At 43.7% G+C, this 121,896-nt stretch overlaps 1 protein-coding gene across 4 annotated transcripts; it reads right to left on the reverse strand.

Moving 5' to 3' along the window:
- Positions 1–36,359: 36,359 nt before the first annotated feature.
- TMEM229B (transmembrane protein 229B) lies at positions 36,360–105,855 on the reverse strand. Of its 4 annotated transcripts, XM_060263231.1 has the most exons (4): positions 105,688–105,855; positions 101,573–101,652; positions 96,368–96,471; positions 36,360–37,618 (listed from the first exon to the last, which is right to left on the reverse strand). In XM_060263231.1, the coding sequence occupies exon 4, from the start codon at positions 37,589–37,591 to the stop codon at positions 37,088–37,090; it is 504 nt and encodes a 167-aa protein (XP_060119214.1). In that variant the 5' UTR covers positions 37,592–37,618; positions 96,368–96,471; positions 101,573–101,652; positions 105,688–105,855; the 3' UTR covers positions 36,360–37,087. The 4 variants fall into 4 exon arrangements, with proteins under 4 accessions (XP_060119214.1, XP_060119215.1, XP_060119213.1 ...); XM_060263232.1 differs by lacking the exon at positions 96,368–96,471; XM_060263230.1 differs by lacking the exons at positions 96,368–96,471; positions 101,573–101,652; positions 105,688–105,855 and adding an exon at positions 73,720–73,862.
- Positions 105,856–121,896: the final 16,041 nt, after the last annotated feature.

A 121,896-nucleotide genomic window follows, 5' to 3' on the forward strand; every position in this document is an offset into this window, starting at 1 on the left:
CTAAAGAAGATCGTAAAGAGAGTTGGCGCGAGAACGCAGCCTTGCTTTACACCTGTGCCTATTGGGAAGGGCTCCGAGAGGTCGTTGCAGTGTCTGACTTGGCCTCGCTGGTCTTCGTGTAGCTGGATGATCATGCTGAGGAACCTTGGGGGACATCCTAAACGTTCCAAGATTTGCCACAGGCCTTTCCTGCTAACGGTATCGAAAGCTTTGGTATGGTCGACAAAAGTCACATACAGAGCCTTGTTCTGTTCCCTGCATTTCTCTTGGAGCTGCCTGAGAACAAATACCATGTCGGTGGTGCTCCTGTTAGCTCTGAAGCCGCACTGGCTCTCTGGGAGGAGTTCTTCTGCAATGGCGGGCACCAGTCTGTTCAGGAGTATTCTGTCAAGGATTTTGCCTGCGATGGAGAGCAGGGTTATCCCCCGGTAGTTGGAGCAGTCTGACTTTTCCCCTTTGTTCTTGTATAGGGTGATGATGATTGCATCGCGGAAGTCCTGTGGTAATTTGCCTTGTTCCCAGCAGGTGACAAGTACTTTGTGAAGTGAGCTATGTAGTACTGTGCCCCCATGCTTCCAGATCTCTGGTGGAATTCCATCAACTCCTGCTGCCTTGCCACTTTTCAGTTGCTTGATGGCTTTAACAGTCTCTTCTAGAGTGGGGATCTCATCCAACTCTGTTTTCACTGGTTGAAGTGGGGTGAGGTGAATTGCTGAATCTTGAACTACGCGGTTGGCACTGAAGAGAACCTGAAAATACTCCGACCACCGGTTCAATATGGATGCCTTGTCTGTGAGGAGCACTTGGCCGTCTGCACTACGCAAGGGACTCTGAGTCTGATATGATGGACCATATACTGCCTTCAGGGCTTCGTAGAACCCTCTTAAATCACCAGTGTCTGCACACAGCTGGGTTCTCTCAGCCAGCTTGGTCCACCACTCGTTCTGAATGTCTCGAAGCTTGCACTGGAGGTTGCTACATACAGCGCGAAAGGTTGCTTTTTTCCGAGGACAGGAGGGCTGGGCAAGATGTGCTTGGTAGGCAGATCTCTTTTTCGCCAGTAAATCTTGGATCTCTTGATTGTTCTCATCAAACCAGTCCTTGTTCTTCCTTGTGGAGAACCCGAGGACTTCTTCAGAGATCTGCAGGACGGTAGTTTTTAGGTGTTCCCAGAGTGCTTCTGGAGAAGGGTCTGTGGGGCAACTGTGGTCCTCAATTCTTGACTGGAGATTTGCCTGGAAGGCAGCTTTAACTTCGGCTGACTGGAGACTGCCAACCTGAAACTTCCTCCGAGGGATACCTCCTCTCCTGGGTGTGGGTTTAAAGTGAAGACGGAGATTGCAGCTTACAAGACGATGATCCGTATGACATTCTGCACTGGGCATTACTCGGGTGTGTAAGACATCTTGAAGGTCTCTCTGGCGCACCAGAATGTAGTCGATAAGGTGCCAGTGCTTGGACCGTGGGTGCATCCAGGTTGTCTTCAGACTGTTCTTCTGCTGAAAGATAGTGTTGGTGATGGTGAGCTGGTGCTCCATGCAGAATTCTAGCAGGAGGTGCCCATTGTCATTGCAGTTGCCAATGCCGTGTTTGCCAAGTACTCCTTTCCAGGCTTCCGAGTCTTTACCTACTCTGGCATTGAAGTCGCCAAGGATGATCACCTTGTCCTCTGTAGGGGTCTTCCGTACGAGGTTGTGTAGATCAGCATAGAACTTGTTCTTTTCTGCAGGATCTGCTTGAAGGGTTGGGGCATACACACTGAAGAGTGTTGCATGCTGCTTGTTTTGAAGTGGGAGGCGCATGGACATGATGCGATCTGAGCGACCTGTTGGCAGGTTTTCGAGTTTGGAGGCAATGGAGTTCCTGACCATGAAGCCAACGCCAGAAAGGCGGCTCTCAGCCTTTGACTTACCTGACCAGTAGAGGGTATAGCCAGCACCGTGTTCTTGAAGACTACCTTCCTCAGGGAAATGGACCTCACTGAGAGCTGTTATGTCGATATTCAACCTGAGAAGTTTGTGGGCAACTAGAGCAGAGCGTCGTTCAGGGCGACCACTGTCTACTGTGTCAAGCATGGTTCTGATGTTCCAACACGCAAGCTTTAGTCTTTGCACACTTTGTGAGGCAGGTGCATGCCTTTTCTTTGTTGTTATTTTTTGACCGCAAGTAAGGATGCCCGTTGACCGCGGCTAGCCAACTGGGGTGGAGGAGACGAGCTTTGTTTAGGCCACCTTTTCTAGGCCCCTCTCCGTGTGGAGCAAGCAGTGCTGTCCCTAGATAAGGCTGCTTGGTCGTTCAGGGTGCTGCCGAAAAATGCTTTCGTCTCCGGGTTAGCATCAGGTGACCAATACCCTGAACCGCCTACATGCAGGATCGGGACTGCGGCTTCCAGTGGCACCTTCCACCTGCCGTTTCGCCCCTTGCCCATCGCTGCAGGACTTGATGCGTTGTGAGTTGTGTATGTGGATATGCCCTTCAGGCCTGCGCAGAGGAATTTTTTAGGTGAAGCCCAGTGTGTGCGGTACTGGCTCCACCCTTTCACCTGGGGGTCATCTGCCATGGCCCAGTAAGCCGGGACGCCGGCAGCGAGTCCTCCAGGTGGTAGGTGTTACATTAACGAGCTCTATCTGCCCGGGTTTGATGTTAGAGTTTTCCTTCTCTTAGGCTGGCAAGGTTGGTGGGCCCAGCCTGCCCATCCGGTTATACCGCCGGACAATTCGGTCGCACCATGACGTAGCAAACTCTGTGAAAAACGGGGGGGACCAGCGAGAAGGTGTTGCTACGGATGCAGTAATGCAGGAGAGGCCATTGCAGTGACCATCTGCCAGGCATAGCCAGACAGTGACCACGCGGCATTCACTACACCAGGAGAGGAGAGGCTATGTATTGCGCATACACTTTCCCTGGGGGGTAGGATACCCAGAGGGAGCCCACCCCCCCACCCCCCAATTATACAACAGCTTGATGAACTGAGCTATGATCAAGTTTTGATAATGGGAGATTTTAATGGACAGTTAAGAATTCATTGGACAGGTCTGGAGGGGAAAAAACAACAGTAAAGAAGGAAAACTGCCAAAGTCTTTTTTTTAATTGGTTAAACAAGAAAATCTAGAAGATATATGGAGGAAATTTAACCCTGAAGTTCAGGACTATACTTTTTTTCAGCAAGACATAAAACTTTTTCTAGAATTGACATGTTGTGGGGAACTAAAGATTTAGGTCTTATAACAAGGAAAATAGAGATTTTACCTAAGATTGGGGCTGATCATTACCCAATAATGTGGATTACAAAATTGTCCAAGAAGTTGAGAAGATGGAGATTGAATGAAGATTTGCTACAGAATAAAGAAACAGTGACATACCTAGAAAATGAAACTAAAGCCTTTTACCAAATGAATGACAAAGAGAACATAGATTTCCAGACGGTCTGGGATGCTTACAAAGCAGGAAAGAGAGGAATGTTGATTACTTTGAATAATAAGGACAAAAGAATAAAAGAGAAACAGATGTTGGACATTCAAAATGAGATAAAGAAAAAAGAAGGGGAGTTGAGGAAAAGGCCAGGGAAAAAGAAAATTATAAGGGAAATTACAATATTACAAACTCATATGAGACATTTGTTAAATAAAGAAGTGGAATGGAGTTTGAAAAGATTGCAGCAGAAAACCTTTGAGGGAGCAAATAAACCGGGAAAGTATTTGGCTTGGCAATTGAAAAAAAAGAGGGAAAGTAAAATTATTAATAAAATTGTGGTAGATGAAAGAGAAGTGGTTACCCAAGAGGGAATAAAGAGAATTTTTAAGTATTATGCCAAATTATTTAAAAGTGTTAAAATAAAGAAGGAGAAGATAGATGAATATTTACAAAAGGTAAAAATAGAGCCCTTAACTGAAAAAAAAATGTGAAAAGTTTTGAATGATCCAATTGAAAAAAATATAAATTGAAGCAGCAATCAACGCAATGAAAAATGGAAAAGCACCTGGGCCAGATGGATATACAACTAAATTTTTTAAAATCTTCAAAGAGGAATTAATACCAAAGTTGCAGAAGTTGATGAATACGATAAGAATGAAAGGGAAAATACCAAACACATGGAAGAAAGCTGTTATTTCGTTGATACCTAAGGAAAATAGAGATGTCACGAATGTAAAAAATTATAGACCAAGTTCGCTATTAAATAATGACTATAAAATTCATACAAGAATCCTGGCAGAGCAGCTTAAACAGCATTTGATAAATTTTATAAAGGAAGATCAAGCAGGTTTTCTTCCCAAAAGGCAAATAAGAGACAATACTAGAATTGTTGTAAATATTGTAGAATATTATGAAAGACATCCAGAAAAAGAAGTAGCATTATTCTTTGCAGATGCAGAGAAAGCATTTGACAATTTAAATTGGGACTTTGTTTGCAGTAATGGAAAAAGTGGAGCTTGGAGAAAGCTTTATAAGAATGATAAAAGCAATATATTCTGAACAAAGCGCAAGGTTATGTATAAATGCAGATCTTACAGAAGATATGAAAATCAGCAAAGATACTAGACAAGGTTGTCCACTTTCACCATTGTTGTTTCTAATGACTCTTGAAATATTTTTGATGTAGATACAAGAAGAAAAAGATAGAGAAGGATTAAGAATAAAAGGATTTACTTATAAATACAGAGCTTTTGCTGGTGATATAATGTTTATAAATGAAAACCCCATACAACAACAACAACAACAATTTTTATTTGTATCCCGCCCTCCCCGCCGGAGCAGGCTCAGGGTGGCTAACAACATTATTTCATACATTAATCATACAATCAATAAAACTACTACATTGACAGTTTAATTAAAATTCTAATTAAAATTCTAAAATTAATAAAATTAATAAAATACAAGTTACACCTTTGTTGTTAGCTAAAATACAAGAATATGGAGAGTTGGCGGGACTTTCTATTAATAGAGAAAAATCAAAAATTCTGTGTAAAAATATGCAGATAAATAAACAACAAGAATTGCACAAACTAACAGGCTGCGAAGTCACCTCCAAGGTAAAATATCTGGGGGTGGAGATAACAATGAAGAATATTGAGCTGTTCAAAAATAATTATGAGAAGTTATGGTGTAAAATGGATGAAGACATGTTAAAGTGGAATAAGCTTAATTTGTCATTGTTGGGTAGAATAGCTGCAATTAAAATGAATATTCTACCAAGAATAATGTATTTGTTTCAAACTATTCCTATTGTGAAGAATAGTAAACAATTTGATAAATGGCGAAGAAAAATTTCAGAATTTGTGTGAGCTGGGAAGAAACCAAGGATTAAAATGAAAATGTTGACAGATGCAAAAGAGAGAGGTGGATTTCAATTACCGAATTTAAGATTATATCAGGAAGTAGTTTGCTTAGTGTGGATAAAAGAATGGATAACGCTGTTAAACAGAAAACTTTTAGTGTTGGAAGATCACGGAAATAAATTTGGCTGGCACGCATATTTGTATTATGGAAAAAAGAAGATGGACGTTTTTTTCTCTCACCATTATATAAGAAATAATTTGTTAAGTACATGGATGAAATATAAGAACTATGGAGATGAAAGAAGACCGTTATGGATAGTACCGGCGGAAGTAATAAAAATAACAGCTGAGATAGGGGAAGAAAAGTGGTTGTCGTATAGTCAACTGTTAAAAATACAAAGTGGCAAAATAGAACTGAAAACTGCTGAAGAGTTGAATAATAAATATGATTGGTTTCAAATGCAACAAATAAAGAGCTTGGTGGAGAATGATATTAAAACTGAAGGAATAAGGAAGAGCAAACGGAAATGGAAAAGTTCTGCTTGGAGACAATGATAAATTAATTTCAAAAGTATATAAATTACTTTTACAATGGTCTACAGAAGATGAAGTAGTAAAATCTCAAATGATTAAATGGGCAATTAATGTAAATAAAGAAATACAGATGGAAACTTGGGAATATTTGTGGAAGAACTCTATGAAACTCTCAACATGCCAGAATGTTTTAAGATGATGTACAGATGGTATATAACTCCTAAAAAAATGGCAAAGATGAATAACAAGATGCCAGACAGATGTTGGAAATGTAAAAAGCATGAAGATTCTTTCTACCATATGTGGTGGACTTGTGAAAGAGCTAAAATGTTATGGCAAATGATTCAGCAAGAGACTTTTAAGATCTTGGGATATGAATTTAACAAAGTTGCAGAGGCTTTTCTGTTAGGATTACAAATGGAAAAATTTCCAAAGAAGACAGAACTTTAATCTGGCACTTGCTCTCAGCTGCTAGGACATTGTATATGCAGTTGTGGAAGCAAGAAAAAATACCAGAGAAATGGGATTGGATTGTTAAAGTTATGACATGGAGTGAAATGGATAATTTAACAAGAACATTAAGAGACTATGATTTAGAAGTATTTTAAATGGATTGGAAGAAATTCAGAGCAGTTAACAGTGGTATTGGAAGATTTGGTATTTTTTCCACAGTGTCGACAAAAGATCTAAAATTAGCCATAGGGCCCAGAAGAGCATCATTAGAAACCTGGATGAAATGGTACCCACAGTGGCTAGGAAAGGTTTCAAGGTGGAGCCCCCTAGAAGCTATTGTTAAGGAGGCGCATGCTATAAAATGGTGGGAAAGGCTTAAAAACAAAGGCTATTATAGAGCGGACAATATGTTTAGGGGTGGTAAACTAAAACCTTTACAGGAAATTACAGAAGATTTAGGTAATCAATACTGGTTAAACATAGCAGGCTTACATAAGATAGTTAAGAAGATCAGTGAAAAGAGAGAGCTTTGGTTAGACGCTCCAATGGAAGAGATATATAAAGTAATGGCCAAACAAAGGAAGGGTCTAGTGGGGTTACTATACAGAAAAATGATTTCAAGTAAAGATAAAATAATAGTACATTTACAAAAGATTTGGAGTCATGAAGGTCAGTTAACAGAGAGGTTGGTGGGAAAATCTTGGAAGGACTAGAAGGGATTAAAGTAATCAAATTTAAAGAACTGGAATATAAATTTTTCACAAAATGGTACAAAACACCCGCACAAATAGCCAATATATTCCCAGGAATGAGTTCCAAGTGCTGGCATTGCAAACAATTTAAGGGTTGGTTTGCACATATGCGGTGGGAGTGTGAAGAGGTTAAACCCTTCTGGGGGGAAATTATTCAATTTATTAGAAAAGTCTGCAATGTACCATTAACCATTGGCTTTAATATGATGTTGTTAAGCACAATAGGAAGTCTGGCACTAAGTAGACCCACTCAAAACCTTGTCAAGGCAATGATACTAGCGGGGAAGGCGGTCATTGCTTTGGGGTGGAAAGATAAAAGTAAATGGTCAATAGAAATCTGGCACAACTATTTGTTTGATTACATACAGTCTGATATCGTGGCAACAATCAACAAGGATTCCACGTGGGAAGATAAAGTCAAGGAAATCGAGACCAGATGGAACCCTTATTTAGAATGGATCTCAGGAGAAACAAGGAAGGACATTCAGTGGAAGATCAAGACTTTGTGCCCTTGGCTGAGGGGGAAAGACTAAGAGAAGATGGGGAGGGTTGGGGGGGGAGGGTTATTTGTAATTCCAACATTCAAATGTTGTAATGGTCAATTGTACAAGAGTCAATAAAACATAAAAATATTTATTTAAAAAAAGGAAGAAATTCAGAAGATACGTACAAAAAGAAAATAAAAGGACATTGGACAATCTTTGATAATGATTAGATGTAAGTGGGGGGAAGATATGAACTTTGGTTCTTATTAATTAGGGGTACCTTTTAAAATGATGTTTTGAATTTAGTACACCAGCGGAGGTCAAGTAAAAGGTGGAGGGGTAGGTAGAAAGTAATATATGGAATTAAAAAAACGTAGTTATTAATGATATAAGAAATTAAATATATTGCCATACGTTACTAATAAAAATTGTTTGAAATTGGAAACATCTATCAAAATATAAGATCGATATTGGCCACAGAACTGTTGGAGAGCACTAGCACTTTAATCCACAAGAGAAGCGGCAGGATCATCTTGCTAAACTTTTGGAAGTCATCTGGAGGAGTGACGTACTTTAGGACATTAATGAACTGTTTATAATGATTTATGAGTGATATTATTAATTGAATTGTTGTGAGTATGATCTTATAGATGCTGTAGTGATTCATGTTTTGTATATTTACTAAATTTTCTATGAAATTATTATTGCCATTGCTTTTTGAATTTTGTTTAAAGTATTGGGAATTACTATTTATTGCATTTCGTGATTTTCCACAGTCATTTACCTGCTGTTTGCTATTAACCTTCACTGTGGTTCTCTGTTTTTTCTACACTCTAGGATTGGCAGCAAAACTCTATGATACCATATACTCTTCCTGGATCCAGCATTGATCCTAGTGATGCAGGTAGCAGGAGCAGGTCTTTTTGGAGGAAGGAACACACAGGAACGCAATTCTGGCTGGCTCTATGGTACTATAGAGCTTTTTACTGCTGATTCTAGAGCATCACTCTGGGGACACTTTAGGATTCACAGTAAAACTCTATGGTACCTGTTGTGTATGTGGACTAAGGTTGTGTATAATTAATGGTGTTCCTGCCAGGCTCAATTAAGCCTTTAGGACTGAGCTTCGGGACTCAGGAACAATGGGCAGTAGAATCCAAATCCCTGCTGCCCTGCTCCAATCATGGGCCTGCTGCTGGTTTGAATGATCCAATGGCATCCTAGCATGGGAACCTTGAAGTGTATATAGTTGGCCCTGTTGGCCCAGTTATCAAGACACAGAGTTCAGCCGTTACCATGCTGTACTTAATAAAAGAGCTATGATCAGTCCAACCACATCTCCTCCTTGCATTTAACCCACTATATTATAGTACTATAGAGTTCTATTAGCCACAGTGTGTGAAGGAAAACTCTAACATCAAACCCGGGCAGATAGAGCTCGTTAATGTAACACCTACCACCTGGAGGACTCGCTGCCGGCGTCCCGGCTTACTGGGCCATGGCAGATGACCCCCAGGTGAAAGGGTGGAGCCAGTACGCGCACACTGGGCTTCACCTAAAAAATTCCTCTGCGCAGGCCTGAAGGGCATATCCACATACACAACCCACAACGCATCAAGTCCTGCAGCGATGGGCAAGGGGCGAAACGGCAGGTGGAAGGTGCCACTGGAAGCCGCAGTCCCGATCCTGCATGTAGGTGGTTCAGGGTATTGGTCGCCTGATGCTAACCCGGAGACGAAAGCATTTTTCGGCAGCACCCTGAACGACCAAGCAGCCTTATCTAGGGACAGCACTGCTTGCTCCACACGGAGAGGGGCCTAGAAAAGGTGGCCTAAACAAAGCTCATCTCCTCCACCCCAGTTGGCTAGCCACGGTCAACGGGCATCCTTACTTGCGGTCAAAAAATAACAACAAAGAAAAGGCATGCACCTGCCTCACAAAGTGTGCAAAGACTAAAGCTTGCGTGTTGGAACATCAGAACCATGCTTGACACAGTAGACAGTGGTCGCCCTGAACGACGCTCTGCTCTAGTTCTCCATGAACTTCTCAGGTTGAATATCGACATAGCAGCTCTCAGTGAGGTCCGTTTCCCTGAGGAAGGTAGTCTTCAAGAACACGGTGCTGGCTATACCCTCTACTGGTCAGGTAAATCAAAGGCTGAGAGCCGCCTTTCTGGCGTTGGCTTCATGGTCAGGAACTCCATTGCCTCCAAACTCGAAAACCTGCCAACAGGTCACTCAGATCGCATCATGTCCATGCGCCTCCCACTTCAAAACAAGCAGCATGCAACACTCTTCAGTGTGTATGCCCCAACCCTTCAAGCAGATCCTGCAGAAAAGAACAAGTTCTATGCTGATCTACACAACCTCGTACGGAAGACCCCTACAGAGGACAAGGTGATCATCCTTGGCGACTTCAATGCCAGAGTAGGTAAAGACTCGGAAGCCTGGAAAGGAGTACTTGGCAAACACGGCATTGGCAACTGCAATGACAACGGGCGCCTCCTGCTAGAATTCTGCATGGAGCACCAGCTCACCATCACCAACACTATCTTCCAGCAGAAGAACAGTCTGAAGACAACCTGGATGCACCCACGGTCCAAGCACTGGCACCTTATCGACTACATTCTGGTGCGCCAGAGAGACCTTCGAGATGTCTTACACACCCGAGTAATGCCCAGTGCAGAATGTCATACGGATCATCGTCTTGTACGCTGCAATCTCCGTCTTCACGTTAAACCCACACCCAGGGGAGGAGGTATCCCTCGGAGGAAGTTTCAGGTTGGCAGTCTCCAGTCAGCCGAAGTTAAAGCTGCCTTCCAGGCAAAACTCCAGTCAAGAATTGAGGACCCCAGTTGCCCCACAGACCCTTCTCCAGAAGCACTCTGGGAACACCTAAAAACTACCGTCCTGCAGATCTCTGAAGAAGTCCTCGGGTTCTCCACAAGGAAGAACAAGGACTGGTTTGATGAGAACAATCAAGAGATCCAAGATTTACTGGCGAAAAAGAGATCTGCCTACCAAGCACATCTTGCTCAGCCCTCCTGTCCTGGGAAAAAAGCAACCTTTCGCGCTGTATGTAGCAACCTCCAGTGCAAGCTTCGAGACATTCAGAACGAGTGGTGGACCAAGCTTGCTGAGAGAACCCAGCTGTGTGCAGACATTGGTGATTTAAGAGGGTTCTACGAAGCCCTGAAGGCAGTATATGGTCCATCATATCAGACTCAGAGTCCCTTGCGTAGTGCAGACGGCCAAGTGCTCCTCACAGACAAGGCATCCATATTGAACCGGTGGTCGGAGTATTTTCAGGTTCTCTTCAGTGCCAACCGCGTAGTTCAAGATTCAGCAATTCACCTCACCCCACTTCAACCAGTGAAAACAGAGTTGGATGAGATCCCCACTCTAGAAGAGACTGTTAAAGCCATCAAGCAACTGAAAAGTGGCAAGGCAGCAGGAGTTGATGGAATTCCACCAGAGATCTGGAAGCATGGGGGCACAGTACTACATAGCTCACTTCACAAAGTACTTGTCACCTGCTGGGAACAAGGCAAATTACCACAGGACTTTCGCGATGCAATCATCATCACCCTATACAAGAACAAAGGGGAAAAGTCAGACTGCTCCAACTACCGGGGGATAACCCTGCTCTCCATCGCAGGCAAAATCCTTGACAGAATACTCCTGAACAGACTGGTGCCCGCCATTGCAGAAGAACTCCTCCCAGAGAGCCAGTGCGGCTTCAGAGCTAACAGGAGCACCACCGACATGGTATTTGTTCTCAGGCAGCTCCAAGAGAAATGCAGGGAACAGAACAAGGCTCTGTATGTGACTTTTGTCGACCTTACCAAAGCTTTCGATACCGTTAGCAGGAAAGGCCTGTGGCAAATCTTGGCACGTTTAGGATGTCCCCCAAGGTTCCTCAGCATGATCATCCAGCTACACGAAGACCAGCGAGGCCAAGTCAGACACTGCAACGACCTCTCGGAGCCCTTCCCAATAGGCACAGGTGTAAAGCAAGGCTGCGTTCTCGCGCCAACTCTCTTTACGATCTTCTTTAGCATGATGCTTCAAAGAGCTGCAGTAGATCTAGATGATGATGATGGTGTCTACATCCGCTATCGCACCGATGGCAGCCTGTTCAACCTGAGGCGACTAAAGGCCCACTCCAAGACAATGGAAAAACTCATCCGAGAGCTACTGTTTGCTGATGATGCTGCACTCGTCTCCCACTCGGTATCAGCTCTGCAGCATATGACGTCCTGCTTTGCAGAGGCTGCCAAGCTATTGGGCCTAGAAGTTAGTCTGAAGAAGACAGAAGTTCTCCACCAGCCTGCACCCCAGGAAGATTATCACCCTCCCTGCATCACTGTGGGTGAATCAGTTCTGAAGACAGCCCAGCAGTTCAGCTACCTGGGGTGCATCATCTCCTCAGATGCTAAGATCGACAAGGAGATTGACAACAGGCTGGCAAAGGCAAACAGTGCCTTTGGCCGACTGCACAAAAGAGTGTGGAGCAACAAGCATCTGAAAAAAGGCACAAAGATCAATGTTTACAAAGCGGTTGTGATGACAACCCTCATCTACGGCTCCGAATCGTGGGTTTTATACCGTCATCACTTGCGACTCCTCGAGCGCTTTCATCAGCGCTGCCTTCGCACCATCCTCAACATCCACTGGAGTGACTTTGTGACCAACACTGAAGTTCTCAAGCGGGCGGAGGTTACCAGCATCGAGGCACTACTGTTGAAGACGCAGCTGCGCTGGGCAGGGCATATTTCTAGGATGGAAAACCACCGCCTTCCCAAGATTGCCCTGTATGGCGAACTCTCCACCGGCCATCGAAATAGAGGGGCACCAAAGAAGAGGTACAAGGACTCCTTGAAGAAATCCCTTGGCACCTGTCACATCAACCATCATCAGTGGTCTGACCTAGCCTCAGATCGCAAAGCATGGAGGCACACCATCCACCAGGCTGTCTCTTCTTTTGAGAACGCACGCATAGCTGGTCTTGAGGACAAAAGGAGATTGAGGAAGAATCGCACTGCTACAGCACCAACCCTAAATCAGACTTTTCCCTGCAGCCACTGTGGCCGGACCTGCCTGTCCCGCATTGGTCTTGTCAGCCACCAGCGAGCCTGCAGCAGACGTGGACTATTGCACCCTTCTTAAATCTTCGTTCGCGAAGCCAAGCCGAGAGAGAGAGAGTTCTACTACGAATCCTAGAGCATCCACAGTGTGACATGCCTGGTGTGATGACATTGCTTCCAGGTGACATCACCACACCATGCGCACAAGAGAAGAGTCCCCTGCCAGAGCGGTGGAGGGTCTTGACAACCTAGTTCTGCTACTGATTTCTAAAGGCATCAAGTGATCTAGGAACCCAATCTCCAATATGAACCTCACCCACCCTAAACAATTAAGCTCATGCCCCCATTCAATGGTAGCCCAAAGCAGAGTGCACTCAGTTATTGTGCCACACTTATGCAATGCACTTTCTAGTGAAGCCTGCTTATCTAGTGTGTGTCAAATATTTGGTGACTTCTGATTGTTCCTGCTATCTGGTATTTTAGTCTTATTGTGGTATTATGGATTTATTTTTAATGCATATTGTATTGTGGTTTTATTATCATGCTGTACACTATTTGAGATGTTCTTCTGGCACAGAAGTAGTTTCAAATATTGGGGGAAGGGGGGAATAAATGAAATCCATTAGAGGAATTTGTTTTTTTTTAAATGACCCCATAAATCAAGCTACACTTTAATCCATTATTTAGATATCCTGTTTCAGAAGGGTACAATACTATGCTTGCTCTCTTGAGTCATGCATATTTATTTTATTCTATTTTTTTAGAATCCCTAAAAAAAGCAAAATGAATACTTCTGGAGAAAATGCACTGAAGAAGATAAAAGAGAACAGGTTGTTTTTGGAACTGTGCCTCTAAAACAAAATGGGATTTCTGCTTGACCTGCAGCCCCCAAAAGATCATCCTGTATATAGAAGTACGCTAGGGTTGCCTGCTCTGGGTTGGAAAATACTTGAAGTTTTTAGGGATGGAGGCTGAAGAGAGCAGGGGAAATTTGGGGATAGGGTTGCCATTCCCCAGTTGAGCCTAGAGGATCCTCTGGTTTGGAGCTCCTCCCCTGCTTCAGAGCTATCAGAAATAGGGATCCCAGCCTTCCACTGCCGGCGGGGTTTTCCCTGTTTGTTGTCCACAACTGGCAACCCTTGGAGGGAAAGGACTACAATGAGAGAGCCTCCTTCACAAGCGACAGTTTCCCTACACTGGAATATCTCTACAAAGAAAAAAGTGTACATTATCACATGCAAGTGCAACATGGCTGTTTATTTTGCCGCAATATATTCATGGGAAAGCTGATGGATGATAAAGGTTATTGTTGCTCTGCTGTTCATATGGGACATTTTTTTAAAGATAACTTTGTTGTCCTCTTTTTTCTTATGTGCATGTGTGTGTGCATGTGAGTGTGAGTGTGTACCTAGAAATCATGGGTACCTCTTCTGACTGACTCCTACTGGGGGCATAGAGAATATTCAGAGATGTGGCTGAATCAAGCCTGCCCTTGCCTCTCAGCTCTAGTATTTCAGTGAGGTATTCCATCCAAGTACTTGCCAGAGTTGACCCTGCTTAGCTTTTGAGATCTGACGAGATCAAGTTATCCAGGTCAAGGCACCTTGTTGTCCTCTCTTGACTCCTGTTCTGTTTGTGTGCACTGCTTCTGCTGCAAAACAAGGGGACAGGTGCTGGGAAAGTATGTGCTGATTCATGGACTTCCTGTACAGTCCCAGATTCATTACTAATTTTACTGTTCTGTAGCACAAAGTGTGAAAAGCTTTCTTATCTACAATATGTTTCCTACTGAAAGACTGAAGGGAACCATATTCTTTATTAGGGATGGGCACAAACTAGCTCATGTACTAAATTCATCCTGAATTTTGAGCAGTTCATGGTTTGGTTCATTAACTTCACAAAGAACCACCAGGGACTTCCACAAATTTTGATTCAGTTTGTGGTGGTTTGTGAGAAGCAGAAAGCAGGAGTTTAAATGACTCTGAGCCATTTAAACCCCTGCTTTCTGCTCTTCATGAAAAACAGCTGAGCAGTGAGGAGCAGAAAGCAGGGGGTTAAACGGCTCCAAGCCATTTCACCCCCTCAGTTTCTGCTTGCTACCAGAAGCAGGGAGCAGAAAGCAAGGCCAGTTTGGTGTAGTGGTTAAGTGGGTGGAGAACCAGATTTGATTCCCCACTCCTCCACTTGTAACTGTTGGAGTGACTTTGGGTCAGTCATAACTCTCTCAGAGCTGTTCTGCTCAAGAGCAGTTTCTGTCAGAGCGCTCTCAGCCCCCTACCTCACAGGATGTCTGTTCTGGAATGGGAAGGAGATTGTAAGCCGCTCTGAGACTCCTTTGGGTAGTGAAGGGCAGGTTATAAATCCAATCTCCTCCTCCTCCTCCTCCTCCTCCTCCTCCTCCTTCCTGTGTGTTCAACTGACAAATAAAAGAAATAGGGAACGTTTTTGCTGTAGGCTCTATAGTGTGCCAGGCCATCATTTGAGGAAGACACACTGTAATAATTCCATGAAGTATGTCAATGCCTTCCTTATCTGTCATATTATTATGACTAAGCGTAAGTCTTCTAGCAACAGCTTGAGGAGGACACAGGTCTTTTGGGGGGCATGAGCAGTTCAAGAACTCAGTTCACTGAGTAACGCAAAATAGGTACAAATGTAGTTGATCTAAGAGCAGGTACAATTTGTTTTTATCCAATATTTATTTAATTGCTTGTTTTATTCATACCCCCACCTTTCTCCCCTGTGGGGACCAGTGTTCCCTCTAAGCTGAGTTAGCATGAGCTAGCTTTCAGCTTTTTAGCCTCCAACGCACACCTTTTTGTCTTAGCTCAGGATGGATGACCCCAGAGCACACTAATGTATGCAGTAGCTCACAATTTTCATGCCAGTAGCTCACAACTTTAATGCCAATAGCTCACAAAGTAGAATTTTGACTCACAAGACTCAGCAGCTTAGTGGGAACATTGGTGGGGACCCAAAGCAGCTTACATTGTCCTTCTCTAGTCCATTTTATCCTTTCAACAACCCTGTGAGGTAATATTTGGCTAAAAGGGCATGACTGACCCCAGTTCACCCATCTCATGGCAGAGTAGGGATTCAAATGAAACTTCAAATGAAATCTTAGCCTGACACTCTAAACAGGGAAAGTGTCTCTCTGATGTAGAGGGAGAAGGTATAATCTGTTTCTGAGAGAACCAAGAACCAGAGTTGTCCTGGTTGCTAGACCTGGCAACTAGCTGGAGAATGGAGGGGTGGCATGGTTGTAGGCACCAGGCTGGAAACTTCTTGAAGATCTGGAGGCAGGGCCTGGGGAGGGGAGGGTAGTGGGAGGGGCCTCAGCAGGGTATAATTAGGGATGCCAGGTCCTACCTGGCTGGTGGTGGGGGGACTTCCTGGAAGTGACATAATCATGCTGGGCAGGCACATTGTGTGGGGCACTCTAGCATTTTGGTTAAAAACTTTATGGTGTCATAGAGTTTTTGCCAAAATGCTAAAGCATCTCTGCACAACATGCCCACCATAACGATGTCACTTCCTGGTGGCGTCATCACTCTGGGCACATTGGGCACTGATGGAGCTCTTGGGGGGCGGGGCTCCCCTACTAGCCAATTCTGAGCTGCGCATGGGGTGGCGCCTCAACACCCACCTTGACTGCCTGCATCCAGATCAGGCCTTGGAGCAATGCCAGCTATCCAAGGTACACAAGGCACCATGAAGTTCTTTCCCGGGAGACCCTGTCTATACCTGGAACTGTTCCAGTGGCCATGTGTGGATCCCCACAAGGATCACCAAAGTCACCGGTCCTGTTTCGTACGAGGTCTCCACAGACAATGGTCAAGTCCTGCGTTGGCACATCAACCAGCTATGCCATCACCTCCTGCAGAAAGCTCCAGAACTGCTGCCAGCTGCCACTGCAGGAAGCCACTTCTCATCCGGGAACAGCATGAGAATCCTGTTGAGGAGACCCCGGACTTGGGTGAGCTACTGGACTGCAAGGCACACCAGTCACCACAGACTTTCCTGCTGACGTATCCCCTGCCATCCCCATGAGCAAGGCTGCTGCAGGCAAAGACAGCATACCAGCACTAGCAGTTGCACCCGAGGAGTCCTGGCATTCGCATCGGGAGTGGAAAAGACCTGCATACCTTAAGGACTATGTCTGCTATGTGCTTGTGAACTAAGGGGGGAGAGATTCTGTGAGTTTCATCCCTTGGACAATGGAACACCAGGATTGTGACATCTGCAGTCTGGTTGGTTGGGCTGCCCTGGACCACCTATAAGGGGCTTTTGGGCCAGTTTAAATGGACCTATGGGTTGAGAGCAGGATGGAGTCTTACAGTATATAACCAGGCCAGGTCTGGAGGTTTGCATGCTAGTTTTGACTTGTATATATTATGCTGAATCCCTAAGTAAGGAAGCTGATCACTACTTTGGGAGTCCTTGTTCTTTCCATCGAACCCAGTATTTAACACTGTAACAAATATAATGTCTGTACACAGACTGCTATGTGCTCTGGACTAAATATGAATGGAACCCAATCATCAAATTTCCATATCAGGCACTGCAGAATCCTTTATCAGACCACTAGCTTTGATACAGAATAATAATGCAGTTTGAAAGGAGTTCTCACTCCCCAAAATAGCACCTCTACATTGCTCCCAGCAAGTTTCTTTTTATCATGTGCTTGGAACTGTGATCTTTGATGTTTTTGTGGCACCCAGCAGCCATCTCACCTGGTTTCTCTGTCCTTTGGAAGCAATGGCACACAATAGATGGGAAATAGAGCTGAGTTTTCAGAGATCAATCCAACAGCATTACCAGCAAATCCTTCTGTGTACTGGGAACTGCATGAATGAAATGGGAATGTGCTTTACAAGGCATACAGCTTCAGAGGATTCAGGTAGACTAGAACATTCAAAAAGAGACTTACAAGGTCTGCCTGACTGAATTAATCAGGCTGGCTATGCTCAGCTTTTGCATTGATTGGAGCTGCAACAGATGTGGACATTCATTCTGGAAGTATAGACAAGCAGGGTGCCATAATTAAAGACTCCAAAGTAGAGGAGGCTACAACTGGAGATAGGTAGAATCAAAGAATCATAGAATTGGAACGGACCTCCAGGGTCATCTAGTCCAACCCCCTGCACAATGCAGGAAACCGACAAATACCTACCCCAAATTCGCAGGATCTTCATCGCTGTCAGATGGCCATCTAGCCTCTGTTTAAAAACCTCCAAGGAAGGAGAGCCCATCACCTCCCGAGGAAGCCTGTTCAACTGAAGAATCGCTCTAATGGTCAGGAAGTTCTTCCTAATGCTGAGCCGGAAAATCTTTTGATTTAATTTCAACCCATTGGTTCTGGTCCTACCTTCTGGGGCTAGAGAAAACAATTCTGCACCATCCTCTAGATAACAGCCCTTCAAGTACATGAAGATGGTGATCGTATCACCTCTCAGCCACCTCCTCTCCACGTTAAACATCCCCATCTCCTTCAACCTTTCCTCATAGGTCTCCAGACCCCTCACCATCTTCGCCGCCCTCCTCTGGACCCGTTCCAGCTTGTCTATATCCTTCTTAAAATGTGGTGCCCCAAACTGAACACAATACTCCAGGTGAGGTCTTACCAGAGCAGAGTAAAGCGATACCATCACTTCACGTGATCTGGACACTATACTTCTGTTGATACAGCCCAAAATTGCATTTGCCTTTTTAGCCACCACATCACACTGTTGACTCATGTTCAGTGTATGATCCACTAAGATCCCTAGATCCTTTTTGCACATACTACTGCTAAGATAGGTCTCCCCCATCCTATAACTATGTATGAGATTTTTCCTACCAAAATGCAGAACTTTACATTTATCCCTGTTAAAATTCATTTTATTGGTCTTAGCCCAGTTTTCCAGCCTGTCAAGATCATCCTATATCCTGTTTCTGTCTTCTACTGTATTTGCAACCCCTCCCAATTTAGTATCATCAACAAATTTAATAAGCATTCCCTCTATTCCTTCATCTAAATCATTGATAAAGATGTTGAACAAAACAGGTCCCAGGACAGATCCTTGAGGCACTCCACTTGTCACTCCTCTCCAAGAGGATGAGGAACCATTCACAAGCACTCTTTGGGTGCAATTTGTCAACCAGTTACAGATTCACCTAATGGTAACAGGATCCAAACCACATTTTACTAACTTGTCAACAAGGATAGTATGTGGAACCTTATCAAAAGCCTTACTGAAATCAAGATAAATGATGTCTGCAGCATTCCCCTGATCCAGCAAGGTAGTCACTTTCTCAAAAAAAGAGATCAGGTTAGTTTGACATGACTTGTTCTTGAGAAACCCATGCTGGCTCTTAGTAATCACATCCATTTTTTCTAAATGTTCCAGGACCAACTGTTTGATTATTTGTTCTAAAGCTTTTCCAGGTATAGACGTCAAGCTGACGGGTCGGTAGTTACCCAGATCCTCTTTTTTTCCGCTTCTTGAAGATGGGGACAACATTCGCCCGCCTCCCAGAGCTGGATTTTTTATCCCAGCTGTTGGCTGGGAAATCTAAGGATGAAGCAAGAAAATATTGGATGAAATTCTATGCCTGGTTAGACACTCAAGACTCTTAAGATTCTTTGGTGTGAACGTATTTCTCCTTTTTTCCTGTATTTCATATTACAAAATTGCCTTTATTGGAGTTGTCAAACTTAATAGATATCTTAACTAAAAGATTCATAATATAAAATATCAAAATGTTGATGTTTAGCTTAGAGGTAATAATATGTGACAATTTATGTATTTTAAGAAAGTATTGCAGATGTAGGCTTGTATTTTTTGAAAGTAATTTTATGCAGAACAAGGTTAATATGTATTCTGTTTTCTGTTCCCCCTATTCCGTGCCCCTACTTTTTTCTTTCTGAAACTAATAAAACTTTTTAAAATTGAACATTCGCTCGCCTCCAATCTTCCGACAACTCTCCTGTTCTTCAAGAATTCTCAAAAATAATAGCCAGAGGCTCAGAAATTATACCTGCAAGCTCTTTTAGAACCCTTGGATGCAATTCATCTAGCCCTGAGAACTTAGTTTAATTTATGGAAACTAGGTGTTTATGTACTACCCCTATGCTGATCCTAGGTTGGAACGTCATACCCTCCTTGTATGTTCTGTTTTTGCCATGCTGAGCACCGTTACCCTCAGAAGAGAAGACTGAGGAAAAATAGGAATTGAGCAGTTTCGCCCTCTCTTCATTACCCATTCAGAGGCGTAGACTTTTCAATTTCCCGCTGTTTCTGATGACCCTGAAGCACAATCTCCTTTACCTTCCCCCCCAACAGACACCTTGTGAGGTAGGTTGGGCTAAGAGAACTCTTACAGCAGCTGCCCTTTCAAGGACAACTCCTACAAAAGTGATGGTTGACCCAAGACCATTCCAGCCGCTGCAAGTGGAGGAGTGGGGAATCAAACCCGGTTCTCCCAGATAAGAGCCCGTGCACTTAACTACTGCACCAAACTGGCTGTCACCGACTATATGTTGGGTTCAGTATATGCTACAGTTTACAGCTGCTGCTGATACCGGGCCTTGACACCTAAATCATTCAGTTTTCACATACTCAGAAATCAAACTTTCATTTCATTTCATTTCATGTATTCAACATATCCTGCCCTACCCACAAAATGGGCTCAGGATGGCTCACATCATAAAACCAAGAGCAGCAGACCAATAAATAAGATCAATGATTAATAGCAAAAAAAAAAAAGGCTCATGTCAGATAAAATAAGTGTGTGTGAAGAAGATAGAAGATATTGGATTTCTATCCCGCCCTCCACTCCGAAGAGTCTCAGAGCGGCTCACAATCTCCTTTACCTTCCTCCCCCACAACAGGCACCCTGTGAGGTGGGTGGGGCTGGAGAGGGCTCTCACAGCAGCTGCCCTTTCAAGGACAACCTCTGCCAGAGCTATGGCTGACCCAAGGCCATGCTAGCAGGTGCAAGTGGAGGAGTGGGGAATCAAACTCAGTTCTCCCAGATAAGAGTCCACACACTTAACCACTACACCAAACTGTGCAATCTAAATGAAACAGTGTACATGCACACAAAAGCTGATGCCCAGAATAAAACTTGGTTGGTTCTTAAAGGTGCCACTGGTCTCACTCAATCTCACTTTCCCTCCAAATGTAAATTGGAACAAAGTATTTTGAATCCACCAACAATGTTCCCTCTAAGCTGCAGAGTCTTGTGAGCAAAAACTCTACTTTGTGAGCTACTGGCATTAAAGTTGTGAGCTGCTGACATTAAAGTTGTGAGCTACTGCATAAATTATTGTGCTCTAGGGCCATTTTTACTGAGCTAAGACAAAAATGTGTGAGCTGGAGGCTAAAAATCTTTGAGCTAGCTCATGCTAACTCAGCTTAGAGGGAACACTGTCCACCAAAGAGAGCCTGCTGTCTGACTGTTGGTGCATTAAAAGTGGAGGGGGAAGGAGTGTCACTATTAACTTGACAATTGCTGCTGTATCTTGACAATTATCTTGACAATTGCTGCCCTATCCAAGGCTGATTGGTTCATCATCTTTTCCACCTCAAGAGACTTTCAAGGCAAGAGAAGCAGAAGCTCAATTAGCATTTCTAAGGAGCTGAGCTTGGGTTGTAAAGTCATTAAGTCATTCATGAAGTCATTCACTGACTTTGAAGCTCAGAGGGAACATCACACACAGCCCTTATCGACCCATTCATGCCTTTGAAGCCCCAGGTCCTGTGTTGATTGCCCAGCAGGGGCTTAGCTCCGGGTGGGAAAATCCCGGGGGAGGGGCTGGAGTCCCCCAGCCCCCGTGTACTTTACACCTATGTACCCCTTACAATTTCACTTTCCTGCCCTCACAATGGGCCTACCATGTCTTTGTTCTTTTTCTTACTCTGAGCATGAAAATAATCCTTTTTTGTTGTTTTTAGCATCTTTGGCCAGCCTAAGCTCATACTGAGCTTTAGCTTTCCTAACTTTTTCTCTACAAGCACTGGTGATTTGTTTATATTCATCCTTGGTTATAAGGCCCTCCTTCCAATTCCTAAAGGAGTCTTTTTTATTTCTTAAGTCTTTAGAGAGCTATTCATGGAGCCAACTCGGCGTCTTTAGGCTTTTTCCATTTTTTCTTCTCATAGGAATCGTCTGTGATTGCGTTTTCAGTATTTCACTTTTAAGAAACTCCCACCCCTCCTGAACCCCCTTCTTCCTAAGCAGGGTTCTTTTTCTAGCAGGAGCGTCTCTGCATATTAGGCCACACCCTCCTGATGTAGCCAATCCTCCAAGAGCTTAGGGGGCTCTTAGTTCAGGGCCTACGGTAAGCTCCACAATGAATGGCTGCATCATGGAGGTTGTGTTGCACACACCATCTGTGCCGAGAGTTGAGTCCCTCCAGTCCAAATTAAGAGACTCAACAGCCAGAGTTCCAAGTGAGTTGATCCAGAGATTCCTTTATTACCACTAGTGGCAGGAGGAAAACCCATATACCACCATTCCTCCTGCGTTTTTCTTCAAACCCATCTTTACAAAACAGCATATTTATACAATTTCTGATAACAAAGCAGATCTCGTTGATTGGTTACAAATCCTCACTCATAGCCTTTTGTGGTGTCTCATTGGCTTAAAGAAATTCCTTAGGGAGTTCTTTGTTCACTACTCCCAATCTCCCATCTTCCTGGCATCCAGCACCCTCCCAGTTTCTGGTTTGTTCCAGAGAATGAGTCAGTAAGTACAATCTCTACTGCATGGGTGAGATGGCTTCTTTCAGATTAGGAGGTCCTTCCTTGAGGCAGGGAGGAATGCTTCCCTTATCAAAGGGTGCTAACAGTCCTCTGATAACATTCTCTTGCTAGGGAAATGAGTTTCCTTTCATATATATATTATGCTTAGCAAGGACTCTTAATAGAGACCTATTGTCCTTGTTCCAGACCACTTAAGGCCTGGGATAGAGAGAGATAAAGCACTATGTACTTTTAAAGCAAGCCCTGCAAATATAATATTCTGAAAATAACAGTTCAAATGCAACAGTAGTGCAAGGTAGGTTAGAGCAAATGAGTTCTGTGATCTGGATTAGTGCAATTCTATTTGGCACTCTGTCCATGCTCTAATGCAGATCTGAATCTGCATCTTACAGTTGTGTCCTAATATTCAGAGGAGCTCCTGCTAGAAAAAGAGCCCTGTTCCTAAGTATTTCTGACCATGGAATTTTACCCAGCATAGTTCTAAGTTTATTGAAGTTTGCCTTTCTGAAGTCCAACCTATAACTCTGACTACATATAGCTTTTCCTTTCCCTAAGACTGTAAATTCCAAAATCACATGGTCACTGCTGCTCAGGGTGCCCACTATTGCCACTTCTTCAATGAATTCTTCCTTGTAGGTGGGAATCAAATCCAAGATAGCAGATCCCCTTGTTTCCTTCCTCACTTTCTGGAAAAGGAAGTTGTCAGCAAAACAAGTCAGGAATCTATTTGACTTTTCATTTTTAGCAAAGTTGGACTTCCAACAGATGTCCGACGCAGGGATTAGGGGGTCGGCCTTACAGTGGCTTTCCTCCTTCCTTGATGGACGGGGACAAAGGGTGGCAATTGCGGGAGAGCTGTCCCAGAAGCACTCACTAGTGTGTGGGGTGCCACAGGGGGCAGTTCTCTCTCCGATGGTATTTAACATCTACATGCACCCCCTTGCCCAGATTGCTCGGAGGTTTGGGCTTGGGTGCCACCAATATGCAGATGACACCCAGCTCTATCTACTAATGGACGGTCGGCCTGACTGTGTCCCGGAAAACCTGGACCTAGCATTGCAGGCCATGGCAGGTTGGCTCAGGCTGAGTGGGTTGAAGTTGAATCCAACGAAGACAGAGGTCCTTTGCTTGGGCCGCGGTGCCCCGGGAAGGGAAATCCCTCTTCCGGTTTTTGACGGTGTGCCGCTGAAAGCAGCCCATAGGGTCAAAAGCTTGGGGGTTCTTCTGGAGCCTTCACTGTCAATGGAGGCACAGATAGCGGCCACTGCCAAGTCCGCATTTTTTCATCTTCGACGGGCGAAGCAGTTGGCCCCCTTCCTTGAACGCCGGCACCTAGCAACGGTGATCCATGCAACGGTCACCTCGAGACTGGATTACTGTAACGCCCTCTACATGGGGCTGCCCTTGTGCCAAACCCGGCGGCTGCAGCTAGTGCAGAACGTGGCAGCTAGGCTGTTGTTGGGGCTCCCAAGGTGGGAACACATACGGCCGGGGCTGCGCAGGCTGCATTGGCTGCCAGTGGTGTACCGAGTTCGTTACAAAGTGCTGGTTATTACCTTTAAAGCCCTATATGGCCGAGGACCTGCCTACTTGAGGGACCGTCTCTCCCCATATGAACCCCAGAGAGCGCTGAGGTCAGCTGGAAAGAACCAGCTGAATATCCCTGGGCCAAGGGAGGCCAGATTGAAGACTACTCGGGAACAGGCCTTCTCTATTGCAGCTCCACTTCTGTGGAACCAGCTCCCGGAGGAAGTGCGAGCCCTGCAGTGTTTGGACCAATTCACTTAATGCTGAGCCAAGATAGATTCGCTGGAAATGTTTTAGCCACTGAATTTTAGAGAAGATCTGAGTTATAGCACCATAATGTTAAATTTTTAATATAAGTTGATTTAATGATGGTTTTATCTAATTGTAATTATTGCGTATGATGGTTTTACTGTATATTGTATTTATATGTTGTGAGCCGCCCTGAGCCTGCCTCGGCGGGGAGGGCGGGATATAAATAAAAAGTTGTTGTTGTTGTTATTATTAATTGAAATCTCCCATGATCACTGTATCCCTTCTCTTGGAAAATTTTGCAACCTGTTGTAGGAGTATCTCATCCAAGTCCTCTGCCTGGCTTGGTGGTCTATAGCAGGGGTGGCCAACGGTAGCTCTCCAGATGTTTTTTGCCTACAACTCTCATCAGCCCCAGCCAGCTTGGCCAATGGCTGCGGCTGATGGGAGTTGTAGGCAAAAAACATCTGGAGAGCTACCGTTGGCCAACCCTGGTCTATAGCAGACCCCCACAATAATATCACTGTTTTTTCTTACTCCTTTTATTTTTATCCAGAGACTCTCAACTGAGCCGCCATGTTCAGATTCATATATTTCCTCACATATATACATCTTTCACATATACAGCTACGCCTCCGCGCTTTCTCATTTGCCTGTCTCTGTTACATTCTCAGGGTGCAGGCAGGCAGGAGTCCAAAGCCAGTCAAAGTCCAGGAAGTCAAGCAGAAGCCAAGTCACCAATGCAGAATCACAAACCGGAATCAGAAGTCAATTTCCAAAAGCCAAAAGGTCAGGGTGCCAAGGAAATCAGGTCAGGATCAGGAATCAGGAAGGAGCGTGGATGAAAGCCAGAGAATAGACTTGTTGCTTCCACAAGGTTACCAGGTCCTGGGTGGGAGCTATATGGGTCTCAATCAGCCTGCTCCCTGGGTGGCAGTGACTCTGATAGAACTCAGGGCTGAGTTCTGAAGTGTCAGCGTGCCTCATGTCTTCACTCTGAAAGTTCTTTCCGGAGCCTGCTTCGAACTCTTGAGATGGGAGGAGGAGAGCTTGATCATCAACAGCTGACACTGGTGCCTGGAGAGTGATGGGCCAGCTGCTGTTTGTTCACCTGAATCTCTCTTTCTCTCTCTCTCTGCTTTACAGTCCGAAGTGAGACTCCACAGATTAGGATAGGAAAAATAGATCCTGCCTACCAGGGTGCTAAATCCCTCTTAATGAGGAGACCTTGCAGCCCTGGGAATTGGCTGGCAACTCAGATCTGTTCCTCATCAAAGCTCATGACAGTCCCTTTTAAATAAGTTGTACCCCAGAATCCTAATATTCCAGTTGTGAGTGTCATCCCACCAAGTTTCAGTAAGGCCTATTATGTCACAGTCTCCTTTCCGTATTAGGACTTCCAGTTCCTCCTGTTTGTTTCCCATACTCTGTGCATTAGTGTAGAGACACTGGAATCCACGTTTTATGCATCCCGAGGGTTTAGTTTCCATACAAACCTGCAAGTTCACATTACCTAGCGTATGCGCCACTCCCTGCAAATCTTTAATGTTCTTATCCCCAGTTTCTGGCATCATATGAAACTTTGAATTATTGTCTCGCTCCCCCATACAATTTAGTTTAAAGCCCTCCTTATTAGGTTAACAAGGCTGTTACCAACACCCTTTTTCCTACTGCCGTAAGGTACAGACCATCTCCCAATAGAAGACCACCATCTCAAAAGCGTAACCCATGGCCCAAATATCCGAATCTTTCCTGATGACACCATCGACGTAGCCAGTCATTTGAAGTATTCTTCTTTATCATCCTAAGCCACAGCCTTTAACAGGAAGCACTGACGAGAACACAACCTGTGCACCCAGCTCCTTCACCTTTTGACCCAGAGCCACATAGTCTTTTCTAATACGTTCAGGGCTATGACGGGCAGTATCATTCCTTCCTACATGGATCATCAAGAAAGGATAGTAATCCATGGGCTTGATACGTCTTACAATCCTTTCTGTCACATGCTGGATGCGTGCACCCGGCAGACAGAAGACCTCTTGGGATGAAAAGTCTGGTCAGCACACTCTGGGCTCTACCCCTCTAAGCAAGGAGTCTCCAATCACCACCACTTTCCTCTTCCTATATTGGGGAGCAGAAACTCCAGGCTTCTTATCCACAGGATCCTGAGAAACTTTTTTCAAGCTTCGTGGAGGCTGGGGAAGTAGCCCTTGTTCCAATGGCTCAGAATCAGTTACTGTGGGCAGATCCTGGAACCTATTGCTGAGCAGCAGAGGCTCAGAATCATCTCCTGATTTTCTTTCTCCTTCGGGTTACATTTTTCCAGGAACCCTCCTCCTGTGTTGGGTTCTCTTCTAATTGCTGAGATACCACTTCCTCTCTCTCATCTTGTCCTTTCAAGAGCACCTCATGCGTTCTTTCAAGAAAATCTTCACCGTCCTTTATACACTGCAGTGTGGACAATCGTGCCTCCAATCCCCATATCTTCTCCTCCAGCAGGGCCACTAACTTACACTTGCTGCAAGTGTAATTCGTGCCACTCTCAGGTAGAAATACAAACATCCCACAGTCATTACATGTTACTGCCTCTGCTCCCTCACCATCCATGCTGCTGCAATCCATTTCAAAATTTTCTGTATCTTGACTTCTCTTTAAATCCCACTACCAACTGCCACTTGAAACTACTTGTAAGTACCTACCTTTCTACAGAACCCCCAGGCAAGACCCCCAGGCTAAGAGCCATAGGCCAAGAGACCTTTGGCTCGCGCCTCTGGCAAGGAGGAGCCTTGCAAATTAAAGGCTCAAGCCCCCACACACTTCTGCCTCAACAGCCAGAGCAACAGCAGAGGGTGAGGCCAGCAATTACCCCCAGGCAATTACCCCCAGGCAAACAAGCTCTCCTCACTCAGCAACAGCTAAAAAAGACACACAAAAGCAATCAGAAACCCCTCTCCACCAGGCACCAAGCACTCACACAGTTCCCTCCCACAGCAACCCTAGATAATGCTCCCCAGCAGTTTTAGAAAAACAAATCACACTCACTCACCTTACCAGCAGCTCTGCTCTAGCTCTAGAAAGCACCTTCTTCTAATGCAGCTGAGCCATGTGGAAGACGAAAACTTTTTGCCCGCCCCAGAACCACTAATTTTGGAAGGGGTGTTGAAAGACCTGAGTCAGATTGAGGTAACAAAAGAGGAGGTCCTACAACTGATAGACAAATTAAAAACTAATAAGTCACCGGGTCCGGATGGCATACATCCGAGAGTTCTGAAAGAAACTCAAAGTTGAACTTGTAGATCTTCTAACAAAAATCTGTAATCTTTCATTGAAATCTGCCTCCGTTCCTGAGGACTGGAAGGTTCAAATGTCACCCCCATCTTTAAAAAGGGTTCCAGAGGAGATCCGGGAAATTACAGGCCAGTCAGTCTGACTTCAATACCGGGAAAGTTGGTAGAAACCATTATCAAGGAAAGAATGAGTAGGCACATTGATGAACACGGGTTATTGAGGAAGACTCAGCATGGGTTCTGCAAGGGAAGATCTTGCCTCACTAACCTGTTACATTTCTTTGAGGGGGTGAACAAACACGTGGACAAAGGAGACCCAATAGATGTTGTTTACCTTGACTTCCAGAAAGCTTTTGATAAAGTTCCTCATCAAAGGCTCCTTAGAAAGCTTGAGAGTCATGGAGTAAAAGGACAGGTCCTCTTGTGGATCAAAAACTGGCTGAGTAATAGGAAGCAGAGAGTGAGTATAAATGGGCAGTCTTCGCAGTGGAGGACTCTTTAGCTTGGAGAAACGTCGACTGCGGGGTGACATGATAGAGGTTTACAAGTTAATGCATGGGATGGAGAAAGTAGAGAAAGAGGTACTTTTCTCCCTTTCTCACAATACAAGAACTCGTGGGCATTCGATGAAATTGCTGAGCAGACAGGTTAAAACGGATAAAAGGAAGTACTTCTTCACCCAAAGGGTGATTAACATGTGGAATTCACTGCCACAGGAGGTGGTGGCGGCCACAAGTATAGTCACCTTCAAGAGGGGGTTAGATAAAAATATGGAGCACAGGTCCATCAGTGGCTATTAGCCATAGTGTGTGTGTATGTATAAAATTTTTTGCCACTGTGTGACACAGAGTGTTGGACTGGATGGGCCGTTGGCCTGATCCAACATGGCTTCTCTTATGTTCTTATGTTCATGTCTGAGCCAGGTAGTTTAATATGATGAGCTTCTAAATGCTTATGGAGGAGAAGAGGGCATCCAAGATACATGCATACACAATGGACCTAATGAAAGCAAAAGAACTGTCTGCCTATCATACCATTGTTCATGGAAATGCAAGAAAACAAAAAACAATGCAGAACCCCATCATTCATTCTCATGAGCTTGGTGAACATGGCCAGTCTTCCAGACACATCCCACATCAAAACCATAGTTGCATACCATGGGGATAGGCTGGCCCTGGCATTAGAGCCTGCTTGTCCACCACTGTAGCCTATGGGTTAGGACATTGGGCACCAGTGTAAGGATGCCATTTGGGAAAAGCAGGATCTTTGGGAACTCTCAGAGACACTGCTCAACATATTCAGCTCTGTGTCTAAAGTTCAGAAATGAAGAACAAATGTCCCATGGCTTAATTTACAGAAACACTAAAGGCCGAATTACACATTACACTGATTGGACACTGTGGTTGGGGCTCCAGACATGTTATTTGGGGGTCTAGATATGTTATTTGGCAGCTGGGCCTTATATGGATTGGGCTGATATTTGGGGTGTAATGGGGAGTAAACATTTTTCTCCATATGCTGTTCCCTCATAAAAAAATGCAACCCTCTGGGCTGTCAGAAGGTTTAAGAACATAAGAGAAACCATGTTGGATCAGGCCAATGGCCCATCCAGTCCAACACTGTGTCACACAGTGGCCAAAAAAAGAGGTTCACAAGTGGGGCTAGAAGTCCTTCCACTTTGCCCCCCCCCCCCCCCATGCACCAAGAATACAGAGCATCACTGCCCCAGACAGTTCCAATAATATGCTGTGGCTAATAGCCACTGATGGACCTCTACTCCATAATTTTATCCAAACCCTTCTTGAAGCTGGTTACGCTTGTAGCTGCCACCACATCCTGTGGCAGTGAATTCCACATATTGGTGAAGAGAAACAGAGGTAGCCTCTTGATGAGCTCAACTTGGGGGTGAAATTTATCATCATATTAATGAAAATATAAGCTACAATCCTATGCACACGGATATGGAACTTACTTTCAAATACACACCCACAGGACAAATTATTAGTCTGTATATGCAACATTGTTATGGTTGGACTCCCAGTGCAGCAAAAGTGGGGACAACAGGGCTGGCATGTGGGAGTAGGCGGGGTAGGCAGTTGCTTAGGGCACTACTCCCCTGGGTGCTTACTTCCCCTTGCCCATGCAGAGAGCTCCTCTGAGCCTGTTTTGAAGGCAGAATCAAAGGAGTGCTGCACAGTGCACTATGCTCTTTGGAGGCTTCCAAGGAAGCCTCCAAGGAGTGTAGTGTAGGGGAAAAGCAGTGGTGCAGCAGCACTCTTGTGCACTGCCCATCACTCTCTTGTCTCCCATTAACCACCCTGCACAATGATGTCACTTCCAGTAACGTCATCGTGCCACGTGCATGCAATAAGCGCCATAATGGGAGCTTGCGGGGGAAGGGGGTGTGGCGCAGGGGTTTGCCTTGAGTGGCAGAACCTCTAGCACTGGGGCTGGGGGGCAACGGCAGTATCAGATAATATTCCTGTTATTAAAACAGAAATTATTTGCCACATATCACCCACATTGCTAAAACTACTCTTGTTGTGCTGACACTATACTTGACTCTGTCTAGAATGGACAAAATAATGAAATGTATCCTCGCACGCAGTGGATACATGTCTTGCATGTTTGGAAACTACTAGAATAGTCATGGCTTGCATTTTGTATGAGTAGTTGACAACACATTTTAGAGTTGATGGTATTGTTACACACACAAAGCACATAATAATCTAAAATACATAACCAAGTTGATATAATGGGTTTGCAGACCGATTAGGCAATCCCAATAATATCTAAATTTTCAATTCACTCAATCTCAGATGAGGAGAGTTCAAAGAGCTCCATCACATCACCCTGGAAAGCACAATGTGACAGGTCGAAAATAGTTTGGCTATCTGCACCACAATCACATTTGGGTCCTAGTATTTTGCCCCTTTAAACAACAGATCTGCACAATTACCAAACCTGTTTGTATTCTATTAGCCATCTTCCATACATTGTACAGATGACATGGAGATTGTAGTAAGGCACAAATCAATTGAAAGGACTGAGGAAACACCGACTAGGAACCTTGAAATTTTGGCTGACTACTACCATAAATGGTGGCTCATTCCAAGTCCAGGAAAAACAGAATGATACTGTTTCCATCTTAGTAACAACCTTGCCAACTGTGAACTGAATGTTTACCTTGAATTACTCTGAACAGGACTTTGAGCTATAAACACCATCTTACCAATGTAGCAGTGAAACTATGCATGTGAAACAACATTCTTTAAAAACTATGTAGTACAACTTGGGGTAGATGCTCAGCTTTGGGGTTAGTGTGTAGTACTGCAGAATATAGTGCTTCAGTGTGGCTCAACAGACCTTGTGTCCAACTTGATGTCCAGCTCATACAACAATGAGGACTATTGGTGGATAAATTAAACCCACTCCAACCTATTGGTTACTCACATTGTGCCACATCACTCTCCTGCATCTCCCAAGACAAGATGTTCTTCTTCTTGAATATAGAAAGATAATTGAAAACAAGGAATTGCTCATCTGCAAAGAAATAGCTAACATTGGCCTATCCATATTAAGATTCTAACATCCAGCAATAAGATCTGCAAAAATCCTGCCATCACAAGATTTCACTCTAGGGAACGAGTGGTTGCGAACATGGATGCTATCAGTTCCACCTGGTATGTATAAGGTGATAAACACTGGCAGGTGATGTGCAATAAAGTCCTCCTTAGGCATCTAGCGGCCCTAGGATGGCTGATTATATGGACTGTGTGTCTTCAGGAAGCAGTATGAATCTTGGCGGCTAGGATTAGGGAGGGTCAGGCTCAGGACACTGCTATCTGCCCGAGGGGATACAGCAGACTGTATGCCAGTAAATTAGTAAAGTCCAGGTTTGAACGCTATGATACAAGCCCAACTGTATTTGAATAAGAAATCTGATGTGTATGGCTTTTATACCTCACTTTTCTTTACATTAAGGAATCTCAAAGTGGCTTACAATCTCCTTCATTTCCTCTCCTCACAACACACACCTTGTGAAGTAAGTGGGGCTGAGAAAGTTCTGTGAGAAACAGTGGTCTCCCAGCAGATTTTATGCGGAAGAGCAGGGAATCAAATTCTTATTCTCCAGATTAGAGTCCACCACTCTTAGCCACTACACCAGGGGTGGGGAACCTTTTTTCTGCCAAGGGCCAAATGGATACTTATAACATCATAAAAAATTATCATCTTAAAAAACAGTGCTCTGCTGAGGGAGAATGATTCAGGCCAGCAAAATTAATGCAAATAATTGTTTTTCTATTTGAAGTCATGTGGGGAGAACCTAATCTGGCACACACACACACCGGCCCGCCACCCTAGGCAAATGCATAGGTCCAGGACTTTTTTGTAGAAAAAGCCGAGCAGGAACTCAGTAGCATATTAGACCACATCCCCTAATATTAGCATATTAGGTCACACACTCATTACATTAGCATATTATGCCACACCATCTGGGATAATCAAGTGCAAATTGAACTGTGACAGTAACTTTTCCAGGCCCTGCAGCAATTCTGGTCGGCCAGCCAGCCCCCAGGGAGGCTGCCACACAGTACAGCTGGGCCCTGTGATCCCTGCTTGGCTCTGGGGAGGCTGCTGTGCAGTGTGGCTGGGCTCCACGATCCTCGCTGGCCAGCCAAGCCCCAGAGAGGCTGCCACATGGCTCAGTTTGGCCCAGCAATCCCCGAGGGCCACACCAAGTGACCTCAAGGGCCGTATATGGCCCTCAGGACGGAGGTTCCCCACCCCTGCACTACACCATGCTGGCTAAGAAGACAATTTACTCATAACTCACACATTTAGGAGCAATTGTGGAATGAACTTAGGCACAGGCATCTTCCGTAACAGACTAAGGGTCCGTCATTCTCCTTCCAGGCCTGATTATCAGCCTCCTCCTCTTAGTGAATGGACATATACATCTTTTCCACATTAGTTTCAAACTGGTAGGCACCATCTGTGATTTAAAATCACAACATGGGAAGCAATCTGCCAGCTCACCTCATATATCAGTCCCCTGAGGCAAAGAGCCATACATGCTATCCTCACCAATATGCTGTTGTTGGTGCTGGCGCACTGTCCTGTACTTCTTCTCATCACATTAGCAGCTGTGACTGTGTAATCATCCTACTGCATAGCAAGAGTGGAGCTTTAGTGCATTTTGCAATCTCCCTAAAGTTAAGTTCCAGTTGAAGCAATGCAATTTACGTTATTCATGACTAATGTGTTCTGTTGGCTGTACTAAGTCATGCAGTGCAATTAAGAGTTACTCCTGTCTAAGCACATTGACATCAATGGGCTTAGACTGGAATAACTCTGCTTAGTGTGTCACTGTCACTCATGACTGGAAGAGGCTGTGGCTCAGTGGAACAGAAATCTTGACATGCCAGAGGTCCTAGCTTCAGCATCTCTAGTAAAAGGATCTGGCAATAGGTAATATGAAAGACCACTGCCTGAGACATTGGAAAGCTACTGCCAGTCTGAGTAGGCATCACTGAATTTGATGGACCAAAGGTCTGATTCAACATAAGGCAGCTTCATGTGTTCACCCATCACTGCCATGATTAACTTTATCTGGAGTATATGTTAATAATAAAAATCTGGGGTTTGAATTTTTAACTCGCTTATGAAAATCAAGATGCAAAGCCCGGAAAAAGGATCATTATTCACTTTTCTAGCTATTTATGCCCTGCTTTACTCCCCAGTGAAGATCTAAAGCAGCTTGCATTGGGGTTACCATTTCCAGGCTGGGAAATTCCTAGAGATCTGAGAGTATATCCTGGGGGAGGGCATTATTTGGAGGGGACCTCAGCAGGATATGCCATGGAGTCCACCCCTCAAAGCAGCCATCTTCTCCAGAAGAGCTGATCTGTGTCATCTGGAGATCAACTAATTCTGGGAGATCTCCAGGCCCCACCTGGAAGGAGGCAACCTACCTTGCAACACCCCCCCTCAATTTTATCCTCACAACAACCTGAGTGAGGTGAGGCTGAGAACAGGACTGGCCCAAGATCACTCAGTAGGCTTTCATGGCAGAGTGGGGATTTGAACCTGGGCCTCCCAGATCCAAGCTGCAACACTCGAACCCCTGCATGATGGCTCAGCTGCCAAACAGACCATCTGCCAAACAGCAGCTTAATGGTAAAACTAAGAATCGGTGTGATTGTCTACAGGCCCCTTCATTAACTATGGTTAGTTAAGATTGGTTAACCACAGTTAGTCTAAACTTCATTGTATCTGATGATATACATGTTAATGGAGAAGTTAAAATTAATTACATAGTGCTTCAAAAGCACTATAAAAATGGGACAGTTTTCAAGCAGGATTCATACAAGATTCAGCAAAACAGAATTCGGAAGCTTTCTCCCTGTTTATCTAAATTATGAGGATAATATGTTGATGCATTAATGTGACAGACTTTGACATACAAGTGTCCGTGTGAGCCACTGAGATATCACTATTTAAAGAAGGTGCTACACAAAAAGTGCATGAGCAAATCTGTAACTCCCCCTCCCCCCTCCAACACGAGCATAAGCCAAGTTCTCCTTATGAGAGAGAGGAGAGAGTGAGAAGGCAAAGCCAAACAAACCACAAGTTTTTATTGCTGGTGAATTCAAACAGGCAACTTTAATCTACTGAGGAAGATACACATACAAGCAAATATTTAACTGAGGATTGTGTGCGTTTTTATTGTTATCTGTTTTATATGCAAGTGCTTCCTCTGCTGCACAGCTTCTAGGCAGCAATGTTGTCATCGCTGTGTCGTTTAAGCAACCAGCTGCAAAATAACATCAGTAGTCTTCACTTGAACTGAAAAAGAAAAGGTAAATGAAGCAAAATGAGTAGAATCTCTGAATGCAACTGAATTGCATTCCTCCAAAAGGAGTAAGGAGCTCTACAGGGTCTGCTACAGTAATCAGTAGTGGCTGCAAAACACTGTTAAAGACAATTGCTGATTGGTCAATGGAACATCTGGCAAGGGCTACATGGGAAAAGATGACCATATGAGGTCCAGCTCAGTTCCTGGTGTGCAAACTGCAAATAAAGTGCACTTCTGTGTGAAAATTACAAACCCTTGAGGGCACATCTCAGAGTACAATCAACGTTAATAGAAAAAAAATAAACTTTAGGTGGTGCCATGTTAATGCACCAAGGGAAAATGTAGTTCATTTTTAGAAGATGCCTATAGGCTGAAGGCCAGAAGCCATTCTTTAGTGTAAGCAACTGTTGTCCAGCCATTAAGTAACTGTGCTATTCAGAATAAGAATACAGGCACAAAGAAGCACATGTTTGTGCTACTGGCCAAGGCAGGAACAGAAAACAAAAAGAACGATGTGTCCAAACTTATTGAAAGTATACATGGTGACTAGTTAGCGGTGAGAATGCACTTACTCTGTCTTATGTTTTCTTCCATGAACAGTGGTTATCAGGAAGTGTAGGGATACCAGATTTTCTCCTTGCACTATTCCTTTTACAGAATACTTGTATTTTTATTTCAGTACCTGGGTGTGTGTGGAACAATGTCTAATACCTTTATAAGTTACTTTTGCCTTTTGGGGTGCAGGACAGAAGCTTATAGAAGAGAAATGCTAAGAGAATGCTTATTTTCACAGTATTCAGGATACCCTATTAACACAGAGGAATTAAGAGCATAATTATGTTATCAATAAAATGACCTTCCATCATATTTTCCACTCTAATAGACTACCATTGCATACTGGATAGGAAACACAGTTTGATTTACTTTTTAAACACTGGATGAACTATAAAAAGAGAACATGAATCTTTCTGTGAGTTTTCTGAGTATTTCAGGATCTTGCTGACTATCACAGGATGGATGTGACTGAGATCCAGGGGCCATTGTCTCTGCCCATCCATCGCCAGCAATGGATATCACACCTGAGGGAAATGGAAAGGAACAAAGCAATCACACTCTGGCAAGTAAATACAACTCTTATTCCTAAAACAATATAGAACCTATCCAGAGTGGCAGGATATCTTTCTTTTCTGCGAATAGAGAAGCAAACAGTTATCAGATTGATAAAGCAAATGGCTGGCCAAACAAATTATGCAGCCACATCTTTAACAAAAAAGAAAAAAAGCTCTGCAGCCACATAAAGACATTCACATCACAAACCCAACTTCATTGCTAGTGCAATTCCATTCCATTCAGTGCAAATGATACTTGGAATTCTTCAGATCCAGGAGGCCTAGTTGTAGGGTATCTTCCTCTTAAGGCTATTATTATGCTTGCTACTTGAAGCAGCCCAAGAATCCTCCGAACAAAAAGAGATATTCTTTGGTGACCACCAGATACCATCCATCTTTCTCATCATGCCTTCTTGCTATGCACCTGCTTGGGACCATCATGCCTCCCTCAAGGCTAGTGTGCTCTACAATTGAACCTTCCACCTTTGCTGTGCTGTCACAGCCTATCAGGAAGAAAGTGATCCTATAGTGCTCCCTATTATAAGGCAGTTCTGCTGCTCACAAATAGTTTTACAAAGAGAACTGGCTGCACTATTAATACTGTTATTAGTACCTGGAGAACACTAGGCAGACTTAGATAAGATCAAATCAGTGCAGACAGAAAATAATAACCACAAAGAATATACAGTCTGTCCTTCAGGATTCCAATGCCTGATGAATCCAGCTGCCACATGACGACTTTAATCCCAGGACCAATTATCCATTTTTATAGCCATCAGTATCATAGGGAACAGAATTCCTTGGGAAGGAGAGAATATCCTGGTGATGTGAACAGAGGCTAAGGGGGTAGCAAGAATCAGACCTGAAGCAGCCCTTCTGTTGAGTTCCACTACAAAGAGTAAAGATAAGAAGCAGGGAAGACTTCAGCCATTTTCCTCTCACTTCTGGCCACTTGACCAAAATTCACCGTGTACAACAATAATAAAATTAATCCAGCAGAACAGGTCTTTATTTGAGAGAGAGAGAGAGAGAGAGAGAGAGAGAGGGGGGGAGATGGGAATGGGAAAACAAGCTCTGTAATGGGCATCAGAATGGATGATTTGAAAAGTAATTTTTTTTCATATAAATCCAGCAAGATGTCCAGCACCATAATACCATATACTATGGTGCAATAAAAAAGCCTTAGGAAGTGCACACAAGAGGGCAAATTCTACCTCCCCGGTAGACTGCCACTGTTGGGCTATCTCATCAAGATGTTGGTTCTTCTTTGACCCTGCAGCATCTCAGGTCCCATGGGAGGTATTGGTTGCAAGCAAGCACCTGAATATTGCCTAATGGAATATAAGCCAATCACTAAGTTAACAGGGGCATCTGTGCCAATTTTAGTAACTTGTGTGTTGTTGTTTTCATACAAGCTATACTAGCATTTATCTTTTTTTACATATGCAGTAAAATGCAGGTAATAGGACTGTTCATATAGTAAGTTACAAGTCAGAAACTATCTAGCCAACAGGTAGCTGGCAGTGCTACTTGCAGTTTAAAAAAAAAAAGTAAAATCCATAGAAAATCTACTGGTTCCACTTTTTCATGCACACCTCCAACAGAAGGAGATTTCTTTATCATACAGGAAGCAGGAGTTTTGCTTTTGAAGCCATCATTACAGGTCTCTAATAAGGGGGCAGGAGATTCAATTTAGTCAAAGTGCAGCCCTAAGTTACTATTCAGTTAGTCTTCACATGGCCATTGGCCAAGGTTATGGGAACAGTGGGAATCCCTGGTTCAGCATTCTCATCAAACCGTAAACGCAGTGTGTTTCTGATAACCAGCTGTTCCATGATAAATGCTGCACAGAACCATGGAATTGCATACTCCAGCGTAATGAGGCCCATGAAGTTCAAGTCAAATTGTGAATAGTCCCAAGGGCAGGCATCAAACTGACGCAGAATGAAGCCAGTGGTGAACTCCCATAAATACGTCCACAGGGTATAAATGAGGCAGCGCACTAGTATGTTACACTTGTCCTTCAGATACAGATACATCTTTTCTACAATGAGGATGGAAGTGCCATAGATGAAGAGTGCCCATACACTGGTGACACCTGGAAACTTCCAGTTGAAATTGACCACAAACTCCCAGGCAGCTGTGAACATCACCTCGCAGAAGTAGCCATGAATGGCATAGAGGTACCACCGGGAGAAAGCAGTCAAGGGTTCTGCTGCTGCCATCCTTCCACACAGTCCCCAGCAGGAACTCTATAACGGAGGGAAAAAATAAAGACTTTGTAAATAAGGTTTCCAGCACCAGGTCTTATCATGCTGACATTCAAATATGGATGTTATGTAAGAGAAGTAGGACAGATCACAGATTTGCAGACAGATCCTCAAAATGGCATGCCCAAAATCAGAACAGGGACTTAGGAGTACCTTTTAAGAAGAGAATTATCCATGTTTACTTGAAGATGACCCTGAATGTGAGGCATCCCTACTTAAAAATGTTCTTAAAAATTTTTTTATTACTGTAACCTGCATACAAATTTAAGATGACCTCTTTTTTTATAGCACACCTGGGGAGGGGGGGGGGGACCCAGACTTGCATTTTACTAAATACAGTATCAAGAACAATATTTGCCTCCTCCCGTTTGTGTAAATGCTTTGAATATATTCAGAACCAAAATACACTGTAACAGAATGCTGGCTTACACATGTGTGGAAAGCAAGTTATCCTCACAGCTAGCGGTGGGAGCAAGTTTACGACAGATACAAAGTTCCATGCTGTATGAATAATTTTAATGTGGAGGCTTTTGTACATAAATGCACGTGCCAGTAGGTCCAATATTTTACACTCTCTCAAACATAAGAAGAAATCAGTAAATAATTATTTTGTTTAATTGAAGAGCCTCCCCTCCCCCTTTTTGTGATCTAGAAACCAGACTGGAAGATTTCAAGAAATAAAAAGTGAAGGAGGTATGAAGAGGAGTATAAGATAGCAACAGAGAAAAATATAAGAAAAACAAAAAAATAAAATGTGAAATACATTTGGCAAATGACACAAAGAACAAAAAGGCAGACTATTGAGTTAGTGAGTTAGTGACCACTGACAGTAAGCCAATACTGAATGGAGAGAGCCTGCAGCAAAAGGCACAAAAAAGGAAAACAGGATACATTGTGCCTTTTTCAACTTGGATGGTGAAAAAGTTAAGTTGCAGCTGACTTATGAAACCTCATGGTTTAGAAGGCAAGAGACATATCCAGGTGGTTTGTTGTTGCCTGCCTCTGCATAGCAACTCTGAACTTCCATGGTAGTCTCCCATCATGGTACTAACCAGGGCCTACTCTGCTTAGCTTCTAAGAGCCAAGGAGATCTGTCTAGCCTGGGCCATCTAGGTCAGGGCAACTTGACAGTTCAAGAAAAAACTGCGGTCATTGTCAGATAGAAAGGCAGGCATAAGGGCCAAATGCTTACTTGATATCAAATAGTTCTCCATGTGAGATGAAGCCTGTGCTAAACTGCCACATCTTTCCTCCATTTCATAATTTAAAAAACCTCAAAATCAATCCCTTATAGTGAGACATGTTTAGGCTACTAGCCAATCCTTGCCCTCCTGAATATGGTATGCTATCTCTACTACTACCAAGAGATCTTAATTGGCCTCTTTGAGGCTTGTTATCATCACTGATGAAGTCACAACCACTCCATTGCCCTGGGAATAAACTAGGTAACAATATGCTTAAACTGTTATGTTTCACTTTTTTTCTCCTTCATCCCTATGCACCAAAGTAGACCTTGTGGAGACACTTTCATCATTAACTGCTAATCACTGAACATCTTTACTGCTTTACTAAAAATTTTCATTAGGACAAAAAGTTGTATGGAGAATATAGTCCTCCTTTTGCAAATCCCCACAATCTATTGCAAACAACCTATTAGTAATAGAAAATACATATTACAAGAGAGCAATATGGAGGAGGAGGGCTGTGGGGCTGTGGTGGAACATCTGCTTTGTATGCAGAAGGGGAGCTAGAGGGCTCAGTGCTAAATGCGAACACATATATCAGGCATTTTAGAAACCTGGTAGACGGAAATCAATACAGTTATCCCCAGACAGAAATTCTACTGGGGGTGGTGTTGTTCTGAATGTTGAAAAGGGCATAAACATAGAACACCCAGGAGGGTGAAACTCCTTAGAATCACTGTGAGTGGAGATACCAGGCGTGACAGGTAACTTAAAACTGAGGATATAGTATTGTGGGCATGGCCAGAACATGATGGTGAGTCTAAAGACAGAAAAAGAAATAAGGAAGGTGACTGAAGTGGAACATGTTGCAGAAATGAGAGACTTCAGAAACTCCACACACTGACAGGGTAAATTACATTATTGAGTGGACAAACACTGCAGCATCATTTTCAGATATCATAAGCCAGTGTGTCTTGGAACAGTCAGTCATGTACTGACTGGAGAAGAGGGAACATGGAACCTGAACTTGGTGCTGATCAGTGCTTAAGACCTGGTGCAAAATGTAAGTATTGTTGATTTGCTTTTGAACAGTATTATTGATTTGCTTTTGAGCATTTATGTTAAGCATTTATGTCCTACATTAGTAGGGCTGCCAAGCTCCAACCAGGGCCAGGGCATCCCCCGGTTTGTAGGGTCCCGACCCGCCAGCATGGAGCAGGCCACCAGGGGAATCCCTGCCCCCAAAGAGCCCCGTCATTGCACAACATGCCCTGTGTGATGACATCACCCAGAAGTGACATCATCGCACAGAGCATGTTGCATCAGGGATGCTCTAGGATTCATGGTAAAAAACTCTATGGTTACACAGAGGTTTACCATGATTCCTAGAGCATTCCCAGCATGATGTGCCCTGTGCAATGACATCACTTCTGGGTGACGTCATCACGCTGTGCGCGCAAAGCACATTAATTAAATAGATACTGATAGTTTTAAAATATCTGTACTTCACTCTATTCCCAGAAGAGACCTAAAGTGGCCCATGATCATAAAGAATATTCTATAAATGCCCCCCCCTCCAAAAAAAACCCTATGTCTTTGTCTGGTCTTGGATTCAGTGGTTGGCTCATCCAAAGCCCCAGATTGTGAGCCACAGTCTAAGAATCAAAGCACAATTTGGCTCTTGTTGTTCACAGCTCTGGCCATGCACAAGCTGTATACCTGCAGCAGGAATAGAAATCAAACATCAAGATGTTACAGCTGGCAAGATGTTACTCCCAATCTTTCCCTCCCTGCCAAATAGCCTCTAGCTATACCCATGCAAATAGTTGTATGAATGGAAAGAAGCCAGAATAAATAAGACTTCCAGAAGCACCAATAATGGGAAACAAAGAAAATTTTATACTTTGTCTCCTGGGGAAAACCTTTTGGGTATGTTATTCACATATAACCCATATAACACCTATCTTACAGCAGCTGTACTGGCTCCCAATTAGTTTCCAGTGCCAGTTCAATGTGTTGGTACCTACTTTTAAGGCCCTAAATGGCCCAAGACCCTCATATCTTCAGGATCACTTCTCCTGGCATGATCCTCCCTCATCACAACAGCACTTACTGACCAACACCATAAACTGTCCACCTTGGATCAACAAAAGTGAGGGCCCTGTCCTGTGGAACCAGCTGACTGACAAGGTGCCTGCCTTGTGGGACCTCCCTAGGTTCCACAGGGTATGTAAGGCTGCTCTTTTTTGGATGGCCTTTGAGTGTCCATCAGGCATCTGCTATGTTTTAACTATGTCTTCACCATGCACGCATCCTACCCTGCTTGATAGTGAATAGATTTTTACTTGTTTTATATTTTTAAAGTTTACTTATTGTATTCTTTTGTATTGTTTTTATTGGGTGTATTATATATGCTGTTAGCTGCCCAGAGCGCCATTCAGGGGAGAGGGAGCAGGATAGAAATTTACTAAATAAATAAAATTAATGGAATACCAACATCTCCATAATTAGAAATAAGAATGAATAAGATCAAACTCTTTGGAGCATATTTCAGATTCACAGAGCAGTATGGGTAATGTTTGGAGAATGACTGTTAATCTCAAAACAGCCGTCCTTCATTTGCATTACTAAATTAATTTTTAAAAGTACATGTGATTTAAAAGCTTGTCATTAAAAGAATGGAGGAAATTAGAAGGACCATCCCTCTCTGTGAGCCAACTCTTTTCTTCCCAGCAGTTCCTCTCTGTACCATCCTATAGAGACTTTTGATTGATTACGGGGTGTTCTAGGGCATTTGCAGTGGCTTCCCCCAATCCTGTGGACTGGGGTGCCAGATGATACAAGAGCTGCCCTTGCCTTGTCTACAGTTAGGAAGGCAACTAAAACTGTTCTGGAGGGTTTTTGCTATTTTTATGGGTTACAGATATGAGCTGTTTAAAGATGAGGATGCTGATTTATGGTTTTATTTTTGTTACTATTATACATACTTGGAAACATGCATATAAACCACCTTGAACCTACTATGTGGAGAGAGGTGACTAAAAAATTGTAATTAATAAACAAAAAGATGCTGCTGTGTTTCTATTGATTTGTTGGTGCAAAAGGATAACCCACCTGTGATGCAACCTGCCTAAGGTGCAAACTGTACTTATTGGTAGTCTGTGCTCACTTCAGTTGTGGTTACAGATAGAGTTTTCTGACTAGATGGAAGCCAACAGATGCTAGGATCCTGTCTCTTTGCCAGAGACCACTTTTCTTGTGCTTATGACTGTTTCCACACTGACTGACATTGATCCGAAGACACTAGCTCAACAATGGTTAAATATCTGAGTTCTGCATAGGAGACGTACACAGAATTACTGCCTCAGAGAAACATCTAAGTTTCAGGTAATTGAGAACATTTATTAATGACCATTCCTTTCACTGCAGGAACAGGAAGAAGCTTCAAGAAGGAGGAAATTGAATTTTGATCCCGCCGTTCATTTGTAGTCTCAGAGCGGCTTACAATCTCCTTTTCCTTCCCCTCCCCCACAGCAGGCACCTTGTGAGGTAGGTAAGGCTGAGAGAGCTTTCAAAGAACTGTGACTGACCCAAGGTCACTCAGCAGGTGCAGGAATGCAGAATCAAACTTGGTCCTCCCAGATCAGAATCTGCACACTTAACCACTACACCAAACTGGCTCAACTACCATAAGCAGATATTATACCATAAGCAGATATTATACCATAAGCAGATATACCATAAGCATATGTTCACTTAATTTAAAATGTGTCCTGGATACACCTCAATAACTCAGGGCTGATTCACATCTTTGTGTTTGTTGATGGATGACAAAGGGACTTTGTGTAAGACATTCAGTGGGAGATCTGAGCCTCCCAGGCTCATGTGTGCCTATTCTCTTTGCAACCACTCTGAAAGGGTAGGAGTGGCTTCGACCCTTGCCCCCATCCACCCCACTCTTTTCTTCAAGCTGCTCATGAGAGTAGCTCCACAGGGTGGCTTGAGGAAGTGAAAATGGTATGCGGAGAAAGGTTGAAGTTGCTTCTACACACACACTACAGTTGTAAAGAGAAAGGGCACTAATCTGGGAGGCACGAATGTCCTGGTGAGCATCAAATGCAAAACCCTTGTGGTCAACCAACACTCAAGAACTTTGTGAATTGGCCCTCACTCTTACTAATACTGAACAGAGTCCCAAGCCACCAGCTTTCTTGTATTTACTTAGATGGATGCAAACAGCTTTCCCATTCAATCCTGGCCAATTCCCACCCTTTCACAGATCTTGTTTCACATGGCTTTTGTCCATGCAGACCCCATAATATGCAGTATAACTTTTCTGGGGAGTCAAAGGGGACCCTTCTTCCCTTTTTCCATCAGCACAAAAGCTGTGGATTCACCTCACTGAAAGCAGCATTAATGTACAAAACTCTCTCTCTGCAGGTTGCATCCCATTTATGTCTATCACACAGTTCCCACAGATAGTAAGGACTATACACTTAAGAGAATAATGTTGCCAGTATGGTGATGTAATGTTTTTTCCAGAAGGCTTACAATCTTAATTAGTAAGAAAAGACAGAGATAAAAAATGGCAAAAAACCCTCTTTGTTCTGTACTTGAACTATGGAAAATCCAGGTCAGGTAGGGAAATGCATACCATCTACTTGTGTATTTTTTTGTCAATGTTTGCTTCTTTTCCTTTATATAAAATTCAACTTCCTCGGCCTATCTAATGCCCAGTCCAGTACATTCTGTACTTCATTTGAGGAGCTGACTGCCTCTAAAATCCATTCAGTAAGCAGATGAATAAAAAGGAATGATCAAAGATGATTATAGGAATCCAATTATCTAGTTAAGCCAAAAAGGCAGGGATGTTCGAGATTTTTAGACATCAGCAGCTCTCCCCCATTTATAATGGCTAAAAGACATTTTGTCCTGTTTCCTAATGACTAAACAAGGAAAGGCTTGCGGGACCTCAGAAAAAGGGAGACAATATGGATTCTCAGCAAGACTCTCAAACTCCCTCACTTATCAGGACTATTGGCACACATAATCCTTTAAAAATTACTAAATTTAGTGATAGTCATTAATCTACTAACTGACTGGCACTGATTAAGGCAAGCAGCCATGTAATTATTGTGACTGCATGACAAAAGTAAAAATGAAAAAGAAACCTACGATTTGGGCAGCAGAAGTAAGCATGATCCACCTAAGATCTTTTGCCTGGCTGTGTGTGAAATGAACTAAAAGACTGACAGAACATAAAAAATAGAGTCCCAAAGGACTCTGTTTTTTCTAATGGATCAGTAAATTTCTGAGAAGTTGCTTTCTCATTAACAGAGTGCATGTGAAACTGTTGCAACTTCGTTTCCCGAGCACACTTGGGGCAGATAGACATACCAAATAAGGAGTCACAAGTATCTGAAGAAGTGAGCAGTGACTCATGAAAGCTCAAACCCTGCCATAAATTTTGTTGGTCCTTAAGGTGCCACTGGACTCTTGCTTTTTCCTAGGTGTCACAAGTTGTTACACAGTGCAGTGAGTCCAGCTTCCTCCCACATTAGGCTTGCCAATCCCCAGGTCCCAGCGGGGGATCCGCCGGTTTAGCAGGCTGCTTCCTGCCCCCAGTCAGCTGGCCGGCGGGGGAAAGCCCTGCCTCCACAGCCACCATATGTGCCTTTCCACCTTGGAAGGCTTAGAAGACTCTTGGGAAGGGCTTGCTTTTTGAAAGGTGTCCGTGCCTTTAAATCTTTGGAGGCAGGCTGAATGGAGTCAAGGAGGAAGTGGAAGTCCAGCCAGAGAGAGAGGAAATGGAAGTGCAGCCAGCTGTTGAGGTATGAGGGAATGAAGACTGTATTCAGGGGAACTGCACTGCTGTATTTTTATTTATTTTAGGAAATGGAAAAGTCTCCTGGCCTGTTAGGTTTGGCAACCCTATACTCACATTCAGAATAGGGTTGCCAATCCCCAGGTGGGGGCAGGGGATCCCCCGGGTTGGAGCCCCCCCCCCCCCCCGCTTCAGGGTCGTCAGAAAGCGAGGGGAGGGGAGGGAAATGTCTGCTGGGAACTCTATTATTCCCTATGGAGATTTATTCCCATAGAAAATCATGGAGAATTGATCCATGGGTATATGGGGCTCTGGGGGCGCTGTTGTTTTGGGGTAGAGGCACCAAACTTTCAGTATAACATCTAGTGCCTCTCCCCAAAATACCCCCCAAGTTTCAAAAAGATTGGACCAGAGGGTCCATTTCTATGAGCCCCAAAAGAAGGTGCCCCTATCCTTCATTATTTCCTATGGAAGAAAGGAATTGAAAAGGTGTGCCGTCCCTTTAAATGTGATGGCCAGAACTCCCTTGGAGTTCAATTATGCTTGTCATAGCCTTGATCTTGGCTCCACCCCTAATGTCTCCTGGTTCCACCCCCAAAGTCCCCAGATATTTCTTGAATTGGACTTGGCAACCCTAATTCAGAAGCCAATAGCAGATGTATTAATCAGTGAATCAGCTGCTGATTTAGCTAGTTATTTTAGTGTATATTCATTCAGTTGAACTTCTGTTCCTTGAACTCTTTTGTTTTTTAAAAAAATAAGGTGCCCAAATCAGTTTTTTTAAGTGAAAAGCTGTTCTACAGAATGTAGAGGAAGTAGTCTTGCTACATCATAAGGAACCAGCAAAACCACTTATTTTTTTCTCTTTGTGCTGGATCCTTAAGACTGCAGGACTGAGCAAGTAGGTATACTCACAGAGAAGAGCCACCACTCAAATTATGTACTTCCAAACAGACATATGCACATACAATATGCATCTGATAAAGAGATCTGTGTTTCTTGAAAGCTTATGCTACAATAAAATTTGTTAGTCTTAAAGGTGCTACTGGACACGTTACTATTTTGCAGCAACAGTCTAACATGGCTAATACCTCTGGATCCATGCATGGAGAGTTAATGCATTCTTTCTCAGGGCTTTTTTGTGTGGAATCTCAGAAAAGTTGCACATATTGCTTATGACCCCGGAGAAAGGAAGCTGAACATGTCCCCCAATTAGGTGCAACTTCACTGAAACTGATTTTTCAACTGCCCTCCCCCAGCAAGCAGGTTCAAAGCAATGTACAACATAGGCATAAAACAATACTTTAAAACAGATTTTAAAACAGTAGCAAACAAATATAGAAGATGGCACCTAAAAAAAAGTAGCGCCACTATCATACAAGGAGAGGTGGAGGGCCAGGATAGATCCATCACTGTCTTCAACCAAATACCTGGTGGAACATCTCTGCCTTGTAAGCCTTGTGGAGTTGGAGCAGGTCCCACAGGGCATGGATGTTATAAGGCAGAGAGTTCCCCCAGGCTGGAGCCATGGCAGAAAAGGCCCTGGCTCTGGTTGAAGACAGCTGACTATCTCTCGAATCAGGGACCACCAAATTTTGATCTGCAGCAAACAGCACTCTTTTAGGGGTATACCAATAGAGGCAGTCACGAAAGTATGTAGGTCCCTGACCGTTTAGGGCAAGTGTGTCGAACTCATTTGTTATGAGGGCCGAATCTTACATAAATGAGACCTTGTTGGACCAGGCCATGTCGGGCTGGGCCATGCGTGTACCTATTTAAGATTAGGTAGCAGAGATATAAACTTTATAAAGGGCACAGACAAACGAAATTAAAGATTTTTTTTTAAAAAAAAAACTTAAAACAGTAGCACTTGGTCAAAGGTGCATTCTTTGTATTTCTCCCAAGGGTTCCAGAGAACTGAGCAAAGGAAGCTCTGGCTCTTTCCTTCCTTCCCCAGGGAACCAGGAGGGGGATGAGCCTCAGCCGACAGAAGGAAGAGAGGTTTGGCTCAGTAGCTCTGCTGTGCGATTGAGATAGCGTGGCAAAGCAAACTCTCCTCTCCCTCCTCCCCGAGGAGGCTCAGCCAATGGAGAAAAGAGATTTTGCTCTGTAGCTCCTATGCGATCAAGCAAGCCTTGAAAAACAAGCTGTGATACAGAAGGAAGCAAGAGAGAGGGAGAAGGAAGCAGATGACAACCAATTCCTCGGGGGCCTGATAGGAGCCCTCCAAGGGCCTGATTCAGCCCCTGGACCACATGTTTGACACCTCTGGTTTAGGGTCTTAAAGGTCAATATCAGAACCTTGAACTGGATCCAGTACTCCACCAGAAGTCAGTGTAGTTCACACAGCACAGGATGCATATGTGCTGTATACAATGACCCTGTAAGGACCCGCACTGCTGTGTTCTATACCAGTTGGAGTTTCTGGGTCAGCCTCAAGGGTAGTGGTCAAAATGGAGGCCTAAGTACTAGTAGAATCAGCATGAGATAGGGTTGCCAAGTCCAATTCCAAAAATATCTGGGGACTTTGGGGGTGGAGCCAGGAGCAAAATTGTGACAAGCACAACTGAACTCCAAAGGAAGTTCTGGCCATCACGTTTAAAGGGACCACACACCTTTTAAATGCCGTCCCTCCATTTGGAAATAATGAAGGATAGTGGCACTTTCTTTTGGGGCTCACAGAACTGGAGCCCCTGGTCCAATCCTTTTGAAACTTGGAGGTGTTTTGAGGAGAGGCATTGGATGCTATGCTGAAAATGTGGTGCTTCTACCTCAAAAAACAGTAACCCCCCCCCTCAGAGCCCCAGCTACCCACAAATCGATTCTCCATTATACCTTATGGGGATTGATCTTCATAATGGAGTGCCCAGCAGACATTTCCTCCTCCCCCCCACTTTTTGATGATCCTGAAGCAGGGGGAGGGCCTCCAAACTGGGGGATCCCCTCTCCCCACCTGGGGATTGGCAACTCTAGCATGAGACAATCAGCCCAAGCAAGGGAATGCCTAGTAGGGACCCATACAACTTTGTAATTGTTTATCATACAAGCAGCGGTCTAAAGTAACTACCCTTTAGATGCAATCTGAATGGCCATTTATGAATCCGTAGGTTGAAATTTTGGAGAAGAACAATTACATCAAACTGTTCTTGGTTCTCTGTGAGAGAAATAAAAGGTTAAGTTTGGGAGTCTGCATGTACAGTCATTTAATGGTTCCCAAGGAAGAACAGTAGTAAGTCAGGAGACCACTGAATATTAGAAGTTATAATTGACTTTCCAAAGCCATTTGTAAATTTAAAATGAATTTTTCTTTCTTTTCTGGGAAATAAAAGTACTTAATGGCAAGAGGGGTTTTTTTAGCAAGAACACACAGGAACACAGTTCTGGCTGGCTTTGCATCAGAGGGTGTGGCCTAATATGCAAATGAGTTTCCACTGAGCTTTTCTACAAAAAATGTCAGGGGTGTGGCCTAATATGCAGATGAGTTCCTGCTGCGCTTTTTCTACAAAAAGCCCTGCTTGATTGTCCTTGTTTAAAAATAAGTTCTACCAGTCTGTCCCTTTAAAAATCAATTCTTCCTCAACTAGCCAACGTACCTATAACAATATCTATAAACAACCAAAATAAAACATGATCAGGATTGTGTTTTACACCAGTTCTGTACAGTACATATCTGCACATTCTGTACACTTTTTTTTTAAGGAATGTAAATTTATTTTGTCAAAGCTGGCAATAGCTTGAAATGTAGGGATGGAAAAATGACTTCATTATCAAGTAATTAATACAATTCAGTAACATATAGGCACTCCATGAATGAGAGTTTCAGCCAAATATGGGGGGGGGGGTGCTAAATCTTGAAGAGCCTGAAGACTCCTTTGGCACAACAAGCTGTTATGCAGACAAAGGCCGTTTTCCCACTCACGTTTTACTGGCGCCACGACCATCCTGACGCCGGCGAATCTGCCTGGATTTCGCAACAGAAGCGCCGGCGCTCCCAGAAGCGCCGGCGCTTTCCGTCGCTAAGCCAGCGCAAACGTTTTCCTGCATCTTTGCGATTTCCGTTTGCGCTGGCTTAGCGACGGAAGTAGCCGGCGCTTCTGGGAGCGCCGGAGCTTCTGATGCGAAATCCAGGCAGATTCGCCGGCGTCAGGATGGTCGTGGCGCCAGTAAAACGTGAGTGGGAAAACGGCCAAAGAAAAGGAAGGAGTCAGGTGATCTCAAAAGTCTTGAGAAACACAAGTGATATTGCTGTCGTGCTACTGGCAAAAAGGTATGAAGGTCTCCAGTAGAAAAAGGAGCTGTTTTTATCAGGTTTCATTTGAGAAGGTAATCAGATGCTAGTTGGATGTGTTATTGGATAGAAGATGGAAAGTGAAGGATGGAAAATAGCTTTGGGGATTCATTCATTTTAAAGTGGTAGCTAAAACCATCAATTGAAAAGTTGAGACACAAATACTGTTGAGAGATTGGATAGAGGAGGGCAGAAACAGGAATGTAGGATAAATCTATGGTGCAACCTCATCTGGAAAACTGTACAATTCTGGTCACTGCACCTCAGAAAAGATATTATAGCACTAGAGAAAGTGCAGAAAAGGGCAACTAAGGAGGAGGAGGTTTGGAAATATACCCTGCCTTTCACTCAGAGTGGCTTACAATTTCCTCCTTCTCCTCACAACAAACACCCTGTGAGGTAGATGGGGCTGAGAGAGCGCTAAGTGAGCTGCTTTTGAGAGAACAACTCTGAAACATCTGTGACTGATTGAAGGTCACCCAGCAGTTGCATGTGGAGAAGTGAGGACTCAACCTCAGTTCTCCAGATTAAAGTCTGCCACTTTTAACTACTACACCAAATTAGCTCTCTTAAGGGGATGGAACACTTTTCCTATGAAGAAAGTAAGGTTGCCATGTTTTTTCCTCCTGCTGGAGGGGGGATTTTGGGGACATTGTGGGGGGTGGGCAGGGATGTTGGTAACATGCTGACATCACTTCTGGAAGTGATATTCAGCACTGGGCACAAGCCCACAGAATCAGGGGATCTCCTGTCCCCATCAGGCAAATGAGAATCCTAGAAGAAAAGTTAAACAACATGACTGTTTAGTTTGGAGAAATGATGACTGAGGGATGACATGATAGAGGTTTACAAAATTATACATGGGATACAGAAGGCAGAGAAAGAAGTACTCCAGTTTGGTGTCGTAGTTAAGTGTGCGGACTCTTATCTGGGAGAACTGGGTTTGATTCCCCACTCCTCCACTTGCACCTGCTGAAATGACCTTGGGTCAGCCATAGCTTTCACAGGAGTTATCCTTGAAAGGGCAGCTGTTGTGAGAGCTCTCTCAGCCCCACCTACCTCACAGGGTGTCTGTTATGCAGGGGGAAGGTAAAGGAGATTGTGACCGCTCTGAGACTCTGAGATTCAGAGTATAGGGCGCGATATAAATCCAATATCATCATCTTCTCACAATACAAGAACTTGTGGGCACACAATGAAATAATGAGGAGTAGTTTTAGAACAGATAAAAGGAAGTACATTTTCACCCAGAAAGTAATTAATACATAGAATTCATTGCCACAGGAAGTGGTGGCAGCTACAAGCATAGACAGCTTCAAGAGGGGATTACAGCAGAGGTCCACCAATGGCTATTAGTCATAAGGTATAGATGGAACACTATATCTGGGGCAGTCATGCTCTGTATTCTTGGTGCTTGGGGGGCAACAGTGGGAGGGCTTCTGGAGTTCAGGCTCCACTGGTGAACCTCCTCCTGATGACACCTGAATTTTGGCCACTGTGTGACACAGAGTGCTATGTACCTGTGATGAACTGAACCTTTAAAAAAACCTCAAAGTACTATACAAACAGAGAAAAGGTATGTGAAGGGTTAATTCTTCCCAGAGCCAGAGAGCCTTGAGTGACAGGCTGCTCTGAGCAATCTGATTGGACAGCATCAGCAGAGCAGGCACAATCTTGAGAGAGCTGGATGCTGAGGAGAGTGAGTCAGATTAGTGCCTTGACTGGAGAAAGTCAGAATTCTGTCTTGACTGAGAAAGTCTGATTTCAGGCTTAGTTGAGAGTGGCTTAACACAGACAGAAGAACTGGTAGAAAGTGGCTAGAAGTGTATGGAGACTCCCATTCAGAGAAGATTCCCTTCCCTGTTGAACAGGGGAAATAACTCTGTAGAATAAGGCTGTGCATTTGGTTTACCTGAACAACAACAACAGAAAAAATACTGCTTGGGGGGGGGGGGGGGGTTGCATACCTCTACCACAGAGATCTCTGGTCTGGTGTGAATAAAAATTGCTCACAGAGACCTAAAGAGTCAGTCAAAAACTAGTGTTTCAAGAGAAGGAGTTTGGGTACTGAAAAGGGAGTACAAACCTGGGAAACCAAAAGAATCTGACAAATACTAAAGAAAGTGTGCTGGAGTGTTAAGAAAAATACTGGAATGAAAGCCTTTCTATATAAAGTTTCAAGAAACTGCGAAAAAGCTCAAGAAACTCCCATTAGCCTGTACATAAGAACCAAAGTCTGTGCAAAACCTGGGTTTACCTCAGAAATTTCAGCCCCTGAATTTACCTGACCTTTCTCCTCTATGTCAAATAAAATATGTTGTTCTTTTTGAATTTTTAAGAATTTCAGGTGCCATTATCAGTGGTTTAAGTTAAAGAGGGCTCCTGATCCTGCCCTCAAGTTCCCAGGCCATGCCAAAAGCCAAACTTCTGAACTGTCAAAGGGTGGGACAGCCAGACTTCTTAGTTAAAGAAGACAACATATTACATGGGTGGTTCAGTCACAGAGGGGAACAGAAAAAAGGAGGGAAACGTTTTCCTCTGAGGCCAGGAAGAGGACAGGGTCCATCATAGCACCTTATACTACTAATGAGATAAGGATGATAACAGGCTAGAAGCAGAGTAGATGCCCCTTTTTTGTCTTGAGCCACTGCTGCTGATCAATGCAATGCCTTCAGCAGCTCTGAGGTGTATTTAATTCTTTTCAGCTGGGTTTAGAATCATAGAGTTGGAAGGGACCTCCAGGGTTTTCTAATCCAACCCCCTGCACCATGCAGGAAATTCAAATACCTCCCCCCACACACATCCCAGTGACACCTGCTCCATGCCCAGAAGACTGAAAAAATAAAACAAAAACCTCTCCAGAATTCCTGGTAAAACCGGCCTGGAGAAAAATTGCTGACTGACCCCAAAGTGGTGAACAGCATTTCCCAGGGCGTGTAAGAAAAGGCCACAAGAGCTAAGCACTGATGCAACTCTTGAGAGCCAGTTTGGTGTAGTGGTTAAGTGCATGGACTATTATCTGGGAGAACTGGGTTTGATTCCCCATTCCTCCATTTGCATCTGTTGGAATGGCCTTGGGTTAGCCATAGCTATTGCAGGAGTTGTCCTTGAAAGGACAGCTGCTGTGAGAGCCCTCTCAGCCCCATCCACCTCACAGGGTGTCTGTTGTGGAGGAGAAGATAGAGGAGATTGTAAGCCACTCTGGTTCAGAGAGAAGGGCGGGGTATAAATCTGCAGTCTTATTCTTCCTGACCTTCTTCTTATGATCTACCTAAGTTCACAGAATCAGCATTGCTGTCAGATGGTCATCTAGACTCTTCTTTGAGGGGAAGGAGAGCCCACCATCTCCTAAGGAAACCTGTTCCACTGAGGAACTGCTCTGTCAGGAAGTTCTTCCTAATGTTTAGCCAAAAACTCTTTTAATTTCAAACCATTGATTCTGGACTCGTCCAACTTTCTGGAGCAACAGAAAACAACTCTCCACCATCCTCTATATGACAGCCTTTCAAGTACTTGAAGATGATGATCATATAACCTCTCAGTCATCTTCTCTCCAGGCTAAATATACCCAGCTCCTTCAGCCTTTCCTCAAAGGACTTGGTCTTTAGGCCCCTCACCCTCTTCGTTGCCCTCCCCTGGACATGTTCCAGTTTGTCTATATCCTTCTTAAATTATGGTGCTCAAAACTGAACACAATACTCTAGATGAGGTCTAACCAGAGTAAAGTGATACACCACTTCACATGATCTGAACACTATACTTCTGTTGATACAACCCAAAATCACATCAGTATTTCTAGCTACCTCATCACATTGCTGACTCATTCTGTTTATGGTCCACTAGGACCCCTAGATCATTTTCGCACATACTACTGCTGAGACAAGTCTTCCCCCATCCTATAATTATGCATTTGGTTTTTCCTACCTAAATGCAGAACTTTACATTTATCCCCATTAGAATTCATTTTATTTGTTTTAGCCCAGTTTTCAGCCTGTCAAGATCATTCTGTCTCTGTCGTCTTCTGTATTTGCAGCCCCTCCCAATTTTAGGATCATCTGCAAATTTAACAAGCACTCTATTATTTCATCCAAATCATTTATAGAGATATTAAACAAAACAGATCCCAGGACAGAGCCTTAAGGCACTGCACTTGTCACTCCTCTCCAAGAGGATGAGGAACCATTCACAAGCACTCTTGAGTGCAATGTCAACCAGTTACAGATCCACCTAACAGTAATAAGATCCAAACCACATTTTACCAACAGAATATTTACCAACAGAATGTCAGCAAGAATATTGTGGAACCTATCAAAAGCAAATACAGAAGAAGACAGATAAACTATGTCTACAGTATTCCCCTGATCCAGCAAGGTAGTCATTTTCTCAAAAAAAGAGATAAGGTTAGTCTGACAAGACTTGTTCTTGAGAAACCCGTGCTGGCTTTTAGTAATCACAGCCATCCTTTCTTAATGTTATAGAACTGACTGTATGATTATTTGTTCTAGAACTTTTCCAGGTATAGACGTCAAGCTGACAGTTACCTGGATCCTTCTTTTCCTCCTCCTTGGAGATGGGGACAACATTTGCCCATCTCCAGTCTTCCAGCACCTCACCTGTTCTCCAAGAATTCTCAAAAATAATGGTATTGTATAGTGGGTTCTATGCATGGAAGAGTTGCAGGATGAGTGATAACAAGCTCTTTAATAGAAGTAGCATAGTATAAGGCTACACTACAAGACTGAGGCCAGGGGCCAATGGGGCCAAACTTATATACATCTCTGGGTTCCCGCGCAAGCACGTTATTGGGTAATTCAAACTGGTGGGGGCTTGTGACTGATTCAGGGCTGCAGAGATTTGGATCCTGCAGCCCTTTGTTCCCAAGTCCCAAAGCTCAGTCCATATGGCTCCAATGAGCCAGGCAGGAACACCCAAGTCTTCCCTTAAGTCCACATACATAACATATGGTTTGCACAGAGCTCTTGTATAGTGACCCCATAAGAATGAATGGTCTGCTTGACATTAGCAGTGTGTAGTGGATTGCCCTGATCTGGATAGCCCAGGCTAGCCTGATGTCATCAGATCTTGTAAACTAAGCTGGGTCAGCCCTGATCAGGATTTGGATAGGAGACCACCAAGAGGTCCAGAATCACTACACAGAGGCAGGCAATGGCAAACCACCTCTGAAAGTCTCTTGCCTTGAAAATAATTTTCTAATATGTGCTTCAAATTGATTAAAAATTACATCAGGTCACCTAACTATACATAGAAGCAGTAAACTTAATGCATCTCTTCCAGACAATCCTCATAGCATCTCTTAAATACTTCACATTTCCTTATTATATATTCCCACATGGCCCCTTCCTTGCTATACACTCAGGCTATATGCAGTAGAATTTCTGTAGTCCCCGTGTTATTATTGTGTCATGATTTGAACTGGGAACCTTTGGGCTGGGACTTAGAATAGTAGGCTACTCACCTATTGGATGTGCTCTGAAAGCACAAAATGGAATAGAAGCACACATCAGCCCTTGAGATGCCTCCAGATTACCTGCACTTGGTAGAAGTATCAAGATTACCTGCCTTGGCAAGAACCTGCCCTTCTGTCTTGCCAACACAATAGTATCCAGTTTAGCTCTAGCAGAAAAGGCACTAGGTTGGGAAAGAGTTGTACCAAATATATGTAAATTCAGATATAGCTGCCCACAAGCCTTTGCTTGGACCTAATATACTAAAGCAACCAGTGAGAGGAGAACCTGATGAAAAGCACATGAGATGTTATTCTGCACCCCTCCCCATTGCTTCTAAAAAAAGGATCATCAGAAAGTACCAGCCTGTCTCCACCAACCCATTTTTCCTGGAATAAATTCCTGTTCAGATGGGGTTGAGCAAAAAGATGGAAGAGGAACAACATATATACTCTCTGTCCACAAAGCAGAACAGTGATTTACCACAAGGAACAGAAAGCTGGACAGATGTGGAACATAAGCTCTATTTTATTATAAATACATGTTTTTCATTTTATCAATCAACGTTTAAAATAATGGTTCAGAGTTCTCTTTTGCCTTAAAAAAAAACCCTAATTCAAAATTTAAAAGCACAGCTTTTTATTTTGAATAAAGGAATATGAAAGCTGACTCTCATTTACTGTCACTGATGAATACTGACTGTTTGGACCCATTTCTGAAATGAGTTGCTGTGTTCAAAGGGACAGCTAAGTCCCTTAAGGAGTTTCTCTGGCAGTAAGCCATTCTCTTGCTAGTTTCCAGCAATTATCTTGCCACAGAGCTTACGCTTATTACACCTGTGGCCTACAGACTGCTCAATTAGCAAATGAAACATATTGCATGGTCAGTTGGCCCATGCCTTCAAGGCATTTACTGACACATGGATAACCATAAAGCAGTTATTCCGTATTTGGTTCAGCAAAGCACAGTCTATTGCTTAGAGATCTCAAATGCCATATCATAATGTGCTTTTCAAAGAGAGGAGGATGCAGGAAGGCCAGCACAAGCCAGTTAGACAACTTGTATTGGAACTAACTTCCTGTGCCCCATCTATACATTTTCTGCTCCTGTTCAGGGTCTGGGCTGACTCTAGGTTCTGGAGTTTTAATGAAGCTGTAGAACTGGTTTCATTAGCAAATTACCCTTCTGATAAGTTGGGCAGGAGAGGTTGACTATGCTGTTGGATGAAGCCTCACACTTGCTTGTCAGACATTCCTCAAAGCATCTCTCCCCATTTGTACAAATTATATAGCCAGAACCATTTCAGCCATGTTGGTATTACAGGATAGAACCTGTAGAATAAGTTAACAGTTTACCCACAACATCTTCATGGGATGTAAATATTCACAGCAACAAATTAAAAATTATTTTGTATGTATTTTGATAGAAGAGGCAGAGGAACATAAGGAACAACCCCAAGAACACAACGGAGGGCATCCCTTTGACTAAAATGGGATGGGAGAACTAGACTCAAACCCTCACTGAATTGTAACAAACCTTCATAGAGGGAAGAACTGAGGACAAGATCCAATTCCCATAGAATTTCAGAATTCCTTAAAGGGCAATCCATGGCCAATGGTGATGGAGCTGTCACCAAGACATGTTCAGCTCCAACTGTTGGTTGAATCCTGAGAGACCAGAGGCATGGGCTATGAGTGTACACTGTTCAATCAACATGTGCCTTCATACCACAAACTTCTCATCACTCAGAATACAATCAGCTTAGTTCAAGGGCCACACAAGTCCTTGGGGACAGCACTATAATCGGGGGGGGGGGGGGGGGTTGTTGTTTTTTTAAGCAGGAATGCAGTTCCGGCTCCCTTGGTGTCAGGGTGTGTGGCTTAATATGTAAATGAATTCCTACTGGGCTTTTCTACAAAAAAGCCTATGTGAAACAATGGTGACATCAGGGAGTGTGGCCTATTATGCAAATGAGTTCCTGCTGGGCTTTTTCTACCAAAAAAGCCTTGACTATAATACATAGTCATGGTACAAGCAAGTGATTGATTCCTTAGCACTCACCATCCTTCCCCTCCAATAATAAGAAAATGGATCCATCTTCAAAAAGGATCCATCTCTGGACCCATTTCATATGGATCCATCTTCCTGGACCCATTTCATATCAAAAAATAGAACTTATTCTGTGTGGGTTTTTTTAAAAATGTTTTCTGCAAAGGAATGAATTCTTGGATCCACATCAAAATATTGGATTCAACATTACATCTGCCTGCTTCATTGTCACATCCCAAAATCAACTTGATCATTCCTACAACCCACATAAATAAGAGGTAGGCTGCAGTCTTGTGTATCCTCTGTAAAGTCACAATACAGTAGTGATAAGGCAAATTTCCACAAAGTTTCATTCAAGACCTGTTATTTCAGTTACAATCAAGCCCTTTTGATATACTGCCTTGCCATCTTGAGTTTTCCTGCAGATTTAGTGACTATTCTCCCTCCTTTGTAGTCATAGTCCTTGACAAAGCTGCTGGGCACATCAGCAGTATGGCTATGGCTGCTCTTGTGTTGATGTGATACACAATACCTGTAGACACAGATATAGCAGAAGCAAAGAGAACAGATGCTCCTTCCTAGGCCAGTGATGAGTAGAGCATCTGCTCCCCTAATTCAGAAGCCCCATCTACCTCCCCTGGTTGGCTTTCCATGAGCAGTAAGTCTTCTGTACCATCTGCTATTCCCTCCAGTATTCCAGTGAAACACACAAATACAGGATCATAAAACATTTGAGTCTCCACTAATATCCCTTTCTCACACAGTTAAATTTGTGCCAGGGCTAAGTAAAAAAAAAAAAATCTGTTCAACTGCAGGACATAGCCTCAGAGATGTGATATAATAAAGAGTTCCTCTGAGCACATGCACAATAAATTCCCCATAATGCCAAATAGTCACAACCAACACTCATTCTGTCAAGGAGTTGTATCTTGAGGCTCTGCCCCTGTGATTGCTTAAACAGTGCAATCCTTAAGCATGGCCATACCCGTATAACATAAGAACATAAGAGAAGCCATGTTGGATCAGGCCAATGGCCCATCCAGTCCAACACTCTGTTCCACACAGTGGCCTATATATATATATATATATATACACATACACACACAGTGTGGCTAATAGCCACTGATGGACCTCTGCTCCATATTTTTATCCAATCCCTCTTGAAGCTGGCTATGCTTGTAGCCGCCACCATCTCCTGTGGCAGTGAATTCAACATGTTAATCACCCTTTGGGTGAAGAAGTACTTCCTTTTATCCGTTCTAACCTGTCTGCTCAGCAATTTCATCAAATCCCCACGAGTTCTTGTATTGTGAGAAAGGGAGAAAAGGACTTCTTTCTCTACTTTCTCCATCTCATGCATAATCTTGTAAACCTCTATCATGTCACCCCACAGTCGACATTTCTCCAAGCTGAAGAGCCCCAAGTGTTTTAACCTTTCTTCATAGGGAAAGTGTTCCAACCCTTTAATCATTCTATTTGCCCTTTTCTGCACTTTTTCCAATGCTATAATATCCTTTTTGAGGTGCAGTGACCAGAATTGCACACAGTACTCCAAATGTGACCGCACCATCGATTTATACAGGGGCATTATGATACATCTACGGCTCCGAATCGTGGGTTTTATACCGTCATCACCTGCGACTCCTTGAGCGCTTTCATCAGCGCTGCCTTCGCACCATCCTCAACATCCACTGGAGTGACTTTGTGACCAACACTGAAGTCCTCAAGCGGGCAGAGGTTACCAGCAACGAGGCACTGCTGTTGAAGACGCAGCTGCGCTGGGCAGGGCATATTTCTAGGATGGAAAACCACCGCCTTCCCAAGATTGCCCTGTATGGCGAACTCTCCACCGGCCATCGAAATAGAGGGGCACCAAAGAAGAGGTACAAGGACTCCTTGAAGAAATCCCTTAGCACCTGTCACATCAACCATCACCAGTGGTCTGACCTAGCCTCAGATCGCAAAGCATGGAGGCACACCATCCACCAGGCAGTCTCTTCCTTTGAGAACGCACGCATAGCTGGTCTTGAGGACAAAAGGAGATTGAGGAAGAATCGCACTGCTACAGGACCAACCCTAAATCAGACTTTTCCCTGCAGCCGCTGTGGCCGGACCTGCCTGTCCCACATTGGTCTTGTCAACCACCAGCGAGCCTGCAGCAAACGTGGACTATTGCACCCTTCTTAAATCTTCGTTCGCGAAGCCAAGCCGAGAGAGATTATGATACTGGCTGATTTGTTTTCAATTTCCTTCCTAATAATTCCCAGAATGGCATTGGCCTTTTTTATTGCAATCGCACACTGTCTTGACATTTTCAGTGAGTTATCTACCACGACCCCAAGATCTCTCTCTTAGTCAGTCTCTGCCAGTTCACAACCCATCAACTTGTATTTGTAGCTGGGATTCTTGGCCCCAATGTGCATTACTTTGCACTTGGCCACACTGAACCTCATCTGCCACATTAATGCCCACTCACCCAGCCTCATCAATGTGCCTACTCATTCTGTCCTTGATAATGGTTTCTACCAACTTTCCCGGTATTGAAGTCAGACTGACTGGCCTGTAATTTCCCAGATCTCCTCTAGAACCCTTTTTTAAAGATGGGGGTGACATTTGCTACCTTCCAGTCCTCAGGAACGGAGGCAGATTTCAATGAAAGATGAGATATAAAAACACTGGAATCAATTGGCTTCAAATGGTATATTTTTGCTAAGGTATATTGCTTTACAATGAGTAGCACATATTCCCAATCTCTCACATAGAGAGGAAAGAATAGAGAACTTTACTGCTGTTCCATAGTGGGAACAGGGCCAAGTCAGAACAGGGTGCATGTGCTTATGCAAAACACCCCTGAACCCCCCCCCCCCAATTTCATCGGGGCTTCAAAAGAGGGCTGTAATGGGTGGAATCCAGGGATCCACAGATTCAGCTATTGCAAATCTCTCCCATGTTCCCCTCCCCCAGCACTCACCCAAGGAAACTTATTTGTGGGACTAACTGCTATTTCTTCTCTCTTCCATCAGTGGATGGGCTATTTCATCCCTACCTCCCCCCCACCCCTACAGTTTCCTGAACTATATGGCTACTAGTGCAGGTGTCCACAACCCTGGGAATAAATTTTTGTGCTGCACTGCTTGGGGGAGGGGAACATGGGAAGATCCAGTATTATCAGTGCTTTCCACTGACAGATCACTGGCTCCAGTCCAATGGCCACTTCTTCAGAATAGGACATGAAACTTTGCTTCTGCTCCACTTTGGCTTTGTGACATCATTATGTAGCCATCACATTGACTAACTGGTCCTGAGATAGATTCAGGTGGGCAGCTGTGTTGGTCTGAAGAACAAAGTTTGAGTCCAGTGGCACCTATAGGACCAACACAGTTTTATTCAAGGTCTGAGCTTTTGTGTGCACGCACACTTCTTCAGAGCATAGAGCACAGAATTTGAAGCAGCCCTATGTAGAAGTCCCCATGTGCACTTTCTGTTCAAGGCAGTGACTGGTCTAAGCTGGTCACAGTAGTTTAAAACAGAAATGATGAAACCCACTGTCGGGATTCACTGACTTGTCTAGAGAGTACTCGATGACAGATTTTTGGACCAGCTGTCCCTAAGGTTCGTCAACAATTTTATCAAGATTCTCAGCCAAACCTGGTTTTAAATTTCCAACTCAGTGCATTTTCCAAGGTAACAGAAATTCCGGTTTCATCTTTAAGGAAGAGCGAGTCTTCAAATATGTGGGTAGGTTTTGGCTTACCCTGAGTGGCTGCTAAGGTGACCCATCCCAAACTGAGAATCACCCACTGATTATCTCTAAATAACCCCACTCCAATATGTGCCATTGTGACTCAAGAGATTATTTAGCTGCTGAGCCCCAGTCAACCAAGCTGCTCTTTTCTCTCTTGTATTCCTATCATGTTTTGATACTTGAACCTTAATTAGCAATTTTTTTTACTAATGCACTAGACAAGGCAGACTCCAGGCTACTGAATTTCCCATAATCACTTTGACTGTGCATGGCCAATTGTATGGGAAATGGATTTGCACCATTAAAATCTGTGGATAAAAATTCCCAGGCACACAAGGAAAATAACTGGGATAATTGTCAGCTCACAATGCAATTTTAATCCTATCACTGCTGCTAGAGAGCACTCAAATCTTCTGAAAACACTGATTTCAGAGTTCAGCCATTTTCAGTCCTAGGCTGAACAATGAAACCAGTTACCCTTGAAATTTTAATTATATTGTCCCAGTTCAAAGCATACTAGAATATTAGTAAGGTTTAGACATGAACCATTATCATTAACTTTGAAAGAACGACTGATTTCACAGTTCAAAACTAAACACAGTGTTTGACATCTTGTTGGGATCAAATCTACATCCCACTGATAATGCTCCCATTAACAACCTGGATGGAAAGAAAAAAGGGATGCAGGGAGTTGGTATTTGCGTAATACCAGCTTTTTATTTTGGTTTTTTTTAATTATAGTTAACATGGGGAAGTGGGAATCACCAAAAATACAAAAAAAAAAGTCATTACAATTTTTTTTAAAAAGCAACAAAATAGCATTATTTTATTATTCCATTACATAAGCAAAGCCTATCTTGTTATTAACTTTTCAATCCTTGTGTCTTCCTGATTTCTAATTCTATTTGGATATGCCAATTTAGACACCAAGAGCAATCTCCTATATTCTCATAATCCACTCTGTCTTGCAGCAGTTGAGAAGCTCATGGTAAATTCTCTGAGGCCAGTACACAACCTTTAACTTAATTAAGCAACTACAGGACCAAATAACAGCCTGTAAAACTTTAAAATACACAAAAAGAGCAGGCCAAAAAGCTGGTATTTTCGAGCAGTTACAGAGCACATGCAGTAAATTAACCTGACTGTAGTGAACCTCCAATGTAAGTCCTGGTAGCCAAGATACATATGAATTAATCTTAAAGGAATCAGATACTAACCGTACATAATTATTATTGTTGCTTTAAATGCTGTCATTCTAAACTTCCCTACACAGGTCTGGGCGGGGGTTCTCCCATCCAGGAGGTTCCCAACCCACCAGCCCACATTGGGCCGGTGGGAGGAACCTCCAACGTTGCTGGCGAGATGACATCACCGGGAAGTGACATCATAAAAATGGCGGCATGCATGCAGGGGCCACTCTAGGCGTTTCCAGGAAAACTCTATGGTTTTCTTGGACACTCTAGCTATTTGGGAGGTTTAAACTCTATGGTGCATAGGTACCATAGAGTTTTAACCTCCCAAATGTCTAGAGCGTCCTGGGAAAACAATAGTGTTTTCCCGGAAACACCTAGAGCAGCCTCGCATGGGCACCGCCATTTTGATGTTACTTCCCGGTGATGTCATCGCGGTGCGCACGCTCTGCGTGTGAGAGAGTCCCCCCCACTGCGGGAAGCTGGGGACTTGGCAACCCTATCCCTACATAAGGGGTGGGGATACCAAAGGAAGACAGTCCAACAAAAGCCACTGTTCCTCAGTTTGTGAATAAGCAATTTATTGTTCAAAATGGTACATGAAAATGTTCTACATTATCAGACCAATGTTTTATCTATTGCAGTACATATAGATTGACTGGTAATGGCTCTCCAGTGTTATAGAACAGGTCTTTACTGAACCCAATCACTGGAAAATATTTTAACTAGTGTTTTCAAGGTCTCTGGCTGACAAAGAATGTGCTACACCAGGGGTGTCATATGTCTGGTCCACGAGCCATAACCGGTCCACCCATGGCTTTAATCAGGCCCACAGGGCTCTTCCCCCCGCCCCATCCTCACCTTTTGAAGCTCCAAGGCTGCCGAAGTTCCCTGCTCTTTCTGTCTTGTCTTTGCCAGCTGCAGCAGGAATTGAAGCTGCAAGGAAAATGTGGGATGGATTTTCCATTAAGGTCTCTGTGCCAGATAGATGAGGCCAGAGATCTTAATGGAAAATCCATTCCATGTTTTCCTTGCAACTTTGTCTGTGTTGCAATGTGTTTCAATGGAGTGGAGATCAGTTTCACTTTCAGCGTTCCTATATAAACAGCTAAAGCTCATGCTTCCTGCAGTTGTGTCCTTGCAAATAAAGGGTTGATGCTTTGAACCAGCTTATCTCTGCTCAACGGACCTGAACTAGTGAGTACTCTAACCTGGGAACCCATGGCCAAAGGAGAGCCATTGCCAGTTTGAGTGGGGGCAGGGGAGAAGCTTGCAATGCCATTTCATTGTTTTCACAGACTCAGAGTATTTTATATTTTTTAGTTTCTGCTGCAATCCTTGTGCTTTTTCTTGATGTTTTTTATTTTAAAAATCCCACTACTACATCAGCCTAGGGGCTTTAAATGGTGAGGACAGGAAGGGAAAGAGGGGGAAGAAAAGAGCCCCGTGGGCCTGATTAAAGCCCTGGGCAGGCCAGTTCTGACACCTCTGGGTCAAAGTGTAGGACTAGGATCTGGAAGACTCAGGTTCAAATCCTCAATTGCTGGGTGACTTTGGGCTAGTCACATACATTCATCCTGACCTACCTCACCCTCAGAGATGAGCTCTCACAGATGAGCTCCATAGGCAGCTGACTAAGGTGGGTTGGTGCTTTTATTGTTAGAACTGACAGCGGCGTTCAACATGGTTGATCATGATTTCCTGACCCACTGCCTTGCCAACATTGGAACCTGTAGGGGTAGCATTGCAGTGGCTTACCTAATTTTTCCAAGCTCAGGGACAGAGGGTGGTGCTGGGAGAATGTCCCCTAGGTACCCATTAGTATCTGGGATTCCCCAGGTGGCAATACTCTCCCCATGTTATTTAACATCTACATGCACCCTCTTGCCCAACTGATGCAGAGTTTCAGCTGGGATGCCACCAATACACTGATGACATCTAGCTTTATCTGTTGATGGGTGGACAGTCAGATACTGCTCACCCATCAACAGTGGGCTGAGGGACTTGAGGCTGTGGTGGAATCATTGAAAGTGAGCTGGCTGAGATTGAATATTTCTAAAATGGATGTTCTATTGCTGGGGTGTGGAAACTCAGGCCTGGGATGCAAACTCCCAACTCATGTGTATTTAAGACCCGTCAAACCATTAGTTGCCTGGGTCCTTAACAATGGAGGCCCAGGTCACAAATGTTGCCAGACTGGTCTTTTTTTTAGCTGTGCCAGATCAGGCCACTGGCTCCCTTACCTGTCTTCATTTGGACCTAGCCACGGTAATCCACACAACCGTCACCTCCAGATTAGATTACTGTACTTGCTCTATATGGACCTACCCTTAAGACTAACCTGGAAACTCCAGCTGGTACAGAATGCAGCAGCATGGGTCCTCACCAGGACTCCGCATACAGCACATATCCATCTGGTGCTACATGAGCTGCACTGGCTCTGGTGGAGTACTGGATCAACTTCAAGGTTTTGGTGTTGACCTTCAAGGCTCTTAATGGCCTGGGATCCCCGTATCTTCAGGGTACTAATGGGTACGTAGGGGACCACATCTCCTGTAATATCCCCAGAAGAGCACTACACTTGGTAGACCAGAATCTACTGGTGGTCCCTGGCCCAAGAGATGCCTGGCTATCCTTGACAGAGTTCCTGGTAGAACTCTCTGCTGAATAGCATCCGTGCCCTGCAAAACATGTTACAGTTCCACAGGACTTGTATGGCGGAGATGTTTAGGGTTGTCAGGTCCAACTCAGAAAATATCTGGGGACTCTGGGGGTGGAGCCAGGAGATTCCCATTGCCTAAAATAAATAAAAAACCCAGTAATACAGTTTCCCTAAATACAGTCTTCATTTTCTCATCCCCCAACAGCTAAACTTCCACCAAATGAAAGTTTACACACACGCTCTCACACAGCAGCCAAAAAAAACACAGCAGACACACAATTTTGTGATCTCACTCAGGCAATCTACTCACATTGCTGAATATAGCCATCTGCTATATTTCAACCAACTTTTTCAGACTAATAGGAAAATGAAGGAACAGTCTAGGGCAGGGATGACCAAGCTGCAGCTTGGGAGCCACATGTGGCTCTTTCACACATATTGTGCAGCTCTTGAAGCCCCTACCATCCTGTCAGCTGACTTGGAAAAGGTATTTGTCTCTTTAAATCACTTCTTCAAGCCAAGCCAGTTGGCAGATTGGAGGATGCATTTAAAGTTGCTTTCTTTCCACCTCTCTTTCCCCCGTCTATTTGCCTGCCTGCCTTCCTGTCTTGCAGCTCTCAAACATCTGACATTTATTCTATGTGGCTATGTTAAGCAAGCTTGGCCATTCCGGGCCTGGGGGGGGGGATGTTTTCCTCCAAACAGAGGGACTGAGAGCAACCTGGTTCTATCTGCTTGCCCTGCCCCCCTGCAGCTTTCCTGCCAAGATTTAAAGGCACACACACATTCAGGAACAAACAGTTGCAAGCCTCTTCTAAACCTGCCAAGGTTTGAAGAAACATGGTGGCTGTTGGGGCAGGGTTTTCCCCCCGCCAGCCAGCTGGCTGGCAGTGGAGAGGAGTGTGAAAAACCAGGGGATCCCCTGCCTGGACATGGGGACCAGCAAGCCTAGAGATGTTCTGCCAGGCATTTGATTGAGGAAAGTGACAGCTGCATCCTACTGGCACTTCCCACCCACTCACCCCACTTTTTCCCCATGAGGCAGTGGCTCTGCTGTAATTCTGAACACCATCTTTTTAGTTTAGCTACTGTGCTTTTATTAGTTTTAAAATGTTAATCCTGTACTATGAATTATTATGCTGTACACAGCCCTGGGCCCAGCTTTGGCAAGAATGGGCAGTTAAAATGCAATCAAATAATAAATAAAATACATCACAGGGTTGTTGTGAGTATGGAGGAGTAGAGCAGGGATGGGGAACGTTCGTCCCGAGACCACTTGGTCTGGCCCTTGGGGATTGCTGGGTCGAGCCGAGCCACATGGCGGCTCCCTGGGGCCCAGCTGGCCAGTGAGGATCATGAGGTGCAACCACACTGTGCAGTGGCCTCCCCAGGGGCCGACTGGCTGACAGGGATCATGGGGCCCAGCCATGCAGGGGCCTCCCTGGGGCCTGGCCAGCCAGGATAGCTGCGGGGCCTGGAAAAGTCACTGTCACACAGTTCAGGTAAGTTTCCACTCTTCCCCCCCACCCCATTTCTTTATTTCCATTTCTTAACATTTCGTCCTCACATGTCTTTATTTCCTTTTATTTCCTCCATTTATTCTCCTTTCTTCCCCCTTTTCTTTATTTTCCTTTATTACCCAGCTACCACCAGTGCAATTTGCACTTGCTTATCCCAGATGGTGTGGCCTAATATGCTAATGAGTGTGTGACCTAATATTAGGAGATGTGGTTTAATCTGCTAATGAGTTCCTGCTGGGCTTTTTCTAACAAAAAAAGCCCCGGACCTAGGGCAGTCAAATTAGGCTCTCCCCACATGACTTCAAATAGAAAAACAATTATTTCCATTAATTTTGCCGGCCTGAATCATTCTCCCTTGGTGGCGCTCTTTTTAAGGTGATAATTTTGTATGGCCCGCGAATGACGTTATAAATATCCAAACGGCCCTTGGCAGAAAAAAGGTTTCCCACCCCTGGAGTAGAGAATGTTGTAAACCACTTTAGTGAGAAAAGTGGAGCATAAATAAAGTAAATGAAATTAAAAATGGAGACTATTAAAAATAACAGAATACCACTTATCATATCTAAAGTTATTTCACTATTGTAAGAACATAAAATACATTTTGCATCACTTAGCTAATACACAAAAGTATACTGTTGGGTATATTTATCTAATTTTAAAATCTTAGTTTCAGTCAAAGTATATTTGTAAGTATACTCAGCATTAGATATGTAGCAAGCCGTTTGTAAAGGAACTTGTCTAAGCAGGCCTACCCAGAAGTCCCATTTTATTTCAACATGCTTATTTCCAGAAAAGTGTTCTTTGGACTGCAGCCTCCCAATGCCATCCTGTGAGTAAGATTAATTGAATAGATTTGATAGGATTCTGAGAATACCTGCTTAAAATTGAACTCTGACAGTGACTCAAATACACAGAATGGAAATCTACTTCAGATTGCACTGTTATACTTCAATGTGTGCCTTTTGGGAAATAATGCAGAATCTAAATAATGCTATTCAAAAAGTACAAAATAACACCTGTTGAACAGAGGATGAATATACCAGCCACTAGCAGTGAGCACTTTTTAAAACTGCTTCCTCTTCTGAGAAAAAAATATAATTAGGGTTTGTAGAATCTTTCGGGATCAAGTGCCGTGTTCTACTGGAGAAAAAGGTCTGAGCGCCTGCTCCGGCTGCAACGCCACTGAGGATGTTCTCCGCAGCTGAGAACGAAATGTCTGGAAGGAAAACTTTCTCAAGTAGAACACGGCACTTGATCCCGAAAGATTCTACAAACCCTAAGGATGTTACCAGCTGTGAAAACCTGAAATCTTTGATAAAAAAATATAACTTCTGTCACCCAAACAAATCCCAGTATCTAGGACTATTAGTAATGATGTAAACTTGAGAAAAATATTGATCTGTCCCACTGTATTATCATCACACACCGTGCCATAGTAACTGTGACAAAAATAGCCACAGGAAAGTCATATCAGGTCATTTAAACAATCTAATCCTACAAAACACTACTATCACATTACTTTCTTGAGTCAGAAAAAGTTTCTGAAGGAGCAGCAGATTCCAATTTGGATCCTTCATTTTTATCTTTGGAGATCTGAGAACTGAAGCAAGCTTTTCTACTCTTACATACAAACTCACATCTTGATTTAGGTTGTATTTCCCAGCATTTACCTAGAGTTTTGTATGTACATACACACTGTATGTGAGTTGCACATGTCTACAATATATATAAATTATAATTACCCAATTCTGTAGTTTGTTTTACAAAGAATTTTGAGGAAGTCAGCTAAAGCAATCTTTTTAAAAACCTCATCTTAAAAATGTGTTATTGTTCTAACAGAAAATATTTGATAAGATTTTTTTCAATTTTTCTGTTAGGAAGATTGGTGTCGGGAAAAGTCCTCTTGGGGAAATAAGTCCCCCCCCCCCGAGAGTTTCCACATTTTTATCCCCCTGGACTTCCACATCTCTACTTGATTAACATACCCTTAAAAGTTTAATGAATCAGTTTTCTACAAAATCAACTTTTCCTGAGCCATGGCACTTAGGCTGAGCATTTTCTAAGAGAACAAACCTTTCCTGGAACACCATGTTCATTGCCTATTACACAGGTTACTCACAAATAATGAACGGTAATTCTCTGCCCCCTTGTCTACTGTCTCCAAACGGCTGTATACTTGCTGCTACCACAGCAAAGTTTATATCAATGATCTGGTATGCAGTGTTCTTGGAAGGATACTGTAGCTATTCTCTGACCTAAAATAATGAATCTCTCCAATTCAGAGCTTTCGTCAAATCCAGATTCTACAGCTTTTTACAGGTGATTACAAATCAAAACCAAAAAGTTCTCTCCCTCTAGTGCTACAGTTCCACTAGCATCAGTCTAGCACCAGTTACACAACATCTTGTCCCTATGTAGAAGATGGTGATGGTAAACATGCCACAAGGAAGAGAAGACTAAATTGTTCACCTCTTCAAAAACAAGTTATTGGTGATGTGTAACAAGCTGAAGAGCAGAGAAAGGAGAGGAGGCCTTGAAAACTGCTTTTGAAAAAGCAGAGGAAAGCCTTTACTGCATCTTTGTCCTATTATTGTTGCCAGTGGGCTAGGTGACCAGTGTTCCTGCACAGTGGGAAAGAGCAATCCCTGTATGCTGTAACAGGCATATATGCACACACTCAAAGTTTAAAAACAGTGAAACTCAGTGGCTCGGGAGCCATGTGTGACTCTTTGGCATGCCATCTGTGGTTCTTTTGAGAGTTGTCCCCTAATCTCAGGCAGGGCTAGAAGCTTGCAAACTGCTTCTGTTTTGGAAGATGTGTGTGCCTTTATATCTCAGCAAGACTGAAGCTGTAGGGGGGTGGGGTGAGGAGGCAGAGCAAAGCGTGCGAGAGAGGAAGCTAGAGAGCCTAGTCCATCTGTTCCTTTTGCATTTCTCTCAGAAGCTGTTTGGGATAGTAAATAGGGAAAAAAGATACTAAAGAGTTAACTAGAACCTGATTATGGGATAGAGGAAAACCCTTAGATCTCTCTCTCCTTAAGTTGGTTGAAATACAGTAGGTTGTTACATTCAGCAACTCCAGTAAGTAAAGCTATCTACACCATTGCCCCACAGAGATAACAAAAGTGTGGGTATACAAACTATTTTGGCTGCTTTGTGAGTGTGTATATGTGTATTCACTTTCATTTAGTGCGTGTGTATGTTCACTTTCATTTAGCAACTGCTAGGGAATAAAAAAGACAATATAAAGGAGGAAATGAACACTATTCAGGGGAACTGCACTGCTGCATTTTTATTTATTTATTTGGGATGGGAAAGTTTCCCGGCTCCACCCCGAAGTCTCCTGGCTCCATCTCCAAGGTCCCCAGATATTTCCTGAGTTGGACCTGGTACTTCTACGAGTCAGACTTGACTTGCATTATGTAAGGCTGAGAAGGTAAGAGTTTCCCCTTGCAACCATGCACAAGCTCAGCATCTTGTTTGAGCTGCAACCTGTGCAAAGAAGCTAAGTGTGCATAATTTGCACACCACAGCCCTTGAGCCAGTGTGCTAAGCATGTATAGCTGCTTTGCATGGGTTGAAGCAGTTTTAACAAGACCGTGAGTGCATGCAAAAATTGAAAAGGGAAGATCTTTCACTTTGCTGACATCACACAGACGATTAGAGCTCACAAGAGTTATGAGGTCAGGAAATGTTCACCAGAATTTTCCCACAAAAATGGTATCAGATATAAGGAGGATGGCAGTAATACACAGTGGATATTCCTTTCACTAATCCAACTCTCCTTGGCCAGTAAGATTTCTGCACTAGTCTGTGTCCTTCCTAAAATTAATAGAGCCTACAGGGTTTTTTAGTTCCCATTTAATTCCTAAAGGAAATTTTAAAGAACTTGTTTGATGAGATTAATAAAAGGGAACACAGGCTATAGCAAATCAAATGCAAGACTGTGATCAGGCAGGCAAAAAGGGACTATGAGGAGCATATTGCAAAAAACATAAGGACCAACAATAAACATTTCTTCAAATATATTAGAAGCAGGAAACCAGCCAGGGAGGCAGTGGGGCCCTTGGATCACCAAGGGGTCAAAGGATTACTGAAGGAGGATAGGGAAATGGCTGAGAAGCTGAATGCATTTTTTGCCTCCGTCTTCACTGTGGAAGATGAGAAGTGTTTGCCTGTTCCAGAACCACTAATTTTGGAAGGGGTGTTGAAAGACCTGAGTCAGATTGAGGTGACAAGAGAGGAGGTCCTACAACTGGTAGACGACTTAAAAACTAATAAGTCACCAGGTCCGGATGGCATACATCCAAGAGTTCTGAAAGAACTCAAAGTTGAACTTGTGGATCTTCTGACAAAAATATGTAATCTTTCATTGATATCTGCCTCCGTTCCTGAGGACTGGAAGGTAGCAAATGTCACCCACATCTTTAAAAAGGGTTCCAGAGGAGATCCGGGTAACTACAGGCCAGTCAGTCTGACTTCAATACCAGAAAAGTTGATAGAAACCATTATCAAGGACAGAATGAGTAGGCACATTGATGAACACAAGTTATTGAGGAAGACTCAGCATGGGTTCTGTAAGGGAAGATCTTGCCTCACTAACATGTTACAGTTTTTCGAGGGGGTGAACAAACATGTGGACAAAGGAGACCCAATAGATATTGATTACCTTGACTTCCAGAAAGCTTTTGATAAAGTTCCTCATCAAAGGCTCCTTAGAAAGCTCGAGAGTCATGGAGTAAAAGGACAGGTCCTCTTGTGGATCAAAAACTTGCTAATTAATAAAAAGCAGAGAGTGAGTATAAATGGGCAGTCTTCGCAGTCGAGGACGGTAAGCAGTGGGGTGCCGCAGGGCTCACTACTGGGTCCCATGCTCTTTAACTTGTTCATTAATGATTTGGAGTTGGGAGTGAGCAGTGAAGTGGCCAGGTTTGCAGATGACACTAAATTGTTCAGGGTGGTGAGAACCAGAGAGGATTGTGAGGCACTCCAAAGGGATCTGTTGAGGCTGGGTGAGTAAGCGTCAACATGGCAAATGAGGTTTAATGTGGCCAAGTGCAAAGTAATGCACATTGGGGCCAAGAATCCCAGCTACAAATACAAGTTGATGGGTTGTGAACTGGCAGAGACTGATCAAGAGAGAGATCTTGGGGTTGTGGTAGATAACTCCCTGAAAATGTCAAGACAGTGTGCGATTGCAATTTAAAAAAGCCAACGCCATGGTGGGAATTATTAGGAAGGGAATTGAAAACAAACCAGCCAGTATCATAATGCCCCTGTATAAATCGATGGTGCGGTCTCATTTGGAATACTGTGTGCAATTCTGGTCACCGCACCTCAAAAATGATATTATAGCATTGGAAAAAGTCCAGAAAAGGACAACCAGAATGATTAAAGGGTTGGAACACTTTCCCTATGAAGAAAAGTTAAAACTCTTGGGACTCTTTAGCTTGGAGAAACGTCGACTGCGGGGTGACATGATAGAGGTTTACAAGATAATGCATGGGATGGAGAAAGTAGAGAAAGAAGTCCTTTTCTCCCTTTCTCACAATACAAGAACTCGAGGGCATTCAATTAAATTGCTGAGCAGTCAGGTTAAAACAGATAAAAGGAAGTACTTCTTCACCCAACGGGTGATTAACATGTGGAATTCACTGCCACAGGAGGTGGCAGCGGCTACAAACATGGACAGCTTCAAGAGGGGGTTAGATAAAAATATGGTGCAAAGGTCCATCAGTGGCTATTAGGCACAGTGTATATATGTATGTGTGTGTATGTATATATAATTATATATACCGGTATATATAATTTTTTTGACCACTGTGTGACACAGAGTGTTGGACTGGATGGTCCATTGGCCTGATCCAACATGGCTTCTCTTATGTTCTTATGATGCTTTCATTCTCTCATTGTGGATCTTCACAGTGCAAATAATTCACAGGTCCAATAATTTCTTCAGTGGCAGAAGCTCTGCCCCCTCTCCCTCAGGACTTCCAGCTCATAAACAGAATCTACCTCTGGATTTGTAATTTCTATGTTATTTCTATTATTTACATTAAGTATAGTCTTCCTGTCTCATTGAGGCTGAAGGTGAACAACAGAATTAGAAAACAATGTCATAAAAATGAATATAACATGTACAATAAACAATGCAAAAAACCTAGACCACAAAATCAGAAAACAATGTAATTAAACAGGACAATGCATATAATATACAGTGCATTAGTGTAAAGACTGCCTAAAATTTTTCACAAATGTTAAAACCCTATTTCCTTTAGATTTAGAAAAATGCCCTCCTAAACAATTCTGCTTGATATTGCTAGATAACAATAAGCACCTTCTTGACTTCATCGGACAAGCCATTCTACCACATGGGAGCCACAAATGGAACACCTGGTACAGTCAGTCAGCTCATGTACAGGATAGCACCCTAAGAGGCATAGATTAGGTAAGCTAAATTGATTGAGTGAATTTGTGGATCATCTCCAGAGAGGGGATTTGTCATGGTCATTTGCCCTTCCCCCTTTCCTTTCCTTAGTCTGCTCATTCTTCTACTGAAATTGAAGAGTATGAACTGTTGCTTTTGAGTTCAAGGATTTTTTATGTCCAAATTGACCCATATATAAGGGAAGTTTTAAATTAGTTGTGAGGCATTTTCCATTTGGCTGGAAAGTTCCTTCCAGTGTTTGTAGCAGATTCTCAGGCAGCTGATTCTTAGGAAGAGACTTTGACTGACAGGAAGAAATATAGTGTGTGTGTGGCGGGGGAGGGTTTGTTGGAAGAACAGGCTGTCCAGTAGCCAGCTGGCTAAAGAGAGATTCTGCCTGGGGTCATAACATGGGTGGATGTGGAAAGAGTAAACTAAATAATAACAGAGCCAGGGACCAGGCTGCCCTCCTCAGCCAGGCATATAGCTAGAATAGGGTTGCCAAACCCCAGGTGGGGGCAGGGGATCCCCCGGTTTGGAGGCCCTCCCCCCCCCGCTTCAGGGTCGTCAGAAAGCGGGGGGAGGGGAGGGAAATGTCTGCTGGGAACTCTATTATTCCCTATGGAGATTTATTCCCATAGAAAATCATGGAGAATTGATCTGCGGGTATCTGGGGCTCTGGGGGGGGCTGTTTTTTGGGATAGAGGCACCAAATTTTCAGTATAGCATCTAGTGCCTCTCCCCAAAATACCCCCCAAGTTTCAAAAAGATTGGACCAGGGGGTCCAATTCTGTGAGCCCCAAAAGAAGGTGCCCCTATCCATTATTTCCTATGGAAGGAAGGAATTGAAAAGGTGTACCGTCCCTTTAAATGTGATGATCAGAACTCCCTTTGGAGTTCAATTATGCTTGTCACAGCCCTGATCTTGGTTCCACCCCTAATGTCTCCTGGTTCCACCCCCAAAGTCCCCAGATATTTCTTGAATTGGACTTGGCAACCCTAAACTAGAAACACACATGGTGGGGCAATCCAGACAAAACAGCCATGTGTAGGTGCCCTTGAACAAAATGCAGAAGGAATCAATAGCTAAGGGTCATAAGAAGAACCTTCTTAGGAACCTTCTTAAAACAATAGCTAAGGGTCATAAGAAGAGGCAGAGGACCTATAACCTGGACCCCCTAAAAAAACCTGAGCACTGCTTGCAACAAATGAGTAACAGCTGCACATTTAGTGTTTGAAAAATCACAAGGCCTCCTAGAAAGATCCTAACCAACCAACCATGACCTATAGTCAGCCCACAGCCATGATTCACACATATCAGCTCAAGATTAACTAATCAGATATCTACAGAAATAAGTTACAGGTAACCAGAATGAAGTTATCCTCTCTAGTACTTCTAATGTGCTTTCATATTTGGAGGTTTCGACAGAGGTACCATGCGGCTGCAATATCTTGTCCCTAGAAGTTTGCCCACTCCAAAGTTAGCGCTGAGACACAGCGGTGGGGTTTAGAAGCGTTCACTGTCATTGACTGCTGAATATAAACAGAACAATCCTTACAGCTGACAAACAACCAGCACAGAATTTAACCACCCTGGCACTAGGGTGCCCTTGTCACTGTGGGGAATGAGAAAGTAAGAGCGAATTGCTGTAATCTAACTATTCGGATACCAGGTGGACTTTGCATGAGGCAAAGTTTCAAACATAAAACTATAGCAGAGTCACATTACCTTGAAATGATCCATTTCCTGGAGTAGCTGTTTGTGCCTTTCAGTGCATGTGAAATCAAATCCTGTGCTCAGCCAGTTCACCCTCAGCTGGGAGATACAGAGAACTCTCTCCTGCCGAGGGAATGCTCACTCAGCAGCTTACAACACTCTTGTCTCAAAAGGAAGTGGAGTGAAGACCACTTCCTGCTAGCAAAGCCCTCTGGCAGCTGTAGTCATATTTAATGACCACTGTGCAGACTGTTAACATCTCAAAGAAAAAAGTTTACGAAAGAAATGAGACTGCAGAAAGTGTGAGGGGGTGTTCATGTGCCACAGCCTTATCAGAGACACACAAGGCTATACAAAACTAAGCTGTACAAAACTAAGATCCATCAAGTCTGCAGTTGGGGGGGAGGGGAGCAGCTATGCCACACTCCTTGGAAGGAGCAATTAGTCAGAGACACAGAAACACACAGTGTTCATGTAGGGCTGTCAACCTCCAGGTAAATCCTGGAATTGCCCCAGAATTACAACTGATCTCCAGAATACAGAGACCAGTTCCTCTGGAGGAAATGCAGTTCTTGAGGTAGACTCTATGAAGAAGATGATATTGGATTTATATCCCGCCCTATACTCAGAATCTAGGCGTCTCAGAGCAGTCAAAATTTCCTTTACCTTCCCCCCCTCCCACAACAGACACCCTGTGAGGCAGGTGGGGCTGAGAGAGCTTTTACAGCAGCTGCCCTTTCAAGGACAACTCCTGTGAAAGCTATGGCTGACCCAAGGCCATTCCAGCAGGTGCAAGTGGAGGAGTGGGGAATCAAACCCGGTTCTCCCAGATAAGAGTCCATGCACTTAACCACTACACCAAACCAACACATCCCCACTGAGCAGCCTTCCCTCTTCATACTGTGTGCCTTCCCCAGGCAGTGTCCCCAGATCTCCAGGAATTTCCAATTTGGAGTTGGTAGCCTTAGCTCAGAGAGGCTAGTAAATCCCAGTACTTTCACTGGAATAAATAAATAGTGTCTTGGATTCAAAAGAACCTGATCATAGTTGAACCTCCCTAGATCTGGTCTCCCGCCCACATGCAACCTCTCAGTATCAAAACACTCCCCCCCCCCCCCCAAAAAAGGAACTTTGTCTAGTTCTCAGCTTTGTTTTGCATAACTTGCAACTTTTGTAATCAGCAATGTATACTGAGCACAAATACTGAAGTGAGAAGCTGTCTTAAGTTTTCCAGCAGACTGGCATTCTAGCATACAAACTTCAGGCATGCTTCAAAGAATGCAGCAGCTGCACAGCACTGGGGAAGGGTGGGGAGTGGAAATCTGGGTAGTCTAGGATTTTCATGAGGTATTGCTCGATTCTGAAAGCTTACAGAATATGCAGTGCACACCATGCCTGAAACTATTGTTTACTGCCGTTCGTCATAAAGGCAAGACAGAGAGGAGAGGGAATTGCAAAGCATGGGTGGGGTGGTGAAATCTCACTGGACTTTCTTGACAGGACTGGCTGCAGAAAAATGTGGGGTTTCTTTAATGCTAAGGCATTGCTGAAAGCTTTAAGTGACATATGTGTGTCTTTTTGCCCCCTTTTTGTGGTCCTGAATATTTGTTTTCACTCCTAGTCTCATCAGCTGTCTGTTCTGTCCTGTTCTTCTGGCAACTTCCCCTTTTATAGGGAAATGTTACTGCAGCACAGTGGCTCTCATCAGTTATATAATTAGTAGTCAGGAAATAATTAACATCTCTTCTCTGCAAAGAGAACAAAAGCCTCATTACATCCATTAGGCTAAACAAGAGCAAACAAATACACAAGAAGAAGATCCATTTCCTGGGCAACAATCAAGTGCCCAGGACCACAGCCAGTGTCTCATGCCCAAACTGGATAGAAAAGCCAACTCTTTAGTTGGAAAGAGTCAATTTTCATAGATCTTTGCTCTTGAGAAGTCTTTCGTTGGTTCCAAAATTCTTCTGCTTAAAGGCAGAACAGAAGAAATGCAGTGGCTTGCAAGGGTAAGGAAAATTGAAAAGGTGAACAGGAAAGCAGGAGCAGAGAAAGCATGTATGGGGGAAGAGAACAGGGGTGAAGGGTTGGGAAGAGCATCGACTGAGTGAGCAGCTGGAGACGATTGGGGGGGGGGACAGAATGAGGTGGAAGCAAACAGAGTGAGGACAAGATAGTAGAATCAGAGAGAGGGATGTAGGGGGCAGAAATGAGATTTTTCTCTCCCATGCAGTTCTTTGATGCCCACTCTTATGTTTCATATTTGGTTTTGTTTTTACTAATTAGGGGAAACAGCAAAAAGCTATGAAGGGTACTGAAGCCTCAGGTCTGACAACTAGAAGTCCTACTTAGCAATATATTACAACTGACCCCAGCTGCTAAGAATCACCAGGTGTATCTCACACACTTTGCTGAATTCTTTGCCCAGTATTAAAATTCTAAACCAGAGATACTCACTGAGTGGTTCAGGAGCTGCATATAGCTTTTAGACATGTCACCTGTGGCTTCTCTCCACCTCATGTAGCACCTGCTCAATGTTTCAAGAAATTGGGCAAGACCAACTTCAGGGCTTGAGATAATGCCCAACCAGAAACATCTACAGCCAGAGAATAGATAATCTGAAAGCCTTCCTAAGGTGCTAAGGATAAAAACAATTGTGGCTTTTATTTATTTATTTATTTTTGTATATTTCTATTTCGCCCATTCCCCGTAGGACTCAGGGCGTAGCACAACATATGATAAAACAATAAAATACAATAAAAATATTTTATAAACAGACAGCTCAACAGCACTCAGAAAACTTTACCATATCATCACACATTGCCCAACCTGGCCATCTCACATCATGATATCTCATAGACAGGGCTTTTTTTTTTTTGAGCAGGAACGCACATGAACGCAGTTCCGGTTGGCTTGGCATCAGGGGGTGTGGCCTAATATGAAAATGAGTTCCTGCTGAGCTTTTTCTACAAAAAAGGCCCTACTCACAGAGATGGCAGATATTAGTCCATTTTATAGCACAGGTGATAGTGATTGCAAATGTGGCTCTCTGCAAGTTTTGAAGGGAGTACCACTGTTAAACAATGTTTTTATGTGGAATCACAGAATAATGAATACATATAATTAATCCAATGGTTGCCTGTCTTCTCAACAATACTTCTTTCTTATTTAGAATGAATGTCTGGAATTTACAGTCCGGCTTTCGTCCAGGTTACGGGATGGAGACAGCGCTGGTCGCCTTGGCAGATGACCTCCAGCGGCATCTGGATCGAGGCGGTGCGGCGGTGCTGATGCTGTTAGATCTGTCGGCCGCGTTCGACACGGTTGACCATCAGCTACTGACCCGCCGCCTCACCGACGTAGGGGTTAGGGGGTTGGCTTTACAATGGCTCTCCTCCTTCCTCGAGGATCGGGGACAAAGGGTGGCAATCGGGTGAGCTCTCCCAGAGGCGCACACTAGATTGTGGGGTGCCTCAGGGAGCAGTTCTCTCACCGATGCTATTTAATATCTATATGCGCCCCCTTGCCCAGATTGCCCGGAGGTATGGGCTTGGGTGCCACCAATATGCAGATGACACCCAGCTCTATCTGCTAATGGATGGTCGGCCTGGCTGCGTCCCAGGGAATTTGGACCTGGCACTGAGGCCGTGGCAACTTGGCTAAGGCTGAGTGGGTTGAAGCTGAATCCAGCGAAGACAGAAGTCCTTTGCGTGGGTCGGGGCGCTCTGGGGAGGGAAATACCTCTTCCGGTTTTTGACGGGTCAGGAGCTTGGGAGTTCTACTGGAGCCTTCACTATCAATGGAGGCCCAGATAGCAGCCACTGCTAAGTCAGCCTTTTTTCATTTAAGGCGGGCAAGGCAGTTGGCCCCCTTCCTAGAGCGCCAGGACCGAGCAACAGTGATTCATGCAACGGTCACCTCGAGACTGGATTACTGTAATGCCCTCTACATGGGGCTGCCTCTGTGCCGAACCCGGAAGCTGCAGCTGGTGTAGAACGCAGCAGCTAGACTGTTACTGGGGCTCCCAAAATGGGAACACATACAGCCAGGGCTGCGCGGACTGCACTGGTTGCCAGTTACATACCGGATTCGTTACAAAGTGCTGGTTATTACCTTTAAAGCCCTATATGGCCGAGGACCTGCCTACCCGAGGAACCGTCTGTCAGGCTCTGTAACTCTATAATACTGAAATTATAAAATACTAACCAAATGGACGTTTCTATACTAACCCTTAGCCTTTGTGATATTGTAGTTACCATGCATATCAAAGGGAACGTTTGAAGTGTTAACTTTGTTTAGGTTGTGAAGAGAGCAAAGAAATGTGACCATTAATAGATACCTCCGCTGGCCAGCATCTTCCCAGAGGCTAGAAGATAAGCAGAGGCTCTCATGTGAAAGTTTGCACCTTCACTCCCTGTTGTTTTGAGAATAATGCCTTTGTTCAGATGTTGCTTTGATGTAGATTCAATAAGACCCAGAAACACCCCTGCCAAGGTATTAGTCTCAATTTCTGTTTCAAGCTATGAGTTTCCAATAAAAGTATTACATTGTCTCAAATAAATACAGCCTTGAGTCTCCATCGCCTGACGCTGTCTTTCCCCATATGAACCCCAAAGAGCACTGAAGTCAGCAGGGAAGAACCTGCTGGCTATCCCCGGGCCGAAGGAAGCAGAACTACAGAGTACTCGCATGCGGGCTTTCTCCGTTGTAGCTCCACACCTATGGAACCAGCTCCCAGAAGAAGTGCAGGCCCTGCGGGACTTTGAACAGTTCCGCAGGGCCTGCAAGACCATCCTCTTTGGGATGGCCTTCACCGATTAAAAGATAGAGAGACTGCTTAAGTGATTTTTACCATCTGTTGAAATAGCACCAGGATGTTAATGTTATTAATTTTAGAATTTTAATTAAATTGTTAAATTAGTTATTGTTTTTAAAAATTATTGTATAACTTACTGTATTGATTTAATGTTGTTAGCCGCCCTGAGCCTGCTTCGGCGGGGAGGGCGCGATATAAATAAAACGATTGATTGATAGATTGAGCTTGATCTGACATCCATGAATTGACAATTTTTAAAATAAATATACCCCCACCTATCCCTACCCCAAACTTCAACTGTCTGAAAAGGGCATTGAAAGAGTAGTATCTAATATTTTACAACATGCTTTTACATATGTTTAACTCAGAAGGCCCACTATATTTAATAGAATTTGCTCTCAAATAAATGGGCTTGGGTAGCAACTTTAGGCAAGCATATCTAGAGCTCCCTGGCATGGCCAGAGCTCTATAACTGTCTATCAGGATACAATCCTGATTCTATATTTGCAGAGCCAAGATGCACAGCTCCCTCCTAAATTGGCTTTATTAGCTCAGAGATTTACATTGCCCCAAAGCAAAACAGAAAGTTCAGACTCTGTCATTACTAAGCCTCTCTCTTTCTTCTTTGCAATCACGTAAGAAATCACAAAGGTAATTATGACAGTTCTACAGTCAGTCTCTTGAAACATAGATTTAAAAAAATACTTTCAGTTACTTACAACAAAGGCTGTATATTCCATTTCAGAGACTATGAAAACCAGAGTGGATAAAATTGATTTTAAAAATCTGATACCCACACACACACAGGATATTTTAATTTCCTTTATGCAAGAGTTCCTTCTTGAAAATAACAGGTTTTAAAATGAAATCTGAATACAAATAGATACATTAATGTCTATACTTAATGTTTTAAAACGGAATCCTTCAATGTTCATCCCACACATGGGCATGTTTCAGACTCAGGGCCAAACTACTATTTGATACAACATGAATGAGTCTGAGAAAAGCCTCACACTCACTTGTATGGTCCCTCTTCTTCCTCTCCCCCCACTTCATACACCAGTTACTTAGCCCACCTTGGTCCTGACCTGAACAAAAAAAGTTGCTTATTTTCCCTTCCAAGCAGCATGACCATAACAATCCACAATCAGGGTTCCTCAAGGCTGCTTTTAACAAAAGCATTAAGAGAGTCCCAAATAACCCTCATCACTATTCTGTCATCTAGAGAAATCTCAAGTTATTTCCTCACCATGGATTCATCTTTGGCCCCTTGTCCGTTTCTGGTGTATTTTGTGTGAGGGAGGAATTTGCTTTTATCCTCTTCGGTCTTTGCATCCAGAGGGTACAAGCAAAATATTTGTTCCTGTGCCTGCCCACACTGACTAGTTGCAGATCATTTGGTTTAATTATTATAGTGACCAATTTGTCTGTAGGTTGCAATGGGGATGGGAAAGGGGGCAAAATTTTCCCTGGTTAGATTTTGTCGAGGAGGACCCGATTTTGCCCTGCATTGTACTATGCCACACATGAGAGCTAGTTCAATACTTAGGCCCCTCACATCCAGGGAAACAACCCATCCAGGGTTTGGATCCCTGCTTGCAATAGACAGTTGGGGCATGAGCAAAGCTGACAGGTGTCTGAGCACCCCAAACATCGAGTAGCTGCTTTCTCTAAGGGACATCACAAGAACATTATCATACCTCTCTGCTTAACATGATTTTTTTTACTTTTTTATTGAATTGAATTCTACTGCAAACATTAACACTAATTATTAACCACCTTTTCCCATTAATTTACTATAACATACATCCATATTTAACAATAGAAAATGTTCTTCAATTTATCCACATACAATTAATACACCTATAATAGTCAAGATTCATTTTCTATTCTGAATCTTATTATCTTGTATTACCCATTATTTAGCATTCAGTTCCCCAAATTTCATTTTATCTTAATCACCTTAATAACAATATCAACTTAATTACCTTCAAATCATTCTAGATTAAACTTTCTTCCACTAACTATCTGTTATCACATTTTCCTCCTTCTATTTCTATTCCCGCCTTCCAAGAAGTCAACTTCACCTAGATGAAAAAAGAGATAAAGAAAACCAAATGGCTGCCTCTCATTCTGGAGCCAAGAAAACTGCTCCCTCCCCCACTCTGCTTACATGATAATTGAGTTTATACACAAACAAGCTGTAGGCTCAAGAGGAATTGCAAGAGGGTGTTACAATTTGGAAACTCCATCCCATCCCTCAATCTTTTGCTGAGCTTTCAGGCACTTGAGCTGACTAATTTATGTACCACAACCCCTGTTTAACTAATGGCCAGGTGCTCTCAATAGTCTTCTCCAGAGTATTCAGTCCTGATAGGGCTGGTTTTTAAAAGCCTATTTCTTTGGGTTATTTAACAAAGTCATATTCTGCACACCTGGGAAGTCCCTTGAATAAAGACCCCTACCTTGTCTGTGGGTGTCCTGATTCTTCAGCTTTCATTACCCCATGCAGAGGTCAGGCAGGTTATGATCAGATACAATAATGATCCTTTAATCTCTCTTATAAAAGGCAGTTTGATCACACTAAAACATGAGAACAGCTCAGAGCCAAGCAGACTGGAGTGTACTCTGTGTCATCAAGCAGGTTTGGCACCCCAAGGATTTGCCTTTACAATCTCCTATATAAAAGAATAACTGCCCTTCAGTCTTATGTAAAATGCTGTAACTGGTGACAATTTGGTGGCGGGAAGGTTTGCCCATCCTGCTTTCACGGAAGGTCCACCAGTGTCAACAAAAAGATAGTGTTACCAGTCTCAAGGTGAGACTTATTGTTCTCCTGGAATTACCACTGACTTCAGACTACAAAGATCAATTCCCACAGAGGAAACAGCAACTTTGGAGGGCAAACTCTGTGGCATCACATTCCCAAACTCCTCCCACTTCAAGAACTGCCCTATAATCTCCTGGAATATCCCAAATCAAAGTTGGGAGCCTTAAGAAGATAGCAATCCCTGTCCTCTCCTTTTTGGGGGCAGCTGCAGTTCAGAGTTAAAAGGGCAATAGTATCCCAGAGGGTGGATATTTGAGTCAGGAGAAAAACTTCCCATTAGTTTATTCCTTTACTTCCACTGCAATCCTTCTCATTAGCAAGCCCTCAAACTTGCTAATGAGACAGTTGCCAGTGGAAATGTAGGACGAGAAGCTGCCCCATATATCCATGGCAGGGGATCAGCAAACAAAGAAGAACAGGAGTTCTGCAGCTCACTTACATCATTTGAACAGATGCGCAATTGATAGTCGGGAGAACAAAGTTCTGTTTACTTTCTAGGCAGGCTTTCACCTCCCATTCCCATTGCCCTACCAATGCACCTCACTCCTGACCTAGAGACCTCTGCAGAGACAGGGAGAGAAATTCCTCCTCTGAAAGCTTTCTCTGCCAACTATGATATGGACACCTGTCCAACTAGAAAGTGACTCCACTCCATCAATTGGTTTCTCTGAACAGCCATTTAAGCAGCTGCATTTCATAAGATGGCAGTTAGGACCAAGTCAAAGCCTTGACTGTTTTAGCAAGGTATTGGCACAGCCAGACTTTCCACTCTGCCCCAAGAGAGGCTGCTTGGCACTATTTCCTACTAAAAGTGCCGAGCTGTTGCTCTAACCAGGTCACCCACACTCCTTCTGGTAAAACCAGTCAAACCACCTCATTGTATTTACTCACCTAGAGAAGCAGAAGCCAAATGCTAATGTGGTCTGTCCTCACAACAGAATTTCTCAGCTCAGCTTTGACAGGGTGACAATCAAAAGTCCTTTACCCTTCAAGCCAGCATCACAGCAGCTGCAATCGTCTGAGCAAGGGGCTGACAAAAAGCAACAGTCTATAAGGTTTCATCCCTGTGGCTTTAGAAGTCAATCTGTCTGCATCTCTGGCAGCTACAACTGCAAGCAGCCTAGATGGATGGAACGCACAAGAGGCATTTGGGAATGAATTATTCATCCCATTGTTTGGCTGCCAATATCTCTACATTCTTTGAGGCCCGCATGGTGCTCTACTTTAGTTTTAACAGCAATGGAAGACATTTCGCTTTCTTTTAAGGTTTTTGAGGGTAAATGGTCAGCAGCACTTGCTCTACTTATAGTTCACAGCTGAGGACATCAGAGAGTGAGCCTTTTCAACTGTGATCTCTGTTGCACCACTGACACATTTGGTATGTGGCGGACCGGTCCTGCGTCTGCTAGCTGACCCCGGCCCTGCCCACCCGTTCCCGATGTGCTGACCTGAAAGGGCTGTTCCACTTTGCTGCCTCAGGGTATTTGCTGCCACCACTGTCCCTCTCTGGCTTGGTGGGACAGCCTCCTAACCTCCCTCTGAACTTGCTAAGGACCCTTCTTGGGGCTTCCTAGGGATTTCTGCGGCTCCCCTGGAGAGTTGGCAACCACCCATTGTGCCACTTCTCTCCACCCTAGGGGTTCCCCAACCCACCCCTAGAATTCCAAGCAGTTGGGGGAACTACGTAGTACAGAGGGACTCTGCTTTAACAAACATAACCTTCATTTAAAGTCTACAACTATTTACAGGCATTTTTTTTAAAAGTGAACAGAAGAAACAAATCAAAGTAGGGAAAAAATGCTCCTTCTCTCCCTGTTATAATACTTGCCCTAACTAGATGACATGCAGGGCAGGCACCTTACTTGGACTGTTGCAAGCCTGACCATACCTTCTGAGCTAACTGAACTCAAAGACTGAACTGCCAACTCCCGGTTTCCTGCCCAAAATCTCCAATATAAATTGCAGTTCCTGCCCAAGAACTGGTTTACCCTCCTGCAGGCTTCTGGGAGACCAGCCTGAAAGACTTCCTGTCTCTCTAGGAGGCCTCCTCAGAATGGCTGTTTCCAGACAGGAGGGAGGAAGAAGAGACTAAGCCCAAAGCCTGCCTCCAGTTAAATACAGGCCTAAAATGGCATTTCTCCACAGGATATATTCTTGTATTTCTTGGTTTAAAACAATTTTATTGGTAACATATGGTAATAAATCTATATCTTACATCTTTAAAAAAAACTTCTTTTATCTACCCCATATATTACTTTCTACCCACCCCTCCCCCTGTTACTTGACCCCCACCGGTGTTATTTACTTAAAATGCAAATATTTAAAGGTACCCTTAACTATTAAAACAAAAACTTATATTCTTCTTCTTTTTAAAACTGAATCATTATCAAAGATTGTCCAATGTCCTTTTATTTTCCACTCTTTTTGTACATATCTTCTAAACTTTTTCCATTCCATCTTAAAAACTTCCAAATCATAGTCTCTTAATATTCTTGTTAATTTGTCCATTTCACTCCATGTCATAACTTTTATAATCCAATCCCATGTCTCTTCCACAACTTCCACAACTGCACATACAATGTCCTAGTGGCTGAGAGCAAGTACCAGATTAAAGTTCTATCTGCTTTTGGAAAATTTTCCACTTGTAGTCCCAACAGAAAAGTCTCTGCAACTTTGTTAAATTCATATCCCAATATCTTAGAAATCTCTTGCTGAATCATCTGTCAAAACATTTTAGCTCTTTCACAAGTCCACCACATATGGTAGAAAGAACCTTCATGCTTTTTACATTTCCAACATCTGTCTGGCATCTTATTATTCATCTTTGCCAATTTTTTAGGAGTTATATACCATCTAAACATCATCTTAAAACAGTTTTCTTTAATTCTTTGACAGGTTGAAAGTTCATAGAGTTTTTTCACAAATATTCCCAAATTTCCATCTGTATTTCTTTATTTACATTAATTGCCCATTTAATCATTTGTGATTTCACTACTTCATCTTCTGTAGACCATTGTAGAAGTAATTTATATACTTTTGAAATTAATTTATCATTGTCTCCAAGCAGAACTTTTTCCAATTCTGTTTGCTCTTTCCTTATTCCTTCAGTTTTAATATCATTCTCCACCAAGCTCTTTATTTGTTGCATTTGAAACCAATCATATTTATGATTCAACTCTTCAGCAATTTTCAGTTCTATTTTGCCACTTTGTATTTTTAATAATTGATTATATGACAACCACTTTTCTTTGCCTATCTCTGCAGTTATTTTTATTACTTCAGATGGCACTATCCATAACGGTCTTCTCTCATCTCCATATTTCTTGTATTTAATCCATGTACTTAGCAAATTATTTCTTATATAATGGTGAGAGAAAAAACCATCCATCTTCTTTTTTCCATAATACAAATATGCGTGCCAGCCAAATTTATTTCCGTGACCTTCCAACACTAAAAGTTTTTGTTTAATAACATTATCCATTCTTTCATCCACACTAAGCAAACTGCTTCCTGATATAATTTTAAATTCGGCAGTTGAAACCCACCTCTTTCTTTTGCATCTGTCAACATTTTCTTTTTAATCCTTGGTTTCTTCCCAGCCCACACAAATTCTGAGATTTTCCTTCGCCATTTATCAAATTGTTTGCCATCCTTCACAATAGGAACAGTTTGAAACAAATACATTATTCTTGGTAAGATATTCATTTTGATTACAGCTATTCTACCCAACAATGACAAATTAAGCTTATTCCATTTTAACATGTCTTCATCCAATTTACACCATAACTTCTCATAATTATTTTTAAACAGATCAATATTCTTCATTGTTATCTCCACCCCTAGGTATTTTACCTTAGAGGTGACTTCACAACCTGTTAGTCTCTGTAATTCTTGTTGCTTGTTCATCCGCATATTTTTACACAGAATTTTTGATTTTTCTCTATTAATACAAAGTCCTGCCAACTCCCCATACTTTTGTATTTTAGCTAGCAGCAAAGGTGTAACTTGTATGGGGTTTTCATTTATAAACATTATCAGCAAAAGCTCTATATTTGTAAGTAAATCCTTTTATTCTTAATCCTTCTATTTCTCTTTCTTCTTGGATCTGCATCAATAATATTTCAAGAGTCATTATAAACAGCAATGGTGAAAGTGGACAGCCTTGTCTAGTACCTTTGCTAATTTTCATATCTTCTGTAAGATCTGTGTTTATACACAACCTTGCACTTTGTTCAGAATATATTGATTTTATCATTCTTATAAAGTTTTCACCCATCTCCATTTTTTCCGTTACTGCAAACATAAAGTCCCAATTTAAATTATCAAATGCTTTCTCTGCATCTGCAAAGAATAATGCTATTTCTTTTTCTGGATGTCTTTCATAATATTCTACAATATTTACAGCAGTTTTAATATTGTCTCTTATTTGTCTTTTGGGAAGAAACCCTGCTTGATCTTCCTTTATAAAGTTTATCAAATGTTGTTTAAGCCGTTCTGCCAAGATTCTTGTAAATATTTTATAGTCATTATTTAATAGCGAAATTGATCTGTAATTTTTTTCATTCATGACATCTCTATCTTCCTTAGGTATCAACTAAATAACAGCTTCTTTCCATGTGTTTGGTACTTTCCCTTTTATTCTTATCAACTTCTGCAATTTTGGGATTAACTCATCTTTAAAAGTTTTAAAATATTTAGCTGTATATCCATCAGGCCCAGGTGCTTTTCCATTCTTCAGTGCATTAATTGCTGCTTCAATTTCTATTTTTTTCAATTGGGTCATTCAAAACTTTTCGCATATTTTCAGTTAAGGGCTCTATTTTTATCTTTTGTAAATACTCATCCATCTTCTCTTTCTTTCTATAGGATATATTCTTGTATTTCTGGGCAGCAGCAGCAACCTTCCTAGTAGTATAAAGGTAAGAGTGCTTGACTAGGTCATTTTGGAACCTAAAGAACCACCATGAGAGCCAGTTTAGTGTAGTGGTTAAGTGCCCGGACTCTTATCTGGGAAAACCGGGTTTGATTCCCCACTCCTCCACTTGCACCTGCTAGAATGGCCTTGGTTCAGCCATAGCTTTCATAGGAGTTGTCCTTGAAAGCGCAGCTGCTGTAAGAACTAGGGAACAGCAGAACTCCAGAACTGAAGAGTCAAAATCTTCTGGGAAGCAATTATTAAAAATAAACCCTCCAGGGAAAGGAGTCATCATGGGAAAGATACAAAGTGATGCAAGTTTTATAGTCACTGCAGAGTTCCAAGATCAACAAATGTAAAAGGCTCGCTGATGTACCATGCAGTGGGTAAACCTATACCTTTGAGTTTGGTGAAATAGTATTTATTTCCAGCTTAACCTGTCCCATTCAAAAAGCTTAGGGCAGGGGTTAGAGACATATGGCTCTTTCACATATATAGTGTGGCTCCCAAAGCCCCACCCGCCGCATTGGCCAGCTTGTAGAAGGCATTTCTCTCTTTAAATCACTTCTCCAAGCCAAGACAGCTGGTGGCTTGGAGAATGCATTTAAAGTTGCTTTCTTTGTACCTGTCCTCCTCCCCACCCCCATCTAGTTGCCTTCTGTGAAGAAGCCCTTATCCAGCCAAGGCTTCTTCCCAGCCCAGGCGGTCACTTAATAAAAACTTTTCTCCTCACAGAGCAGCCTGGTCATCTGACAGAAATATCCTGAGCAGAAAGTGGCACACACACAAGTTTTTAATTAAAAAAAAAAGATTTATTGTTTTTTCAAAGGCAGGGGATGGGAATGTATTTATAGAAATAAAATAAAGGAATAAAGTAAATCTGTTGGCAGAACTTAACAGTATACAAAGAAAACCACAGCGCTCCCACTGGGTGCTTATCAAGGCTGGCCGAGCCTTCAAACGAACAAACTGAAGCTTAGGTTCCTAAGTTGGGATAACCCAAATGAAATCAAAAATCGGTTGTGCCCAGTATAAATTTGGTTGTCACTGTATTGTCCCACACATTCGAAAGCACTTCAAGCCCTGAGGTACTGGTTATCCCTGAAGATCCACCTCAGACCCTGCTTCCAGACCCCTGGACACTGACTCTCCCTCAGGGTTCTATCACTAACCCACAACTTCAGAGTCAAGCCCCTTTTTGTCTGAAGCCTTTGTCTGTTCTGGATCTCCCCTCTGATAACCAAACTCCAACCCCTCAGCTATCAGTGTGTGTATGATGTTCTGATTTTACACAGAAGTCTGACCATTGGCCTGTCCGCACTTCTAAACCAGAGCTGTCACCAGAGGCTTACTTGGCCTCTAAAGAGAAAATAAAAATCTCCTCAGAACAGAGCCTTATTTGTCGCCAGCTCTGTCCCTCACAGCTCTCAATATTCAATATGCAACTCCAGACTGAAGCAAAAAGCCCCTTGTCTTGGCCCTGCCCCCTATTTAAGTCACTTTGGTTGCTAGGAGGCAGTCCAGCCAATCCCAGTGAGCTTGCTATTTAACTCACTCCAAGCTTGGCTGCATGGACTGTTTTCAAGCCCGTCACACTTTCCTTCCTTCCTTCCTTCCCTCAAACATCTGATGTTTATTCTATGTGGTTCTGACTTTAAGCAAGTTTGGCCGCCCTTGGCTTAGGGGAAGGAAGATGTTAACATTGCACTGAGTCATGAATCCACTTGTACATAAATCCAACAACACTAACAATGTAAACTAAACAAAATTCAATGTAAAACTCCGTTTTAATAAACCTTAGTGAAGCACTGATGGAGATATCTAACTCTGAATACTACATTAGCTTATCTGGCATCTTTTTTCACTCCATCTGTAAACTGGATGTGGGAGGTCAAGCAGATTTCCAGATTCCAAATGGAGGAATAAATCAGAAACATGCCCAACCAATTTCATTTTATTGTCTCATTGTTCAACTAAAGCATTTCTTCACAAATGATTAGAGTCAGACTAAAGACACCCTCAGACTGAACAAAATCTTGACAGACCAATGTTCTAATTCACATCTAAGACAGTTTCAGGTGTTCACATGAGTTAATGCAGAGGCAGCCAGGATCAGCACAGGATTTTGTGCAAAGAACATCCAGAAAGCAAAAAAGCAACCCATAAGGAGGCACAGGATCCTTGAATCCACTGAAGAGAACAAAAGTACCCCTTATATTATGAGAAATTTGGCGCACTAAACGGAGTGATTTATCTGAGAACCTCACAAAGGAGGAGAGATTTATCCCTTGTACATGCTTTCTTTAATCTGATCATTCTTAAAGGCAGCAAGGGCTGCAGTTGGTGACTGACAATTTAACACTATCCAGCCAGAGTAGTTGCCACCATAAAATCACTGCTGGTACTGCAACAGCTATTGCAGGATCTAAGGATGTGCATGAACCACTCCCCCCTCCCCTAAGACCCCCCTCAAAGACAGCATAGGTGTAGTTTACTCCCCCCCCAAAAGGTTAGGGTGCTTGGAGGTTCGAAAAAAAGGCAAAGTTAGGTTAGCTCTGAGAAAGTAAAGGGAAGCAGGTTAGCAAGTCAGGTTCAAGAGAAGGTCAAGTAGTGCTCAGGCTCAGAATGCAGCGTAGCACAGCTAGATTTCTTTGGTAAAGTAGGAGGACAGAATGAGGGATAAGAAGGGAGGAAGGTGGGGCCCTGGGGGTGGTAGCGCCTTTAAAAAAATGTAAATTCTCAAGCATGGGCTGTATCTCATAAGTGATGTTTGAAAAGTACTACCAGCCCCAATTCCACTTCCCTCCTTACTAAAATTTTAGATTAGTATTAAGCACTAGCTTTAAAAAAAACCTTTATATTTCTAATTGTAGGCAGCAGAACATAAAGAGAGTCTGGTGGATCAGATCAGCAGCCCATCTAGTCCAGCATCCTGTTTCACACAGCAGCCAATCAGTTGCACTGGAAGACAAACAGGGCACAGAGGCCAAGGCCCTCCCTTGCTGCTGCCCTCCAGCACTGGCATTCAGATGTTTGCTGCCTCCAAATATAGAGGCTCTCTTCAGTCACCTTGGCTAGCAGCCATCAATGGACTGCTCCTTCATGAACCTGTCTAACACTCCTTTTAAACCTGCCTATGCTTATGGCCATCAATACCTCCACTGGCAGTGAATTCTGCAGCTGATTTACTGAGTAAAGAAGTATTTCCTGTTGCTTGTCCTGAAACTATTTGCCATCAATTTCACCGAGTACTCCCAAGTTCTAGTATTATGGAAGACGGAGAAAAAAAGATCCCTGTGTTCACTTTCTCTAGCCCATGTCTAATTTTATGCATTATATAAGATCTAATACTTAAAACAGATGATCATAGGTCCAAATATTCACAGCTGTAATTGGCACAACATGACCACTTTTCACAACTGTCTTTTGTCTTTGAAAACATAGACTTAGTCTTCAGGTTAAAATGCAAGATGTAACTACTACTGACAGAAGAGCTAGACTGCTGGGCCAACAATACAACTTATGTATGCCAGAACACAGCCAATAATTGATACAGCCTTTCCTGAAGAAAAATATCTCCTTTTGCATTGCTAAACTATTTTTTCCCTTCATTCTAATTAGGGGTACTGGGGGTTTATTGCTAGATAAAAACGTAATGAAAAACTGATGATTCACATTGTGTTCCTTTCTGTCCACTAGCTTAGTAGTAACCTATTAAAGCAATTTTATTTTCCTAACTGAAACTGGTGAATTTGTATAAATTAAAGAATTAAAAAATAGTCTAATACAACTTTAATACAACTCTTAGCTTCTTTCAAGCTTTATAGTATCAAAATGTATGTCCAGAAGGCCTTTACTAACAATGGGGGTAGAGAAGGCTAGACTTCTTTGAACAAAAACATCCATTCTCATACTATCTCTCACAAATCAGTTTGACCAGGGTTGAGTAGAAAATGTAATTCATCAGTTAAAATTCCTCTTGATCCAATAGGGATTGAGGTCAGAGCACAGCTGCTTAGCAATTTAGCAGATTAACATTTCCAAGCCACATACACTGTGCAGGGCAGTGGGGACGGTTGACTCCTATTCCTAGGTTCTTCTGTTCTGTTCTGGATTGAGTCATTTATTTGCTTTTGTTTTACCAAATCATTTGGAAAATGGGCATGAAGTTTTAGCTACATATTACAAGCAGGGGACCCATGGACTTGCAGGAGGCATCTGATTTTCCCCTTCCCTACAAATTTTATTTCCCTTCCCTGAAAGCTTATATAGCTTCTCCCCTTTTTCAGTTTCCTATCTTCCTTCCGACCCACCAGCCAGCCTACCTTTTTCTGCCCCCATATAATCAACTTTTCCTCCTTCCATCATCCACATGGCAGCCTCCCCCCAGAAAAACTATGGCCCAGTTATGTGGTGCCAGCTGTGAGGCTGGTCCCAGGTGCAGAGTACTGTCTACCACCCCCAGTTGCATGGTGGGGAACCTAGAAGGAATTGAAGCACCTTACTTTTCCCTGTATCCACTCTAGTTCCTCTTTCTCTCATCCTAGCAACCCCATACTCTAGGACTGCAAGGTCCCCTTGCTGGCCTGGCAGGGGATTTGGGGGCATTCCAGGGAGGGATGTTGTGTGATGTCCCCAATGCAATTATGTCACCTGGGAGAAGGAAGCAGATGACAGCCAGTTGCTTGGGGGCCTGATAGGAGCCCTCCGGGGACCTGATTTGGCCCTCGGACTGCGTGTTTGACACCCCTGTTCTAACCTTTCCCAGCTTCCTTTTCATCTTCTCACCTACCAGGTTTTATCCACCCTCCAATCTTAAGCTATATTAATTATTTATTGACTTCATGCATACGTCACCTTTCTACACAATGGGGACCCAAAGAAGCTTATATTCTCTCTCCTCCATTTTATCTTCACAACAATCCTGTGATATAGATTAGGCTGAGATTGTGTCACTGGACCAAGGTCATCCAGATCAACAAAGTATAAATAAAATATACACACTGCACTCTCTCCCCACAACAGTTCTCGGGCAGCTTACAGCATTTTAAAAATACAACAAATACAAATACAATAAAATAAATAAATGTAATAAATAAAACTACTAAACCAATAACATCAACAAATTACTTGAAGAAATTTTGAAAAACTGGCCAGCTCCCCGATTCATAATGTTAACCAGTGGCTGCACAAAACAAAGCCTTACATACCCTACAGGATGCTGGATCCCACAGGAGGAACAGTTCCAGACTGTTTAGGATTTTCTACATAAAAACAGCACTTTGAATTTCCATTGGAAGCTGAGCAGAAGCCACTGCAAATGCCAAAGTACTGATGATATACATGCTGACCAGGGGGACCCAGTCAATTATGTAGCGGCCATATTCTGGACCACCTGAAACTTCCAAAGCATCTTCAAAGGCAGCCCTTCATAGAGTGCATTGCAGTAGTCTAATCTGGAGGTTACCATAGATCAAAGTGGCAAGGTCAGAGTGGAACAGATAGGGGGCCAGCTAGTAGGCTCGGTGTAGGTGATAAAACACTGCCCGCACTACCCCAGACACATGCTTGCCAAAGGTAAGGGCAAGATCAAAGTGGGACAGATGGGGGGGGGGGGCAGCTAGTAGGTTCAGTGTAGGTGATAAAGTAGTCTTTGCCACCCCAGACACATGTTTGTCCAGTGTAAGGGAAGAATTGAGCCACACTCCTAAACTTCTTATAGAGTCCACTGTAAGGAGCTAGAATCTGTGTGGGTAAAGCCACCCATCTGAGCTCCAAACCTACTTAACCACATGAACTCCATTTCTGAAGGATTTAACTTCAGTCAGCTATCACCTAACCAATCCACTGCAGCATCCTGGAACAAGGTCAGGGTCAAGATCCCAGCAGCCATCTGCTTTTCAAACTTTAGGCAGAGCTGACAATCATTTGTACACTGGTGGCACACAGCTCCAAACCTCCAGATGATCTCTACCAGAGGGTGTATACAGATATTTAATGACATCGAGGAGAGGATCTGCTCCTGTGGAACCCCAAAGTTTCGGGCCCAAGAGCCAAGCTCTCTCCACTGATGGATGGGCCTCCAATCTGCCACCATGGAACTGGCTGGTGTGGGAGCCCTGCCCCCAAAGAGCACCAGCATCCCACAATGTACACACTGTGATATCACCCAGAAGTGACATTACCATAGAGAATTGCAGGGGGGGGGGGTCTAGCATTTGAAAAAACTCTATGATGCCCACAGAGTACCCCCCAAGTTCTAGAGCAGTGTTTTCCAAAGTGGGCACTATTGCCCCCTGGGAGGCGCTGGAATGATCCAGGGGGGCGGTAATAGCCTTGTGCAATTGGGGGGGGGGGGGGTGAATAAAAATAAGGGGGCGGAGGAAGCATAAAGGAGGAAAAGAAGAGAAGAGAGTGGGAGGTGTCAAAACATCATATTTCTGGGAGGGATCCAGAATTTCTAATTTAGAGAAAAACCCAATTAACAAAAATAGAGGGTTTCTTTTTGTCTGCTACTTAGTGCAAATTCACCCAATTAGACTAGTAATGAGGACCAGAACTTCTTCCAATTAAAATATAAAAAGGATGCAGTTTATTTACAAGACAGAAAAAAAAGAGGTATACAGACAAACAAGAAAGACAAAAACAAAAAAAAAACCTTACTGGTCTATCCTAGCCAATACTTGCTATAGCTAGCAGCTTCTCAAGGTGCAGTTTCTCTCTCAGCAATACAGTTCAAGTCATGACAGTAGAAGCACCAAGGAAATTGCACAAACTTCTCTGAAGAGTTTCAACCTGTAGCTTGCTCCTCACAAGGTTTTCTGCAGAGCATCAAGCTTCTTACAGTCCTCTAGCAGCTAGCCACTTTTTTGCACCACAAACAGAAACTGGATTTTAGAGGTTTCTGTTTGCAGCACAAAAAAGCTAAAGCTAGCTGCAGCCCCAGGGCAGATAGTGTGAAATCGGAAGGAAGCCCCGCTGAGAAGAGGAGCTTGAGAGTGGCATAAAAAGAGTGGGAAATCTGTCAGAGTGTCTTCTGCAGGGCCAGCGCATGGGAGTAGGTGGGTAGGTGACCTCCTAGGGTGCAACACTGCCAGGAGGCACTGCTGGGCACCCCCTTACTCCCTCCTTTCCTTGTGGCACAATTGCGCCAGCCAGCAGGCAAGCCAAGAGCCCCAGTGGTGCTGCCACGCCACCGCTTTTCTTTGCAGGGTAAACATTGCCTGTGCTTGTCTGAAGAGCACCCCATTTTACCGCTGCCTGCTGCTTTCAGGTTGAAAGCGGTTGCGCAGCAGCACCTTCCCATTGCATTAGTTGGAGCTGACAAGAGGAGGGTGGATAATAATTATAAAGAAATTTCAAAAATTCCCTTTGTATGGGAATGTTACTATGATTGATTTTATAAAATAATTTTAGAATTCCAAGCTTCAAAGTGTCTTCTTTACAACATCTTTGTTTACTCTGTGTGCAGATAAGTCACTGCATCTTTTAGTCCACTTCATGAAGGTAGATTTACAGGGGGCCCTGCATAACTTTTTTTCTGAAAAGGGGGCGTTAGGCCAAATAAGTTTGGGAACCTCTGTGCTAGAGCATCCCTACACAACGTGCCTGGTGCAATAGCACCACTTACGGGTGACATCATCACATCCCTCCCTATCAAAGACTGAAACAGCCCTGGATAAGGCCTTACTCCTCTTCCTGCCTTTTACTATTCTGGTTGCCTAGCAATGGCCACTGAGGGCATGCATTTACAGATGCCTAGACCACTGAGGACATGGACATTTATCTCTAAAAGCTACAGGTGCCACTTCTGTTATTTTGGTGTTTTTAAAAAAGATATTGGACTTTTTTTTTAAGTTTGTAGAACAATCTGTCTTGTCTGTTCATGGCTCCAGTCTCTGGATTTAAGTATCCACTTTCTTGGTCATGTGGACAATTATATATATTAACAATAGCTAACTAGCTCAGTTGTTGTTGTTAAAATTATGAATCACCCAATCCCTGCCGGATTCTGGGCAATGTACAACATATTTAAAACAGTTTCAAGAGTACAAATATGATTTTAAAAAACATTTTTAAAAGTTATCTAAAAATACAGTAGAGATGTAAAGATACTGGGCCACAAAAAAAGTGAATTACTTTTAGTGGAACTGCATTTAGGTAAAACCACATAAAAGCATTTTTATATGGTCAGGATTTCTTCTTACTTCCCAAAATCATAATTTTTTCCCTGTACTACCTGTTGCCTTGATTTTTCAAATGGCCAGTTAGCAATCAGGCATTTCAACTGGCCTAATGACAATGAAAGGACTTGGAGCTCCCTGTCCCAGCATTGCATAGACATTCAATTATACCTTCCACAACAGCAAGCCCTGGAGCTCCAGCCTCTACACCAGGGGTCCTCAAACTTTTTAAATAGGGGGCCAAGTTCACTGTCCCTCAGACTGTTGGAGGGCCGGACAGCCGTTACCGTACAAGGCCGCGGGCCGTCAGTTCTCCGTCTTCTGCATCTCTCTCCCTTCCCCACACTACACACCCCGGCCTGAGAACTCACCTCACCTCGGTATCACCTCACACTCTGTCTCCGCCGCCTCAGCCCAGTGCCGGAAGTGTGCGTTGCTAACGCAAGTTTAGGTCGAACGTCACTTCCGGTCTGATTTTGCCATAACCCGGCGGGCCGCATAAACGTCCTCAGCAGGCTGCATCTGGCCCGCGGGCCGTAGTTTGAGGACCCCTGCTCTACACCTTTCAGTTCTAAAATCTCCAGATTTTTTGGAGAAGGTGGAATCATGACTTACATCCAGAGTTTAGCACAGTCAGTAGAGACTGCACTGCCATATTTGTCTGAGTGAACTACAGCAGGGTTCCCCAACCTCCGGACCATGGACCAGTACCGGCCCATGGCCTGTTAGCAACTGGGCTGTGAGTTGTATAATTATTTCATTATATATTGCAATGTAATAATAGAAATAGTGCACAATTGTATCATTCCAAAACCATCACCCCCCCCCCCCCCAATAAACACACACACACTGGTCCGTGGAAAAACTGTCTTCCACAAAACCGGTCCCTGGTGCCAAAAAGGTTGGGGACCACTGAACTACAGCATCCACAGCTCTTACACTACATTCATTAGGTCTCCACAAGAATGTGCATAATACAGTGTGTGCACAGAAAAAAATATTTTCCCAAAACACAAGTAGAATCTCTTGCTTTTAAATCATATAATTCTAGGCTAGGGCAAATAGTACAGCATCCTTATTGAAATTATGTAGTTTGGGTATCATCAGTACTTGCATGGGAGACTGCTTGGGAACCCAAATGTACACTGCCTTCAGTTTCATGTTAGAAGGAAAGTAGGAGGTAAATATAATTTTGAAACAAGCAAATGGGAAAAATACATAGGCTTCTTAAAATGAACCTGGAATTCAACATACCAGTGACACAGGGATGTCAATCCTCACATGGGTGCAGGGGATCCCCCAGTTTGGAGGCCCTCCCCCTGCTTCAGGGTCATCAGAAAGTGGGGGGGGGGATGTCTGTTGGTTACTCCATTATTCCCTTAGGAGACTGACTCCCATAGGGTACAATGGAGAATTGATCTGCAGGTATCTGGGGCGCTGGTGGAGCTGTTTTTTGAGGTAGGGGCACCAAATTTCCGGCCTAGCATCCAGTGCCTCTCCCAAAAATACCATCCAAGTTTCAAAAGGATTGAACCAGGGAGTCCAATTCTATGAGCCCAAAAAGAAGTTGCCTCTATCTTTCATTATTTCCAACGGAGGGAAGGCATTTAAAAGGCATTCAGTCCCTTTAAATGTGATGGAGAGAACTCCCTTTGGGGTTCAATTATGCTTGTCACAACCTTGCTCCTGGCTCCACCTCCAAAGTCTCCTGGCTCCACCCCCAAAGTCCCCAGATATTTCTTGAATTTGACTTGACAACCCTACAGTGACACAATATAGGCCAAAATTCAAGCTGCTGTGAAATGTGAATAATTTGTTTCTTTGAACTGACATTGATTTACACTAGAGTAGAATATACTCATTTATTTACATACTAAAAAGAGTAGCAAAAGCTATAATTACTGTAGGTTACTTACTGCCACTGTTTAATCGTGAGCACATTTTACAGAAGGGTAGTCTAGAAGAGTGTGATTCAGCTATCCTCATTTTCCAGGCTTTCTTTTCATGCTTTATTTTCCATCTACAGTGATGGAACAAAAAGGGAGGGAGATTATTTCCAGTGATGCTTCAGTCTTTCAACATCTACCTAAGTTGAAAGGGCACTTTATTAATTTTGTATGTTTCTCTCATATAGTTATCTAATTAATTGACTGGGAACTTTCATTTTTAATGTTGTCTTTTGTTACCTTCTTGGCAGGCACACTATTCATACCATCTGGAATAACAAATATTAGTTGGCATGGAGATATCTTACACCACCACAAAAATGTACAGTAAACATTTGATTCAAGACTAAGACGTTACCTTGAGAAGGAACAAGCAACAGCAGCAGAAAATCTTGCAGTGGAATCCTAAACAGAGTTTATTTATTTTTCACATTTATATCCTGCTCTCCCTGCCGAAGCAGGCTCAGGGCGGCTAACAACATCATAATATCCTTTCATTGAATTATTATATCTTTTCATTGAATTCAATTGATAGAAAGCTATAACTCTGCTTAGGAATTATGCTGAAATTCTACATGAAGCCTCATCACTTAGCTCTATCATAATGAACACCAATTCTCAAGACTTAAGCAATCAAAGAAAGACGATAGTGAAGTCACTTAACAAATGAGATCTTCTTTATACTCTAATCCATCTATCACATAGGGCTTGAGCACAGGAACAAGATTTAGTAAGAAGGGTGCCTCAACTACTGTACCAGATTAATTAATGGTAGCAGTCAAAACACATGCTAGCTCCTTTATTTCCCCCTCCAAAAATATAAAAGCACTCCAGTTCTTCATAAGAGTGATGTGCTAGCAATGGACCAAAGAACTTTCAAAGCAATGTACGTTCACTTTAGCCTGAAATATACAAATGAGCACTCTGAGAGAAAAACAGCATATAACATCCAAGATGAATGCTCTTGAAATTGTAATGGGTCTCTGTTCTTTCACAACAGTGGGCATATAATGGACAAAGAAGTAACTACTCTAACAAAGCTCAATGGAACAGCACTATTTCTATAAGCATTTACGCTAATATCTTTCACTACTGAACCTGTGCTTCAATTAATTTTGACTTTCTTTCCCAGCGAGTTCCCCAACAGTGTTATCACTATTATTATTATTACAGTGTTATTAAATAACTAAGTGACTTAGTTATTTAAGTTTATCATCTGAACCACCAGTAGATGGACAATTAAGTGGCTTTTTAAGAAGGGAGTACCACTATAGTGAATTGTTGGATTTGTTATTTCCTCATTATGAGCAATTCCAAGATGTTAGGTTCAAGACAAGCAATTCCTTTTGAACTAAGATCGTAACAATCATTCCCTAAGATTTTAAGAGCCTTGCAAGATCCTGTACCTCTGTGTTTTACAGTGCCATCCTAAGCAGATCTACTCAAAATCCTACCTAGATCTATGGCGCTTACTCCCAGGATGGGGCTTTTAGGACTGCTCTGAAAGAAAAATAGTAGTAGTAGTCACCAAAAATTAAAATGCCCATTCAGTTCATAGAACAGATGACGGGTGCAGCTATGAATACAAAAACTGCCCAATGGCAGTAAGATCAAGAAAAGTACAACCACAACTTGTGTAAAAAATTGATTTTTAAAAAATATATAATAATTGTATTGGTTTAAATATATTTGAAGGGTATATTTATTTATTTATTTATTTATTTATTTAAGATTTATATCCCGCCCTTCCCACAAGTGGCTCAGGGCGGCTTCCAATAGTAGATCCATCAAAATTACACATATAAAGGGATCCATATTTAAAACAGATAAAACAGATAAAACAGATAAAACCCTAGTTATTAATACACATAAATATTTCAGCTATATATAAAAGGAATCCAGCAAGTTACAGTAAAATTCTCAAGCTAAGTAAAGGCTAGCCGGAATATATGGCTCTACTGCTTTCCTAAAAGACACATTTAAATAGTAATGTTTCTTGAACAAATTCTGCTGCTAGACATGACAAATTATTCTCACTTTGTGGGCCAAACTGCAAAATTAAAAGCTGCTTCCAAGTGGCAAAACCTGCATGGAATATTAGTGAATAAAGTGCTACCAGAATGAATATATACATGTATGCATTTAGCTGTGCTATGTAACAAGCAACACAAAAATGTCACACTATTTCCTACATATAAGAAACTTTGTAGAGGTAGCTCTAAGAGTACTTCAATAGAATCTCTTCTCACTCTCAGCCAACCCTGGAAGTGGCCAGGCTGGAAAAGATGAGATCCAGACTGGGCCCACAATCAGTATCCTGGATGTAAAAAAAAAAAAATGTATTTCATAGGTACAGGTCTTTACATACTTATGTATATTGCACAGTATACATAAATATGCCATATTAGTTATTGCAGTAGAAGGAGAAAAAACAAGCCATTTTTGGCTAGACTTCTCGTACTGAACAGGTCAGCTCAACAATGTGGTGTGATGGTTAGAAGAACATCACACTTTAGATCTGGGAGACCCACTCTGCTATAGAAGCTCACTAGGTGACCTTAAAACAGACAAAAACACCCAGCCTAACCTCCCTCACAGGGTTGTTGTGATGATAAAATGTGATGATAAAATTGGGTCCACACTGTGGAGAAATGCAGGGTATAAATAAAAGTAAATAAAATATCGTGACTGGCCCACATACCTCAAGTTAAAGATATTAATGCAGGCCATCTTTCTAGATATCTTCTCTCATTATTTGAAGTTAGATATTCTTTTGTTGCCACAAAGCAGGACTATCAGACAATGCTATGGGCAAAACTCCTTCACTCAGTGGAAATTTCTCTCTCTCTCACTCTCTCTCACTCTCATTCACACAAAACCCCCCTAAGAGAGCTCTGTCATACTATCCAGTCACTTCACAGAGGTCTAGCTCTCAAGACCAACAGGACTTATGATGGTAAACCTGTATCTGAACCACTTTATACTGCAGATGGGGGGAGGTTCAGTGTTGGGTTTAGCAGGTTAGAAAGACTCCTGTTTTGTAAGTCAGCAGGAAGTCACATGTTTTCACTGTAACCAGTCTGTAACTTAGTGAGAAAGCCCATGAATGTTTGTAGGAGCCCTTAGTTAAATCAACTGGAATTTAATGTTGTGACTAGAAACCAATGCATTGGCTGTTCTGCATTTTACGGCCACTCTTCCCAGCTTTGTCTAAATTTGGAGAAGAGAAGCCATTCCTAGTATGGTTCTCTAGCACTAAAGATCTAGAACTCGGTGTCTATTATTTTGATTCCAGTTTACCCTTCCCTTGTAGTTTAGTAAAGCAATCCACACATGGACTCTGCCTCTTCCTTGCTACTCTGCTAACTTTGAACTCTGCTAAAAAATATTATTCTCTAAGAATATCTAACATTTTGTCATATGGATTAATGTTCCTATATACAAAAACAATCATTAACTACACAAAAAAACTATTGATATTAGTTGAGAGTTCTAGCCTACCCCTCACCCTGATATTTGATTTTCTAAGTAAAATATTTGTTTTGATATAAAGGTTCATTCAATTACATAAACTCCCACCTGAAATGGTATACCTTAGAAACAGGTTTATCAACTGACAAGCTTTTGTGAGATCTGGGTCAGAGACTATGGAGCAATGGGGGAGGTAGGATTTATATTTTATTTAGATGTCCTCTAACTTACTTCCTACGCTCTTCTACTAACAACACTGCTGGTTCAATTGATATTTGTTACTGAAAAATAGGTCAAATTTTTATTCTGGGATTTAACCCAGAAATTTACTATAACAATCTGGCCTAATTCTTGCCAGTTTTGAAGAATGGAGACTTATCAGGTGACATGACTTATAGTTTAAAGTATCAAAGGTTCAGACTGAAGATCATTCTATTGTTACCTAATCCAGAAGAATCAGAATCCAAATACAGTACAAAAAGTTGCTGACAAAGATTTTAACAGCAAACAAAGAAAGGGAATTAAGTGACCTTTAACACATACACTGCTAGCACATACACAATAATTAATCTACAACACCACAATATGACAACATATATACAGAACAACTGTGTTGTAATTTAAGAACATAAGCATGGATTAGAAGCCCCATTCCACACAAGCATTAACACTGATCATAAGATAAAGGTAGTCCCCTATGCAAGCACCAGTCATTTCTGACTCTGGGGTGATGTCACATCACATCATTTTCACAGCAGATTTTTTTTTACGGGGTGGTTGCCATTGCCTTCCCCAGTCATCTACATTTTACCCTCAGCAAGTTGAGTACTCATTTTACCAACCTCAGAAGAATGGAAGGCTGTGTCAACCTTGAGCAAGCTCCCTGAACCCAGCTTCCTCTGGGATTGAATTTAGGTCGCTAGCAAAACTTGGACTGCAGTACTACAGCTTAGCACTCTGCGCCAAAGGGCTCCTAGCATTGATGGTACAATTACTTTTATACTGATTTGGCCACATGGACAAGATGTTAAGGGCTAACTAATGTCAGTTAAGTGGTCTCAAGTGTCCATCTTGAGGTTCTCTTTCTAGGCATCACAGACTGTGACTGCAATGTCAATTTATTTTACCATGTGTCATAAAACTGATGTTTAGGTCAATGTTACTATGCAATTACATGGCTCTATTTTCCTAAATGCAAAAACCCTGGGTATCATCACTTTGGGTAGTTTCACGCAACAAACATTGAATTGCGAGAGGCCATCTCTCAGTAAAATACTTTCTCAGCCTAACATTGTGAAGACAAAATAAAATAACCACAAGTAGACCACCTAGAATCAGGGTCGGCCAGTCCTGCCCAGAATGCCTTGGAGGAAAAAACAGATACAAATATGATCAATCATTTCAACATAGAGTATCAATGCACTGCACAATTGAGCCATCAAATTTTGTCTATTTTATCAAGCAAGCTCATTATCTATCAGCTTCTCCTTACACCAAAAGATAATTTCCCAGAATTTGCCTCTAGATCAGCACAAAACACAAACACCTCTGCTCATATAATTTTTTCTTCAGTGTGAGAGGGATGCCAACAATCTCTCTGAAATGAAAATGATCAACACCACCATGACAACCAACGATGTAAAGAAAAAAACAACCATGGCACACACAAAAGTTAATGTATAAGGCATTATCACCAATCCTTACTGTTCATTCAAGCTGAAAAATGTTTCGTCTACTTCAATGTACTTTAGGTCTCATGACCCATTTCCAAGAGTGAACAGAAGCTGTAAAAATATTTTTAAAAACTGTTAAACATCCCAAGAAGAAACACAGTTGTTTCAATTTAAACTTCTGTTCATCACAGATATGACATCCCATATAAAATAGCAAGGTTTTTTTAAACATTATTGTCTAATCACACACTACAAAGTCCGAATACTACAAACTAGATCATACACTGTTTGCAAAGATGAATGAAATCAGTATATTAAAAAAAAAAAACCCTGACATACATTTAAGGACTTACATTTTCTCTTTTTTTCCCTGTCCTCCCAAGTTCATTGCCCCCAAATACCTGAAATGAGTGCAAGTTTACAAGACACTGTCTCTTCCTTTATATATTCTAGCCAGGGTTCCTGCCCGGCCAGGATTTGAAACTGAGTTTGAGAAAGATTAGATTAGTTAACAGAAAATTGGGTTGGTTGTCATCAACTATGGATCTTGTCAGCGCTGATGAAATGTATGTTGTGATTAAGGTCAGTGGGAAGAAAGCAGAACAAATTTACAAAAGAGAGGAAAGGATAGAGAAACTGTGCCTCCCAGTTTCTAAACCATGGTTAAGAAACCAGGAAAGTTATGTCAGTGAGGGACAACATGAAAACATATTTGAGTCTGATTGACTTTCCATGTAGTATTCATAGATATGGTGTAAGAATTTATGTTCCCAGCACAGAGTTCAATTTGTTTTCTAGTTTCTTTTTCCTTTCTATGAACAGTCAGCCAGGTACACTAACAGAAAATATTGCATTTTACCAGAAACATAGACTTTTGGTACAACAATCGTGAAACATAAAATTTTGAGAGAAGTGGTAGTGAGCTTCTAAAGGTGTTCACACAATCCAGGGTAGAGTATCCCATAAATACCATATTCTTGAAATAGTCATTTTCTTTCACTGAGTAGAGTATTTCTCTCTTACTTTTCAAATGAAAATTAGTTTTTTCCTGTTCTACCATAATAACCAGAACCTAAATCTGCCCTCTGCTAACAGGAAAAAAAATTCATTGGGACATTATCTTTGCCTTCTTACTTTGTACCTTTTATTACATTTGTACATACAGGCTATGCCATTGCCCACTACTGAAAGCATTCTTAAAGCAATAATGCGGCATTTTAAACCTAGTAAATGGAGTTGATTTAAAACAGAATCTAGGCAAAGTTCAATCCCATTAATTTCAATCCAAGTATTGAGAATGTACTTAAAACACTCCCATTTAAACTGATATAACATAAAAGTAAGGTTGCCAACAGCCACAAACAGCTTCCAGATAATCCGGCTCTTCCCTGACACCATGTGTTTATGAAACCAACTATGTGACTTGACTAGCTCCTGATGAATGATCAGGGCGTCTGGAATTTTGTCCCCTTATTACATTCCTTACAGTGGCTTGGAATAAAAGTGATTATTTGGCTAAACTGTACACCCAAACTAGAATACTGAAGACACAAACTTAAATATGACTTGTGATGTTGCTATTTTTGAGAAAGGAAAATGAATAGAGAAAGTCTTCCCTCTCAGAAGCAGGCATTTTGAATAGCTTTTGTACTATAGATAGAAAATGGTCATAAACAGCAGAGCTCAGTGAATAGACAGCAAGTTTGCTATCCTCAATGTTCCTCAGAAACAAGTAGGACCCAAAAAGAAGAGATTGGATTTATACCTTGCCTTTTATAACCGAAGGAGTCTCAAAGCAGTTTACAATCTCCTTTCTCTTCTCCTCCTCACAACAGACACCCTGTGAGGTAGGTGGAGCTGAGAGAGCTCTCCCAAAACTGCTCTTGAGCAGAACAGCTCTGAGAGAACTTGTGGCTGACTCAAGGTCACATCAGCAGGTGTACGTGGAGAAGGGAATCAAACCCAGTTCTCCCAGATAAGAATCCACCCACTTAACCACTACACCAAACTGGCTAACTGACAATAGCCTCACTTTGAAAGGAATTCTTCATCTCAAGTGAGGATAAAAAGATTATAGTAATTAAGATTGAAGTAAAGGAAATTTATTAAGAGGCAAACAGACCAGATCCTTTACCAGAACCCATTAAAATTTGCAGTGTCTTGCCTTCCTAGAAACCTATTGTTTATCACAGCTGTCAAGAATGAGATGATGAGCACTGAATGCAATATTTTAGAAAAAACAAGTACATGGAGGAGGGAATCATTATCTCAGCATGTTTTTTTAAGTTTCTCAAAATATAGATATAAAAATAAACTTGAGATAACATAGGTTTATTTATATGACACTTGTATTCACAATAGGGACCCAAAACAGCTTGCAAAGCATAAATAAATAACAGGAATACAATGGAAATAATTTAGAATTTTTTTAAAAAGGTGAAGGGGGAAAAGGCTTCAGAACACACTGTGGGTCTCTCTGATAACACATCTTCCTCAATACTCTGAATCTGCAAGGATGTCTCATTCAATGCCAGAAGGCAGGGCAGAGGCAAGACCACTTTCTGAGTAGTCAAAAGGTTCTGAAGCCTGTGCTCTGCTTTATACCATGATGAACAGAAGCAGAACACATCATACAGAGTTAAGCACATTTGTTTAATTTGTATAGTTCATGCAGTTTGCATAATTCAGATTTAATCTCTGCTTTACTCAGAAAATCCTCCTTTTCTTGTTATCTGGCATGTCAGACATAGTTGTTCACAAGTTTTTGTTAGGAAATTTACATCCATTCAAATTGCATTTATTTTGTAGGCCACAGATCAATGTATCCTGGTTTAAAGTTCTGGTCTTTCTCGATCTTGGTGACTTAAGTTACTTTCTTTTCTTTTTTTGTAAAATACTGAGAGCCAATCAGTATAGTTCAGCTGTTCTCAGATAAACACATTTTCCTAAATGAACCATATATAAACTTGATGGCTGGTAGTATATATTAAGCTATGGATATAAGAAAGAAAGGGCATTTTCCCCTGTTTACAGATAAAGGGCAGCAATCATTCAATGCATTATTCCTCCATCTATCCCTGCAAAGATCCTTTTTAGAGTTAAAAGAGAAGGAGAGCAGACTTGTTTTTACTCAGAAGAACTGAAGCTTATTGTTGAAAAACTTCCTAGCTAGTTGAAGAGATTTCATCTCAATCTATATAAAGGGAGTGATGAAAAAGTCAGGAAGGCCCTGGCACAAAGGGCTGGTTTGGGGCAGCCTGCAACAAAGAACAAAATCTCGAGCAGCTGGTTTGCCTACACCTAATCATCACAGGATGGCTACAACAGGTGTAAGTAAGCCAACACCACAGAGAGATAATATAGTAGAAAGAACTTCATAGCTCCTCAAAGAACAAATTGTTTTCAGTTCAGCTACTGCTCATCTCCAAGAGTAACAAAACTGGAATTCTCTGCCATTGGATGTAGTGATGGACACAAGGCATAGAAGGCTTTAAAGGTGGCCTGGACTGCCTCATGGCTATTAACTAAAGAGAACTTTCATATTCAGAGGCAGCAAACCTCTCTGCATCTCTCAGCACATGGCAGGAAGTGTCCCAGCCTCAGTTTACTGTTCTTGACTAACTTCACTATGAAGATGAATGCAATGCAGAAACCTACTGAGGCTCTACAAATCAAAAGTGCCATGGAACCGTACAGAGTGGCAGTTAGCAGCCTCGATTGCAGGCGCTGCTCGGGACTAGTCCGCCCGCCTGAGCCGATCGCGACGCCAGAAGCCAAAGAAACCTGCCCCGCACTCGCCTAGCTCCAGGCCAAGCCGCGCGGCGGGCTACCCTTCTTCGGCATCGTCCCCAGGCCGGCGGGGGCGTGGCGGGCAGGAAGCAGAGCGCGAAGGCAGGAAGGTGCCCGCCCGGGCGGGCCAGCTACAGGATCCGGCCAAGGGAGGCAGCCAGCATGTTCGCCTTTGCCCTTCCACCTACCCAGCAGCGCCCCCCCCCCGGCGCCTCCCAACCTTCGTCTCTGTGCGCCTGACTACGGATGAATGGGCGCTTCGGGGGACTGCCTGCTGCCTTGCTGGTCCCTCGTCCGGCTTCGGGCATCGCCGCTCCCACCCGCTGGCTGGAAGGAGGCCTCTGCAGATGCGCTTACCCGGGCGGCGCTGGGGGGCGGGAAGGGCCCCAGCGCAGGTGCTTCCACTCAGCGATCGGGTTTTCTCAGCAGCGCATCGCCTTCCGCTCCTCCATGCAAGGTTCCGGCCGCCTGCTCTTTCTACCTTGGAGGTTGCTGCTGCTAGGAATTAAACGTGCCAGTGAAAAGGAACCCATAGTATCGATGCGGTTGCAAACTGCACATGCTCTCTTCTGACAACCGGCCTCCGCCTCCCCCTCCCCCTTAACTCTTTCGCTGCTACGCCGGCTAGCCAAGCAGGAAAGGGCGCTGTTCGCTGATCCTCAGGTCTATTTCGTAAGCCGACCTCCTTTACCAGCTCTTGCTTCTCCAACATCAGTTCCCTGGTCCCATCTACTCCCCTTCCTGTTGCAGCCGGATCTGCTTGGCTTCCCAAGGGTTAGTCCAGGTCCTGGCTAGTCTCAGTGATTTACCTGGCCAATGTACATGCAGCAGCAAAGGCCCCAAATCCACAGGGCTGCAGAGGAACCTGAGGCCAGAGCTCGGAACCATCATTCCAGGGAGGCCATCATGCCCAAATAACCTGACCTTGAGGACCTGTGTCGTTCCCTATCTAATGGCAGATGAAGGTGCAAGAAGAAAGAAAGCCTTTTTTTTGTCAGACATATCACCTCATATCTCATTACCAGCTAGGAGTGAAAGATAAAAATGGGGCAGCAGAAAGAGCATCCCTGGCCCTTCTGGTTGGTGCTGGAGTTTGTGTTAAATCGTTAGTTTTGCCCCCCCCAAAAAAAAAAAATTACAGAAGCCCTTCCCATGAACTTAGTAGCCCAACATTTTTCCTTGGGGATACAAAATACTTTAAAAACACTGGGGACACAATCCACAATCCAACTCCCATTCATTTAGTGGGATTTATTATGGGCAAGACATTTGTGGTGGACATCCTCTTGGAAGACAGAGTATTTTATTATTTAAATACAAAGTTATTTTTCTCTCTCCAGTCCATCAGTTTTTCTGGATTGATACTGTTATGTTTTCTTGGTGTGATCCAGCAGTTAAGAACAGCAGGCTCTGATCTTGAGAAGTGGGCTTGATTCTGCACTCCTCCACATGAAGCCTGCTGGGTGACCTTGTGCCTGTCACAGTTCTCTCAGAACTCCCTCAGCCCCATATACCTCACAGGGTGTCTGTTCTATGGGCAAGGATATTTTGGGGTTTGTGGGAAGCGGAATTGTAAGCCCCTCCAAGACTGCTTCAGGTAGTGAAGAGTGGAGTAGAAAACCAATCCTCCTCTTCCTTCTTTATGAACCTTTTGTGCTGTGACTAAAATCCAGTTACTGAAATACTGATCAGGGATATATTAATAGTTTGTATGATGTTGATCATCAATTGCTGTGTTCTGGTTTGCAGGTGACTGACAAACCACCCATTGGATTGCCACAGGTACCTCTGGAGCTAGTATTGTGTACCAACTGTAACCTCATCCTTATAAAAACAGAACTAAAATGTCTCCGTGATAAGACATCTGCTGAGATGTTGAAAGACAAAATGACAGAGAAAGGACTTTCAATCTGTCATCCTTTTATTTGCTAAGAACCATGGATCAAGTAGCAGGTATTTGCTTACTTTTTTTAAAAAAACTTTTATGGGGTCAATAGAACAAGTTTTTAGCCACAAACCCCAAAATATCCTTGCCCATAGAACAGAGATTACAGGGTGAATGGCCCCAGTCTAGTCTTCTTTTGAACATAGTTTTCTATGTACATTTTTATTTATTTATTTATTACTTTAAATTTCTATCCCGCCCTCTCCGCAAGCGGACTCAGGGCGGCTAACAACATACGTTTTTACAATTTAACCAATAAAAAACTACAATTTAAAATTATTTAAAACACTTAAACATTTAAAACATTCCATTGCATTTTTGGTGCTGTATCACTATAATATAATTTAACGTAGATATAAATGTAAATGGTGATCATGGTGTAAAGTGTAACGGTGTAAAGTGGCAGCTCTCTCCCAAATTAGGTTAGGTCTCAAAGGCCTGTCGAAACAGTGGAAGAGTATTTAATCATGTTAACCCCTGACTGCATACTACCTTGTCTCCTGACTGTGAGAATTAGGACTAAGTTTCTTTTCTAAAATTAGCGCTTTATGACCAGGTAGAATGAAAGAGCTGCATGTCATCAGACTCTTGTGTAAACATTATTTATTTGCTTATGGCTCTGCCCTGTGATAGTGGGGATATATCTAATTGTTCTGCAAGGAGGTGTCATGAGGATAGGGCTATAGAGAGAGGAGAAAAAATAAAACACAGAAAATGTATGAGCAGGTTGTCAAAGAATCCAAATTAAAAAGACATAGCATCAGGACCAAGGACAGATCATAGGGCAATTGGCATCCAAGCTAAGAAAGAAAAAGGAAAGGTCCCGTGTGCAAGCACCCGTCATTTCCGACTCTGGGGTGACATTGCTTTCACAACGTTTTCATGGCAGACTTTTTATGGGGTGGTTTGCCATTGCCTTCCCCAGTCATCTACGCTTTCCCCCCCAGCAAGCTGGGTACTCATTTTACAGACCTCGGAAGGATGGAAGGCTGAGTCAACCTTGAGCCAGCTACCTGAAAACCCAGCTTCCACTGGGGATCGAACTCAGGTCATGAGCAGAGCTTAGGACTGCAGTACTGCAGCTTTAACACTCCTTAAATGTTGGTCCAGGGATGGTCAGTAGCCTACTGATGCAGGTATCTGTGTGGTCTTGGCTACATCCTCCTGGACAGGATCAGGTCTCAGATAGAGGATTAATGCAGTGATCCTAAAGTTGTGCATTCCAGCAACACTAGTCAGTGTCCTAATGTGCCCATTAATAGAGGGTAATAGCAACAGAAGGAATATCTGAAGTTGGAAGATAAACTTTAAAGAGGTCAATATCAAAAAATCCATGACCCCCTGGGATGCTGCTCTCTCATAAACAGTGGAGATTGAAGTAGCCAGGGATCCATATGTCTGCCTTACTTGGTATAGCCCAGGGAAGGATTCACAAATCTGAACTCCCCATAGTACAATCTTGTATAGAGTTACTCTGGTCAATTGATTTCAGTGATCTTAGACTGACCTAGATAGCTCAGGACAGCCCAATCTTGTCAGAATGTGGAAGCTAAACAAGGTCAGCCCTTGTTAGTATTTGGATGAAGTCCAGGGTTTGGATGCAGAGGCAAGCAATGGCAAATCATCTCTGAGGTGTCTCTTTCCTTGAAAACCCTATGGAGTCTGCTGCAATTTGATGCGTCCCCCCAAAAGGACTGTAGTAATTTGGTGTAGGATAGCACTATCAGTTTTCCAGGACTCCTGTGATAACAAGTACAGGCCCTGAGCCATGACAGGTGTTTCTTATTCTCCACAGTAAACCAGATAAATGTTGGATTACAGTGCTATAATGCAGCTTTCTTCAAAAGCAGAAGACTCAGGGCAATCTTCCCAGTATTCACTTCACTTGAAGGCAAAAATGGAGTTTTGTTTCTGAAAAAAAGTGGTGCGCACACAACTTTTGAGAAGGAATGGCAACAACAAACTTTGGCTCCAAAGCATAATTGGTACAAGCATCCAGAGTTAAGGTCAGATCCATTTGGGTTGAATCAGTCAGTTCCCTCTGTCCAGCAAACTAACAAAATATCAAAATGCCTCCATTTTCCACCAGCAGACAACAGCAGATCTTGTCTCTGGTTTGTTCAACATCCATGTAGCTAGTCAGGCAAACAGAACTGAATGAAGGACTCCTTGAGTTAATCAAATGGCTACTTAAATTAGCTCTTTAAGTAAGACAACCTAGTCTGGCCAACTGTTTATTTATTTATTATCTGGCTCGCTAAAACTCAGGGCAAATTACATATTTGTTTATTTGTTAAAGTATTTATATGCCTTCTGAACACGCAAGGGAAGAACTGTTCTCTTACACAATGCAAGTTTAACAATATACTGCAGCCAATTAACAGTGCAATAAAAACTGGATTGCAAAATTAGAAAATAGACTAGAAAATTGTACAATGCATACAATAAAGTAGATTACTTTATTGTGATGTGAGTGGCCAGTAATCGCAGCACTTCCCCATACTTCCCCAATTAGGTTTTCATCTCAGTCTTCTCTATGTGTGTGACTCCTCTTTCACCCCCTTTGTTGTCATCTCCCTCTTTTTTTATCCTCCCTCTCACCACTGGTCATCATCCTTCTCTCTCTCTGTGCATGTGTATGTTACTATATCACAGCCTGACAATACAGTCCTAAGACCATCTTCCTGGGAGTAAGCCCCATTGAATAGATCTGAGTAGGATTCTGAGTGGACCTGCTTAGATTTGCTCTGCTATGGGGTTTGCAAAGTAGACCATTAAAAAGCTAATAATATAAACCCCCTAATTCAATGCCTGAATTTTAAAAATGGCCCTTAAAAGAAAGTGAAATAGTGCCAGGCAAGCCTCAGTGGCAAGTCTTTCCAGCAGGGCTTTTTTGAGCAGGAATGCAATTCCAGCTGGCAGTGTTGAGGGTGCGGTCTAATATCCCAAGTAGCCCTGCCTGGGTTCTCCATCCTTCACCAGGCCCGGACTAGCGGGCGGGGGGGGAGGGGTGGCTTTTTTCATAGAGGAGGATTGCTCCTTCAGGATACTTCCGCCGCCAGAGATCAAGGGCGTGGAGTGTGTGGGCCTGGTGTGGGACGTTGGAGAAAGTTTGGCAATCTGGCTGGTGTACCATCCGCCTAACGCACCGGCCAGTGCCTTACTGTCCCTAATGGAGGCTGTAGCAGGCTGGGCATTGGAGCACCCTTGACTTATAGTCCTGGGTGACTTCAATGTCCATGCCGAGGACATGGCTTCCACTCGTGCGACGGACCTAGTGCTTTCCATGGCAGCACTGGGACTTTCCCAATATATAACAGCACCCACGCACCAGGCTGGGCACACACTAGACCTGATCTTTGTGGCGGGAGTAGTACTGGATCAGATATCTGCCGAGGCAGTGCCATGGTCTGACCACCAGGCCTTGAAGGCTCGTGTGGACATGCCACCCCTATCCCATTTAGGCGGTGAGCAGGTTTTAGCTCGCCCGCGTAGCCAGATGGACCCGTTGCGGCTTCAAATGGCCATGCGGGATCCCTGGCCCTCTGGCGACTCGTTGGATGAGCTAGTGGAGATCTGGAATGACCAGCTCTCCACGGCCATCGATGAAATTGCTCCCCGACGTCCTCTTCATCCTCGATCACGATCCGCTCCGTGGTTTACCCCGGAGTTGCGATCAATGAAACGACGATTAAGATGACTAGAGAGACAATGGTGCCACACTCGTGACGAAGCTATGAGAACATCATATAGGTCATTTATGCGGACCTATGAGATTGCAGTTCAAGCCGCAAAGAAGGCCCACTTTGCGTCCAGAATTGCATCTGCAACCTCGCGCCCAGCACAACTGTTTCGTATAATTCGGTCATTAACAAATTTGCCGCAGGGCAAACAAAATATTAGAGAATTGGAAATAGGCTGTGAGGCTTTTGCGAGTTTTTTCGCAGATAAGGTCTCATTGCTCCGACGCGACTTACCCGCTATAATTGATGCAGTAGAAGAACTTGGGGCACCAAGCGCGTCTTCTGGTCCAATTCTGGATTCTTTCAGTCCACTCAGTCTGGAGGAAGTCGACAAGATCCTTGTAGCTGCACGCCCTACAACTTATAGATTGGACCCATGCCCGTCTTGGCTTATAAAATGAGCCAGACGTGGCTGTGTGAACCACTACAAGGTATTGTCAACAGGTCCCTGGTAGAAGGGATCTTTCCCACACCTCTTAAAGAGGCAGTGGTCCGTCCTCTCTTTAAAAAACCATCAGCAGACCCGGCCGTATTGGCGAACTATCAGCCGGTGTCGAACCTTCCCTTTTTGGGTAAGGTTATAGAGTGGGTGGTGGCAATTCAGCTTCAGGGATTCCTGGAGGACACTTCCGCACTGGATCCATTCCAGTCCAGCTTTCGGCCAGGTCACGGGACGGAGACGGTTCTGGTCACTCTCATAGATGACCTCATGCGACATCTGGATCGGGGTGGCTCAGCAGTGCTGTTGTCAGCCGCTTTTGATACGGTTGACCATCAGCTACTGACTAGCCGCCTTGCCAATGTGGGGATTCAGGGATCTGCCTCACAGTGGCTGACCTCTTTTCTCCAAGATCAGGGACAAAGGGTGGTGATAGGGGAGGAAGCATCCCAGAGGCACTCTCTTAGCTGTGGGGTGCCACAGGGAACGGTCCTATCCCCGATGCTATTTAATATCTACATGCACCCCCTTGCCCAGATTGTCAGGAGGTATGGACTGGGTTGTCATCAATATGCGGATGACACCCAGCTCTATCTATTGATGGGCGGCCAGTCTGACTGTACCCCGGAAAATCTAGACCTGGCTCTACAAGCTGTGGCATCTTGGCTCAGACTGAGTCGGCTGAATCTGTCGAAGACTCTCTATCTGAGTCAGGGTGGTCCAAGGGGAGAGATCCATCTGCTGACTCTTGACAGGGTGCCACTAATACCAGCCCCTAAGGTCAAGAGCTTAGGCGTGCTCCTTGAGTCCTCCCTTACAATAGAGGCCCAGGTAGCAGCCACTGCTAGATCTGCCTTTTTTCATCTTTGGCGGGTGCGGCAGCTGGCTCCTTTCCTGGAGCACAACGATTTAGCGATGATAATCCATGCTATGGTCACCTCAAGAATAGATCACTGTAATGCTCTCTACATGGGGCTACCCTTGATGCTAACCCGGAGACTACAGCTAGTGCAGAATGCTGCAGCACGGCTGTTAATGAGGCTGCCGTGATGGGAGCACATTCAGCTAGTGCTGAAAGAGCTGCACTGGCTACCTGTTGTGTTCCAAGTTCGCTTCAAGGTGTTGGTATTGACCTTTAAAGCCCTTTATGGTCAGGGACCTGCCTATCTACGGGACCGCCTTTCTCCATATATCCCCCAGAGAGCACTGTGTTCAGGGGCAAAAAACTTACTGTCCGCCCCCGGACCAAAAGAAGCCAGGTTATGAGTGACAAGATCTAGGGCTTTTTTGGTGGCAGCACCAGAACTTTGGAACACCCTTCCGGAGGCCATAAGGGCCCTGCGGGATCTGTCTGTGTTCCGCAGGGCCTGTAAGACCGAATTGTTTAAGCAGGCCTTCGATACTTAACTGAAAGAGGGCTGCCACCGGACATCATATAGAATGCTGGTGATCGCTGTTCAAAAATTCAATGCCGCCTATATTGTACTGATGCAGCACCACAGAATTGGTTTTAAAAATCGAAAATGTAAATTATGGTTTTATATGTTTTATTGGTTTAATTGTATTGACATGATGTTGTGAGCCGCCCTGAGTCCGCTTGCAGAGAGGGCGAGATATAAGTTGAACGTAATAAATAAATAATAAATAACTAAAATGCAAATGAGTTCCTGCTGGGCTTTTTCTACCAAAAAAGCCCTGCTTTCCAGTGGCAATGTGCCACCATTAAAAATCCCCTCTCTGTAGTTGTCATCCACATCACCTCTAGAGGCACAGAAAACATGACTTGAGAGAAGATCTTAACTGGCAGGCTGCATAGAACAGATGGTCTGTCTGGTAGAGACTTAAAATCAGGGATGGAAAGTAAAGAGATCATATTAATTCAGGGAGCAAGAATATTTAAATAAACAACCATGTCAGAGAGATATACAGAGAACTGATATACCTAGGACAACTTAAGGTGGACTTGTAAAGTGACTCAAATTCTAAAACCACCAAGAATCCTTTTCTGAATGCTTTGTGCCATGACATTCTTTCTTCCATTTAAATAAGGGCACTGTTAGCTGCTGGCATTTAAATTTTCTGAAGAGGGCAACGTATATCTGGTAGCCTCATGGCCAATTTTGTCTCCCTGAGTTCTCAACTAAGAGGCAAAACGGCTATGCAAGGAGCAGGAGCACCTTATAATGGAACTTTCTGACTAGCTGTGCTGATGTTTGGGAAGGGGAAAGAATGGGGCTGCTGTTTTGTCCCATAACCCTGCACTGTCTAATCTAAATGGTGTCTTACAAAACTAGTTGCCAACTAGGGTTCCAAAATGACCACGAGTCTGCTGACAAAGGCATTTGCCCCAATATCTGCCTGCTCCTGTACGAGCCAGCCCAATTAGTTTGGTTGCCATTTGAAATCCTGCTCCACATGACACCACTGAGTGAAATAAAGTGAACGACCATGGCTCACAGGTGCTAGGCTGGAACTGAATATGCTGAGTTTCTAGTCCCGACTAGAGGCATATTTGTTTGCCTGAGGTTTCTGTTATTGTTGTTGTTATTGCTGGTTAATATTATTATTAGTATTACCAAAATATTATTGGCTATCTATTTTACTACAGCTGTTTTAATATATTATTTAATATTTGATGCTGATATTTTTAAATTACCACCCTTGGTGGTGAGAATGGAATAGAAATGATTAAAAACAATCAGCAAGCGAAAAGCGGGCATAAATCTGTGAAAGATTGATCCTATCAGAGCCAGTTTATGACAGAAAAGGCCACTTGGGGCACTATGATGCCACCTTGGCCTAGAGCAGAGTTGTGAGACCTTTTACAACTAAAGTGAAAAACTACATCAAAATTCACAGCAACAGATCAACAATGAGTCAGTGGCCGTTTTCGCACTAGCGTTTACTCCAGCGTAGCACCCCATTTACCTCCGGATCTTTCCCTGGTTTTCGCACCTGTTGCTCCGGCGCTGCGGTTTGCTCCGGCGCTGCAGGGTTTTCACGCCGGAGTATCTAGATCCACCTCCTTCCGGAGTTTTTGAAAACCTCCGGATCCACTCCGCGGAGTTTTCTGTGGGAAATCCATCCACGCCGGATCGACTGCTGTGTGGGCGGCACCCTCTCCCTTTCCGTCCTCCCACCCCATCCACCCCCTTGGCCAATCATCAGCCTTTCGCGGCGCTTCCCCAAAGTGCCGGCGCGGCCATTTTTTTTTTTTAAACTTCACAGTTTTGCGTAATAGCGATATTTCGGAAAAAAAAAAAAAGACCCCCCCCCTCCCTCCTGGAATAGCCTGAATTGTGATTTTTTTGTAGTTTTACGCTTCCCCTGCACTGTCACGCCATTTCAAAGGTGGATGCATTAGAATTTTTTTTTATTTTTAACTTTAGTTGCGTTACTTCGCTAAACCGATGGGACAGCTCGAGTGATGTTTCGTTACTTCGCAGCTGCATCACACCTAACACATAACACATTTCGGATGATACATGATTATTGATAATATGCATTATTATCAATAGGGTGTTAGGTTCGCGAGACTCTGATGGGTGCTATGGCGAGGGTCTCGCGAGAATTGCGGCTGATACATTATAGTTGAGGCTGTTGGCTCTCGCGAGAATTGCGACTGCTGAGCTAGAATCAGGGAATCGCCCACATCATGCTGCCAATGCTAGTGGCCAATCATGAGGCGAGAAGCAGCTATCGTCACAATTTGCATGAGCCGAACAGAACACTGGGAGGAAGAAGGGACAGATATTGCTGGCCGCCATTGAGCATCTTACTCCCGCCATCGCACAGCAGCTACTTGCAATGGCATCCATCAGCAGGCCACTGGGGGCTCGGGGTGTTCGTGGCGGGAGAGCGAAACAGAAGCCTTGCTGTCCATTTGGGTTGAGGAAAAGATCCAGAAGGCGCTGGCCTCTAACCGCAAAAACATCTATGTCTACGAGGATATATCTAAGGCAATGCATGCCATGGGGCACAAGAGGTCGGCGCTTGAGTGCCGCACAAAGACCAAGGGCTTGCGTGCGGACTATCGAAGATGCGTTAGCCACAATGAAAAGACTGGAGCATCCCCAGTTTACTGCCCTCACTTTGATGTGCTGCACCGCATACTTAAGAACGATAAGTCCGCGCGTCCCCCCCTCATGAAGAGAAGCTTGACGGCAATGTATTACAAGGCAAATAAGGAAAACATCCCGATTCAAGGATCAGATAGCATCTCTTCAGCTGACCTCCAAACAATCAACGCTGCTGATCTCCTGACGCACACCACTGCATCACCTCCTGGTGAGTATCCCGGCGATACAGTGCTCCTCAGCCGTGTAATTTTTATGGTTTGGGGTCCCTGCTCACCCATAAGGAAACCCACGTAGAGAGTTTTTTCAAACTTTTATCGCAATAGCGAGACTTCGTACTAACGAAACTACACAACGACAGTGGTTGCTGTGGGTGGGCCGGTGATAGGGAGCCATGGGGAAAACCTTAATGAAACCGCCCCTTAATGAAGGGAGACGTGGATGTTTGGCACTTATTATACTCGCAACATTCCTCTGGCTTCTGCCTCCCTCCCCCCCCCCCAGCTAGCGTAATACTGTTGATTTTTCTGCATTGCTATAGGCTCAAGCGGCGTGAACCCAAGCAATGCGTTACAGGAACAGGAACAGACCCAGGATTTTACTGATGAACACCCAGGCGAGGAGTCATTTCGGGGTAAGTGCGGCCTGCAGTGCTTCTGATAAGTCTTATGTGGAATGTGAAAGCTTTCAGTGGAACTTAGATGCATTGCCCAGCTTACAATTGCTGAACCATTGACCCTGCGTTTCCTGCTTCATGTATGAGCAGAACTGCTCCTGAAGACATGTTATAGTACAGATCTTTAATGTAAGCATGGGCTTTGCAGCACTAACCATGTAGAGGAATGAGTGTTGTGTCAATTTCAATTCCAGGTGACTTTGAGGAGGAAGAAGGGTGCAGTATCCAAAGGGGAGGACCTGGAGATGCTGTCCTCTCAGAGCAGGAAGCAGAGGGAGGAGGTATGCTCTTGGGCTTTCTGCTTAATGTACAGCAGCGATGCCAATGCCTGCAGTAGAGTAGTGCATGTCAGTAATGGGAGCTTGTACCCTAGCTCAAGCGAGGGGTGTATTGCCAGAGTTTTCCAGGGAATGTAATCTTTCCATCCTTCTTCTTTGAGGAGATGCTTCAGGAGATCAGCTGCCGGTATCATCAGCACAGCAAATAAAGGAGGCGAGTGTGCAGAACGAAGCTCAACGTCAGCGAAGGGTTGCCATGCTGAATACTGTAGCTGAAAAGATGATGAATCAAAGCCGTCTGGATCATGAAGACGCGATGGAGCACTTTGACCGAATGCTAGCTTCTGAAGAACGCAGGTTCACTTTGCAGGGAGAGCGTGACACAGGCTTGATAAAGGCTTTCGAAAAGGGCACAAGGGAGACTGTGGATGTTATGAGGGCAGCTGTTGATATGCTAGGCAGCATTGCCCAAATTTTTAGGGAAGGTAGGGCACAGGGAAGGGTGGGTGAGGTACCAGCCACTGCAACATCTCCACCATATGCAGCATCTCCACCATCTGTCACACATAGGCAGCTTCACCTAAACTGTGACTGCAGCGAAACTCGCGGACCACTGCCTTCTGATATAGCTTACCCAGTTTTGGCAGAAGACTCTATGCCTGAGAGCCAGAGCCTCCTGTCTCCTGCACCCTCCTCAAGTGGCAGTGTGGCGGCTTCCCGTAGGGGCAAGAAAAGATCCTGCACAGGGAAGCAGAGGGTGTATTTTGAGCCCTAAAACCATTTCAGTACTGGCTGGCTGCTTCTGACATGCAATGCTCTCTGTATGACAGAAGCAGGTACTGCTGCTCTGCCTTTTTATTTTGCTGTGTTTTTCAGCACTGTCCCATTCATGGGTACCAGAATCAATGCCCATCAAGGGAGGCAGTGAGTTGCAGGCATTGTTTACATGTTGTGCATGTTGTTATTGATGATGTTATTTCATTGTTTACATGTTGTGCATGTTGTTATTGATGATGTTATTTCATTGCTTATACCTGCACGGGCAGGCTGTTCCTACCTTAGAGATTAATACGCAGCAGCTGTGTACAGCTGATGTTGTGCTCTTGTCAGGTTAACGCACTTTTAATAAAGTTATGTTTTAAACAGGTCCCAGTTCGGTGTTTAGGTAAAGAAAAACGATATCTTACGGTTTAAACATTAACAAGAATTTATTAACACTGACAAACACTTTATTAAAACTATATACAACTTTATTCCCCCAACCCCCCACCCCTGGCCCGCTCCAGCCTCCGGAACTGCCGCTCCAGGGCGTCGATCCGGCGCGTGAAGGCGCTCACTGCAATTTAGAAAAGAAGCAAGTAAGTGCAACGCCCTCAGTAATGTACCCACAGCACTCAGTCACTCACAAGAACTACCCATCATGCAAAATAGTGAGCACTCACACGCTGAGCGGCAGAGGGCCTCCAGCCGGGCAATGGCCTCCAGTGGCGCCTCCGGTGCTGGGCGCCGCTCGAGGGCCTCAATGCGCTGGTTGAGGGCCTCCAGCCCGGCATTGGCCTCCATTGGTGCTGGGCGCCGCTCGAGGGCCTCGATGCGCTGGGTGAGGGCCTCCAGCCCGGCGTTGGCCTCAATTGGTGCTGGGCGCCGCTCGAGGGCCTCGATGCGCTGGGTGAGGGCCTCCATACGGGCAATGGCTTCATCAGGTTGGCGCACCTGCTCCTCCACCACTGAAATGCAAGCACACCATGCATGCACATTAGAAAATTATAGGCATGTGTGCATTGTATAGCAACATTAGTGCGCAGTGACCTGAGAGGCAGCTCAGCAAACCCACCTGCCTTCTGAGCTCCCACCGCCTAAGATTTGCAAAAGTAATCATTAAGTTATTTTACTGAACGCCCTGCGCACATGGCTTTTTAATGCCTCTAATGTGCAATAACCCAGAGGTGGCTGCTTTGTCAGGTAATGTACCTTCTTGCTCCTCAGCACCCTGCTGCTCATCCTCCTCTCCCCCCAAGGGTGAGCCTGGCCGCTCTGCCTCGCCTCGTGGCCTTAGAGGCAAGGCTGACAAGGCTGCAGCATCATATTTATTAGAAACTTGCACGCCATGCCTATTGATTTCTATCTGAGCCTCAGCGAACCCACCTGCCTCCTCAGCGCCTCCTGCCTCCTCAGCGCCTCCTGCCTCCTCAGCGCCTCCTGCCTCCTGTGCTGCTGGGCTCCCACCGCCTAAGATTTGCAAAAGTAATCATTAAGTTATTTTCTTGAACGCCCTGCGCACATGGCTTATTAATGCGTTTAATGCGCAGTAACCAAGAGGCGGCCGCTTTGTCAGGTAATGTACCTTCTTGCTCCTCCGCACCCTGCTCCTCCTCTCCCTCCGAGGGTGGGCCTGGCCGCTCCGCTGCGCCTCGCGGACAGGTGTCAACTAGAAAAAAACCAAGCAACGAGACTCATACATGCAAGTGATGTGAATGAAAGCACACAACATATGTGAAAACTGCACTGTAATCTGCAGGTAATACGTACTGGCCAAGGAAGGCACATCAGGACACAGAAATGGGTGGGGGCTTGGGGTGGGATCCAATTAATGAGGTTTCTGTGATCATCCTTGGTCCCCCCCCCCCATTCCACCAGGAAGGCACATCAGGACACAGAAATGGGTGGGGGCTTTGGGTGGGATCCAATTAATGAGGTTTCTGTGATCATCCTTGGTCCCCCCCCATTCCACCAGGAAGGCACATCAGGGCACAGAAATGGGTGGGGGCTTGGGGTGGGATCCAATTAATGAGGTTTCTGTGATCATCCTTGGTCCCCCCCCCCCCATTCCACCAGGAAGGCACATCAGGACACAGAAATGGGTGGGGGCTTGGGGTGGGATCCAATTAATGAGGTTTCTGTGATCATCCTTGGTCCCCCCCCCCCATTCCACCAGGAAGGCACATCAGGACACAGAAATGGGTGGGGGCTTGGGGTGGGATCCAATTAATGAGGTTTCTGTGATCATCCTTGGTCCCCCCCCCCATTCCACCAGGAAGGCACATCAGGACACAGAAATGGGTCGGGCCTTGGTTTGGGATCCAATTAATGAGGTTTCTGTGATCATCCTTGTCCCCCCCCCCCCCATTCCACCAGGAAGGCACATCAGGACATAGAAATGGGTGGGGCCTTGGGGTGGGATCCAATTAATGAGGTTTCTGTGATCATCCTTGTCCCCCCCCCCCATTCCACCAGGAAGGCACATCAGGACATAGAGGGGGGGGGGGTGGATCTTGTACTGTACTGCCATGAAGCAGTAATAAAGAAGGAAGGGGTGTGTGTGGCGTTTGTGTGTTGTGTGTGTGTGTGGTGTTACTCACAATCATGATGACGGTCCTCCCAACGGGGCCGCCCCGCCAACTCCCAGAGACGCACCATGGCGTCGTGGTAGGGCGTCCGTCCTGAGGCCCTGGGGATACCGCCCCACGCTTGCAGGCTAGCCATGAAGCTGCAGCGGAGGCGTTTGATTTTTGACCGGCACTGCGCAGCAGTCCGGTCAAACCCCCTCCGCTGCAGCCTCCTGGCTATCGCCTCATAAATGTGGGTGCTCCTGAGGTGGGTGCTGGACATAACCTCGCGAGCGTGCCCGCTCCTCTCCACAATCTCCAACATTGCCAGCACCTCTTCCCGCTGCCAGAACGTCCCTCTCCTTCCCCTGGCCGCCATTTCGAACTAACGCTCTTTCGATTTTGCGAAATAGCAGCCTCCCCTTTCTGCTTTGATTTATCCAATCATGGGGAAGGCATATCCTGATTGACAAGGCAAAAACAGACCCAGGCCAGAAGCACGTGTAAGAACCCCTGGTGCACCAAAATATTACTCCCCCCCCCAACCACCACCAAAGTAAATGAAAAGTAAATGAAAGCAATGCCAGAAGCACGTGTAAGAACCCCTGGTGCACCAAAATATTACTCCCCCCCCCAACCACCACCAAAGTAAATGAAAGCAATGCAGTTTATAGTGCTCAAAACTTTATTCGCTGTAACGAGAAGCAGCCTAAACAAACACAGGCATACTGTTAAGAAATATGCAGTATTAATGGGTGGAAGCTGAAAAGGCAGACAGGGAATGTTTGTGATAGCGTAAGATCGTAATAACGAAACAGCAGTCTTTTGTCAGTCGCAGGCGGCGGCAGCGAGAGACATGGTGGACAGGAAGCCGCAGAATCATCTTCTCCTTTGATAAATGTATTCCGCGACAGCATCCCGCACAATCCTCCCCCCCTCTAACTGCCTCCTGTTGATCACCCTAAAGTCTGGCTCTTCTGGTTCCGGGAGGAGTGTTATCTCCTTATCAGGAATATCCAGCGTGACCGCATGTCCCTTTTCCTCACAAATATTGTGCAGAGTCACAGATGCGGTCACGATGGAGAACACACTCCGGTACTGCGCGTTCATTCGCGTTAGCAGGACACGCCAGCGAGCCTTAAGCCGCCCGAAAGCACGCTCCACCACATTCCTGGCCCTGGCGTGCTTCTTGTTAAAGTGCTTCTGCACGGGCCCGATGGGTTTCCTGTACGGTGACAACAGCCAGGGCCTAAGGGGGTACGCTCCGTCGCCCAATACAAGCGCAGGGATGGTCACATTTCCAAAAGTCATCGTAGGGTTCCCTGGAACCCAGAGCCCTGCATCATTGGCGGCGCAGAGATGGCTGTTTGCAAAAACGAAGGCATCGTTGGTCCTCCCGGTGTAGCCAAACTCTGCATCCAGGAAGCGTCCGGTGTGATCAACCGTGCCTTGGAGGATCACCGAACAGAACATCTTCCGGTTGCAAAACTCCTCAGTTCTTCCCCCAGGCGCCCGTATCGGTATGTGCGATCCGTCCACAGCAGCCACCATATGCGGTAGACCGAGTTTACCGAAACCATCCATAATCTGTTGAGAAATGGAGTACAATGGATCAGGTCAAGGTTAATGCAGCGTCCACTGTATTAGCAATGGAGAATCGCATCTTATATATCGATATTGCGTTATAACGCAAAACTAGGGAAGGGGGAAAAAAAATATATACACACCGTTCCAATGTCGTCACCGAGGCAGACGACCTTTGAAAACAGACGGGTCTCGATGGCTTCGCAGACCTCCATCACAATCCCATGGACGGTGGAAAGGCCGATTCCGAACAGCCAGCTGATTTCCCGATAGGCGCTCCCGGTCGCGAGGTACCATAGCGCTACCGCGAGCCGCTTCTCAGGGTGGACAGGATACCTCATCCGTGTGGTTTGCCTTTCCAGCTTGTCCTTCACAGTGGCATAAATCTCCAGGAAGGTCCCTCTGGTCATCCGGAAGTTGAGAAGCCATTGCTGGTCACCCCAGTACACAAGCACAAAGTTCTCCCACCAGAGCCGTTCACGGGGGAACACCCAATACC

The sequence above is a fragment of the Heteronotia binoei genome, chromosome 21 (genome assembly GCF_032191835.1).
Source record: "Heteronotia binoei isolate CCM8104 ecotype False Entrance Well chromosome 21, APGP_CSIRO_Hbin_v1, whole genome shotgun sequence".
Lineage (NCBI taxonomy): Eukaryota > Metazoa > Chordata > Lepidosauria > Squamata > Gekkonidae > Heteronotia > Heteronotia binoei.